Genomic DNA, 144,179 nt, shown 5'->3' on the forward strand with positions numbered 1-144,179 from the left:
AGAAGGCACTCATGTGTGTTGCGCATCCAGGAGCACCAAGTCCCTGTTGTGTTGGTGGCGAGGTAGCAATCATGCTTCCTTCCTCTGTCCTCTCCCCCCAACCTCGCACAACAGAAATGTGATCAAGGTCTCCCTCATCTGATGAGTCTTCCATCAGTTCGTCCTCCACTTCTTCCTGGGCTCCTGCACCTTCCTCACTAGTTTGGCTGCTACCATGCGCCCTGGTAAAATCATCTCCCCCACCCTCACATGCCTGCCGCCTTGGTGCTGCCGACCGTCTGGACCTTGCAGATGTTAGCCCTTCCGCATACAACTCCTCCTCCTCTACTTCCTCCACCTCCTCTTGTGCCACCACCTGACTCCGAATTCTGTTTAACATGTGCTCCAGCATGTAAATCACCGGAATAGTCATGCTGATAATGGCATTGTCAGCACTAAACATCTTCGTCGCCATTTCAAAACTGTGCAGAAGGGTGCATAGGTCCCTGATCTGAGACCACTCCTCCAGCGTGATTTGCCCCACCTCTGAATCTCGTTGGCCCAGGCTATACGTCAGAACGTATTGCACCAGGGCTTGTCGGTGCTGCCACAGTCGCTGCAACATGTGCAGAGTTGAATTCCACCGGGTAGGCACATCGCATTTTAGCCGGTGAAGTGGCAGGCCCAACGACTTCTGTAGAGATGTAAGTCGCTGAGCTGCGGGATGCGAACGGCGGAAGTGAGCACACAGCGACCGTGCCCTCTGCAGAAGGCCATCTAGTCTGGGATAGTGGGCTAAAAATTGCTGGACAACCAGGTTCAACACGTGAGCCATACAAGGCACGTGTGTGACATTGCCCCGGCGAAGGGCCGCACCCAGGTTTGCAGCATTGTCGCACACGGCCTTCCCTGGTTTCAGGTCCAGTGGAGACAACCATTCATGAAATTGGTTCTCCAGAGCTGACCACAACTCCTCAGCTGTGTGACTCACATTTCCCAGACATTTCAATGTAAAAACCGCCTGATGACGTTGAGCCCTACTGCCAGCATAGTAAGGAGGTGTGCAGGATCCCTTCTGCGCAGTTAGAAAGCTTGTGGCATAACCAGACAGGCTTTGGGTGCAGGTGGAAGACCGAGAGGAGGTTGAGGAGGCAGAAGCAGTGGAGGAAAAATGACATAAAGAGGATTGACGCACAACTCGTGGGGACGGCAAGACTTGGACAGCAGCCCCTTGTCCTGCTGTCACCATAGTTACCCAGTGCCCAGTCAGCGACATGTAACGCCCCTGTCCATGCCTACTCGTCCAAGTGTCTGTGGTGAAATGCACCCTGTCACACACAGAGTTTCTCAAAGAAGCGGTGATGTTGTGTGCGACATGCTGGTGGAGCGCAGGCACACCTTTCTTTGAGAAGTAGTGCCGACTGGGCATCTGGTACTGGGGCACTGCGACGGACATAAGGTCTCGAAAATCCTCTGTGTCCACCAGGCGGAAAGGCAGCATTTCTGTAGCCAAGAGCTTGCAGATGGTGAAATTCAACCTCTTAGCTTTCTCATGGCTAGGAGGAAATGGTCTTTTACTTGTCCACATCTGAGGGACCGAGGGCTGGCTATTGTGCTTAGACGGGGTTGATAAGGGTGTCCCCGGCAAACTGCCGGTCTGTGAGGAAGATGCAGGCGGACATGTTAGGTTGCCTTGATCCAAAGGTGGTGCTATCGATGTCGGACAGCGCTCAAGACCAGCTGGTGTTACCACCTCCAAAGAAAATGATGACCTGCCAATCACGCTGGCTGTTGCGGGTAAAGAGGTGGCAGGTCTGCGCCCCAAAACAGGTGTGACTGCTGTCCCCCCAGTCACAGAGGATGAAGAGGCCGCGGATGCACAAGATATGGCAGACGGTGGTTGGCCCGGCCGGCTAGACCGCATTGTAGCACACTGAGCTTCCCACTGCAACTTATGCTTCATGTCCATGTGCCGGTTCATGCATGAAGTACTCAAACTATGTATTTTTTGGCCTCTACTTAGCTTTTGCTGACAAATGTTACAGATAACACGAGTTGGGTCATCTTTATCGATCTGAAAAAATGCCCAGGCTATGCAAGGCTTAGCACCCATGCGACCTGAAGAGCCACCACGACTTGTGGTGAGAGGCAGAGTTGTGTTTGAGGATGCAGTTGTTGACGTGCTTCCAGTACTACGTCTCTGTCCAGGAAGGCGCAACCTGACCTCGTCGTCACTAGCATCTTCCTCCACCTCCTCTGCTGACCTCATCTCTTGGCTGACTGTGGGTTGACAGTAAGTGGGATCTCCGACCTCATCATCATCACCCTGTGCGCTATCACACCCGTCGTCCTCAGAGCCAACCTGTTCCTGCCCTGACAAAAAACTAAAGTTGTCGCTCCAATCAGGTATTTGAGTCTTATCATCGTCTTCCTCATTGTCTTCACCAACAGGAGTTACAGTTTGGGAATGAGGGTCTACATCATGGTCAGAACCTTCTGCGTCTGGTCCTGGATCCGACTCATAAAGATTCTGGGCATCAGTGCAGATCATTTCCTCGTCTGGATTCACAGAAGCGCTGGAGTCGACCTCTGATTCCCAGGCTATAGTATGAGTAAACAGCTCTGCAGACTCAACCATCTGTTCTACCTCATACTCAGACGGGCAGCTGGAGATTTGGGAGCTGTGAGGAAGCAAGTGCGATTTGGGTGACACCTTTGAGGACTGGAGTATTTGTGATGTTGAAGTTGATGTGGAGGAGAGCCCACTTAAAGGAGCACTTGATATCCGTTGAAGCACCTGCTGTTTTTGTGCCTCATCTGGAATTTGTAGCGATTGGCGTGGCCGTAAGAAAGGGATCTTATCACATTGTCCGCTAAAAGAAGTAGACATTTTAGTTTGGCTGGAAGATGGTCTTTCTTCTGCACCTACCCCACGGACACAACCTTTTTTCCCCTTCCCAACACGCCTATTCCCCTTTCCACCAGCAGCAGGCCTTTTTCCACTCATTTTGGTGGTTAACTAATTCACAACTCTGGAGTTGTTTGCACAAAAAAACAATGGATGGTAACCGAGCAGAGCTGAGTGGCCAAACTGTGGTATTAGGCCAAAACTATTGGCTGGGTTAGATGCAGAAAAAAATTATTTTTAATTTGCAACCTGATGGAGGTCAGTATAGATGGACTAATAGACCAAGTCCCACACACCGCTAGAAGCCCAAATATTTTTTCAGAGCTAGATGCAGAAAATTTTTTTATTCAATTTGCAACCTGATGGAGGTCAGTATAGATGGACTAATAGACCAAGTCCCACACACTGCTAGAAGCCCAAATATTTTTTCAGAGCTAGATGCAGAAAAAAATTATTTTTAATTTGCAACCTGATGGAGGTCAATATAGATGGACTAATAGACCAAGTCCCACACACCGCTAGAAGCCCAAATATTTTTTCAGAGCTAGATGCAGAAATTTTTTTTATTCAATTTGCAACCTGATGGAGGTCAGTATAGATGGACTAATAGACCAAGTCCCACACACTGCTAGAAGCCCAAATATTTTTTCAGAGCTAGATGCAGAAAAAAAATATTTTTAATTTGCAACCTGATGGAGGTCAGTATAGATGGACTAATAGACCAAGTCCCACACACCGCTAGAAGCCCAAATATTTTTTCAGAGCTAGATGCAGAAAAAAATTATTTTTAATTTGCAACCTGATGGAGGTCAGTATAGATGGACTAATAGACCAAGTCCCACACACCGCTAGAAGCCCAAATATTTTTTCAGAGCTAGATGCAGAAAAAAATTATATTCAATTTGCAAACTGCTGGAGGTCAGTATAGAAGGACTAATAGAACAAGTCCCACACACTGCTAGAAGCCCAAATATTTTTTCAGAGCTAAATGAAGAAAAAAATTATTTTTAATTTGCAACCTGATGGAGGTCAGTATAGATGGACTAATAGACCAAGTCCCACACACTGCTAGAAGCCCAAATATTTTTTCAGAGCTAGATGCAGAAAAAAATTATTTTTAATTTGCAACCTGATGGAGGTCAGTATAGATGGACTAATAGACCAAGTCCCACACACCGCTAGAAGCCCAAATATTTTTTCAGAGCTAGATGCAGAAAAAAATTATATTCAATTTGCAACCTGCTGGACGTCAGTATAGAAGGACTAATAGAACAAGTCCCACACACTGCTAGAAGCCCAAATATTTTTTCAGAGCTAAATGAAGAAAAAAATTATTTTTAATTTGCAACCTGATGGAGGTCAGTATAGATGGACTAATAGACCAAGTCCCACACACTGCTAGAAGCCCAAATATTTTTTCAGAGCTAGAAGCAGAAAAAAATTATTTTTAATTTGCAACCTGATGGAGGTCAGTATAGATGGACTAATAGACCAAGTCCCACACACTGCTAGAAGCCCAAATATTTTATCAGAGCTAGATGCAGAAAAAAATTATTTTTAATTTGCAACCTGATGGAGGTCAGTATAGATGGACTAATAGACCAAGTCCCACACACCGCTAGAAGCCCAAATATTTTTTCAGAGCTAGATGCAGAAATTTTTTTTATTCAATTTGCAACCTGATGGAGGTCAGTATAGATGGACTAATAGACCAAGTCCCACACACTGCTAGAAGCCCAAATATTTTTTCAGAGCTAGATGCAGAAAAAAATTATTTTTAATTTGCAACCTGATGGAGGTCAGTATAGATGGACTAATAGAACAAGTCCCACACGCTGCTAGAAGCCCAAATATTTTTTCAGAGATAAATGAAGAAAAAAATTATTTTTAATTTGCAACCTGATGGAGGTCAGTATAGATGGACTAATAGACCAAGTCCCACACACTGCTAGAAGCCCAAATATTTTTTCAGAGCTAGATGCAGAAAAAAATTATTTTTAATTTGCAACCTGATGGAGGTCAGTATAGATGGACTAATAGACCAAGTCCCACACACCGCTAGAAGCCCAAATATTTTTTCAGAGCTAGATGCAGAAAAAAATTATATTCAATTTGCAACCTGCTGGAGGTCAGTATAGAAGGACTAATAGAACAAGTCCCACACACTGCTAGAAGCCCAAATATTTTTTCAGAGCTAAATGAAGAAAAAAATTCTTTTTAATTTGCAACCTGATGTAGGTCAGTATAGGTGGACTAATAGACCAAGTCCCACACACTGCTAGAAGCCCAAATATTTTTTCAGAGCTAGATGCAGAAAAAAATTATATTCAGTTTGCAACCTGATGGAGGTCAGTATAGATGGACTAATAGAATGATGCTATGCCCAAAAGATTTTACTTCACTAGGTGCAGTAAAAAAATTGGTATTCTATACACAGGTGGTATATCTTGCAACACAGATAGGCTACTCCACTGACTAACACACTCTGCAATAGGCCAAAAAGGATTAGCTTTGCTAGATTCAGCCAAATGCTGTGAAAAAAACTTGCACAGCACTGGCACAGACCTGCCTGGCAAAAACTGATAGGAACTGATGTAACCTAGTCCTGAAAAGGACTCCAATTACAATTAGTCTTTACTCCCACAATCTATCTATTTAAGAGCACAGACCTGCCTGATAAAAGTCGTAGGAAATGCTGTAACCTAGTCCTTAAAAGGACTGCAATCACAACTATTCCCTACTCCCAAGCTATCTGTATATTTGTGCGAAAATTGGCTTGAAATTAACAAGGTATAGCGCACACAGCAACAGCGGTGCCGTCTAACACGCAGCTGCAGCAGTGAGAAAATGGTGGCGACGGGGAAAATGGCTTGGTCTTATAGGGCAAGGACATGTGACATACACTGCCAATCACACATGCCCTTGCTTGTGTGAAAAAAAGCACTTCGCTCCGTGTGTGCGCTGCTGATAGGCTGACAGATTGCACCTCCCCACTGCAAATGCGGGAAAGAGAAAAAAAAATGGAGATCTTCATTGTTCCTGCAGAGATCCATCCCCTGCCCCTCCCCCCGCCCCGCTGTACACTCAAACTGCGTATTAACATTAATTTTCATCATTACTGAGAAAAAATCCAGTTATGATTTTGGTGCACGAACAGTTATCGAACATAACCTCGAACAGCCGAATTTTTCTCAAATTGTTCGTGTTCGCCGATCGGCTCGAACACCGCCCAAAACAGCTCGAATTTGAGATTGGCGAACAGTTCGAGTAGAACAACGCTCATCTCTATTCCTAGTATATATCACTCAATCACATATATCCATCACTGCTGTTATGGCTGAAATAGATCACTTTGTTACATGGTCAAATTTTTAAATCAATGCAGCGAAGTCTGAGGCCCTCGATGTCTCCCTCCCCAAATCCATACAGGATTCCATCCAGTCCAACTTTCCCTTTGCATGACCCTCACAGGGTATCAAATTCTTAGGAATTCCTATTCATAGAGACCTCTCCCGTCTATGTTATCTTAATTTTGGGCCCTTTATTGAACAACTCCATACAGACCACGGTTGGCAAGTTAGAACTGTAAGATTCACTACGTGAACCACTGGTGTTTTGTGGAAAAGCACATGTACACTGTGTTCCAAATTATTATGCAAAAAGTGTTTAGGAGTGATAAGGTAAGAATTTTTTTGTTTGTCAGTTAAACTCATTGATGGTGATGTGTGTCAGGGCTCTTTATATCACTGTAAGCAATTGCAGACACCTGTGCTAATTAGTTTGGCAGGTGTGTCCAATGAAAGGCGAGACTACTTAAGAAGGTTGTCCCACATTATTAAGCAGCCTACATTTTCTGCCAAAATGGGAAAGAAAAAGGATGTGTCGGCTGCTGAGAAGCAACAAATTGTGGAGTGTTTAGGTCAAGGCATGACTACAATCAACATTGCCAAGACACTTCATCCTGATCATCGCACAATCAAGAAGTATGTAGCTGATTCACAGTACACACATGTGCGTGCTGATAAGGGAAAATTGAGGACTCTTTCCTACAGGCAATAACGTCAGGTTAAAAGAGCAGCTGCAAAAAAGCCTTGTCATAGCAGCAGACAAGTTTTTGAAGCTACTGGTGCCTCCAACGTCCCCCGAACAACAAGATGCAGGGTCCTTCAGAGGTTTGCAGCTGTGCGTAAGCCATCCTGTAGACCTCCTCTACCACTGTAGACAAGCAGAAACGGCTCCAGTGGGCCAAACAATACATGAAGACTGACTTCAAAACTGTTTTGTTCACCGATGAGTGCCGTGCAATGCTCAATGGTCCAGATGGATAGAGTGGAGGATGGCTGGTTGATGGACACCCCATGAAAACACGGCTACGGCGCCAACAAGGAGGAGGTAGAGTAATGTTTTGTGCTGGAATCATGGGGAGAGAGATTGTCGGCCCCTTTAGGATCCCTGAAGGGGTAAATATGAACTCCATAATGTATGTGGAGTTTCTCAAACAGCACTTCCTGCCATGGTTCAAGAAGAAGAACCATGTATTCCACAGCAAGATCATTTTCATGCATGATAATGCACCGTCTCATGCTGCACATAACACATCTGCATCTCTGGCTGATATGGGCATAAAAGGGGACAAACTTATGGTGTGACCACCATGCTCCCCTGACCTCAACCTCATTGAGAACCTCTGGAGCATCATCAAAAGGAGTGTCTATGATGGCGGGAGGCAGTTCACATCTAAGCAACAGCTCTGGGAGGGTAGTCTGTCCTCATGCAAAACAATTGAAGCGGAAACCATCCAAAACCTGACAAATTCAATGGACGAGAGAGTTCAGAAGCTCCTTTTGAACAAGGGGTCCTATGTGCAAATGTAACATCACCTAGAATAAAGTTTTGAGTTGAAAACTGTTTGATTTCAGTTTCTAATAACCTGCTAATGCTTATAATTTCAAAAATGACCATTTTTTTGTTCTTTATTAAAATGAAAAGGTTGATCGAAGAGTGTGGGGGATCTAAGAGTGTGACAACCCAGTAGTCAGGATTATTTCGAATTCTGACAATCTGAGGGTCATGTTGCAGGTAGTGCAGCAAGAAGGCACTCATGTGTGTTGCGCATCTAGGAGCTCCAAAATTATTTTTTGGTCTAGATGAAGCTAAAAATTATTATTAATTTGAAAGCTGGTGGAGCTTAGTATAGATGGCCTAATAGAATCAGTACTGCAAACTGCTACAAGGCCAAAATTATTTTACAGGCGAGATACAGATAAACATGATTTTTATTAATAACACTGGTGCACAAAAAAAAAAAAAATTCTGGCATGGACTTTAAGAACAGTTTTAGACTAATTTGAGGGTGCTGAATTCAAATCTGATCTTATAATTTCTCTATCACATCACGTTTTTGCACTATAGGTATATAGCCCATTTTCAATAATTCCAAGAAAAATATAAGTAGTGTATGAAAAGTGCCGGTTTATACGGTTCAATAAGGTAAATTTATTTTTCATTTAGTCTCCCAATAAATGTGAGAATATCTTTGTTTTCTTTGAACATGCATAATTCCCATTTGTTATGATAAGAAAGTAAAAAAACAGTTTTCAAACACCCTTGTTTTCTGTGCTACTGGGACAGTAGAGCTACAGCAGAGCATTGGGTGAAAACTGAATGGCCTCAGTGACAGAGTTTGGCATCTGGCGATAAGAATGTCATCCATGATCCTCTAGTGGACAGGAAGAACATTGTCTTTCCTCCCTTGCACATAAAACTTGGATTGATGAAGCAGTTCGTCAAAGCTCTCAATCACAGTGGAGAATGCTTTAACTATATATGTTCAACTTTTCCTGGTCTTAGTGAAGAGAAGAAAAAGGCTGGAATATTTTATGTACCTCAAATAAGAACACTTATGAGAGACCCAAACTTTATCACATCAAAGAATGAGACAGAAGAAAGAGCTTGGAATGCATTTTGTAATATGGTGCAGAATTTTCTAGGGAATAAGAAAGCAGACAACTATGAAGAGATTGTGGAAGAGCTACTAATGAGTCTGCAAAATCTTGGATGTAGAATGAGTATCAAGATTCACTATTTACACAGCCATTTGGACTTTTTTTTAGAGAACCTTGGGGATGTGAGCGAGGAACAAGGGGAGCGTTTTCATCAGGACATTAAAACAATGGAAGAACGGTATCAAGGCCGGTGGGACTCACATATGATGGCTGACTATTGCTGGAGCTTGATGAGAGACAACCCAGAAGCTGTACATCACAGATGAGCCAAGAAAAGAAAGTTCAAATAACTGCCATTTGCCATTCATCTATGTGCCATATATATGTGTTTTTATATTTTGTAGTTTAATTTTGTAAGTATATTTGATTTGCTGTACACAGACTTTGTAATTTTTGTTATTCCTTGATTAAAAATATACAAAATGTAGCAACGAAAATCATGAGGTTTTTATCAAAAAACATTCGATAGGAGTAATTTCCATCAAAAATATCTCGAAATCCTGATGTGATAGCCAAAAACGGAGTTCGTATTAGTAATCAGCAGCCAAAATTTACTTAAAATATGTTTTAAAACCTTTTGACAGAAAAATTGCATTGACCAGTGTAATTTAAAATCTGGTGGAGCTTAGTATAGATGGCCTAATAGAATCAGTACTGCAAACTGCTACAAGGCCCAAATTATTTTCCAGCCAAGATACAGATAAACATGATTAGTAATTTTAAATCTGGTGGAGTTTAGTATAGATGGCCTAATAGAATCAGTACTGCAAACTGCTACAAGGCCAACATTTTTTTCCTGCCAAGATACAGATAAACAAGATTAGTAATTTTAAATCTGGTGGAGTTTAGTATAGATGGCCTAATAGAATCAGCACTGCAAACTGCTACAAGGCCCAAATTATTTTCCAGCCAAGATACAGATAAACATGATTAGTAATTTTAAATCTGGTGGAGTTTAGTATAAATGGCCTAATAGAATCAGTACTGCACACTGCTACAAGGACCAAATTATTTTCCAGCCAAGATACAGATAAACATGATTAGTAATTTGAAAGCTTAAAACGGTTGGTGAGGTGATTTTAACAAATCATCAAGCTTTTACTCTCCCCAGGATGACACAGGGGTAGAAAAGTCGTTTCGGATCCATGATTTGATCATCTTTATGAACGTGAGTCTGTCTACATTATCAGTGGAGAGTCGCGTGCGCTTATCTGTCAGCAGATCATCAGTAGCGCTGAACACACGCTCAGACAGAACGCTGGCTGCGGGGCATGACAAGATCTCCAAGGCGTAAGTGATGAGCTCCGGCCATTTATCCAGATTGGAAGCCCAAAAAGAGCAAGGGTCCAGTGACACAGTCATGGCTTCAATGTTTACTTGGAGATACTCCTGTACCATCGTCTCTAGGCGTTGACTATGTGTCAGACTTCTTTTCTCCTGTGGCCTTGCAAAGGATGGGCTAAAAAAGTGGTGAAATGATTCCGTAAAATTGATGTTACCAGCAGATACTGTGTTTCTGTTACGTTTTGAGTGCTGAACACTCGACGATCCCACGGTTGGCAAGTTAGAACTGTGAGATTCACTACGTGCACTACTGGTGTTTTGTGGAAAAGCACATATAAGATTCTGCAACAATCTCTGCTGATACTCCTGCATGTGACTCAACCCCTGGGCCATGTTGCAGTGCGGCGCACGTGTGCGCGGGGGAATACCCGGAGCCGGATCCGATGGGGGGTTGTAGTCTCCGAGTGGCGGGGACCCGGTCCGTGCCCAGGGTGGTCAAACCAAGTGGCGGTTATTGCTATGATGGTATTAGTGTCCGACTACGCCACCCGTTGAATGCGGTTATGAAACCGCCGCTGCAGGGCAGACCGCTGAGGCCGGTGGTATGGTTGTGCAGCGTGGATGGTATAACCCCCAACGGGAGGGGTATAGCCTCAGGGCAGCTGGTGAAGCAGGGAATGATGATAGTGGTAGTGGTGGTGTGACAAGGAATCGCAGAGACTTGTAGTGCAGGTTTAAAGCTTTACTCACACTTGGTGTTCAGATCACTTCGGCCAAGAGTGACCACCCGAGCCGTGCTGCGTCCACCAGGTGCGGGACTCGGCCAACTCCCAGGCAGTTCCAGAGCGTGGTCCTGAGCTCCCCTCTCCTCCTTCCTACTGGCCGTCCCCACCAGGGATCCACCTCTGTCCGGCTCCCTCGGGCCTTCTGGTGGTGAAACCTTTCCCGGCTTCCCTGACCCTATACGTGGTTTGCCTTCCTGGTGGATGTGGCGAGGGGTCGCGCCAAAACTTGACCACGACCTCCGGTTCCTGGCTAAGGATAATTGGCCTCCACCAGTTCGGGATCCGGTACCCTGTTCTGCCAACCCTTCACCCGTTAACTCGTGGGATCTCAGGGTTCCCTCTCTTCTTGCGTCTCTGGGCCCTTCTTGGTGTTCCTGTTTCTCCTTCTTCTTCTTTCTCTCTCTCTCTCTCTCTCTCAGGCCTCCTCTCCAGGCCTGTCTCTGGAGCTGGGCCCAGACTGAGCCACCGCTCCCTGTCAGCCCTCTCTGGCTGAGCTCCTCTCTAGACTGACCACTGATCCAAGATGGTGCCCCCCTTATATACTCCCTTCTGACACCCGAGCCCAGGTGACTAGCACCCAATGGGCTCCTACCTATGCCCAGAGTCCCTCCCCTCTCTGCTCCTACACCACTGGGATGTTCCCCCCCCCCCCACTCCAGCCGGGGACAGAAGCTGTCGTACCTGCACATCTATCTGGTGGGAGTACCGTTGGTCTGTCCCCCGGAAATGGGGTGAGTGTAGTGCATGCAGCTAACTGAGCTCAGTTCCACACTCCATCCTTACCCGGGAGTGGAATACCACACCTCTGGTTCGAGGTGCAATACCCCTGTAGCAGCCGAGTCCTTGGGGTGCTACACATGCGTGCATCCCATTCTATGGCAGGAATAATTTCTGCAAATTTACTTTTGTACCGGGGATCTAACAGTGTGGCAACCCAGTAGTCAGGATTATTTCTAATTCTCACAATTCGAGGGTCATGTTGCAGGTAGTGCAGCAAGAAGGCACTCATGTGTGTTGCGCATCCAGGAGCACCAAGTCCCTGTTGTGTTGGTGGCGAGGTAACAATCATGCTTCCTTCCTCTGCCCTCTCCCCCCAACCTCGCACAACAGAAATGTGATCAAGGTCTCCCTCATCTGATGAGTCTTCTATCAGTTCGTCCTCCACTTCTTCCTGGGCTCCTGTACCTTCCTCACTAGTTTGGCTGCTACCATGCGACCTGGTAAAACCATCTCCCCCACCCTCACATGCCTGCCGCCTTGGTGCTGTCGACCGTCTGGACCTTGCAGATGTTAGCCCTTCCGCATACAACTCCTCCTCCTCTACTTCCTCCACCTCCTCTTGTGCCACCACCTGACTCCGAATTCTGTTTAACATGTGCTCCAGCATGTAAATCACCGGAATAGTCATGCTGATAATGGCATCGTCAGCACTAAACATCTTTGTCGCCATTTCAAAACTATGCAGAAGGGTGCATAAGTCCCTGATCTGAGACCACTCCTCCAGCGTGATTTGCCCCACCTCTGGATCTTGTTGGCCCAGGCTATACATCAGAACATATTGCACCAGGGCTTGTCGGTGCTGCCACAGTCGCTGCAACATGTGCAGAGTTGAATTCCACCGGGTAGGCACATCGCATTTTAGCCGGTGAAGTGGCAGGCCCAACGACTTCTGTAGAGATGTAAGTCGCTGAGCTGCGGGATGCGAACGGCGGAAGTGAGCACACAGCGACCGTGCCCTCTGCAGAAGGCCATCTAGTCCGGGATAGTGGGCTAAAAATTGCTGGACAACCAGGTTCAACATGTGAGCCATACAAGGCACGTGTGTGACATTGCCCCGTTGTAGGGCGGCACCGAGGTTTGCAGCATTGTCGCACACGGCCTTCCCTCGTTTCAGGTCCAGTGGAGACAACCATTCATGAAACTGGTTCTCCAGAGATGACCACAACTCCTCAGCTGTGTGACTCACATTTCCCAGACATTTCAAAGTAAAAACCGCCTGATGACGTTGAGCCCTGCTGCCAGCATAAGTAAGGAGGTGTGCAGGATCCCTTCTGCGCAGTTAGAAAGCTTGTGGCATGACCAGACAGGCTTTGGGTGCAGGTGGAGGACCGAGAAGAGGTTGAAGAGGCAGAAGCAGTGGAGGAACTTTGAGATAAAGAGGATTGATGCAGAACTCGTGGGGACGGCAAGACTTGGACAGCAGCCCCTTGTCCTGCTGTCACCATAGTTACCCAGTGCCCAGTCAGCGACATGTAACGCCCCTGTCCATGCCTACTCGTCCAAGTGTCTGTGGTGAAATGCACCCTGTCACACACAGAGTTTCTCAAAGAAGCGGCGATGTTGTGTGCGACATGCTGGTGGAGCACAGGCACACCTTTCTTTGAGAAGTAGTGCCGACTGGGCATCTGTTACTGGGGCACTGCGACGGACATAAGGTCTCGAAAATCCTCTGTGTCCACCAGGCGGAAAGGCAGCATTTCTGTAGCCAAGAGCTTGCAGATGGTGAAATTCAACCTCTTAGCTTTCTCATGGCTAGGAGGAAATGGTCTTTTACTTGTCCACATCTGAGAGACCGAGGGCTGGCTGTTGTGCTTAGACAGGGTTGTGAAGGGTGTCCCCGGCAAACTGCCGGTCTGTGAGGAAGATGCAGGCGGACATGTTAGGTTGCCTTGATCCAAAGGTGGTGCTCTCTATGTCGGACAGCGCTCAACACCAGCTGGTGTTTCCACCTCCAAATAAAATGATGACCTGCCAATCACGCTGGCAGTTGCAGGTAAAGAGGTGGCAGGTCCGCGTCCCAAAACAGGTGTGACTGCTGTCCCCCCAGTCACAGAGGATGAAGAGGCCGCGGATGCACAAGATGTGGCAGACGGTGGTTGGCCCGGCCGGCTAGGCCGCATTGTAGCACAGTGAGCTTCCCACTGCAACTTATGCTTCATATCCATGTGCCGGTTCATGCATGAAGTACTCAAACTATGTATTTTTTGGCCTCTACTTAGCTTTTGCTGACAAATGTTACAGATAACACGAGTTGGGTCATCTTTATCAATCTGAAAAAGTGCCCAGGCTATGCAAGGCTTAGCACCCATGCGACCTGAAGAGCCACCACGACTTGTGGTCAGAGGCAGAGTTGTGTTTGAGGATGCAGTTGTTGACGTGCTTCCAGTACTATGTCTCTGTCCAGGAAGGCGCAACCTGACCTCGTCGTCACTAGCATCCTCCTCCACTTCTTCTGCTGACCTCATCGACTGGCTGACTGTGGGTTGACAGTAAGTGGGATCTCCAACCTCGTCATCATCACCCTGTGTGTTATCACACCCGACGTCCTCAGAGCCAACCTCTTCCTGCCCTGACAAAAAACTCAAGTTGTCGCTCCAATCAGGTATTTGAGACTCATCATCGTCTTCCTCATTGTCTCCACCAACAGGAGTTACAGTTTGGGAACGAGGGTCTACATTATGGTCAGAGCCTTCTGCGTCTGGTCCTGGATCCGACTCATAAAGATTCTGGGCATCAGTGCAGATCATTTCCTCATCTGAATTCACAGAAGCTCTGGAGCCGACCTCTGATTCCCAGGCTATAGCATGAGTAAACAGCTCTGCAGACACAACCATCTGTTCTACCCCATACTCAGACGGGCAGCTGGAGACTTGGGAGCTGTGAGGAAGCAAGTGCGATTGGGGTGACACCTCTGAGGACTGGAGTATTTGTGATGTTGAAGTTGAGGTGGAGGAGAGCCCACTTAAAGGAGCACTTGATATCCGTTGAAGCACCTGCTGTTTTTGTGCCTCATCTGGAATTTGTAGCGTTTGGCGTGGAAAGGGATCTTATCACATTGTCCGCTAAAAGAAGTAGACATCTTAGTTTGGCAGGAAGATGGTCTTTCTTCTGCAGATGTTACTGTTGCTTTAACACCTACCCCACAGACACAGCCTTTTTTTCCCTTCCCAACACGCCTATTCCCCTTTCCACCAGCAGCAGGCCTTTTTCCACTCATTTTGGTGGTTAACTAATTGACAACTCTGGAGTTGTTTGAACAAAAAACAATGGATGGGAACCGAGCAGAGCTAAGTGGCCAAACTGTGGTCTTATCCCAAAGGTATTGGCTGGGTTAGATGCAGTAAAACTATTTTATTACATACACAGGTGGTGGAGGTCAGTATAGATGGACTACACACCACTACAAGCCCAAATTTTTTTGCAGAGCTAGATGCAGATAAAAATTATTTTGAATTTGCAACCTGGTGGAAGTTAGTATAGATGGACTAATAGAACAAGTCCCACACACTGCTACAAGCCCAAATATTTTTTCAGAGCTAGATGCAGATAAAAATTATTTTTAATTTGCAACCTGGTGGAGGTTAGTATAGATGGACTAATAGAACAAGTCCCACAAACTGCTACAAGCCGAAATATTTTTTCAGAGCTAAATGCAGATAAAAATTATTTTTAATTTGCAACCTGGTGGAGGTTAGTATAGATGGACTAATAGAGCAAGTCCCACACACTGCTACAAGCCGAAATATTTTTTCAGAGCTATATGCAGATAAAAATCATTTTTAATTTGCAATCTGGTGGAGGTTAGTATAGATGGACTAATAGAACAAGTCCCACACACTGCTACAAGCCCAAATATTTTTTCAGCGCTAGATGCAGATAAAAAATATTTTTAATTTGCAACCTGGTGGAGGTTAGTATAGATGGACTAATAGAACAAGTCCCACACACTGCTGCAAGCCCAAATATTTTTTCAGAGCTAGATGCAGATAAAAATTATTTTTAATTTGCAACCTGGTGGAGGTTAGTATAGATGGACTAATAGAACAAGTCCCACACATTGCTACAAGCCCAAATATTTTTTCAGAGCTAGATGCAGATAAAAATTATTTTTAATTTGCAACCTGGTGGAGGTTAGTATAGATGGACTAATAGAATGATGCTATGCCCTAATGGTTTTACTTGGCTAGGAGCAGTAAAAAAATTTGTATTCTATACACAGGTGGTGTAGCTTGCAACACAGATAGGCTACTCCACTGACTAACACACACTGCAAGAGGCCAAAAAGGATTTGCTTAGCTAGATTTAGCCAAATGCTGTGAAAAAAACTTGCACAGCACTGGCACAGACCTGCCTGGCAAAAAGTGATAGGAACTGATGTAACCTAGCCCTCAAAAGGACTGCAATTACAATTAGTCCCTACTCCCAACCTATCTATTTAAGAGCACAGACCTGCCTGATAAAAGTCGTAGGAAATGATGTAACCTAGTCCTCAAAAGGACTGCAATCATAACTATTCCCTGCTACCAAGCTATCTGTATATTTGAGAGAAAATTGGCTTGAAATGAACACTCAAAGTATAGCGCACACAGTAACAGCGGTGCCGTCTAACACGCAGCTGCAGCAGTGAGAAAATGGTGGCTACGTGGAAAATGGCTGGGTCTTATAGGGCAAGGACATGTGACATACACTGCCAATGACACATGCCCTTGCTTGTGTGAAAAAAAGCAGTTCGCTCCGTGTGTGCGCTGCTGATAGGCTGACAGATTGCACCTCCCCACTGTAAATGCGGGAAAGAGAAAAAAAAATGGAGATCTTCATTATTTATGCAGAGATCCATCCCCTGCCCCTCCCCCCACCCCGCTGTACACTCAAACTGCGTATTAACATTAATTTTCAGCATTACTGAGAAAAAATCCAGTTATGATTTTGGTGCATGAACAGTTATCGAACATAACCTCGAACAGCCGGATTTTTTTCAAATCGTTTGTGTTCGCCGAACGGCTCGAACACCGCCCAAAACAGCTCGAATTTGAGATTGGCGAACAGTTCGAGTCGAACACCGCTCATCTCTACTCAAGACTAATGACAACTTATTCAATGTGATGACCAAATGTTATCAAATTCTGTGTCGTACCTATGGATTCAAAATGTTCACTATACACCTTGATGAAATCCTTGAAGGGTGTAGTTTCCAAAATGGGGTCACTTGTGGGGTGGATTCCACTGTTTAGGCACATCAGGGGCTCTCCAAACGCGACATGGCGTCCGCTCTTGATTCCAGCCAATTTTGCGTTCAAAAAGTCACACAGTGCTCCTTCACTCCTGTACCCTGCCGTGCGCCCAAACACTGTATTTTCCCCACATATGTGGTATTGTAGTACTCAAGAGTAATTGCACAACAGTTTTTGGGGTCCATTTTCTCCTCCTACCCTTGTGAAAATAAAAAAATTGGGGCTAAAACATTATTTTTGTGGAAAAAGTTTGATTTTTTTTATTTTCACGGCTCCATGTTATAAACTTCTGCAAAGCTCTTGGGGGTTCAGGGTGCTTACCACACATCTAGATACGTTCCCTGCGGGGTCTAGTTTCCCAAATGGTGTCACTTGTGGGGTTTTTCCACTGTTTAGGCACATCAGGGGCACATCTGCTAAGTATTCAAGTAAATTTTACATTCAAAAAGTCAAATGGTGCTCCTTCCCTTCCGAACCCTGCCGTGCGCCCAAACAGTGGTTTTCCCCAACATATGGGGAATCTGCTTGCTCAGGATAAATTCCACAACAAACTGCATGATGCAATTTCTCCTGTTACCATCATGAAAATGCAAAATTGGAGGCTGAAAAAACATTTTTGTTGCAAAAATGTGAAAATTTTATTTTTACGGCTCAATGTTCTAAACTTCTGTGAAGCACCTGGGGGTTCAAGGTTCTCACCACATATCTAGATACTTTCCCTGAGGGGTCTAGTTTCTAAAATGGTGTCACTTGTGGTGGTTTCCACTGTTTAGGCACATCAGGGGCACTCCAAACGCAACATGGCGTCCGCTAATTATTCAAGCAAATTTTACAATCAAAAAGTCAAATGGCGCTCCTTCCCTTCCGAACCCTGCTGTGTGCCCAAACAGTGGTTTTCCCCCACATATGGGGTATCTGCTTACTCAGGAGAAATTGCACAACAAACTGCATGGTGCAATTTCTCCTGCTACCCTTATGAAAATGCAAAATTGGGGGCTGAAAAACATTTTTGTTGCAAAAATGTGAAAATTTTGTTTTTACGGCTCAATGTTCTAAACTTCTGTGAAGCACCTGGGGGTTCAAGGTGCTCGCCACACATCTAGATACTTTCCCTGAGGGGTCTAGTTTCCAAAATGGTGTCACTTGTGGGGAGTTTCTACTGTTTAGGCACATCAGGGGCTCTCCAAACGCAACATTCTAGCAAATTTTACAATCAAAAAGTCAAATGGCGCTCCATCCCTTCAGAACCCTGCCGTGTGCCCTAACAGTGGTTTTTCCCCACGTATGGGGTATCTGCATGCTCAGAGGAAATTTCGCAACAAATTTTGGGGTCCATTTTTTCCTGTTACCTCTGCAAAAATAAAAAAAATTGGGTCTAAAGTAACATTTTTGTGAAAAAATTTAAATGTTCATTTTTTTCTTCCACATTCCAAAAATTTCTGTGAAGCACCTGAAGGGTAAATAAAGTTCTTGACTGTGGTTTTGAGCACCTTGAGGGGTGCAGTTTTTAGAATGATGTCACTTTGGGGTATTTTCTGTCATAAAGACCCCTCAAAGTGACTTCAAATGTGATGTGGTCCCTAAAAAAATGGTTTTGTAAATTTTGTTGGAAAAATGAGAAATTGCTGGTCATCTTTTAACCCTTATAGCTCCCTAATAAAAAAAAAATGTTGGTTCCAAAATTGTGCTGATATAAAGTAGACATGTGGGAAATGTTATTTATTAACTATTTTGTGTGACATATCTCTCCGATTTAAGGGCATAAAAATTCAAATTTTGAAAATTGCAAAATTTTCTAAATTTTCACCAAATTTCCGTTTTTTTCACAAACGCAAGTGATATCGAAGAAATTTTACCACTTTCATGAAGTACAATATGTCACGAAAAAACATTCTCAGAATCAGGGGGATCCGTTGAAGGGTTCCAGAGTAATTACCTCATAAAGTGACAGTGGTCAGAATTGTAAAAATTGGCCCGGTCATTAACGTGCAAACCACCCTCGGGGGTAAAGGGGTTAAGCTTGCCGCTACCTCCTCTCTGTGGGGGCTTGCTAAGATTGGGGGGCCACTGGTTAAGGTAGTCAGCCCTGGAAGTCCCAAAGTCGCAGTTGTTCTATCCCAGGCGGGCTAGCGGAAGGGCGAGACTGTGTAATGTTGTACCATCTTGGGTATTTGCTGGGACTGTTCTATGTTTATTGTCAATGTGGTGGTTCAATAAAGTTTTACCATCAGCCTGTGTTGTCTGAGTGGTATTACGCCCACGGAAGACCCCGGGTCTTCACACTGTCTTTATTAACTTCCCCTGTATTTCTATATCTGGCCCTGACCACCATGATAACGTCTTCCATCCACACTTTGTTACTGCAGATTGTAGCATATAGATATTTTTATCTGACGGTTTTAACCCACCTCTAAACAAAAAAGAATTGCACACTGCACAATGTCATTCCCCATTGCCACATGCTGGTTTTGTGCCCCCAAAACTAATACCACCCCCGTCTATCTATGAACTGTTTTTAGTAACTCTATATTTCAAAAAGTTAGAGCGCCCTCCACATAGTAAGTGCCCCCTTTGTACCCCATGCAGAAGTCCTGTCCCTTTTGTGCCCCATTACAAAAGTATGTACCCCTCTGCACTACCCTACAATAATTACATCCCCGTTTTTGCTACCATAAAAAAATAATGTCCCCGTTTAGGTCCCATACAATCCTTAAGTCCTCTTTTGTGCCCCAATACAATAATAATACCATCTTATTGCTTCCATACTGTAATAATCATGCCATATTCTGCCCAATATAATAATAATACCCCTCTTTGCCCCCAAACAAAAGTATTTTCCCCTTTCTGCCTTCACTGTGTCATACTAATGATGGCAACTTTGTGCTCTCCTGTGCCTCGATTGTCAATTCAAAAAGAAAATTAAACTCCCCTTGCTCCCACGACGAGCTGTAAAATCCTCCTTCTTCTCACTGCAGCCGTCAGCCAGGGGCAGTCAGCGTCATTGTGGCACTGTACTTCCTCTGTACTGAGCTCCAGGAGGCCACTGGCTTTAAGCCGCCTGTGATTTATCAGAGTTACTGGCGGAGTAGAGAGTGCAAGGGCTCTCTATGTGACTGCAGCCTTCTGAATTCTCACAGCACATGCACTGCACACTTTTAGGATTCTGCCTTGCACAAGTATGTGATTTGTATACTTCTGACCACATTCCGACTAGACGTGTCCGGCCTCGCCCAATTCATTTCCATTGAGTGAGGCCACGCACGTCTAGTCGGCACGTGGCCGCATGTATGTAAATCGTCGGCACGAGAGAATCCTGACAGCGTGCAGTGAGCACTGTGAGAATTCAGTAGTCTGCAGTCACACAGAATGACTGCAGACTCATCACAAATGTGGACAACCCCTTTAACGCTCCTAACATAAATAAAAGCATGAGAATTAGTCAGTGTCACAAAAAACATTTACATCCAGGTACCTGATAGATGACGTTGTCTCTGGAGTCGTTCTCTTTCTTTTCTTCTTCATCTTGTCCATGATGACTTTTCTCATCCACAGCTCGACTCTGCAGACTTCAATCTTCTTCCGTCTTCTGCAGCTCATCCCAACACGATGCCCTTAAAGATAGCAGTGTCATTATAATGCTCCTGAGTAAAAATATCTGCCCTACGCTGAGCCCCTGAATAACTGATTGCCCCTCACTATATTCTCTGCATAAAATATCACCCCCACACTGTCCCTCTTATGGAACATGCCCTCCATACAGCCCCCTCCTTACCATACTGCCCCCCTCTTCACACTGTCCTCTCACACTATGTCCCCCCTACAGGCCGCAGTCTCTATACTGTGACCCCTCATCACACTCCTCATCCCCTCATTGGTATACTATCCCCTCCTGGCTGTGTCCTTATATTATCTCCCCATATGAGCCCCCCACACACACACTACTCAGTCTTTATTCTGTGCCCACTCACCACACTCCCCCTCTTGGCTTACTGTCCCTTCCTGACTGTGCCCTTACACTGTCCTCCATGCTAACCCCACACTACTCAGTCTCTATTCTATGCCCACTTACACTTTTCTAACCCCATACTGTCTCCTCGCACTATTCCCCTCAATAGTCTTCTCACACGTTTCCCCCTCCCTCCCTTTACCCTCTCACTTTCCATACTGCCTCCTCACACATCTGCCCGACTCTCCATACTGTGTCTGCACACATCCCATCACCCTGGCTCCCATACTATGTCCGCAGACATTTTCCCCTCACTCCTCATACTGTCCACACCATACTGTGTATGCACCCACCCCCCATACATGCCCTCCATCTCACCCTGTGCTCCACATATTGTGTCTTCAAATTTCTCCTGCTGCCCATATTGTGTCTGCACCTGTCCCTTCTTTGCTCCCCAAAATTGTGTCCTCAAATGATCCCCCCGTTACACTAAATCTTCCCCAGACCTGTTACACTAAATCTCCCCCACACACAGTAAATACACCACCCCACACAGTAAATACCTTCCCAACAAGCAGTAAATACACCCCACACTCAGTAAATACACCCTCACAAGTAAATACATTCCCCGCAAGCAGTAAATACACCCCCACAAGCAGTAAATAAAACCCCCCCACAGGTAAATACATCCCCCACAAGCAGTAAATACACCCCCACACTCAGTAAATACACCCTCACAAGTAAATACATCCCCCACAAGCAGTAAATACACCCCCACAAGCAGTAAATACAACCCCTCACAAGTAAATACATCCCCCACAAGCAGTAAATACACCCCCACAAGCAGTAAATACAACCCCTCACAAGTAAATACATCCCCCACAAGCAGTAAATACACCCCCACACTCAGTAAATACACCCCCCACAGGTAAATACTGTACAACCCCTACAAGCAGTAAATACACCCCCCCCCCCCCCAAAGTATATACACCCTACCCCCAGGCAGTAAATAATCCCAAGCAGTAAATACTACTTCCCCCATCTTCAGCTCCCAAACAATGGAGAACAATGGCCTGGGAGGAATATATTATATATGTATTTACAAAGTGGGGAGTACCTCATAGAAATCCCTCTCTAACAAGCCCTAAAACTTAGCTTTTATTTATTAATTATGTTAAAACGTAAAGGGGTATAAAATCTGTCCCTAATTTGCCTAAAGTATTATTTTAGCGATAAACACTGCATATATTCATTTGGTGTCACCCCAGGGGGCCATCATTTATAGGGCAGAATAGGACAATTTGTACTTATAGCACAAGCCCCCCCCCTAACTAATGTGGAGCTCTTACCAAAAATGTGAGCCTCTGTCTGCTGCGCCGGCGACTGACGCCAGCAGTGCAATCACATGACCTGTTCACGCTGCTGGCGTCGCTCGGACCCGGCGGTCAGAGCTTTAATTGCATTCACGTCTAAAGGACGCAAGTCCAATTGAACACTGGGAGCCGGCGTGCTGCACCTTCTCTGAGGCAGGTGTCAGCTCGAATCTCAGTGTGGGGGGTGTGGCAGAACGCAGCCACCGGGGTAGACACTTCGGACAGCCGCATTAGGAGGCCCAACTGTGCCTCCTCTGCCGGCTGCGCCAGGGACACATACCCCACCTGCCCCCTCCTAGATATGCCTCTGAACTAAGGTATCCAGGGTTACTACCATTGATATAGTGACAGTTGGTTAGCTAGTTGCTAGTGTTCATAACCATGGATACCTAAGGTCCTGCAATGCCTGCACATGAGGAAAGAGACATAGCGAATCAGGAGAACTATACTATATTTCTAATTGGAGGTATTTGTGTATATTATTAGTGTTACACCTACTACATATTGGGATAGGATCTTAGAGATGGGACTACCCCTTTAAGCCTTTAGCTTTGTGTAAAATAACGGCGGTATTTTTAGTTTTTTTGCACAAATCGAATTTCAAATTGTCCAACACAAATGATTTCAAATTGATTTGCTACTAAATTCATATATATTAGAGATATTCCCAGCTAGGAAGCCTGATTCAGAATGTGTCCAGCATGAGATGAGGGCAGGCACTCGTTGCTTCTGCTGCAGGCGAGTTTTTTCATCTTGAAACTGTATGAAAATGAAGTTGTCCTTTTGTAACTTCGGTAACTGCTCTTTCTTTTGCGTCTCCACATTGGCTGATATACGGAGTCCAAAGATGGGGAGTAGTGATGGGCGCAAGTGCTCGCTACTCGAGTTTGCACCGAGTATCGCGGTGCTCGAATGACATGTTCACGTGCCCCGACAGCCACAAAACATGCTGGAATTGCCCATGTTGGTACGGCAATCCTGCATGTTTTGTGGTTGTCTAACATCCGTAGAACATGCGGCCGCGGGGACGTGAACATCACCCGCGAAACTCGGTGCAGACCCCAGCACCCTGGGCAAACTCCAGTAACCAGCACTTGCGCTCATCACTAATTGGGAGCACTAGCGGTTACCTAGATGGATTTATATATGTCATTTTATGGTTGAGACAATAGAGGAGAAGACTAATTGGGTCCCCACTAGTGCTGAGCGAGTATGTTCCTCACATTACTCACATGTAATAAAGCTATCAAACAGTTGCAAATCATACACACGGGAGTGATTCAACCATATCACCGAGCAGCTGTAAATACTCGGAGCTCGGCCCGAGCATACTCGGTGAAAGGGTTAATAGAACATACTCGCTCAACTCTAGTCCCCACTAATGGTCCAGTAGGCCGTTTATTTTCCGGCTTACCATTCTATTGTTGGAGACTTCACGGTGTCAGTTTCATGTTCTCCTTTACCTCCCATTTTCTACATTTACACCTTAATTATAGATCATTATGGAAAGGAAATAGAGGAGCAACTGTCTAGTTAAAGCTGTTCCCTTCTTTGGGGTCAGCAGTGGTGCAGTGTTTGCCTCTCAGTCTCCGGTGATCTCCTGGGGTGGACGGGTCAGATAAATATAACGATGATGTAAAATAAGTGACAACATGGATAAAATGTAATATTTTATTGAAGAAATGTTTTGCAGAGAATCATTCCTGGGGGTTGAAGACTCTTCCAGTGAAGAGAACACTTTTGGCTTTGTGATCATACAATGAAAAAATAAAGGGACGATCATATTTGACATTAGTTGGAAGCATCATGGGAATTCCCTCAAGCGCTGTGACGCCGGCCGCCTCCGTCCCATGTTCATTAACATTGAGCACAGCTTTATGGACAGCCTGCAGAGGTTGAGAAGAAGCTTCTTATAATATATAGACTTAAAGAGGATCTGTCACTTGCTAAAATTAATGGTATTAAATACCTTGTAAAAAAAAAAAACCTGAGCTCCCCTGATTCTGCCGCTCTTTTCCGTTTCTTTCTACATTGCTCGATTACTGAGATATTCACATTTTTTGCTTTTGGAGCTCAGTATGTGAAATCTCTCCTTGTAGACCACTGGGCTTTTCTTTAGAGTCTTCTTTGGGGGCATACACTTTCACCCCTCCCTCCAAGATGCTGCCAATCACAGCTAGGTAGCGTCTGAGACGGCTAGATCAACTGTGATTGGAATCATCAGAGATTCAGGTGTGAAAGCGTATGCCTGCAGAGAAGAAAACCCTCAGCTGAACTGCAAGCAGAGATTTCACATACTGAGCTCCAAAAGCAAAAAAAATGTGAATATCACTGCAATGGAGCAACTCATCGCACAGCAGAAAAATGTGGCAGAATCAGGGGAGCACAGGGATTTTTACAAAGTATTTAACTCAATTTTTTGGAGCAAGTGACAGGTCCTCTTTAAGACATAGATATATTAATAGATAAAACTTTAAAACGTACCTTAGAAATCTTTATGTTGGCTCCTTCGGTGATTCCAGAAAGATCAGCCTTGTTTGAGAAGACATCTACTATGCCCATCTTACTTAATGTTTTCTTAAGGTTGACAGTACCAGTGATAGAGAATTTGGGGAGTTGTAGGTCTAGAAAACTGTGTAAAATGAAGAACAGAAGTACAGATGATATATGACAGATGCTTCATAGCACGGAAACCTCTGACCATGGCCCCTACTGTAATATTACAATCACCTTGTCCTCTCGGATACATGTCCGTACCCCTGCCAAACGGCTCTGCATATACTTACATGTATCCACAATGGCGGTCTTATGTGGGGTATGGGGCACACATTGGGGTTATATTTATACTGGAGATATTGAAGTATATACAGTACAGACCAAAAGTTTGGACACACCTTCTCATTTAAAGATTTTTCTGTATTTTCATGACTATGAAAATTGTACATTCACACTGAAGGCATCAAAACTATGAATTAACACATGTGGAATTATATACTTAACAAAAAAGTGTGAAACAACTGAAAATATGTCTTATATTCTAGGTTCTTCAAAGTAGCCACCTTTTGCTTTGATGACTGCTTTGCACACTCTTGGCATTCTCTTGATGAGCTTCAAGAGGTAGTCACCGGAAATGGTTTTCACTTCACAGGTGTGCCCTGTCAGGTTTAATAAGTGGGATTTATTGCCTTTTAAATGGGGTTGGGACCATCAGTTGTGTTGTGCAGAAGTCTGGTGGATACACAGCTGATAGTCCTACTGAATAGACTGTTAGAATTTGTATTATGGCAAGAAAAAAGCAGTTAAGTAAAGAAAAATGAGTGGCCATCATTACTTTAAGAAATAAAGGTCAGTCAGTGCGAAAAATTGGGCAAACTTTGAAAGTGTCCCCAAGTGCAGTTGCAAAAACCATCAAGAGCTACAAAGAAACTGGCTCACGTGAGGACCGCCCCTGGAAAGGAAGACCAAGAGTCACCTCTGCTTCTGAGGATAAGTTTATCCGAGTCACCAGCCTCAGAAATCGCAGGTTAACAGCAGCTCAAGTTAGAGACCAGGTCAATGCCACACAGAGTCCTAGCAGCAGTCACATCTCTACAACAACTGTTAAGAGGAGACTTTGTGCAGCAGGCCTTCATGGTAAAATAGCTGCTAGGAAACCACTGCTAAGGACAGGCAACAAGCAGAAGAGACTTGTTTGGGCTAAAGAACACAAGGAATGGACATTAGACCAGTGGAAATCTGTGCTTTGGTCTGATGAGTCCAAATTTGAGATCTTTGGTTCCAACCACTGTGTCTTTGTGCGACGCAGAAAAGGTGAACGGATGGACTCTACATGCCTGGTTCCCACCGTGAAGCATGGAGGAGGAGGTGTGATGGTGTGAGGGTGCTTTGCTAGTAACACTGTTGGGGGATTTATTCAAAATTGAAGGCATACTGAACCAGCATGGCTACCACAGCATCTTGCAGCGGCATGCTATTTCATTCGGTTTGCATTTAGTTGGACCATCATTTATTTTTCAACAGGACAATGACCCCAAACACACCTCCAGGCTGTGTAAGGGCTATTTGACCAAGAAGGAGAGTGATGGGGGCTACGCCAGATGACCTGGCCTCCACAGTCACCAGACCTGAACCCAATAGAGATGGTTTGGGGTGAGCTGGACTGCAGAGTGAAGGCAAAAGGGCCAACAAGTGCTAAGCATCTCTGGGAACTCCTTCAAGAATGTTGGAAGACCATTTCCGGTGACTACCTCTTGAACCTCATCAAGAGAATGCCAAGAGTGTGCAAAGCAGTCATCAAAGCAAAAGGTGGCTACTTTGAAGAACCTAGAATATAAGACATATTTTCAGTTGTTTCACACTTTTTTGTTAAGTATATAATTCCACATGTGTTAATTCATAGTTTTGATGCCTTCAGTGTGAATATACAATTTTAATAGTCATAAGAATACAGAAAAATCTTTAAATGAGAAAGTGTGTCCAAACTTTTGGTCTGTACTATATATATGACTTGTCATATATGTACTGTATAGTCTGGTTCTCCCTGGATGTGTCCCATTTTGAAGAAAATTAAGACTTTTTTGTTACTTCTTATGGTGCATGTGAGAATCACTACCTCTCTATAACAGCGCCCACATATTACTCTGAAATAGAAGAGTAGACATAGCGTTGAGTTTATGAGATATTAATATACAAGAGTGACAGAAGCACAAAGAAGAGAGGGAAGGAGAGAGTAGAGAAAAGGCTGTGTACATAATTATACACTAAGTGCGTGACCGGGTGACTAAAGACCGTCCTCCATAGCCTCTATAATGGCTGCCTTTTTTTTTTTTACTTTTCTTTGTTTTCTTATTTCACACCCGCACTTTATTGCATTCGTGCTGCTTTATTTTTTGCAGTCTTAGATACGCTGATGCTTCCTCACCTCCTGCGCATTAATTTCTTCCACTTATGAATTGAATCTTTATCAAAATTCTGTTCTATTTCGGACAACTTCCCCTTCTCTGGCAGGATGAATAAAGCACTGGCATCCCCTTTGTAGGATATGGAGACCACGGTGGCCTCGTCGGTGATGGCCGCCTTGTAAAATCCTGTCCTGGACATGAACGACACCTTCACAGTTTTGTTTTCATCGACGTGAAAATCTCCCTCCTTTGTCCATTCCTTGTCAAATGGACTTTCCCATTTTGCTGTAACGAAATGAAGAAAAAAATAATAGGAATAAGTTATTATGGCTTTGTATTATGTCTCGTATGGAGGGATAGCTGTAATATTATGTGGCCGATACCATTGACATCCAATAATAATTAATCAATGTCCAAAGCAAAATTTCAGAAAACGCTAGACACTATAACAACATTGATATCTACTTAATCCAATGAGTCTTAAACTACAGGATAACAGAGACTCTAGCTTAATAAAAGCAATTGTATTCAATACATGTAATTCATAAAAAATATACAAGTAGGGTAAGGACAAGAAACCTCCAATGCAGAGAGATGCGGTATAGTCATGTCTCAATGTATGTAACATTCAAATAACCAGGCGGATGAATATACCTTTATCGGATGAAGTAAAGTAAAACTAATTAAAATTAATAAGGAATGTAAATATCTCATTAGACCAATGAAAAAAGTGCCAACAGTGCAATAATGAGTAATCCCTTCAAATCAATTAGACCAGGTATTAGTATTGACACATCAAATAAATATAAAGTGCTAAGTGCCTATATAATTTGAAAACTCAAGTGCCACAATCAAGGCAGTTAAGCTTCTATCACATTACTTCATAATAGCAAAAAGATCGCTAAACATGTAATAATTGATTAGCTGAGGTTATTTGTTAGTGAAATAGGTATGGACCGACCACTGAATAAAGCTTCACCTCTCAGAACCCCTACGACGTTTCGCAATCAGGCTTCTTCTGGGGTTGTGTCTTTAATCAAAGGGGCCTGTGTATATATATTATATTGTAACCAGTTACGTTGCTTGATGCATGAAAGGAGGAAAAGAGAAAATGCCTATGATAGGTGCAGTGTGTGAGGGGCAGTCTGCAATCAAATGAGCCGGCATGATGTCACATTAAAGTTCATTTTGAACAGCCGCAGAGAAAACTCTTACGACGCATCGCACTCATGCTTTGTCCCGCTTTGGTCTAAAGGGACTTCCGGAGTAACGCGCAGTGGAACGCATATTTGGAACGCATGCGAACCACGTGATGCTCGTCTCCGGAAGTCAGACAGTTCTTTGGTCTTCTTTCTTTTCTCCATGCTCAATGTGGTACACACAAGGACACAGGACAGAGGTTGAGTCAACTTTAATCCATGTTAACTGGCTGCAAGTGTGATTTAGTTATTGCCAACACCTGTTAGGTGCCACAGGTAAGTTACAGGTGCTGTTAATTACACCAATTACAGAAGCATCACATGATTTTTCAAAGGGTGCCAATATTTTTGTCCACCCCCTTTTTTAGGTTTGGTGTGGAATTATATCCAATTTGGCTTTAGGACAATTCTTTTTGTGTTTTTTCATTGAAGACAAATTAAATGAAGATAATAATACCGAAGAAACTGAGTATTATCTGACAGAATTGCAGGGGTGGCAATACTTTTGGCCACCACTGTAAATTGCAGCTCGAAGGGAGTTATTTATTACGCTGAATGTCCCTGCCGGAGACTCTACTTTGGCCTTACTATGAGAGAACTGAAATTTTGGGTAAGGGAGCACGTGCAGAACATCGAGAAAGCAATCAGCATCAATGACCCTACGTCGCTCAAAACTTTTCCACGTCATTTTAAGTTATATCACAATTGTTCCGCCCCAAAGGCTTTAAAGTCCTAGCCATTGATCAAATAGATTTAGGCCCAAGAGGATGGGATTTGGGAAGATAATTAGCCCAGCTAGAAAGCCGTTGTATTTTTCGACTTGGTACCCTGAATCCACAGGGCCTTAACGAAGCCTCGGGTTTTGGATCATTTCTGTAATATATATATTACAATAATTAGGTTTCATGGCTTCATACGTGGCTGTTTTTATTGGGTTTTGGTTTTAATTTGCATGGTAATTGAGCACCATGTTTAAAACATCCTTGTTCTTATTTTTCTACATTTTTAACTTTCTCTGTGCCTATGAGCTTTGATATGTGCTAGTCTATTATATTTGTGTACTTCTCGGACTTTTCAATGAAGCTCGCTATATTTGCCGCCCTCTATAGCCATATTTGTTGCCCTCTACAGTTTATTAATATCTATGCATTTCTATAACCACAGAGTGGAGTACCGTATTTTTCGGACTATAAGACGCACTGGACCATAAGACGCACCCCAAATTTTGGGGTGTAAAATAGGGAAAAAAATAATTTTTATAAGATGGAGTCCGTTTTATAATCTGATTAGGTATCTTACCTGGGGGGGTGGTGGAGCAGGATCGCAGGTCCCTCCGTTCCCTGCCTCAGGAACCCGGCGACAGCAGAAGAGGTGAGATGCCGATGTCTGGTTTTGGCCTGTGGACTGGGGCCTTGCCTGTGGACTGGGGCCTGGCCTGGGGCTTGTGGACGGGCCTGGGGCTTGTAGACGGGCCTGGGGCTTGTGGACGGGCCTGGGGCCTGACCTGGCCTGTGGACTGGGGCCTGGCATGTGGCCTGTGGCCTGGCCTGTGGACTGGGGCCTGGCCTGTGGACTGGGGCCTGGCCTGGCCTGTGGACTGGGGCCTGGCCTGGCGCTTGTGGACTGGGGCCTGGACCTGTGGACTGGGGCCAGTACCTCTGCTGGTGTCTGGCGGTGAGGCAGATGAGCCGGGGCCTCTGCCGGGCTGTGAGCGGCGTCCGACGGTGAGGCAGAGGAGCTGGGGCCTCTGCCGGGCTGTGAGTGGTTTCCGGAGATGCGGCAGAGCAGCGTGTGTGGTTTCCGGCGTCCTGAGGCTGTGATCTGCAGGAAAATGGCCGCCGGAGCTCCGGGTCGGCGCATGCGCCAGCTCCGGCGGCCATTTTCCCATGGACTACGGCCTCGGGAAGATGGCCGCGGCCACCTGAAGCCGCACACGCTGCTCTGCCTCACCGCCGGACGCCACTCACAGCCCGGCAGAGGCCCCGACTCCTCTGCCTCACCGCCGGACACCAGCAGAGGTACAGGCCCCGGCTCCAGCCGCATCTCACCTCTGCCGCCACTGGAGGACCCTGCGATCCCCGCTCCACCACCACCGGTAAAGTACCGTTCGGACCATAAGACGCACCCTCACTTTCCTTCCAAATTTTGGGGAAAAAAGTGCGTCTTATGGTCCGAAAAATACGGTATATTTACGTCTGTTGCCCTCCAATTACCTTTGCCTTGGCCTTCTGGAGTAGAGGTCAATTTGTGATGGTTTGGTCGGTATGCAGAGGGGAGCGTATCTCGGATGGAGGGCCCCTTACATTTTTACGTGGGAGCATGTGGTGATGTGGACGGCGGTGGATGCCAATGACAAAAGAGAAATAAAAGAAAAAACTTGGACTTTGTTATTGGAGCCAACTATTGTTATCTTCACACTTACCTTTAGCGTGTTCCGTTTTGGAGCCCATTGGTGAGAATTTGTAAATATAGGATTACAATATTATTATTATTGATGATTGATTAACCTGGGTCCAATATAGGAAACGTAAGTATATATTTGTGAATATGGATATCAAATAGGATCAGCAGCAGCGTTCTTAAGCTATCGGTCCCAGTATAGAAAACACATGTATGATTTTTTATATCAGCTACTATCCGCAATAGATATATATTTTAGCTCTATTATTATACTCACTACATGGGCATCTGCATGGCTTCGCATATTAGGATGGGGGTTGCATGTGAAATTATAGGGATTTTTTTCTCAATATATTTTGCATACAAATTTTGAGATGGAGGAAATAATTGTTATTTATATCATAATACGGGATTTTTTGAGTTCACCCTGGTTTAGATTGGCATGTAGCCTTATGGTAAGGTATTATATAGGATTGGGACAAGGTATGTCACTCCCACATATATATATTAATATTAATTGCATTCACCAATTGATATATTATCATATATTTTCTTGTGCATGCACTTTCCTTTCTTATTTTATCTGTTCCTTTATTGCACTTTAGAGTAATAGCGTCACTGGTTGAATATTCTTTATCCCCTCACAGCCTTTTTATGTCTCCCCATTTTCTCTGCCCTTTTGCTTTCCCTGTCCTTGACTCACACACTATTTTCGCATGCACTGACTTACATCCTTGCCCACTGTGCATTACTCCGGAAGTCCCTTTAGACCAAAGGGGGACAGAGCATGCGTTCGATGCGCCGTAAAAGTTTTCTCTGCGGCTGTTCAAAATCAACTTTAATGTCGGCTCATTTGATTGCAGACTGCCCCTCAGACACTGCACCTATCATAGGCAATTTCTCTTTTCCTCCTCTCATGCATCAAGCAATGTAACTGCTTACAATTAGTGTTGAGCGAGCACTAAAATGCTCGGGTGCTCGAAGCTCGGGCCGAGCTCGCCGTGATACTTGGGTGCTCGACCCGGGCAACGAGCCCAATGTTAGTCTATGGGAGACCCGAGTTTTTTTGCGGCGGCACCCCCGGCAGTCTGTAGAAAGCCTAACAAGTGCCCAAAACGATAGTGACAGTGCTCAAATGACATGGGGACTGCATGGGGATCGCCCCAGGAAGCATTTCTAACCCCAGGTCACTGCTGTCAACAACGTGGTCAGAGGTATTAAGCCACTTTTACGGGCTCACAATAAAACGTTCAAAAACTAAACTGAAACGGTTTTCCTGTGAAATATGTTAAGGAACTTCCTTTCCAGGGTAAAGACTTGTATATAAGGTAAAATAAATAACCAAAAACAAAAGTACTCCGCCACACCTTGGGCTATGTTCACAAGTAGCATTTTTTATGCGTTTTTGCACTTTTGTATTGCTTTCAACCATGACTAATGCATTCACCGGGAAATGTAATTTTAACATTTTACAACCTTATCTGGCCATGTGCTGTGTGACACATGCATACAGTGCTGAAAAGACATGGGAACAGCATGGGGAAGACCCCTGAAAGCATCTCTGATACCCAGGTCACTGCCTAAAAGTGTTCCCATCAGAAGTGATCCTTGCCGCATCAGAAGATGCAGACTTGCAACTATCCCCGTGCAAGTCCTTGTCCCAGGGCAGTGTTCAATTGTACCTCCCCCATTCCTTGCAATTCAAGTGCAAGTATGCAGCCTGCCACCCACCCACTCCCAGGCTGCAATACCATACAGCTAGCTTGCTTGCACTTGAAATTAGGCCTTTTAGGCATGTGGAGGCAGACGCCAGCCACCATGTCATGGCTGCGTCGGTGGCCTAGTATCCATACTCAGTCCCCAGGCGCCCGGCGGCCGGGTGTCCACGCTCGGTCCCCAGCCGCCCCGCGGCCGGGTGTCCATAAACGGTCCCCAGCCGCCACTATTTCTCCTGGGAAATTCCCCCACACTTTTCTTAGCCTGGCCTGCTTTAGGGCAGCATTGGACGAGCCCACCAGAGAACCAGACTCCTCCGGTGGGCCCTGACTTCTCCATCAGGGGAGCTGAGAGTGCCAAGGTGAGGAGCATGATGATGATGATGGAAGTTAGCATCTGCTTTGTTTTCTTGGAATGCAAGCGTAAGTGTGCAACCTGCCACCCACCCCCAGGCTGCGATACCATACTGATAGCTTGCTTGCACTTGAAATTTGGCCTTTTAGGCATGTGGAGGCAGACGCTGGCCACCATGTCATGGCTGCGTCGGGGGCATGGTATCCATACTCTGCCCCCAGCCGCCAGGGGGCGGCAACGTGTCTATACTCGGTCCCCAGCCGCCCCGTGGCCGGGTGCCCACACACGGTCCCCAGCCGCCTGAGGACGGCCGGGTGTCCATAAACGGTCCCCAGCTGCCCCTATTTCAAGGACAGCCTAACCACAAACACGTGGACAAGTGAATGTGGCCAGGGATGGTCCATCTGACAGATGCCTTCACACTGAGTTAATATTGTGGAAGCCAGGACACAGTTGGACACTGGGATGCAACACGTTCTCCAGACATAGAGGATTGCGGGTCCTGGTTCAATCAGGCTTCAACACAAAGTTCAGAAGGTAGACAGCAGCAGTGGCCAGCCTTCTACACAACGAGTAAATTATTCATGATCATGAGGCCATCCATCTCCTTAGTTTTCTGTTCCTTGGAATGCAAGCGAATGTATGTAGTAGCGGCTAGGCCTGAGGTGGTCAGCGTTTTGGCGCATATCCTACCTCCTCCGAGGATTGCTGGATGTTTTCCTGCTGCTATCCCAGTTCTATGACTCCCCTTAAAACAAAGCTTCAGGTGATGTATGATGGATGAGGTGGTGGCAAAGGAGAAAGAGCAGGAGGAACAGGGACCATTCACATCAATATCAGGCCAGTCAACCACACATGTCTTGTAGGATATGTTTCTGTACCAAAAGGAGCGGTTCGGCTACACAGTTATAGGGCATACAGTGAATGCAATGCCTACCAAAAATTTTGAGACACTCCAATGCCCATTGGAAGTGACATGGAGGTCAGAGGGCCTTAACTAAACCGTTTTTTCCATTTATAGAAACTGGGTCTCCTGCACACTGTTGGCCTAAGCAGTGAATGGAAGGCTTTCCAAAAATTATGAGGAACTTGCAATGCCCCTTGAAACATGTGGATTACAGCATACTAAAAACCTTCTACCCATTATTGGGGAGTGGGTCTCCCTTAGTGTTCGCCTATGCATTGAAAACCAAAAGCTGACTAAAATTAGGAGGAAATGCAATGCCCGTTGGAAGAGTCGTGGAGGTTAGAGTTAATTAAAAACAACATTTCAATAACCCTTGGAAGAGACATGGAGTTCAGAGTGGTTTAACAAAACGGTTTTAATGCCCCTTGGAAGAGATATGGAGGTTGCAGTAGCTTAACAAGATGGTTTTAATGCCCCTAGGAAGAGACATGGAGGTCGCAGTAGCTTAACAAGACGGGTTTAATGCCCCTTGGAAAAGTGGTGGGGGTCGCAGCAGCTGTTAGGTGTCGGGCTGTTCCTGGATTCGAAAAGGGTGCAGAACCTTCTGTGGTCTCCCATTCCGGTCCAGCCAGGGCTGATGCTGCTCAGCATCGTCATCAGCTGGTCCACAAAGTGTACAGATTGTCTCTTGGGTATTTGTGCCTAGCAATGTTAAGCATAGGTTGCGGAGGGAGACAGGGCTGTTGGAGCCTAAGTCCAGGATTCTCCGCACTGAGCATGTCCGTGACCTGGCAGACCGTGATTGGTGGTTTGGCAACCACCTGATCCGGTGACCTGGCACCGCCTGATTGGTCACGGGTGACGCCACCAATAGTGCGAAGGTGGGCATGGCTTAGTCTTTAAAAGACCCGCCCACAAACATGGCGGCACGCTCTGATCATTGAGCAGTGATGCTGATGTGTGGACAACTGTGTTCCACGTAGTTTCCATAGGCAGGTGTAATGGAAATAGGCAGGCTAGTGGAAATAGGCAGGTAGCTCCGTCTTGCAGTCTGGCTCAGCCAAAGGGGTCGCCTAACACCCCGAGCAGCCTGCAGACTAGTGTTGAGCCACCCCCGTAGTGTTCGAGTTCGGTTCGGTTCGTCGAACACCCGTGTGTTCGCCGAACTGTTCGTCGAACTGTTCGTCGAACACCTTCGAACACCGTTAAAACCAATGGCAGGCAAACAAAAACACATAGAAACACATAGAAAACACCTTCAAAGGTGTCCAAAAGCTGACAAACTGCTCAGAAGACACAACTAACACATGGAAAAGTGACAAGTACATATAGTCATGAGAAAAGAAAAGAGGTGGAGGAGTAAAAGGAGGGGGAGACACAGATATAGGCATGTCATGCCCTTCTAAAATCCAAAAAGTGAGAAGCCGACACGTTCAGTCCGCTCCTGCCCGTGCCACCTCCGTGTCGCCGGGTTTGTGCCAGAGCCGCGGTGAACCCTGACGGCCAGCCCCCCTCTCCCAATACTGGTGCCTGTCCGCTGGTGGGTCGAGCGAGCCCCCCTGTGGTGGAGGCAGCTCTAAGTTTTTTCATTTAAATTGTCTCTCTAATTTGAATGAATACACGTTAAATCCATTTACAAGGATCTATTGGAGGGCAAGTCTCATGCCAGCAGCCGCGTAATTCCAGCTCCAGTAGCGTCCACTAAAGCTGCTGCAGTTAAAAAGCTTTTATAAGGATCGAGCTCGGCTGTCCACCGCAAGGCATCCTACTGCCAGTCCCAGCCCCTATGCCTTGGGGTGCCTACTGATGCTCTTCACTGAGTATCCCGTGGTCCTGAAGCATTTCCTTTGAAAAAATTAAGTGTCCAAACTACAGGTGGTGTAGCTTGCTTAACAGCCGGGATAATCCGCTGACTAGCAGACACTGCTACTAGGCACAAAGTATTTCCTGGGCTAGATGCAGTTAAAAATTTGTAAGTAGATACTCTCGTTGGATGCTGAGAAAGCATTCCATAGAGTCTCCTGGCACGCCATATATGATTCTCTTAAAAAGCTTGGGGTAGGGGTCTAGGGGACCCTTTTATAGCCAAAATCACGGCCCTGTATCACAATACGTCACCTAGGCTGAAGATAAATTGAACTGTAGCACCCTGAGGGCTCGGTTGCTACAGACGTATTGCACCTCACCCAGAGGTGTGATATCTCACTCTCAGGTAAGGATGGAGTGTGGATCAGGACCCGACACCTGAATGCATTACACCACATTGCCGTGGGGCAGGGCGACCAATATGCCCCTGAGATGGGCACGACAGTCCCTGTCCCTGGCTGGAGTGGGGGGAGGGAATACTGAGGAAGGGGAACCCTGTAGTGCAGGAGCAGGGAGGAAGCAGTTCCTGGGTGCATTGAGAAGGGAGTATAAAAGGTGGGCACCATCTTAGTTCAGTGCAGAGAAGTCTGAGCAGAAGTGGCAGGGAGCAGGGGCTCTGCATGAGCTCTGCTCCGGAGGCGGGCCTAGTAACAGAGGCCCAGGCCTGCAAGAGGGAGAAGGAAGGAAGAGGAGCGGAGAAGGCTCCAGGAACGAGGAATGAAGGGATCCCAGGGGTGCGGACGGGCGAGTCGCCACCGCACGCCCGAATCCACCTGCGTGGAGGGGTCAGGCCAAAGGGGGAGACCGGTCCCCGAACTAGTGGAGGCAGGAAACGACCCTCAGCTAGAAACCGGAGGCTCTGACATTTTATGTGGCGCAGCCCCTCGCTACACCCGCTAGGAAGGCACCACATAGGGTCAGGGAAACTGGCGCCAAGTTTACCAAGAGGAGGCCCGAGGCAGCCGGACAGAAGTGTTGGTAAGAAAGGCCAGACAAAGGACACACAAAGGGGGTCCTGTGAAGCGCTCCAAAGTTATCTGGGAGTTGTCTGAGCCCCTCACCTGGTGAGCACAGTACGACGTGGGCAGCCGTTACCTGCAGACGTGGTCTGGATAATAAGAACTGTGAGTAAAGGCCCTGAACTGCATCACTGACTCCGTGTCGTTACTGCTGCTGCCCTGCACCATCACCCCCATCCTCCGCATACACTGCCCTGAGGCTATACTCCTCCCGTGGGGAGTTATGCTACGCTCTGCTGCACCCACAACACCAGCCTCAGCGGTCTGCCCTGTAGCGGCGGTTCACTCTGACCGCAATCCACGGGTGGCGTAGTCGGACATTTAAACATCAAAAACACATAAATAGTTCCGCCACTGGTTTGACCACCCTGAGCCACGGAACCGGGTCGCCGCCACGAAGACTACAACCACCAGCATCCACCAAAAAGGGTTCGGCTCCGGGTGTCCCAAGGCCCAGGGGGTGCGTCAGAACATTTTCATCACCTTTCACAATCACCAATGGGACAAGGCAGGGATGTCCTCTGTCCCCTCTCTTATACATCCTAGTGACGGAGCACCTGCTCTCATCAATTCGCCATAACCCCAATATTAGGTGGATTGAGGTGGGAGGCACCGAGTACAAGTGCTCTCTATTTGCTGATGATGTCCTAGTATATATCACTCAATCACATATATCCATCCATGCTGTTATGGCTGAAATAGATCACTTTGTTACATGGTCAAATTTTAAAATCAATGCAGCGAAGTCTGAGGCCCTCGATGTCTCCCTCCCCAAATCCATATAGGATTCCATCCAGTCCAACTTTCCCTTTGCCTGGCCCTCACAGGGTATCAAATACTTAGGAATTCCTATTCATAGAGACCTCTCCCATCTATGTTATCTTAATTTTGGGCCCTTTATTGAACAACTCCATACAGACCACGGTTGGCAAGTTAGAACTGTAAGATTCACTACGTGAACCACTGGTGTTTTGTGGAAAAGCACATGTACACTGCGTTCCAAATTATTATGCAAAAAGTGTTTAGGAGTGATAAGGGAAGAATTTGTTTGTTTGTCAGTTAAACTCATTGATGGTGATGTGTGTCAGGGCTCTTTATATCACTGTAAGCAATTGCAGACACCTGTGCTAATTAGTTTGGCAGGTGTGTCCAATGAAAGGCAAGACTACTTAAGAAGGCTCTCTCACATTATTAAGCAGCCTACATTTTCTGCCAAAATGGGAAAGAAAAAGGATGTGTCGGCTGCTGAGAAGCAACAAATTGTGGAGTGTTTAGGTCAAGGCATGACTACAATCAACATTGTGCGATGATCAGGATGAAGTGTCTTGGCAATCAAGAAGTATGTAGCTGATTCACAGTACACACGTGTGCATGCTGATAAGGGCAAATTGAGGACTCTTTCCTACAGGCAATTACGTCAGGTTGAAAGAGCAGCGGCAAAAAAGCCTTGTCATAGCAGCAGACAAGTTTTTGAAGCTGCTTGTGCCTCCAACGTCCCCCGAACAACAAGATGCAGGGTCCTTCAGAGGTTTGCAGCTGTGCATACGCCATCCTGTCGACTTCCTCTATCCACTTCACACAAGCAGAAACGGCTCCAGTGGGCCAAACATTACATGAAGACTGATTTCAAAACTGTTTTGTTCACGAATGAGTGCCGTGCAGCGCTCGATGGTCCAGATAGATGGAGTGGAGGATGGCTGGTTGATGGACACCCCACGCAAACACGGCTACAGCGCCAACAAGGAGGAGGTGGAGTAATGTTTTGGGCTGGAATCATGGGGAGAGAGATTGTCGGCCCCTTTAGGATCCCTGAAGGCGCTAAAGATGAACTCCATAATGTATGTGGATTTTCTCAAACAGCACTTCCTGCCATGGTTCAAGAAGAAGAACCGTGTATTTCACAGCAAGATCATTTTTCTGCATGATAATGCACCATCTCATGCTGCACATAAAACATCTGCATCTCTGGCTGATATGGGCATAAAAGGGGACAAACTTATGGTGTGACCCCCATGCTCCCCTGACCTCTACCCCATTCAGAACCTTTGGAGCATCATTAAAAGGAGTGTCTATGATGGCGGGAGGCAGTTCACATCTAAGCAACAGCTCTGGGAGGGTATTCTGTCCTCATGCAAAACAATTGAAGCAGAAACCATCCAAAACCTGACAAATTCAATGGACGAGAGAGTTCAGAAGCTCCTTTCGAACAAGGGGTCCTATGTGAAAATGTAACATCACCTAGAATAAAGTTTTGAGTTGAAAACTGTTTGATTTCAGTTTCTAACAACCTGCTAATGCTTATAATTTCAAAAATGACCATTTTTTTGGTCTTTATTAAAATGAAAAGGTTGATCGAAAAGTTTGGGGGATCTAAAAGTGTGGCAACCCAGTAGTCATGATTACTTCGAATTCTGACAATATGAGGGTCATGCTGCAGGTAGTGCAGCAAGAAGGCACTTATGTGTCTTGCGCATCTCGGAGCCCCAAAATTATTTTCCGGGCTAGATGCAGCTAAAAATTATTATTAATTTTAAATCTGGTGAAGCTTTATTATAGATGGCCTAATAGGATCAGTGCTGCACACTGCTACAAAGCCCAAATTATTTTCCAGTCAAGATACAGATAAACATGATTAGTAATTTTAAATCTGGTGGAGCTTATTATAGATGGCCTAATAGAATCAGTGCTGCACACTGCTACAAAGCCCAAATTATTTTCCAGCCAAGATACAGATAAACATGATTAGTAATTTGAAAGCTTAAAACGGTTGGTAGGGTGATTTTAACCAATCATCAAGCTTTTACTCTCCCCAGGATGACACAGGGGTAGAAAAGTCGTTTCGGATCCATGATTTGTTCATCTTTATGAACGTGAGTCTGTCTACATTATCAGTGGAGAGCCGCGTGCGCTTATCTGTCAGCACACCACCAGCAGCGCTGAACACACGTTCAGACAGAACGCTGGCTGCGGGGCATGACAAGATCTCCAAGGCTTAAGTGGCTAGCTCCGGCCATTTATCCAGATTGGAAGCCCAAAAAGAGCAAGGGTCCAGTGACACAGTCATGGCTTCAATGTTTACTTGGAGATACTCCTGTACCATCGTCTTTAGGCGTTGACTATGTGTCAGACTTCTTGTCTCCTGTGGCCTTGCAAAGGATGGGCTAAAAAAGTGGTGAAATGATTCCGCAAAATTGATGTTACCAGCAGATACTGTGGTTCTGTTACGGTTTGAGTGCTGAACACTTGACGGTCCCACGGTTGGCAAGTTGGAACTGTGAGATTCACTACGTGCACCACTGGTATTTTGTGGAAAAGCACATGTAAGATTCTGCAACAGTCTCTGCTGATACTCCTGCATGCGTGCATCCCTTTCTATGGCAGGAATAATTTCTGCAAATTTACTTTTGTACGGATCTAACAGTGTGGCAACCCAGTAGTCAGGATTATTTCTAATTCTCACAATTCGAGGGTCATGTTGCAGGTAGTGCAGCAAGAAGGCACTCATGTGTGTTGCACATCCAGGATCACCAAGTCCCTGTTGTGTTGGTGGCGAGGTAACAATCATGCTTCCTTCCTCTGTCCTCTCCCCCCAACCTCGCACAACAGAAATGTGATCAAGGTCTCCCTCATCTGATGAGTCTTCCATCAGTTCGTCCTCCACTTCTTCCTGGGCTCCTGCACCTTCCTCACTAGTTTGGCTGCTACCATGCGCCCTGGTAAAACCATCTCCCCCACCCTCACATGCATGCCGCCTTGGTGCTGCCGACCATCTGGACCTTGCAGATGTTAGCCCTTCCGCATACAACTCCTCCTCCTCTACTTCCTCCACCTCCTCTTGTGCCACCACCTGACTCCGAATTCTGTTTAACATGTGCTCCAGCATGTAAATCACCGGAATAGTCATGCTGATAATGGCATCGTCAGCACTAAACATCTTCGTCGCCATTTCAAAACTGTGCAGAAGGGTGCATAGGTCCCTGATCTGAGACCACTCCTCCAGCGTGATTTGCCCCACCTCTGAATCTCGTTGGCCCAGGCTATACATCAGAACGTATTGCACCAGGGCTTGTCGGTGCTGCCACAGTCGCTGCAACATGTGCAGAGTTGAATTCCACCGGGTAGGCACATCGCATTTTAGCCGGTGAAGTGGCAGGCCCAACGACTTCTGTAGAGATGTAAGTCGCTGAGCTGCGGGATGCGAACGGCGGAAGTGAGCACACAGCGACCGTGCCCTCTGCAGAAGGCCATCTAGTCTGGGATAGTGGGCTAAAAATTGCTGGACAACCAGGTTCAACACGTGAGCCATACAAGGCACGTGTGTGACATTGCCCCGGCGAAGGGCCGCACCCAGGTTTGCAGCATTGTCGCACACGGCCTTCCCTGGTTTCAGGTCCAGTGGAGACAACCATTCATGAAATTGGTTCTCCAGAGCTGACCACAACTCCTCAGCTGTGTGACTCACATTTCCCAGACATTTCAATGTAAAAACCGCCTGATGACGTTGAGCCCTACTGCCAGCATAGTAAGGAGGTGTGCAGGATCCCTTCTGCGCAGTTAGAAAGCTTGTGGCATGACCAGACAGGCTTTGGGTGCAGGTGGAGGACCGAGAGGAGGTTGAGGAGGCAGAAGCAGTGGAGGAACTTTGACATAAAGAGGATTGACGCACAACTCGTGGGGACGGCAAGACTTGGACAGCAGCCCCTTGTCCTGCTGTCACCATAGTTACCCAGTGCCCAGTCAGCGACATGTAACGCCCCTGTCCATGCCTACTCGTCCAAGTGTCTGTGGTGAAATGCACCCTGTCACACACAGAGTTTCTCAAAGAAGCGGTGATGTTGTGTGCGACATGCTGGTGGAGCGCAGGCACACTTTTCTTTGAGAAGTAGTGCCGACTGGGCATCTGGTACTGGGGCACTGCGACGGACATAAGGTCTCGAAAATCCTCTGTGTCCACCAGGCGGAAAGGCAGCATTTCTGTAGCCAAGAACTTGCAGATGGTGAAATTCAACCTCTTAGCTTTCTCATGGCTAGGACGAAATGGTCTTTTACTTGTCCACATCTGAGGGACCGAGGGCTGGCTATTGTGCTTAGACGGGGTTGATAAGGGTGTCCCCGGCAAACTGCCGGTCTGTGAGGAAGATGCAGGCGGACATGTTAGGTTGCCTTGATCCAAAGGTGGTGCTATCGATGTCGGACAGCGCTCAACACCAGCTGGTGTTACCACCTCCAAAGAAAATGATGACCTGCCAATCACGCTGGCTGTTGCGGGTAAAGAGGTGGCAGGTCTGCGCCCCAAAACAGGTATGACTGCTGTCCCCCCAGTCACAGAGGATGAAGAGGCCGCGGATGCACAAGATATGGCAGACGGTGGTTGGCCCGGCCGGCTAGGCCGCATTGTAGCACACTGAGCTTCCCACTGCAACTTATGCTTCATGTCCATGTGCCGGTTCATGCATGAAGTACTCAAACTATGTATTTTTTGGCCTCTACTTAGCTTTTGCTGACAAATGTTACAGATAACATGAGTTGGGTCATCTTTATCGATCTGAAAAAATGCCCAGGCGATGCAAGGCTTAGCACCCATGCGACCTGAAGAGCCACCACGACTTGTGGTGAGAGGCAGAGTTGTGTTTGAGGATGCAGTTGTTGACGTGCTTCCAGTACTACGTCTCTGTCCAGGAAGGCGCAACCTGACCTCGTCGTCACTAGCATCTTCCTCCACCTCCTCTGCTGACCTCATCTCTTGGCTGACTGTGGGTTGACAGTAAGTGGGATCTCCAACCTCATCATCATCACCCTGTGCGTTATCACACCCGTCGTCCTCAGAGCCAACCTGTTCCTGCCCTGACAAAAAACTAAAGTTGTCGCTCCAATCAGGTATTTGAGTCTTATCATCGTCTTCCTCATTGTCTCCACCAACAGGAGTTACAGTTTGGGAATGAGGGTCTACATTATGGTCAGAACCTTCTGCGTCTGGTCCTGGATCCGACTCATAAAGATTCTGGGCATCAGTGCAGATCATTTCCTCGTCTGGATTCACAGAAGCGCTGGAGTCGACCTCTGATTCCCAGGCTATAGTATGAGTAAACAGCTCTGCAGACTCAACCATCTGTTCTACCTCATACTCAGACGGGCAGCTGGAGATTTGGGAGCTGTGAGGAAGCAAGTGCGATTGGGGTGACACCTTTGAGGACTGGAGTATTTGTGATGTTGAAGTTGATGTGGAGGAGAGCCCACTTAAAGGAGCACTTGATATCCGTTGAAGCACCAGCTGTTTTTGTGCCTCATCTGGAATTTGTAGCGATTGGCGTGGCCGTAAGAAAGGGATCTTATCACATTGTCCGCTAAAAGAAGTAGACATTTTAGTTTGGCTGGAAGATGGTCTTTCTTCTGCAGATGTTACTGTTGCTTTAACACCTACCCCACGGACACAACCTTTTTTCCCCTTCCCAACACGCCTATTCCCCTTTCCACCAGCAGCAGGCCTTTTTCCACTCATTTTGGTGGTTAACTAATTCACAACTCTGGAGTTGTTTGCACAAAAAAAACAATGGATGGGAACCGAGCAGAGCTGAGTGGCCAAACTGTGGTATTAGGCCAAAACTATTGGCTGGGTTAGATGCAGAAAAAAATTATATTCAATTTGCAACCTGATGGAGGTCTGTATAGATGGATTAATAGAACAAGTCCCACACACAGCTAGAAGCCCAATATTTTTTCAGAGGTAGATGAAGAAAAAAATATATGCAGTTTGCAACCTGATGGAGGTCAGTATAGATGGACTAATAGAACAAGTCCCACACACAGCTAGAAGGCCAAATATTTTTTCAGAGGTAGATGCAGAAAAAAATTATATTCAGTTTGCAACCTTATGGAGGTCAGTATAGATGGACTAATACAACAAGTCCCACACACAGCTAGAAGCCCAATATTTTTTCAGAGGTAGATGCAGAAAAAAATATATTCAGTTTGCAACCTGATGGAGGTCTGTATAGATGGATTAATAGAACAAGTCCCACACACAGCTAGAAGCCCAATATTTTTTCAGAGGTAGATGCAGAAAAAAATATATTCAGTTTGCAACCTGATGGAGGTCTGTATAGATGGATTAATAGAACAAGTCCCACACACAGCTAGAAGCCCAATATTTTTTCAGAGGTAGATGCAGAAAAAAATTATATTCAGTTTGCAACCTTATGGAGGTCAGTATAGATGGACTAATAGAACAAGTCCCACACACAGCTAGAAGGCCAAATATTTTTTCAGAGGTAGATGCAGAAAAAAATTATATTCAGTTTGCAACCTTATGGAGGTCAGTATAGATGGACTAATAGAACAAGTCCCACACACAGCTAGAAGGCCAAATATTTTGTCAGAGGTAGATGCAGAAAAAAATTATATTCAGTTTGCAACCTTATGGAGGTCAGTATAGATGGACTAATACAACAAGTCCCACACACAGCTAGAAGCCCAATATTTTTTCAGAGGTAGATGCAGAAAAAAATATATTCAGTTTGCAACCTGATGGAGGTCTGTATAGATGGATTAATAGAACAAGTCCCACACACAGCTAGAAGCCCAATATTTTTTCAGAGGTAGATGCAGAAAAAAATATATTCAGTTTGCAACCTGATGGAGGTCTGTATAGATGGATTAATAGAACAAGTCCCACACACAGCTAGAAGCCCAATATTTTTTCAGAGGTAGATGAAGAAAAAAATATATGCAGTTTGCAACCTGATGGAGGTCAGTATAGATGGACTAGTACAACAAGTCCCACACACAGCTAGAAGCCCAATATTTTTTCAGAGCTAGATGCAGAAAAAAATTATATTCAATTTGCAACCTGATGGAGGTCAGTATAGATGGACTAATAGAACAAGTCCCACACACAGCTAGAAGGCCAAATATTTTTTCAGAGGTAGATGCAGAAAAAAATTATATTCAGTTTGCAACCTTATGGAGGTCAGTATAGATGGACTAATAGAACAAGTCCCACACACAGCTAGAAGGCCAAATATTTTTTCAGAGGTAGATGCAGAAAAAAATATATTCAGTTTGCAACCTGATGGAGGTCTGTATAGATGGATTAATAGAACAAGTCCCACACACAGCTAGAAGCCCAATATTTTTTCAGAGGTAGATGAAGAAAAAAATATATGCAGTTTGCAACCTGATGGAAGTCAGTATAGATGGACTAATAGACCAAGTCCCACACACTGCTAGAAGCCCAATATTTTTTCAGAGCTAGATGCAGAAAAAAATTATATTCAATTTGCAACCTGATGGAGGTCAGTATAGATGGACTAATAGAATGATGCTATGCCCAAAAGATTTTACTTCACTAGGTGCAGTAAAAAAATTGGTATTCTATACACAGGTGGTATATCTTGCAACACAGATAGGCTACTCCACTGACTAACACACTCTGAAATAGGCCAAAAAGGATTAGCTTTGCTAGATTCAGCCAAATGCTGTGAAAAAAACTTGCACAGCACTGGCACAGACCTGCCTGGCAAAAACTGATAGGAACTGATGTAACCTAGTCCTGAAAAGGACTCCAATTACAATTAATCTTTACTCCCACAATCTATCTATTTAAGAGCACAGACCTGCCTGATAAAAGTCGTAGAAAATGCTGTAACCTAGTCCTTAAAAGGACTGCAATCACAACTATTCCCTACTCCCAAGCTATCTGTAGATTTGTGCGAAAATTGGCTTGAAATTAACAAGGTATAGCGCACACAGCAACAGCGGTGCCGTCTAACACGCAGCTGTAGCAGTGAGAAAATGGTGGCGACGGGGAAAATGGCTTGGTCTTATAGGGCAAGGACATGTGACATACACTGCCAATGACACATGCCCTTGCTTGTGTGAAAAAAAGCACTTCGCTCCGTGTGTGCGCTGCTGATAGGCTTACAGATTGCACCTCCCCACTGCAAATGCGGGAAAGAGAAAAAAAAATGGAGATCTTCATTGTTCCTGCAGAGATCCATCCCCTGCCCCTCCCCCCACCCCGCTGTACACTCAAACTGCGTATTAACATTAATTTTCATCATTACTGAGAAAAAATCCAGTTATGATTTTGGTGCACGAACAGTTATCGAACATAACCTCGAACAGCCGAATTTTTCTCAAATTGTTCGTGTTCGCCGAACGGCTCGAACACCGCCCAAAACAGCTCGAATTTGAGATTGGTGAACAGTTCGAGTAGAACAACGCTCATCTCTACTGCAGACGTCCTGTCCACGGCTATCGCCTGTCAGCCACGTGGAGTAATACCCTTCAGTCTGGTAGCACGCCGGCTGGAGGCACGTGTACCCGTCGGCTTAGTCACACACGCATCATAGCGCCGCCAGTGTAGTCCCTGTGTAGTTAACAGGGCTACAGCTACTTCCCTGGTCGCGCATCTCCTGTGCAGCTAACGGAGATAGAGCGAACCGCTATACCCGTTCCTGTGTGCAGTAACACGGAAGGGTTTATCATTTAAGTTGGTTGTTTTCCTTTACACTCGGAAAGTGTTCGGCAGCTGTCCACCTCACTGCATCGCGGACCCCGGGGTCGGTTGCGTTCCATTATAATAAAGTTGTCTGCAAACGCCCTCCTAAAAGTAGCTTAACAAGGCGGTTTTAATGCCTTTGGAAGAGATGTGGAGGTCGCAGTAGCTTAACAAGATGGTTTTAATGCCCCTTGGAAGAGACGTGGAGGTCGCAGTAGCTTAACAAGACATTTTTAATGCCCCTTGGAAGAATAGTGGAGGTCGCAGTAGCTTAACAAGATGGTTTTATTACCCCTTGGAAGAGACGTGGAGGTCACAGTAGCTTAACAAGACGGTTTTAATGCCCCTTGGAAAAGTGGTGGAGGTCGCAGTAGCTTAACAAGACGGTTTTAATGCCCCTTGGAAAAGTGGTGGAGGTCGCAGTAGCTTAACAAGACGGTTTTAATGCCCCTTGGAAGAGACGTGGAGGTCGCAGTAGCTTAACAAGACTGTTTTAATGCCCCTAGGAAAAGTGGTGGAGGTTGCAGTAGCTTAACAAGACGGTTTTAATGACCCCTTGGAAGAGACGTGGAGGTTGCAGTAGCTTAACAAGACGGTTTTAATGCCCCTAGGTAAAGTGGTGGAGGTCGCAGTAGCTTAACAAGACTTTTTTAATGCCCCTTGGAAGAATGGTGGAGGTCGCAGTGGGATAAAAGACAATATCAATGCCCCTTGGAAGAGTGGTGGAGGTCGCAGTAGCTTAACAAGACGGTTTTAATGTCCCTTGGAAGAGACGTGGAGGTCGCAGTAGCTTATCAAGACGGTTTTAATGCCCCTTGGAAAAGTGGTGGAGGTCGCAGTAGCTTAGCAAGACGATTTTAATGCCCCTTGGAAAAGTGGTGGAGGTCGCAGTAGCTTAACAAGATGGTTTTAATGCCCCTTGGAAGACTGGTGAAGGTCGCAGTAGCTTAACAAGACGGCTTTAATGCGCCTTGGAAAAGTGGTGGAGGTCGCAGTAGCTTAACAAGACAGTTTTAATGCCCCTTGGAAGAATGGTGGAGGCCGCAGTAGCTTAATAAGACGGTTTTAATGCCCCTTGGAAGAATGGTGGAGGTTGCAGTAGCTTAACAAGACGGTTTTAATGCCCCTTGAAAGAGTGTTGGAGGTCGCAGTGGAATAAAAAGACAACATCAATGCCCCTTGGAAAAGTGGTGGAGGTTGCAATAGCTTAACAAGACGGTTTTAATGCCCCTTGGAAGAGATGTGGAGGTTGCAGTAGCTTAAAAAGACGGTTTTAATGCCCCTTGGAAGAATTGTGGAGGTCGCAGTAGCTTAACAAGCTGCCAAAAATTTGGACGGAGGAACTTGCAATGCTGGCAACACGGACCACGGTCACCCTGGTGGTATAGTGGTGGTGGAGGCTGAGGATAAGGAGAAGAGCAAAAAACAGCCGAAACGAGGAAGCGTATACCCATGTGTGGGTGTGAAGCGGTGCATGGGAATACACCTCCTGAAATAACACAGTGGATTTGACTTTATGTTACTCTGCTGTCATTTGGTGGTGATGAGAAGTCTGGCCCAATCCAGCCCTTGTACATTTTGATAAGGGTCAGCTTGTCAGCATTGTCAGTTGACAGGTGAGTGCGCTTATCAGTTATAATTCCCCCAGCGGCACTAAAAACACGCTCCAATAACACGCTAGCGGCAGGGCAGGCCAGGACCTCCAAGGCGTACAGAGCAAGTTCATTCCTAGTGTCCAGTTGGATACCCAATAATTAAAAGGCACAGAGGATTCACAGAGGACGCTGGTACAGTCAGCAAGGTACTCCCTCACCATCTTTTGAAACTTTCCACTCCTTGTGAGAGTACCCCACGCCTCAGGGCCTGTAAGCTGGGCGGGTCTCAGAAAACTGTCCCAGAATGTTGACTGTGTTCCCCCGCCTCAGCTGGATTGGAGTTGCGTCTCTCTCGCCTGTACGCCTTGGTTGGTCAACGAACTGTGACCTCTGCCGCTAGTGTGTTCAGATGGGAAATTTTTTAACAGTTCTGCAGCAAGGGCCTTCTGGTACTGCCACATTTTTGTAGACCTCTCCACCTCAGAAATAAGAGAGTGAAAGTTCTCCTTGTAGCGGGGGTCTACAAGTGTCACCAACCAGTAATGACTGTCACCCAACATTTTGACAACGCGAGGGTCACGGTTAAGGCAGCGTAACATAAAGTCAGCCATGCGTGCCAGACTGGTAACGGGCAAGATTTCCGTGTCCTCACCAAGATGACGACTGACCATGCTCTCCTCCTCCTCCTCCTCTTCCTCCTTCGCCCTGTCCTCAGGCCACCCACGCTGAACCGACGGTATGACACTTGTACAGGTACTACAGTCTACAATGCATGATAGCAGCTCCTGTTCTTCCTCCTCCTCCTCCTCCTCCTCCTCTCTCTCATTGTCCCCCAATGCACGTTGGGATGAGATGAGGCTGAGCTGTGTGTAATCGCCCGCTATGGCTTCTTCAGGACTTAGAGAGTGAAAGTTCTCCATGTAATGGGGGTCTACAAGTGTCACCAACCAGTAATGACTGTCACCCAACATTTTGACAACGCGAGGGTCACGGTTAAGGCAGCGTAACATAAAGTCAGCCATGCGTGCCAGACTGGTAACTGACAAGACTTACGTGTCCTCACCAAGTTGACGACTGACCATGCTCTCCTCCTCCTCCCCCCTGTCCTCAGGCCACCCACGCTGAACCGACGGTATGACAGTTGTACAGGTACTACTGTCTACAGCGCATGATACCAGCTCCTGTTCTTCCTCCTCCTCCTCCTCCTCTCCCTCATTGTCCCCCAATGCACGTTGGGATGAGATGAGGCTGGGCTGTGTGTAATCTCCCATTACGGCTTCTTGATTCATCTCATCATACTCTGGCTGCCATCCCTCCTCTTTAATTCTCTGCAGAGAGCATTGCAAAAGACAGACAAGTGGGATGCTGACACTAATGATGGTGTCATCGCCACTCACCATCTTGGTGGACTCCTCAAAGTTTGTCAGGATGGTACATATGTCAGACATCCAGGTCCACTCCTGAGGTCTTATGTGTGGAGTCTGACCTGAATATCGACGGCCTTGTTGCAGCTGGTACTCCACAGCTGCTCTCTTCTGCTCACAAATCATTTGCAACATGTTGAGGGTAGAGTTCCAGCATGTGTGGACATCACACACCAGTCGGTGTGCCGGAAGCTGCAAACGCTGCTGGAACACAGCAAGGGCGGCGGAAGCTGTAGCCGACTTCCGAAAATGAGCTGACAGGCGGCGTACTTTGACAAGCCGATCTGGCAACTCAGGGTACGATTTAAGAAACCGCTGAACCACGAGGTTAAGCACATGAGCCTGGCATGGTATGTGTGTCATCTCGCCTCGCCTCAGAGCCACCACCACGTTACGGCCATTGTCACACACGACCATGCCTGGATGTAGGTTCAGCAGTCTCAGCCACAGATCTGCCTGCTCTTTCACAGCTGTCCACAACTCACAGGCAGTGTGAGGTTTATCACCTAAGCTTATGAGTTTAAGCACAGCCTGTTGCCGCTTGGCTGAGGCAGTACTGCAGTGCTTCCAGCTTGTAACTGATGTGGTGATATCTGAGATGGAGGCTGAACATGAAGAGGAGGATGATGCGCAGGAGCTGTACACTGTGGGGGCAACTCTGGCTGACATAGGGCCCGCCATCCTCGGTGTGGGGAGGATGTGTTCCGTCCCAAGGTCCAATTGGGTCCCGGCTTCCACTATGTTTACCCAGTGTGCCGTCAGGGAGATGTACCGTCCCTGGCCACAAGCACTTGTCCACGTGTCCGTCGTCAGGTGGACTCTCCCCGTAACTGCGTTGTTGAGGGCATGGCAGATGTTTTGGGACACGTGCTTGTGTAGTGCGAGGATGGCACTCCGGGCAAAATATTGTCGTCTGGGGACCGAGGGATGGCCACCGCCATAAGGTTGCGGAAGGATTCCGTCTCCACAAGCCTAAAAGGCAGCATTTCCAACGCAATCAGTCGTGAAATGTGCGAATTTAGGACTGTGGCCTGTGGGGCGCTGGCTGCGAATTTGCACTTTTGTTCAAAGCTCTGGGATATTGACAATTGAATGTTGCGGTGGGACGTGGACGTGGACGTTGATGCTGTTTCTTGAGAAACTGCCATAACAAGTGAAGACTGAGAGGAGGGGGCATCTTTGCATGCAGTATGGACAGGGGATTGCCTTGCACGCACAACAGGGGGTTCTATTACACACACAACAGTGGAAGAAGCAGTGGTGACACCCGCTGACACTGATCGTGGACCCTGGGGTTCGCCCCACAAAGTCGGGTGCTTTGCTGCCATGTGCCTGATCATGCTGGTGGTGGTCAGGTTTGTAGTTTTGTCACCCCTGCTGATGCTGGCATGGCAGGTGGTACAAATGGCCTTTTTGGGGTTATCAGCAGAGTCTTTAAAAAAATCCCAGACTCTGGAAGACCTACCAGTTGTACTGGCAACGTCCCTCGTGTTGTTGCTACAGTGAACTGTTGCCCTCCTTCAGTGTGCGGCCACCACACTGCTTCTTCCTGCCTGTTGGGGTACTCAGCCTCCCTCCCCCTGTGTGCTGCTGACCTCGCTCTGCATGTCCTCCTGCCACGTTGGGTCAGTTGCTAGATCATCCACCACCTCCTCCTCTTCCACTTGCGCACCACGATCCTCCTCCTCACTTCGTGGCAATTGTGTCTCGTCATCGTCCACCTCTTGTGACAAATTGCCAGCGTCGACTTCCTGTGGCCGTGGCTGTTCAAATATTTGGGCATCGCTACATGGGATCTCCCCTTCTACCACTTCAAGCGGAGCAGGCGAGGGGCACAAATACGGAAATGGACCAGTGAACAGCTCTTCACAGTGTCCAAGTGTGGGATCAGTTGCTGTCTGACGACAGTCGGCATGGTGGGAGGAAGGAGCATCAGGGTGAGGAGGAGTATGCGGTCGAGACTCACGGCTACTAAAACTTGACCGTGTGGAAGACAGACCGGAGGTGGTGGTGCCCAGGTAACTGGAAGTATTATCTGCTATCCAATTAATAACCTGTTCACACTGATCAGTTCGCAATACTGGTGTTGTAGTGTGCTTCCCTAGTAATTCGGTCAAGAAGTGGGAGCGAGAAGATGTGGCTGTTGGTTGTGGCACATTTTCACCTTTGCCACGGCGCCGTCCTCTACACGCACCATCACCAGAATGTCCAGTTCCACGTCCCTTGCCACGCACCTTGCCCATTGTAAATGAAGTAAAATAGCTTACACTCGCACTATCAATAGAAAAAGGGTAATAAAAAGGAGATTAGAACCGTGGAAGAGGAAAACCACAGTTCTATTTCTCTGGCCTACACCAGACTCTTTTAAACAGATATATTGGTGTCTGAACAGTCAGGGAGACACTATTACTGTTTTTTTTTTACGGAAAAAATGCCAAAAGCAGGATAATACAGAGATTTGACCCGTAGAACTGCAAAACCACAGTTTTATTTTTCTGGCCTACACCAGACTCTTTTAAACAGATATATTGGTGACTGAACAGTCACAGACACACTCAATTTTTTGGCGGTTGGGGGGGGGATACCAAAAGGTTAATAAGACGCGTATTGGCACAGTCTGACTGAGGAAAAAAAAAAATACAGGATTTAGATGAAAAAAAAAAAGGATTTTTCCTGGCCCCTGAGACCGGGGGATAAGTCTAGCAATTTGACCAGCAGGAACACAGGACTGTAATGCAGCGTTTGCTGGTATAACCACTGCGTCTCCTATACAGCCTGCCTGCCTGCCTGATATCTGGGATGGATATTAGTCCTGAGAAGGACTGTTTGTTTGATTTGGCAGGCTTTAGAGACCCTACACTAACTATTTCACACTATAAATCTCTCCCTAACTCAGCAGCACTCTCCCTACACTGTCTGATCCAGAGCGACTGTGTCAAAGATGGCGGCGCCCGGTTTTAAATACTCGAGGTGACGCTGTGCGGACAGCCAATCACTGTAATGCCCACAACCAACATGGCTGCGGCATTACAGTGACTGGCTGGCAATCCCTGCATGTTCATTGGCTCTGTAAAGAGCGCCAAACATGCAGGGCGGAGACCCGAGCTCCCGCCCGAGTAACCCGGAAATGCTCGGTGCTCGCCGAACATCCCGAGTAGTAAGATGCTCGGGCGAGTACCGATCAGTGTCGAGCATGCTCGCCCAACACTGGTTGCAATATAATATATACAGTTATATGAAAAACTTTGGGCACCCCTATTAATCTTAAGCTTAATGTTTTATAAAAATTAGTGTTTTTGCAACAGCTATTTCAGTTTGATATATGTAATAACTGTTGGACACAGTAATGTTTCTGCCTTGAAATGAGGTTTATTGTACTAACAGAAAATGTGCAATCTGCATTCAAACAAAATTTGACAGGTGCATAAGTATGGGCACCTCACCAGAAAAGTGAAATTAATATTTAGTAGATCCTCCTTTTGCAAAAATAACAGCCTCTAGTCGCTTCCTGTAGCTTTTAATGATTTCCTGGATCCTGGATGAAGGTATTTTTGACCATTCCTCTTTACAAAACAATTCCAGTTCAGTTAAGTTTGATGGTTGCCGAGCATGGACAGCCCTCTTCAAATGATCCCACAGATGTTCAATGATATTCAGGTCTGGGGACTGGGATGGCCATTCCAGAACATTGTAATTGTTCCTCTGCATGAATGCCTGAGTAGATTTGGAGCGGTGTTTTGGATCATTGTCTTGCTGAAAGATCCATCCCCTGTGTAACTTCAACTTTGTCACTGATTCTTGAACATTATTGTCAAGAATCTGCTGATACTGAGTGGAATCCATGCGTCCCTCAACTTTAACAAGATTCCGGGTGCCAGCATTGGCCACACAGCCCCAAAGCATGATCGAACCTCCACCAAATTTTACTGTGGGTAGCAAGTGTTTTTCTTGGAATGCTGTGTTTTTTTGCCGCCATGCATAACGCCTTTTTGTATGACCAAACAACTCAATCTTGGTTTCATCAGTCCACAGGACCTTCTTCCAAAAAGAAATTGGCTTCTCCAAATGTGCTTTTGCATACCTCAGCCGACTCTGTTTGTGGCGTGCTTGCAGAAACGGCTTCTTTCGCATCACTCTCCCATACAGCTTCTCCTTGTGCAAAGTGCATTGTATAGTTGGCCGATGCACAGTGACACCCTCTACAGCAAGTTGATGCTGCAGTTCTCTGGAGGTGGTCTGAGGATTGTCCTTGACTGATCTCACCATTCTTCTTCTCTGCCTTTCTGATGTTTTTCTTGGCCTGCCACTTCTGGCCTTAACAAGAACTGTCCCTGTGTTCTTCCATTTCCTTACTATGTTTCTCACAGTGGAAACTGACAGGTTAAATCTCTGAGACAGCTTTTTGTATCCTTCCCCTGAACAACTATGTTGAATAATCTTTCTTTTCAGAACAATTGACAGTTGTTTTGAGGAGCCCATGATGCCACTCTTCAGAGGAGATTCAATCAGGAGAACAACTTGCAAGTAGCCACTTTAAGTAGCTTTTCTCATGATTGCATACACCAGGCTATGAAGTTCAAAGCTCAATGAGGTTACAAAACCAAAAAAAGTGCTTTAGTAAGTCAGTAAAAAGTAGGTAGGAGTATTTAAAACAAGAAAATGATAAGGGTGCCCATACTTATGCACCTGTCAAATTTAGTTTGAATGCAGATTGCACATTTTCTGTTAGTACAATAAACCTCATTTCAAGGCAGAAACATTACTGTGTCCAACAGTTATTACATATATCAAACTGAAATAGCTGTTGCAAAAACACCAATTTTTATAAAACATTAAGCTTAAGATTAATAGGAGTGCCCAAACTTTTTCATATAACTGTATACACAGGTCCCTTTGTTTAAAGACACACCCCAAGAAGAAGCCTGATTGCGAAACGGCGTAGGGGTTCTGAGAGGTGAAGCTTTATTCAGTGGTCGGTCTATACCTATTTCACTAAAAAATAACCTCAGCTAATCAATTGTTACATGTTTAACGATCTTTTTGCTATTATGAAGTAATGTGATTGAAGCTGAACTGCCTTGATTGTGGCACTTGAGTTTTCAAATTATATAGGCACTTAGCACTTTATATTTACAGTGGGGGAGAAAAGTATTTAGTCAGCCACCAATTGTGCAAGTTCTCCCAATTAAAAAGATGAGCGAGGCATGTAATTGACATCATAGGTGGACCTCAACTATGAGAGACAAAATGAGAAAACAAATCCTGAAAATCACATTGTCTGGTTTGGAAAGACATTTTTTTCAAATTTTGGTGGAAAATAAGTATTTGGTCAATTACAAACAAGCAAGATTTCTGTCTCTCGCAGACCTGTAACTTCTTCTTTAAGAGGCTCCTCTGTCCTCCACTCGCTACCTGTAGTACTGGCTCCTGTTTGAACTTGTTATCAGTATAAAAGACACCTGTCCGCAACCTCAAACAGTCGCACTCCAAACTCCACTGTGGTGAAGACCAAAGAGCTGTCGAAGGACACCAGAAACAAAATTGTAGCCCTGGACCAGGATGGGAAGACTGAATCTGCAATAGGCAAGCAGCTTGGTGTGAAGAAATCAACTGTGGGAGCAATGATTAGAAAATGGAAGACATACAAGACCACTGATAATCTCCCTCGATCTGGGGCTCCACACAAGATCTCACCCCGTGGGGTCAAAATGATCTCAAGAACGGTGAGTAAAAATTCCAGAACCACACGGGGGGACCTAGTGAATGACCTGCAGAGAGCTGGGACCAACTTTACACAGGCTACCATCAGTAAAACACTACACCACCAGGGACTCAGATCCTGCAGTACCAGACGCGTCCCCCTGCTTAAGCAGTTACATATCCGGGCCCATCTGAAGTTTGCTAGAGAGCATTTGGATGATTCAGAAGAGTATTGGGAGAATGTCATATGGTCAGATGAAACCAAAGTAGAACTGTTTGGTAGAAACACAACTTGTCGAGTATGGAGGAGAAAGAATGCTGAGTTGCATCCAAAGAACACCCTACCTACTGTGAAGCATGGGGGTGGCAACATCATGCTTTGGGGCTGTTTCTCTGCCAAGGGGCCAGGATGACTGATCTGTGTACATAAAAGAATGAATGGGGCCATGTATCATGAGATTTTTAGTACAAACCTCCTTCCATCAGCAAGGGCATTGAAGATGAAGCGTGGCTGGGTCTTTCAGCATGACAACGATCCCAAGCACACCGCCAGGGCAACGAAGGAGTGACTTCGTAAGAAGCATTTCAAGGTCCTGGAGTGGCCTAGCCAGTCTCCGGATCTAAACCCTATAGAAAACCTTTGGAGGGAGTTGAAAGTCAGTGTTGCCGAGCGACAGCCCCAAAACATCACTGCTCTATGTAACGTGGCCGCGAGGTGGAACCTCTGAGCTGCAATACAAAGGGGAAGTCCTTGTAAGGAAGCGGGTGACTCCCAGGGAAGGCAAGCGGGTAGCCACAGCAAGTGACGGGGACAGTCTCTGGGTAAGAAGGCAGGTTGTCACGGCAAATGACGGGGACAGTCTCTGGGTAGACAGGCAGGCGGTCACGGCAAGTGACGGGGACAGTCTCTGGGTTGACAGGCAGGTGGTCACGGCAAGTGACGGGGACAGTCTCTGGGTAGACAGGCAGGTGGTCACGGCAAGTGATGGGGACAGTCTCTGGGTAGACAGGCAGGAGGTCACGGCAAGTGATGGCAGGATCTCCTGGCAGGCTGGCAGAAAGCAAGCAGGTGCTCCCAGGAGAGCGGGCAGACAGACGAGGCGGATACCTGACAGGTAACTGGCGGGCTCTCCCAGGTGAGCGGGCTGACGGAGACAGCAGGTAACAGGCAGGTAACTGGTGGACGCTCCCAGGTGAGCGGTCTGACAGACGAGGCAGGTGACAGGCAGGTAACTGGTGGACGCTCCCAGGTGAGCGGTCTGACAGACGAGGCAGGTGACAGGCAGGTAACTGGTGGACGCTCCCAGGTGAGCGGTCTGACAGACAAGGCAGGTAACAGGCAGGTAACTGGCGGATAACAGGCTGGCAGGCAGGACAAGAAGTCAGGCTAGCAGCGGGACCTGAGGGCTGAAGCACAGGAAGACATAGTGCAAACAACTTTGCTCGGGCAGCTCCATTTGGGAGGAGGTGCCTTATATATGGGAGATCCTCCGGCAATTGGCCGGGGACTCCTTAGGACGGCGCGAGCGCCTTTCTTAGGCCAGAGAGAGATTTATCAAGGATGAGCGGGGCATGGATGTTCTCCCGGGGCTCCCATGTTCTCTCCTCAGGACCAAACCCCTTCCAATCCACTAGAAAAATGGTCTTTCCTCTTACCCTCTTGATGGCCAGAATGCTCTCTATCTCAAACTCGTCTTCAGCGGAGACTGGAGCAGGAGGCGTACCTGTAGACTTGGAAAAAGAGTTAAGTACCACGGGTTTGAGGAGAGATACATGGAAGGAGTTGGGGATCCGCAAGTTGGCCGGGAGTTTCAATTTATAGGCCACCGGGTTGATTTGCTTGATAACTTCCAGTGGGCCGATGAACCGGGGCCCTAACTTGTAGGAAGGAATCTTGAGCTGGACATATTTGGACGAGAGCCAGACTTTATCTCCAGGATGGAATTGGGGCGGATCCAGACGTCTTTTGTCAGCCTGTTTCTTCATCCGCTCGGAGGACTGAAGAAGTGCGGATCTGGTACTCTCCCAAATGGAGGAGAATTTGATAACAAGAGACTCCGTGGCCGGGTTGTCCACGGAGGTGGAGACGGGAAACGGGATCCGGGGATTTTGACCGTAGACTGTAAAAAACGGGGATTTGGAAGAGGATTCACTCTCGTGATTATTATAGGAGAATTCGGCACACGGTGAAAGATCCACCCAATCAGAATGGTGGGCATTAACAAAGTGTCGGAGGTAACTGGTTAAAATTTGGTTGATCCGCTCTACTTGACCATTGGACTGTGGGTGATAAGCAGAAGAGAAGTCCAAGGTGACCCCCAGCAGTTTACATGTGGCTCTCCAGAAGCGAGAGGTGAACTGGACCCCTCGATCGGACACGATGTGGAGAGGAAGACCATGGAGACGGAAAACATGATGAATAAAGTCCTTAGCCAACTCAGATGCAGACGGAAGACCTGGCAGGGGAATGAAGTGAGCCATCTTAGAGAAGCGGTCAGCGAGCACCCAAATGACCGTACAACCAGCAGAGACAGGGAGATCCGTTATAAAGTCCATGGCTATATGCTGCCATGGGGCAGCAGGTACAGGAAGAAGCAGAAGGCGGCCAGCTGGCAGATGTCTAGGAACCTTGTTGCGAGCGCAGGACGCACAGGCCGAGACAAAGTCTATTACCTCCTTGCGCAGGGTAGGCCACCAGTAATGCCGGGTAATAAGCTGGAGGGTCTTCTTTTGGCCAGCATGGCCGGCTAGCTTAGACGAATGTCCCCAGTGCAGAACCTTCTCACGATTAGGTACTGTCACGAGTGTCTTACCGGGTGGAAGATGATTCAGATCCACGGAGGCCACCTGCATTACCTTGGTGGGGTCAATGATGTGCTTTGGCTCCTGCTCAAGATCAGAGGACAGAAAGGATCGGGACAAGGCGTCGGCTTTGATATTTTTGTCTGCCGGGCGGAAATGAAGAATGAAATCAAAGCGGGCGAAGAACAAGGACAACCGGGCCTGGCGCGGGTTAAGTCTTTGGGCACTCTGGAGGTAAGCCAAGTTTTTGTGGTCCGTATAAATTATTACCGGATGAAGAGCCCCCTCGAGCAAGTAACGCCACTCCTCCAGTGCCAACTTAACGGCTAACAATTCTCGGTCTCCTATAGAATAATTGCGCTCAGACGAGGAGAAGAGTTTGGAGAAGAAGCCGCAGGTTACCACTCTCCCGGATCGCGACTTTTGGGTGAGTACCGCTCCGGCTCCGGAGGAGGAAGCATCTACTTCTAAGAAGAATTGGTTGTTGCAGTCCGGACGGTGCAGCACAGAAGCGGAGGAGAAAGCTTGTTTCAAAGAAAGGAAGGCCTCCTCTGCCTCGGGCGGCCATTCTTTGGGACTAGCGCCCTTACGGGTGAGCGCGGAGATAGGGGCAGTCCGGGAAGAGAAGTGCGGAATGAAGAGGCGGTAGTAGTTGGCGAAGCCCAGGAACCTCTGAATAGCCTTCAACCCCTCCGGTCGGGGCCACTTCAGGATGGCAGAAAGTTTCTCAGGATCCATTCGTAGGCCGGTCAGGGAGATGACGTAGCCCAGAAAGGGAAGCGAGGTCTGCTCAAAGAGGCACTTCTTAAATTTTGCGTAGAGGTGGTTTTGCCTGAGCCTGAGCAGGACTTGACGAACGTCCCTCCGGTGTGTGGGAAGATCCGGAGAGAAGATCAAGATGTCGTCCAGGTACACCACCACGCAGTAGAGAAGGTCATGGAAGATGTCATTGACCAACTCTTGAAAGACGGCGGGAGCATTACAGAGGCTGAAGGGCATTACGAGGTATTCATAGTGGCCGTCCTGGGTGTTGAATGCCGTCTTCCATTCATCCCCCCGACGGATACGGACCAGGTTATACGCCCCACGGAGATCCAGCTTGGTGAAGATTCTGGCACCCCTCAGACGGTCAAATAATTCAGGAATGAGCGGAAGAGGGTATTTATTTTTCACCGTGATTCGGTTAAGACCTCTATAGTTAATACAGGGACGGAGTGAACCATCCTTTTTTTTAACGAAGAAGAAGCCTGCTCCCGCCGGGGAGGTAGATTTCCGGTTAAATCCCCGGGCCAGATTTTCCTCGATATATTCAGACATGGCCCGGGTCTCGGCAGCGGACAACGGGTAAATACGCCCATGGGGTGGAGTCGTGCCGGGTACCAGGTCGTTTGGGCAATCATATGGTCTATGAGGGGGTAATGTCTCTGCTTCTTTCTTGTTAAAAACATCAGCATAAGACCAATAAGGGACCGGTAGGCTGGGTAGATTGGCTGGAGAAGGAGAGGGACGAGCAGGACGAACAGGAGCTAAACAAGTCTTAAGGCAGTCCTGCCCCCAGCGTAGGACTGCTCCCGTCTGCCAATTCAGCATGGTCTCTGGAGCCAAGGTAGGCCTAACAAAAGGGCGTGTGAGAGTCCAGGTAGAACATGGAAGAAGATGCTCTCAGAGTGCAGCATTCCCACCTGCAGAGTTATGGGTTCGGTGATGAGTTGGATGGTTTGCGGTAAGAGGCCCCCATCCACGGAAGCGACAGATAAGGGTTCAGCCAGAGGTTTAGTGGGAATGCGGTATTTCTCTACCAGGGACTGAGAAATGAGATTTCTGGCAGCTCCAGAATCAAGTTGAGCTAGTTCAAAGTAACGGTTCTCCCCGCAGATGATAGAGACCGACAGCATCAGAGATGGAGAGGGTTTACTCTTGTCTAGGATGACCTCTCTGAGCGATCCTAGACACAGGCGTTTCCCGGCCTCTCTGGGCAGGCACGGATCTGGTGCTCCTTACTGCCACAGTAGAAACAGCTCCCCTCGGCACGGCGTGACTCTTGACGGGTTTTGACCATCTTGGTCTGGTCGACCTGCATGGGCTCTGGCGAGTGCGCCCGGGGAGTTACAGATGAAGAGACGGGTCTCTGGAAAGTTGGAGCAAGGCGGGGAAACTTCCTCTCACGGGTGACCTCTTTGGTACGCTCCTGGAACCCGATGTCAATCCAGGTGGCAAGTGTCACCAAGTCATCGAGGGTGGTTGGAATGTCCCGACCGGCAAGTTCATCTTTAATCCGGCCGGATAGGCCCTCCCAGAAGACAGACACCAGGGCCTCGTTATCCCAGGCGAGCTCGGAAGCAAGGGTACGGAACCGTATGGCATATTGGCCCACGGTGAGACTCCCTTGGCGGAGGCGTAGCAGAGAGGAGGCAGAAGAGGTCTTTCGTCCTGGTTCGTCGAAGACTTTCCGGAAAGCCGTGAGAAAGGCTGGCAAGTTGGACACCAGGGGGTCTCCTCTCTCCCATCGAGGATTTAGCCAGGCCAGTGCCTCCCCAGTGAGATGGAACATGATAAAGGCCACCTTGGCCCAGTCGGTGGTGAACTGGTGTGCCAAAAGTTCGAAGTGCAGGGTGCACTGGTTAATGAAGCCCCGTGGCAGGCCGGGGTCTCCACCAAAACGAGGCGGGGCGGAAAGGCTGGGACCGGGAAGGGATGCCATGGTATTGATGGGCAGCGACGCTGCCGGGGCAGTAGTTGTGCGAGTGGAAGCAGCTCCCGATGAGGCAGTCAGTGTGTCCGGGCGGGAGTTAACACTACGCAGGTGACTCAGGATGGACTCCTGTTGGGACCTCTGACGGGATAGTTCATGGCATAGGTCTGAGAGTGAGGGAGCTTGGGTGCCACCGGGTTCCATGGCCCGAGAAAACTGTAACGGGGCCGGGAGGTGGAACCTCTGAGCTGCAATACAAAGGGGAAGTCCTTGTAAGGAAGCGGGTGACTCCCAGGGAAGGCAAGCTGGTAGCCACAGCAAGTGACGGGGACAGTCTCTGGGTAAGCAGGCAGGTGGTCACGGCAAGTGACGGGGACAGTCTCTGGGTAGACAGGCAGGTGGTCACGGCAAGTGACGGGAACAGTCTCTGGGTAGACAGGCAGGTGGTCACGGCAAGTGACGGGGACAGTCTCTGGGTAGACAGACAGGTGGTCACGGCAAGTGACGGGGACAGTCTCTGGGTAGACAGGCAGGAGGTCACGGCAAGTGACGGCAGGATCTCCAGGCATGCTGGCAGAAAGCAAGCAGGTGCTCCCAGGAGAGCGGGCAGACAGACGAGGCGGATACCTGACAGGTAACTGGCGGGCGCTCCCAGGTGAGCGGGCTGACGGAGACAGCAGGTAACAGGCAGGTAACTGGTGGACTCTCCCAGGTGAGCGGTCTGACAGACGAGGCAGGTGACAGGCAGGTAACTGGTGGACACTGCCAGGTGAGCAGTCTGACAGACGAGGCAGGTGACAGGCAGGTAATTGGTGGACGCTCCCAGGTGAGCGGTCTGACAGACAAGGCAGGTAACAGGCAGGTAACTGGCGGATAACAGGCTGGCAGGCAGGACAAGAAGTCAGGCTAGCAGCGGGACCTGAGGGCTGAAGCACAGGAAGACACAGTGCAAACAACTTTGCTCAGGCACCTCCATTTTGGAGGAGGTGCCTTATATATGGGAGATCCTCCGGCAATTGGCCGGGGACTCCTTAGGACGGCGCGTGCGGCCCCTTTAAGAGAGAGGGAGCGCGCTCCCTAAGCACAGTGCCTGGGAAGCAGCGTGCGCTGCCAGGAGCGCGGGAGGAGGACGCCGAGCACGGAGCAGAGAGGTGAGGGGAACGGCGTCTCTGCCTAGCAGGGGGCAGAGACGCCGATGCTACACTCTAGAGAAGATCTGCATGGAGGAATGGGCCAACATACCAGCAACAGTGTATGCCAACCTTGTGAAGACTTACAGAAAACGTTTCACCTCTGTCATTGCCAACAAAGGATATATAACAAAGTATTGAGATGAACTTTTGTAATTGACCAAATACTTATTTTCCACCAAAATTTGAAAAAAAAATTCTTTCCAAATCAGACAATGTGATTTTCAGGATTTGTTTTCTCATTTTGTCTCTCATAGTTGAGGTCGACCTATGATGTCAATTACAGGCCTCTCATCTTTTTATGTGGGAGAACTTGCACAATTGGTGGCTGACTAAATATTTTTTTCCCCACTGTATTTGATCTGTCTATACTAATACCTGGTCTAATTGATTTGAAGGGATTACTCATTATTGCACTATTGGCACTTTTTTTTCATTGGTCTAATGAGATATTTACATTCCTTATTTTTAATTAGTTTTACTTTACTTCATCCGATAAAGGTATATTCATCCGCCTGGTTATTTGAATGTTACATACATTGAGACATGACTATACCGCATCTCTCTGCATTGGAGGTTTTTTGTCCTTACCCTACTTGTATGTTTTTATGAATTACATGTATTGAATAAAATTGCTTATATTAAGCTAGAGTCTCTGTTATCCTGTAGTTTAAGACTCAGACTACATTGGATTAAGTAGATATTAATGACACCCAATAATAGTCTAACTGTTGAGTATAGCAAAGCTTTACTCCTCTGCTAATGCAGCCATCCAAGTCCAACACCCCAGAGAAACGTTATGGCCTCTCATTGCTACTAACAAAACTCATATTTTAGTAGCTTACCCTTTATATGTCTTTCCAATTTCTAAACTGAGTCCTTAAGGCAACACAGACGGTGACGTCATACAATCTTTGAATTACTGTGTTATAATGTAAGTGATTACCTTTAAAATAAATGTAGTTGATGAGGACAAAGATGGCGTCTCTGTCTACACTGTCCAGCAGCTCGGCGATCTTGCCATGGGTGTTCTTCTTCACATAACCGTTGATCTGATTTTTGGCTTCTTCATCGTTCTCGAAATCAGTAGAGAACGCCTCGGAGTGGTAGAGCTTCTTGGCCTCATCCAAGAATGTCTGGAGAATCTTGTTTTCCTGGGAGATGAAGAGCGCATTCCCACCACTGAGCTGCAGCTCCCTGTTCACATCGTTCAGGAGAACTAGAAGATGGTGGAAGCCTTCATGGATTTCTTGTTCTGAGATCTCAGAAGTGTTGAAACCAATACCTTCAATAATTTGTGAGAGGGTCTCATCCTTAGCACCAAGAGACAGGAAAGCAAATGCAGTAGAAATACTGACCGGGGAGAAGACAATGTTCTCAGAAGGGTGATCTAGGGCAACCTGCCGATACAGGTCAAAGGAGAATTTTGAATTGTAGTGAGATATCTTGTGGCAGGGCATGGACTCGTTATGCTGATGGTGGTGCTCTTTGCCATGGTGCTCCCCTTTCTTGTGATGGCCTTTTTTGTGATCATGGTGGTCATCCTTTTCATGGTGGTCAGCAAAAGCCAATGTAAAAAGTAGAACCACTCCCAAAAATAGAAAGACCCTCATATTTCTGCAAGACAAAGAAACGTTTCACTAAGTCAGATTATGCTGAATGTAAGTAATAAAAAAATGATGTCGTCTATATACTGTCCACAGTTACCCAACTGAAATATGAAAACATGACTGCTCTCATTCAGAAACAGCTTCATGATTGTCCGTTGTTTCATTTCAATGAAAATTGCTGGTTATTTGAACACTTCCTACTAATAGCAATCAAAATCAAAGAAAAAAAACCCTTTAGATAAAATAGACACCGTAGTAACTCATCACATGGTTCAAAATGCAGATCGATGACACAATGAGCTCAAGTAGATCTGCTACCAATGACATTGAGATTCAGTAAGCAAATGCTTTTGATGCATTTAGAATGTAGATTGTCTAATAAATCAATTAATTTTTCAGATTTAATGATCTGACCCATCATATCACCATTGGTATCAATTACTGTTAATATTGAGGATGCAATACATTAAATGGAAATACTGTATATCACAGATTACAGAACAGGGGAAGGACTTGGGTATTCTGATTACAAGAAAGGATATTTGGAAGTTCAAAGGCGGCAACTAGATTATTACATGAGATGGAGACATTTCCTACGATGACAGGTTGGTAAAGTTGGACTTGTTTAACTTAGAAAAAAGAGGTCTCAGATCTCATCAATACAAGTTTGGTCAATACAAAGGACGGCATATAACTTATTCTTTCCAAAGACCTTACAAAAGACCAGGGGGCATTCATTACAGGTGCAGAGAAGTCAATTTTGGCCACTAAATAGGAAAGAGGTCTTTACAGTTAGAGCAGTCGGACTGAGGAATGTCTGACCACAGGAGGTTGTAATGGAAGCTGCTATAAAAGCATTTAAAAAGGGCTGGATGCTGTTCTCACAACAAATGGCATTTTGGGTTATAAATAATCTAGTGGAGAAAAGCTGAACTTGATGGACTCGTGTCTTTTTTCAGCCTACAGTGCCTTGAATAAGTTCATACCGTATGATCTTTTCCACATTTTTTCACGTTACACAAACAATCTTAAATATATTTTATTGGGATTTTCTGGGCTACAAATACAAAGTAGCAATTATTTTTGAAGTGTAAGCGAAATGATACATAGTTTTTTTAAATTATTTAAAAAATATATAAATCTGAAAATTGTGATGTACATTTGTTTTCAGCCATGTGTAGCTTGAAGCCTCTACATGAAATCCTGTGTGGCAGAAAGCTAACACAGCACATCACCCTGAAATCATCATCCCCACTGTCACACATGGTGGTGGTAGCATCCTGCTGTGGGGAGGTTTTTCTTCAGCAGGGGCAGGGAAGCTGATAATAGCTGATGGGAAGATGGATGGAGCTAAATACTGAGCAAATCTGGAGGAAAATCTGTCAGAAGCTGCAAAAGACTTCTGGCTGGGGTGTAGGTTCACCTTCAAGCAGGACAACGACCTTAAACACCCTGCCAGAGCTACAATGGAGGGTTTAGATCAGAGCATATTCCTGTGTGTGAATGGTGCAGTCACAGTCCAGAAACTAATCCCAGAGAATCTGTGACAAGACGTGAAAATTACTGATCACAGACATCTCCATCCAATCTCACCGAGCGAGAGCGAGTGTGCAAAGAAGAGGGGGCAAAATGTCAACTCTAGATGTGCAAAGCTGGAGAGACAGACCCCAAAAGACTGCAGCGAAAGGTAGGAGAGACAGACCCCAAAAGACTGCAGCGAAAGGTGGAGAGACAGACCCCAAAAGACTGCAGCAGAGAAAGCTGGAGAGACAGGCCACAAAAGACTGCAGCAGAGAAAGCCAGAGAGACCGACCCCAAAAGACTGTAGCGAAAGGTGGGAGAGACAGACCCCAAAAGACTGCAGCAGAGAAAGCTGGAGAGACAGACCCCAAAAGACTGCAGCGAAAGGTGGAGAGACAGACCCCAAAAGACTGCAGCAGAGAAAGCCAGAGAGACCGACCCCAAAAGACTGCAGCGAAAGGTGGGAGAGACAGACCCCAAAAGACTGCAGCAGAGAAAGCTGGAGAGACCAACCCCAAAAGACTGCAAGAAAAGCTGGAGAGACAGACCCCAAAAGACTGCAGCAGTAATGGCAGCGAAAGGTGGTCCTACAAAGTACTGACTCAAGGGGCTGAATATTAATGCACATCACAATTTACAGATTTATATTTTTAAAATATTTAGAAAACCCTGTATTATTTCCTTTACACTTCACAAATACTTGCTACTTAGTTTTTGTATCACATAAAATCCCAATAAAATATATGTAAGTTTGTGGGTGTAAAGTGAAAAAATGTGGAAAAGTTCACAGGGTGTGAAGACTTTTTCAAGTGACTGTATATTAACTATGTAATAGGTGAATATAAAGAAAAACAAGAACATTTTCTCAAACTGAGCAATGTAGTAAGTGTAAAAAGCATCTATATAAACCATCTCGGTACTCACGGTGTTTCTGGATCCTCCAGACTCCGGAGGTGGCTCCAGTGTACAGATGACTTTATATATAGGACAACGGCTCCATCCTATTTGTGAACTGATTCTCTAATCATTAACCTGTAACCTGTGCGCTGCGGGATCGTCTGTGCCAAAGTCAATTCAAATTATTTGTTTTTTGACCTGTCTAGATCAGGGTTCCCCAACTCCAGTCCTCAAGGCCCACCAACAGGTCATGTTTTCAGGATTTCCTTAGTATTACACAGGTGATAATTGCATCACCTGCACAGGCAATAATTCCATCACCTGTGCAATACTAAGGAAATCCTGAAAACATGACCTGTTGGTGGGCCTTGAGGACTGGAGTTGGGGAACCCTGGTCTAGATGTACAAGAAACTCTGTGCCCCCTTTATTGCAGATTTTCTGGGGCACGAGATAAAGAGAGATATCATGAAAATAGCAAAATATTTTTCTACAAGTCATTCAAATATTACATTTAATAAAAAGATGACTCAGTCCCATTACATCCTGCAGGTATGGCTGATGGGCGAGAGCATCATGGATGTAGCCGGCTGGTGATCGTAGCACTTGTATTAGTTTAGCGCTGAGTTTAATAATCACTAAACAATCACATGTAGCTATAACTGAAATACTAAAATACTGACCTTTAGTACACATTTTATCGTGCTATGCTCAACCCTACAGTACTGTGCAAAAGTTTTAGGCAAGTGTAGGGGGAAAAAATGTTGCAAAGTAAAAATGTTTTAAAAAAAATAGAAGTGTTAATTTGTATCAACTAAATAAATGCAAAATGAATAATATTTGGTGTGACCGCCCTTTGACTTAAAACAGCATCAAAGCATCAATTCTTCTAGGCACTTGTACACGGTTTTTGAAGGGAAGGAGATGGTTCTAAACATCTGGGAGAGCTGACCCCAGATCTTCTGTGTATGAGGCTTGTGCAGATCCCAGACAGACGGGATGAGGTGAGATCAGGGCTCCGAGGCCGGAACATCAATTTCCAGACTCCTCATTCTTATTGACATTGGCCGGATGTTGGGGGTTGTTGTCCGGCTGCAGAATAAATTTGGAACCAATCAGACGACCTCCTGATGATATTATATGATGGGTAAGTATCTGATGTTTGAATCAACCTCCCTGCCAATTACCTTCAAAAACTGTGTGCAAGTGTATGTAGAAGTATTGATGCAAAGGGTGGTCACACCAATTATTGATGGGATTTAGATTTCTCTTACCTTCATTCACTTTCCATTTTGTTAATTGATTAAAACAATGGTCTTTCTTTGTTTTGGCTAATATGTGGAGTACAAGATGGGGGACACCCTCTCTTGACTTCCTTATGCCCTGATAGGTGTCGTATAGTCCTATAGACCCTTTCGCAAAGAGTTGTGTATGTAATATATATTATAAAGTATCCATGTGATAATAGAGGCGAAGTGATGGGATCCGCACTGGTGGAAAGGAAAACTATTAAGAAACGAGGCTCATTGACATGGAGGATTGTTACATACAGCGGGCTCATACGGTGAGGTGGATCCTCTAAGCCAATGTCCGGGTGGGCACAGGGGTTACGGGCGACTGTGCAGCAGCCAGATGGACCACGCTGAACACGGACACGTAAGATACAAACTAAAAGTTTAATAAAGTCTTAGAAACCACAGTCAGCAGAGAAACTGAAGACCTCAGGCAGATAGCAGAGTTACTGAAGACCTCAGACTGATAGCAGAGTTACTGAAGACCTCAGGCAGATAGCAGAGTTACTGAAGACCTCAGGCAGATAGCAGAGTTACTGAAGACCTCAGACTGATAGCAGAGTTACTGGAGACTAGTGTTGAGCCACCCCCGTAGTGTTCGAGTTCGGTTCGGTTCGTCGAACACCCGTGTGTTCGCCGAACTGTTCGTCGAACTGTTCGTCGAACACCTTCGAACACCGTTAAAACCAATGGCAGGCAAACAAAAACACATAGAAACACATAGAAAACACCTTCAAAGGTGTCCAAAAGCTGACAAACTGCTCAGAAGACACAACTAACACATGGAAAAGTGACAAGTACATATAGTCATGCGAAAAGAAAAGAGGTGGAGGAGTAAAAGGAGGGGGAGACACAGATATAGGCATGTCATGCCCTTCTAAAATCCAAAAAGTGAGAAGCCGACACGGCCAGTCCGCTCCTGCCCGTGCCACCTCCGTGTCGCCGGGTTTGTGCCAGAGCCGCGGTGAACCCTGACGGCCAGCCCCCCTCTCCCAATACTGGTGCCTGTCCGCTGGTGGGTCGAGCGAGCCCCCCTGTGGTGGAGGCAGCTCTAAGCTTTTTAATTTAAATTGTCTCTCTAATTTGAATGAATACACTTTAAATCCATTTACAAGGATCTATTGGAGGGCAAGTCTCATTCTAGCAGCCGCGTAATTCCAGCTCCAGTAGCGTCCACTAAAGCTGCTGCAGTTAAAAAGCTTTTATAAGGATCGAGCTCGGCTGTCCACCGCAAGGCATCCTACTGCCAGTCCCAGCCCCTATGCCTTGGGGTGCCTCCTGATGCTCTTCACTAAGTATCCCATGGTCCCGAAGCATTTCCTTTGAAAAAATTAAGTGTCTAAACTACAGGTGGTGCAGCTTGCTTAACAGCCGGGATAATCCGCTGACTAGCAGACACTGCTACTAGGCACAAAGTATTTCCTGGGCTAGATGCAGTTAAAAATTTGTAATTAGATACTCTCGTTGGATGCTGAGAAAGCATTCCATAGAGTCTCCTGGCACGCCATATATGATTCTCTTAAAAAGCTTGGGGTAGGGGTCTAGGGGACCCTTTTATAGCCAAAATCACGGCCCTGTATCGCAATACGTCACCTAGGCTGAAGATAAATGGAACTGTAGCACCCTGAGGGCTCGGTTGCTACAGACGTATTGCACCTCACCCAGAGGTGTGATATCTCACTCTCAGGTAAGGATGGAGCGTGGATCAGGACCCGACACCTGCATGCATTACACCACATTGCCGTGGGGCAGGGCGACCAATATGCCCCTGAGATGGGCACGACAGTCCCTGTCCCTGGCTGGAGTGGGGGGAGGGAACACTGAGGAAGGGGAACCCTGTAGTGCAGGAGCAGGGAGGAAGCAGTTCCTGGGTGCATTGAGAAGGGAGTATAAAAGGTGGGCACCATCTTAGTTCAGTGCAGAGAAGTCTGAGCAGAAGTGGCAGGGAGCAGGGGCTCTGCATGAGCTCTGCTCCGGAGGCGGGCCTAGTAACAGAGGCCCAGGCCTGGAAGAGGGAGAAGGAAGGAAGAGGAGCGGAGAAGGCTCCAGGAACGAGGAATGAAGGGATCCCAGGGGTGCGGACGGGCGAGTCGCCACCGCACGCCCGAATCCACCTGCGTGGAGGGGTCAGGCCAAAGGGGGAGACCGGTCCCCGAACTAGTGGAGGCAGAAAACGACCCTCAGCTAGAAACCGGAGGCTCTGACATTTTATGTGGCGCAGCCCCTCGCTACACCCGCTAGGAAGGCACCACATAGGGTCAGGGAAACTGGCGCCAAGTTTACCAAGAGGATGTTAGAACCTTGCTGTTAGGTTTTTTTTCCTTTGCTGGTCACATGACCTTGTTGGCCTATTTAATCCTGCTCCGCCCTTCTGGCTTTGCTGGACTTCATTGTATATCTACTTTCTAGCTAGCCTGTGCTCTGTATCTAGCTCTGTTAGTTTGCTTGGTCTACGGACCTCTATGTTCTATCTATTTTGTTTGTTCGTCTGTCTGCTACTATTTCTGTTAGGAGGTGTCCCATATTCCTCCCAGTCCTTAGTACTTGTAGGGATTCCCTCCCCACATCTATAGGTCTCCGTACAGACTAGATTAGGACTTTAGCAGGTCTGATCGCAGGATCAGGTTCCCTGTTACATCGTAGGGATTCAGCTGAGTCCTATAGTAGGGACAGATCTCCTCTCTTTCCTTAGCTTTGGTAGCAGAACATAACAGTAAGTCCAGCCTGCAAATTCTCTAAGGAAAGTTTTTTTTTTTTTTTTTTTTTTTTCCATCATGGTGTCGGTTCAGGATTTGGCTAAACACCTGCAGGGACTCTCTCTGGAAGTGGCCGAGCTCCGTCAGCACGTGAGTAACTGTCCTGGAGCATATTTCTTGGAGCCTAAGGTATGTTTGCCGGATTTATTTTTTGGTGAACATCGAGAATTTTTTTCATTTAAAAATGCTTGCTTATTGTATTTTCGTTTGAGACCCAAGTCCTCTGGGGATGAATCCCAGCGCGTAGGGTTCATAATGTCACTTTTGCGCAAAGAGCCTCAGGAGTGGGCCTTTTCTTTGCAACCTAGTGATACATGCTTCAGATCAGTGGATAGTTTTTTTTCTGCTTTAGGATTATTATATGATGATCCTGACCGTGTGGCATCAGCTGAGACTGAGTTGAGACGTTTAAAACAAGGATCAGGTAATGTGGAAAAATATTGTACTCATTTTCGTCGTTGGTCCACTCAAACAGGGTGGAACGATTCTGCTCTGAAAAGTCTATTTCTTGCTGGGCTCAGTGAAAGGGTTAAAGACCTGCTAATTGCTTATCCTACACCTGAGGATTTGCAACAGGCTATGCAATTAGCTATACGGGTGGATAGAAGACTGCGTGCTAGGGTTAATGAGAGCAAATCCTCTGCTATGTCAGTTTCTGGTTATGATAATGTGTGTACTAACAGTGGTGAACCGATGGAGATTGGATCGGTGGCACCTCGCTCTCAAGAAAAAGACCGTCGTTTTTCGGAAGGCTTGTGTTTCTATTGCGGAAAATCTGGTCATTTGATTAAAGGCTGTGAGCTTCGTATGAAGAAAAAAAAAAAATGGTCAGTCACGCCCGTATTGCCTGTTTAAATTCCAAGGGTATATTTTTAGCTGCTTCCACGATTGCTCAGGAAAAATTAATGGAATTTCGGGTGTTTGTTGATTGCGGGTCTACACTGAATGTAATTGATGGGGGATTCGTGGAAAAACTCAATTTAAAACCTGAACCTTTATCATCCCCCATTGCTGTGGTTTCTGTGGATGGCTCCCCTTTGAAGAATATTACTCTCAAGGTCAGTGAATTTCCTCTCACTATTAATGGTGTTCACCATGAGAAATTGGATTTGGTAGTGTTGAATAACTTGCCTTCTCCAGTAATATTGGGATTGCCCTGGTTAAAATTTCACAATCCTGTACTGGATTGGTCTACCAGTGAAATTAAATCCTGGAGCCATAAATGTTATGACAAGTGTTGTAACGGGCGTATTGCAGCTTTGGATAGGGGAGAATTGCCTGTTCCTATTCAGGATTTTTGGAGAGTTTTTTCTGAGAAAGAATCGCAGGTTTTGCCTCCCCATAGAGACTATGATTGTTCTATTGAATTTGTCCCTGGAGCGACTCTTCCTAAAAGTCGTTTATTTAACCTTACTATTCCTGAGAGGAAGGCTTTGGAGGAATACATACAGACAAGTTTGGCCGCCGGTCACATTAGGCCCTCTAAGTCTCCTGTGGCGGTTGGATTTTTTTTTGTAAAAAAAAAGGACGGCGGTTTACGTCCTTGTCTGGATTTTCGTGAGATTAACAAAATTACGGTACGCAATCCTTACCCACTGCCATTGATTCCTGATCTGTTTAACCAGTTATTGGGGGCCAAGTGGTTCTCTAAAATTGACCTTAAGGGGGCATACAATCTGTTGCGCATGAAGGAGGGTGATGAATGGAAGACTGCTTTTAACACTCCTGTGGGTCATTTTGAGAATCTGGTTATGCCTTTTGGTCTTACTAATGCTCCTGCATTTTTTCAGAATCTGATTAATGACATCCTTAGACCTTTGATCGGTAAAAATGTGGTTGTGTATTTGGATGACATTTTGATTTATTCGCCAGATCTGGAGTCTCATTGGCGGAGCGTGCGTGAGGTATTACAGTTATTAATGGACAATTCGCTTTTTGCTAAGCTGGAGAAATGTGAGTTCGCTGTACAGAGAATTAGTTTTTTGGGCTACATTATCTCCAGCAAAGGTTTTGAGATGGATCCGGTTAAGGTTCAGGCTGTGCAGGAATGGCCTAGGCCTATTGGTTTGAAATCGATACAGAGGTTTTTGGGTTTCGCCAATTACTATAGAAAATTCATAAAAAAATTTTCTAGTATTGTCAAACCTCTGACTGATCTCACCAGGAAAGGTGCTGATGCGGTTCAGTGGTCTTCTGAGGCCATTGAAGCTTTTGTGTATCTCAAGGAGAGGTTCACCTCTGCTCCCATCCTTATGCAGCCTGATGTTACTAGGCCATTTTTGGTTGAGGTTGATGCTTCCTCTGTGGGGGTTGGCGCAGTATTGTCTCAGGATAACGGGGATGGATTACATCCCTGTGCCTTTTTTTCAAAAAAATTTTCGGAGACTGAATTGAATTACGATATTGGTAATCGGGAATTATTGGCTATTAAACTCGCATTTGAACACTGGCGCCACTTCTTGGAAGGTGCGGAATTTCCCGTTCAGGTTCTTACGGATCATAAAAATCTGATATATCTTGATGCTGCCAAGCGCCTGAATGCCCGTCAGGCTAGGTGGGCACTGTTTTTCTCGCGGTTTAATTTCTCCGTTACTTACATCCCTGGTACTAAGAATGTTAAGGCGGATGCCTTGTCTCGCAGTTTTTCTCCCATAGTCGGTGCTGAGAAAGAGGAAAACATTTTACAAGAAGGTGTTGTGATAGCTGCTTTAGACTCCGTTTTGGAAGATGAGATTCTTAAACCTCAGGAGAATGCCCCATCTAACACTCCTCATGGGAGGTTGTTTGTGCCTGGGACCTTTAGGAGAGATTTGTTTGTTGAGTGTCACGAATCTCGGTTGGCAGGTCATCCCGGAATCTCTGAGACCAAGAGACTGGTGGGTCGCAGTTTTTGGTGGCCTGGATGGCAGAAGGAAGTCATTAAGTGGGTGCGCCAATGTACTATATGTGCTAGATCTAAGTCCTCACATACTCCTGCTGCGGGGTTACTTTGTCCTTTGGAGGTCCCCAGTACTCCTTGGACACATTTGGCTATGGACTTTATAACTGACCTTCCCCCCTCTGAGGGTTTTACTGTCATCTGGGTGGTCGTGGACCGTTTTAGCAAGATGTGTCACTTGGTTCCCTTCGTCAAACTGCCCTGCGCTAAAACTCTCGCTAAGGCCTTTGTCAAGGAAATTGTCAGACTTCATGGCGTTCCTACTGACATTGTTTCTGATAGGGGTCCTCAGTTCGTGGCTCGTTTTTGGCGTGCCTTTTGTGACAGGTTGGGAATTCATTTGTCGTTTTCATCCGGATATCATCCTGAATCTAATGGCCAGACAGAAAGGAAAAACCAGGATGTTGAGCAGTTCTTGCGTTGTTTTGTGGCAGACAATCAAGAGGGGTGGTCTGAGTTTCTGCCACTTGCCGAATTTGCTCTGAACAATCATACATCTTCTTCTGCTGGTTGTTCGCCTTTTTTTTGTTGTTCTGGGAGACATCCGTCGTTTGGGTCGTTCTCCAAGTTGGGATCTGCCGTGCCTGAGGAGGAGAATTTTTCCGGTGATTTGGAAAGAGTTTGGACGGATGTGCGTGGTAATCTTCAGGAGGCCAACAGAAAATCTAAAGACTACTTTGATAGGAAACGACAGGAGGTTTTGTTCGCTGTTGGTGACATGGTTTGGTTGTCCTCTAGGAATCTGCGGTTGAGGATTCCTTCTAAGAAATTGGGTCCCAAGTTTGTAGGGCCCTTTAAGGTGCTTCAGGTTGTCAACCAATCTGCTGTTAGGTTGGAGGTTCCTACCTCCTGGAGAATTAATCCGGTCTTTCATGTCTCTCTGTTAAAAAAAGCTGTTGTGTCGGATGGTGACGCCTCTGCCTCTGTTCCTCCGGTGGTGGAGGACGGGGAATATGAAATTTCTCGCATCCTTGACTCTAGACGGTATAGAGGTAGTTTGCAGTATCTTGTGGCCTGGAAAGGTTTCGGACCCGAGGATAACTCTTGGGTGAGGTCAGATGATGTTTCCGCGTCCAGACTTATCAGAGCGTTTCACAGGAGATTTCCTGATAAGCCTGGTCCTAGGGGATCCGGAGGATCCTCTTAGAAGGGGGGGTACTGTTAGAACCTTGCTGTTAGGTTTTTTTTCCTTTGCTGGTCACATGACCTTGTTGGCCTATTTAATCCTGCTCCGCCCTTCTGGCTTTGCTGGACTTCATTGTATATCTACTTTCTAGCTAGCCTGTGCTCTGTATCTAACTCTGTTAGTTTGCTTGGTCTACGGACCTCTATGTTCTATCTGTTTTGTTTGTTCGTCTGTCTGCTACTATTTCTGTTAGGAGGTGTCCCATATTCCTCCCAGTCCTTAGTACTTGTAGGGATTCCCTCCCCACATCTATAGGTCTCCGTACAGACTAGATTAGGACTTTAGCAGGTCTGATCGCAGGATCAGGTTCCCTGTTACATCGTAGGGATTCAGCTGAGTCCTATAGTAGGGACAGATATCCTCTCTTTCCTTAGCTTTGGTAGCAGAACATAACAGAGGAGGCCCGAGGAAGCCGGACAGAAGTGTTGGTAAGAAAGGCCAGACAAAGGACACACAAAGGGGGTCCTGTGAAGTGCTCCAAAGTTATCTGGGAGTTGTCTGAGCCCCTCACCTGGTGAGCACAGTACGACGTGGGCAGCCGTTACCTGCAGACGTGGTCTGGATAATAAGAACTGTGAGTAAAGGCCCTGGACTGCATCACTGACTCCGTGTCGTTACTGCTGCTGCCCTGCACCATCACCCCCATCCTCCGCATACACTGCCCTGAGGCTATACTCCTCCCGTGGGGAGTTATGCTACGCTCTGCTGCACCCACAACACCAGCCTCAGCGGTCTGCCCTGTAGCGGCGGTTCACTCTGACCGCAATCCACGGGTGGCGTAGTCGGACATTTAAACATCAAAACCACATAAATAGTTCCGCCACTGGTTTGACCGCCCTGAGCCACGGAACCGGGTCGCCGCCACGAAGACTACAACCACCAGCATCCACCAAAAAGGGTCCGGCTCCGGGTGTCCCAAGGCCCAGGGGGTGCGTCAGAACATTTTCATCACCTTTCACAATCACCAATGGGACAAGGCAGGGATGTCCTCTGTCCCCTCTCTTATACATCCTAGTGACGGAGCACCTGCTCTCATCAATTCGCCATAACCCCAATATTAGGTGGATTGAGGTGGGAGGCACCGAGTACAAGTGCTCTCTATTTGCTGATGATGTCCTAGTATATATCACTCAATCACATATATCCATCCCTGCTGTTATGGCTGAAATAGATCACTTTGTTACATGGTAAAATTTTAAAATCAATGCAGCGAAGTCTGAGGCCCTCGATGTCTCCCTCCCCAAATCCATATAGGATTCCATCCAGTCCAACTTTCCCTTTGCCTGGCCCTCACAGGGTATCAAATACTTAGGAATTCCTATTCATAGAGACCTCTCCCATCTATGTTATCTTAATTTTGGGCCCTTTATTGAACAATTCCATACAGACCACGGTTGGCAAGTTAGAACTGTAAGATTCACTACGTGAACCACTGGTGTTTTGTGGAAAAGCACATGTACACTGCGTTCCAAATTATTATGCAAAAAGTGTTTAGGAGTGATAAGGGAAGAATTTGTTTGTTTGTCAGTTAAACTCATTGATGGTGATGTGTGTCAGGGCTCTTTATATCACTGTAAGCAATTGCAGACACCTGTGCTAATTAGTTTGGCAGGTGTGTCCAATGAAAGGCAAGACTACTTAAGAAGGCTCTCTCACATTATTAAGCAGCCTACATTTTCTGCCAAAATGGGAAAGAAAAAGGATGTGTCGGCTGCTGAGAAGCAACAAATTGTGGAGTGTTTAGGTCAAGGCATGACTACAATCAACATTGTGCGATGATCAGGATGAAGTGTCTTGGCAATCAAGAAGTATGTAGCTGATTCACAGTACACACGTGTGCGTGCTGATAAGGGCAAATTGAGGACTCTTTCCTACAGGCAATTACGTCAGGTTGAAAGAGCAGCGGCAAAAAAGCCTTGTCATAGCAGCAGACAAGTTTTTGAAGCTGCTTGTGCCTCCAACGTCCCCCGAACAACAAGATGCAGGGTCCTTCAGAGGTTTGCAGCTGTGCATACGCCATCCTGTCGACCTCCTCTATCCACTTCACACAAGCAGAAACGGCTCCAGTGGGCCAAACATTACATGAAGACTGATTTCAAAACTGTTTTGTTCACGGATGAGTGCCGTGCAGCGCTCGATGGTCCAGATGGATGGAGTGGAGGATGGCTGGTTGATGGACACCCCACGCAAACACGGCTACAGCGCCAACAAGGAGGAGGTGGAGTAATGTTTTGGGCTGGAATCATGGGGAGAGAGATTGTCGGCCCCTTTAGGATCCCTGAAGGCGCTATAGATGAACTCCATAATGTATGTGGATTTTCTCAAACAGCACTTCCTGCCATGGTTCAAGAAGAAGAACCGTGTATTTCACAGCAAGATCATTTTTCTGCATGATAATGCACCATCTCATGCTGCACATAAAACATCTGCATCTCTGGCTGATATGGGCATAAAAGGGGACAAACTTATGGTGTGACCCCCATGCTCCCCTGACCTCTACCCCATTCAGAACCTTTGGAGCATCATTAAAAGGAGTGTCTATGATGGCGGGAGGCAGTTCACATCTAAGCAACAGCTCTGGGAGGGTATTCTGTCCTCATGCAAAACAATTGAAGCAGAAACCATCCAAAACCTGACAAATTCAATGGACGAGAGAGTTCAGAAGCTCCTTTCGAACAAGGGGTCCTATGTGAAAATGTAACATCACCTAGAATAAAGTTTTGAGTTGAAAACTGTTTGATTTCAGTTTCTAACAACCTGCTAATGCTTATAATTTCAAAAATGACCATTTTTTGGTCTTTATTAAAATGAAAAGGTTGATCGAAAAGTTTGGGGGATCTAAGAGTGTGGCAACCCAGTAGTCATGATTACTTCGAATTCTGACAATATGAGGGTCATGCTGCAGGTAGTGCAGCAAGAAGGCACTTATGTGTCTTGCGCATCTCGAAGCCCCAAAATTATTTTCCGCGCTAGATGCAGCTAAAAATTATTTTTAATTTTAAATCTGGTGGAGCTTATTATAGATGGCCTAATAGGATCAGTGCTGCACACTGCTACAAAGCCCAAATTATTTTCCAGTCAAGATACAGATAAACATGATTAGTAATTTGAAAGCTTAAAACGGTTGGTAGGGTGATTTTAAACAATCATCAAGCTTTTACTCTCCCCAGGATGACACAGGGGTAGAAAAGTCGTTTCGGATCCATGATTTGTTCATCTTTATGAACGTGAGTCTGTCTACATTATCAGTGGAGAGCCGCGTGCGCTTATCTGTCAGCACACCACCAGCAGCGCTGAACACACGTTCAGACAGAACGCTGGCTGCGGGGCATGACAAGATCTCCAAGGCGTAAGTGGCTAGCTCCGGCCATTTATCCAGATTGGAAGCCCAAAAAGAGCAAGGGTCCAGTGACACAGTCGTGGCTTCAATGTTTACTTGGAGATACTCCTGTACCATCGTCTCAAGGCGTTGACTATGTGTCAGACTTCTTGTCTCCTGTGGCCTTGCAAAGGATGGGCTAAAAAAGTGGTGAAATGATTCCGCAAAATTGATGTTACCAGCAGATACTGTGGTTCTGTTACGGTTTGAGTGCTGAACACTTGACGGTCCCACGGTTGGCAAGTTGGAACTGTGAGATTCACTACGTGCACCACTGGTATTTTGTGGAAAAGCACATGTAAGATTCTGCAACAGTCTCTGCTGATACTCCTGCATGCGTGCATCCCTTTCTATGGCAGGAATAATTTCTGCAAATTTACTTTTGTACCGGGGATCTAACAGTGTGGCAACCCAGTAGTCAGGATTATTTCTAATTCTCACAATTCGAGGGTCATGTTGCAGGTAGTGCAGCAAGAAGGCACTCATGTGTGTTGCGCATCCAGGAGCACCAAGTCCCTGTTGTGTTGGTGGCGAGATAACAATCATGCTTCCTTCCTCTGTCCTCTCCCCCCAACCTCGCACAACAGAAATGTGATCAAGGTCTCCCTCATCTGATGAGTCTTCCATCAGTTCGTCCTCCACTTCTTCCTGGGCTCCTGCACCTTCCTCACTAGTTTGGCTGCTACCATGCGCCCTGGTAAAACCATCTCCCCCATCCTCACATGCCTGCCGCCTTGGTGCTGCCGACCGTCTGGACCTTGCAGATGTTAGCCCTTCCGCATACAACTCCTCCTCCTCTACTTCCTCCACCTCCTCTTGTGCCACCACCTGACTCCGAATTCTGTTTAACATGTGCTCCAGCATGTAAATCACCGGAATAGTCATGCTGATAATGGCATCGTCAGCACTAAACATCTTCGTCGCCATTTCAAAACTGTGCAGAAGGGTGCATAGGTCCCTGATCTGAGACCACTCCTCCAGCGTGATTTGCCCCACCTCTGAATCTCGTTGGCCCAGGCTATACGTCAGAACGTATTGCACCAGGGCTTGTCGGTGCTGCCACAGTCGCTGCAACATGTGCAGAGTTGAATTCCACCGGGTAGGCACATCGCATTTTAGCCGGTGAAGTGGCAGGCCCAACGACTTCTGTAGAGATGTAAGTCGCTGAGCTGCGGGATGCGAACGGCGGAAGTGAGCACACAGCGACCGTGCCCTCTGCAGAAGGCCATCTAGTCTGGGATAGTGGGCTAAAAATTGCTGGACAACCAGGTTCAACACGTGAGCCATACAAGGCACGTGTGTGACATTGCCCCGGCGAAGGGCCGCACCCAGGTTTGCAGCATTGTCGCACACGGCCTTCCCTGGTTTCAGGTCCAGTGGAGACAACCATTCATGAAATTGGTTCTCCAGAGCTGACCACAACTCCTCAGCTGTGTGACTCACATTTCCCAGACATTTCAATGTAAAAACCGCCTGATGACGTTGAGCCCTACTGCCAGCATAGTAAGGAGGTGTGCAGGATCCCTTCTGCGCAGTTAGAAAGCTTGTGGCATGACCAGACAGGCTTTGGGTGCAGGTGGAAGACCGAGAGGAGGTTGAGGAGGCAGAAGCAGTGGAGGAACTTTGACATAAAGAGGATTGACGCACAACTCGTGGGGACGGCAAGACTTGGACAGCAGCCCCTTGTCCTGCTGTCACCATAGTTACCCAGTGCCCAGTCAGCGACATGTAACGCCCCTGTCCATGCCTACTCGTCCAAGTGTCTGTGGTGAAATGCACCCTGTCACACACAGAGTTTCTCAAAGAAGCGGTGATGTTATGTGCGACATGCTGGTGGAGCGCAGGCACACCTTTCTTTGAGAAGTAGTGCCGACTGGGCATCTGGTACTGGGGCACTGCGACGGACATAAGGTCTCGAAAATCCTCTGTGTCCACCAGGCGGAAAGGCAGCATTTCTGTAGCCAAGAGCTTGCAGATGGTGAAATTCAACCTCTTAGCTTTCTCATGGCTAGGAGGAAATGGTCTTTTACTTGTCCACATCTGAGGGACTGAGGGCTGGCTATTGTGCTTAGACGGGGTTGATAAGGGTGTCCCCGGCAAACTGCCGGTCTGTGAGGAAGATGCAGGTGGACATGTTAGGTTGCCTTGATCCAAAGGTGGTGCTATCGATGTCGGACAGCGCTCAACACCAGCTGGTGTTACCACCTCCAAAGAAAATGATGACCTGCCAATCACGCTGGCTGTTGCGGGTAAAGAGGTGGCAGGTCTGCGCCCCAAACAGGTGTGACTGCTGTCCCCCCAGTCACAGAGGATGAAGAGGCCGCGGATGCACAAGATATAGCAGACGGTGGTTGGCCCGGCCGGCTAGGCCGCATTGTAGCACACTGAGCTTCCCACTGCAACTTATGCTTCATGTCCATGTGCCGGTTCATGCATGAATTACTCAAACTCTGTATTTTTTGGCCTCTACTTAGCTTTTGCTGACAAATGTTACAGATAACACGAGTTGGGTCATCTTTATCGATCTGAAAAAATGCCCAGGCTATGTAAGGCTTAGCACCCATGCGACCTGAAGAGCCACCACGACTTGTGGTGAGAGGCAGAGTTGTGTTTGAGGATGCAGTTGTTGACATGCTTCCAGTACTACGTCTCTGTCCAGGAAGGCGCAACCTGACCTCGTCGTCACTAGCATCTTCCTCCACCTCCTCTGCTGACCTCATCTCTTGGCTGACTGTGGGTTGACAGTAAGTGGGATCTCCAACCTCATCATCATCACCCTGTGTGTTATCACACCCGTCGTCCTCAGAGCCAACCTGTTCCTGCCCTGACAAAAAACTAAAGTTGTCGCTCCAATCAGGTATTTGAGTCTTATCATCGTCTTCCTCATTGTCTCCACCAACAGGAGTTACAGTTTGGGAATGAGGGTCTACATTATGGTCAGAACCTTCTGCGTCTGGTCCTGGATCTGACTCATAATGATTCTGGGCATCAGTGCAGATCATTTCCTTGTCTGGATTCACAGAAGCGCTGGAGTCGACCTCTGATTCCCAGGCTATAGTATGAGTAAACAGCTCTGCAGACTCAACCATCTGTTCTACCTCATACTCAGACGGGCAGCTGGAGATTTGGGAGCTGTGAGGAAGCAAGTGCGATTGGGGTGACACCTTTGAGGACTGGAGTATTTGTGATGTTGAAGTTGATGTGGAGGAGAGCCCACTTAAAGGAGCACTTGATATCCGTTGAAGCACCTGCTGTTTTTGTGCCTCATCTGGAATTTGTAGCGATTGGCGTGGCCGTAAGAAAGGGATCTTATCACATTGTCCGCTAAAAGAAGTAGACATTTTAGTTTGGCTGGAAGATGGTCTTTCTTCTGCAGATGTTACTGTTGCTTTAACACCTACCCCACGGACACAACCTTTTTTCCCCTTCCCAACACGCCTATTCCCCTTTCCACCAGCAGCAGGCCTTTTTCCACTCATTTTGGTGGTTAACTAATTCACAACTCTGGAGTTGTTTGCACAAAAAAACAATGGATGGTAACCGAGCAGAGCTGAGTGGCCAAACTGTGGTATTAGGCCAAAACTATTGGCTGGGTTAGATGCAGAAAAAAATATATTCAGTTTGCAACCTGATGGAGGTCAGTATAGGTGGACTAATAGAACAAGTCCCACACACTGCTAGAAGGCCCAATATTTTTTCAGAGCTAGATGCAGAAAAAAATTATATTCAGTTTGCAACCTGATGGAGGTCAGTATAGATGGATTAATAGAACAAGTCCCACACACTGCTAGAAGCCCATTATTTTTTCAGAGCTAGATGCAGAAAAAAATTAGATTCAGTTTGCAACCTGATGGAGGTCAGTATAGATGGACTAATAGAATGATGCTATGCCCAAAAGATTTTACTTCACTAGGTGCAGTAAAAAAATTGGTATTCTATACACAGGTGGTATATCTTGCAACACAGATAGGCTACTCCACTGACTAACACACTCTGCAATAGGCCAAAAAGGATTAGCTTTGCTAGATTCAGCCAAATGCTGTGAAAAAAACTTGCACAGCACTGGCACAGACCTGCCTGGCAAAAACTGATAGGAACTGATGTAACCTAGTCCTGAAAAGGACTCCAATTACAATTAGTCTTTAGTCCCACAACCTATCTATTTAAGAGCACAGACCTGCCTGATAAAAGTCGTAGGAAATGCTGTAACCTAGTCCTTAAAAGGACTGCAATCACAACTATTCCCTACTCCCAAGCTATCTGTATATTTGTGCGAAAATTGGCTTGAAATTAACAAGGTATAGCGCACACAGCAACAGCGGTGCCGTCTAACACGCAGCTGCAGCAGTGAGAAAATGGTGGCGACGGGGAAAATGGCTTGGTCTTATAGGGCAAGGACATGTGACATACACTGCCAATGACACATGCCCTTGCTTGTGTGAAAAAAAGCACTTCGCTCCGTGTGTGCGCTGCTGATAGGCTGACAGATTGCACCTCCCCACTGTAAATGCGGGAAAGAGAAAAAAAAATGGAGATCTTCATTGTTCCTGCAGAGATCCATCCCCTGCCCCTCCCCCCGCCCCGCTGTACACTCAAACGGCGTATTAACATTAATTTTCATCATTACTGAGAAAAAATACAGTTATGATTTTGGTGCACGAACAGTTATCGAACATAACCTCGAACAGCCGAATTTTTCTCAAATTGTTCGTGTTCGCCGAACGGCTCGAACACCGCCCAAAACAGCTCGAATTTGAGATTGGCGAACAGTTCGAGTAGAACAACGCTCATCTCTACTGGAGACCTCAGGCAGATAGCAGAGTTACTGAAGACCTCAGGCAGATAGCAGAGTTACTGGAGACCTCAGGCAGATAGCAGAGTTACTGGAGACCTCAGGCAGATAGCAGAGTTACTGAAGACCTCAGAAAGATAGCAGAGTTACTGGAGACCTCTGGCAGATAGCAGAGTTACTGAAGACCTCAGGCAGATAGCAGAGTTACTGAAGACCTCAGAAAGATAGCAGAGTTACTGGAGACCTCAGGCAGATAGCAGAGTTACTGAAGACCTCAGGCAGATAGCAGAGTTACTGGAGACCTCAGGCAGATAGCAGAGTTACTGGAGACCTCAGGCAGATAGCAGAGTTACTGAAGACCTCAGAAAGATAGCAGAGTTACTGGAGACCTCTGGCAGATAGCAGAGTTACTGAAGACCTCAGGCAGATAGCAGAGTTACTGAAGACCTCAGACAGATAGCAGAGTTACTGAAGACCTCAGACAAATAGCAGAGTTACTGGAGACCTCAGGCAGATAGCAGAGTTACTGAAGACCTCAGACAGATAGCAGAGTTACTGGAGACCTCAGGCAGATAGCAGAGTTACTGAAGACCTCAGGCAGATTGCAGAGTTACTGGAGAACTCAGGCAGATAGCAGAGTTACTGGAGACCTCCGGCAGATAGCAGAGTTACTGAAGACCTCAGACAGATAGCAGAGTTACTGAAGACCTCATGCAGATAGCAGAGTTACTGGAGACCTCAGGCAGATAGCAGAGTTACTGAAGACCTCATGCAGATAGCAGAGTTACAGGAGACCTCAGGCAGATAGCAGAGTTACTGAAGACCTCAGGCAGATAGCAGAGTTACTGGAGACCTCAGGCAGATAGCAGAGTTAGTGGAGATATCAGGCAGATAGCAGAGTTACTGAAGACCTCAGGCAGATAGCAGAGTTACTGAAGACCTCAGGCAGATAGCAGAGTTACTGAAGACCTCAGACAGATAGCAGAGTTACTGGAGACCTCAGGCAGATAGCAGAGTTACAGGAGACCTCCGGCAGATACCAGAGTTACTGAAGACCTCAGGCAGACAGCACAGTTACTGAAGACCTCAGGCAGATAGCAGAGTTACTGAAGACCTCAGGCAGATAGCAGAGTTACTGGAGACCTCAGGCATATAGCAGAGTTACTGAAGACCTCAGGCAGATAGCAGAGTTACTGGCGACCTCCGGCAGATAGTAGAGTTACTGAAGACCTCAGGCAGATAGCAGAGTTACTGGAGACCTCTGTCAGATAGCAGAGTTACTGAAGACCTCAGGCAGATAGCAGAGTTACTGAGGACTTCAGGCAGATAGCAGAGTTACTGGAGACCTCTGGCTGATAGCAGAGTTACTGAAGACCTCAGGCAGATAGCAGAGTTACTGAAGACCTCAGACAGATAGCAGAGTTACTGGAGACCTCAGGCAGATAGCAGAGTTACTGGCGACCTCCGGCAGATAGCAGAGTTACTGAAGACCTCAGGCAGACAGCAGAGTTACTGAAGACCTCAGGCAGATAGCAGAGTTACTGAAGACCTCAGGCAGATAGCAGAGTTACTGGAGACCTCAGGCAGATAGCAGAGTTACTGAAGACCTCAGGCAGATAGCAGAGTTACTGGAGACCTCAGGCAGATAGCAGAGTTACTGGAGACCTCAGGCAGATAGCAGAGTTACTGGAGACCTCAGAAAGATAGCAGAGTTACTGAAGACCTCATGCAGATAGCAGAGTTACAGGAGACCTCCGGCAGATAGCAGAGTTACTGAAGACCTCAGGCAGATAGCAGAGTTACTGGAGACCTCAGGCAGATAGCAGAGTTACTGGAGACCTCAGGCAGATAGCAGAGTTACTGAAGACCTCAGGCAGATAGCAGAGTTACTGAAGACCTCTGGCAGATAGCAGAGTTACTGGAGACCTCAGGCAGATAGCAGAGTTACTGAAGACCTCAGACAGATAGCAGAGTTACTGGAGACCTCAGGCAGATAGCAGAGTTACAAGAGACCTCCAGCAGATACCAGAGTTACTGATGACCTCAGGCAGATAGCAGAGTTACTGGAGACCTAAGGCAGACAGCAGAGTTACTGAAGACCTCAGGCAGATAGCAGAGTTACTGGAGAACTCAGGCAGATAGCAGAGTTACTGGCGACCTCCGGCAGATAGCAGAGTTACTGAAGACCTCAGGCAGACAGCAGAGTTACTGAAGACCTCAGGCAGATAGCAGAGTTACTGAAGACCTCAGGCAGATCGCAGAGTTACTGGCGACCTCCGGCAGATAGCAGAGTTACTGAAGACCTCAGGCAGATAGCAGAGTTACTGGAGACCTCTGGCAGATAGCAGAGTTACTGAAGACCTCAGGCAGATAGCAGAGTTACTGAAGACTTCAGGCAGATAGCAGAGTTACTGGAGACCTCTGGCTGATAGCAGAGTTACTGAAGACCTCAGGCAGATAGCAGAGTTACTGAAGACCTCAGGCAGATAGCAGAGTTACTGGAGACCTCAGGCAGATAGCAGAGTTACTGGAGACCTCTGGCTGATAGCAGAGTTACTGAAGACCTCAGGCAGATAGCAGAGTTACTGAAGACCTCAGGCAGATAGCAGAGTTACTGAAGACCTCTGGCAGATAGCAGAGTTACTGAAGACCACAGTCCGAGAGCAGAGTTACTGAAGATCTCAGGCAGATAGCAGAGTTACTGAAGACCTCAGGCAGATAGCAGAGTTACTGAATACCTCAGGCAGATAGCAGAGTTACAGGAGACCTCCGGCAGATAGCAGAGTTACTGAAGACCTCAGGCAGATAGCAGAGTTACTGGAGACCTCAGGCAGATAGCAGAGTTAGTTCAGACATGAGGCAGATAGCAGAGTTACTGAAGACCTCAGGCAGATAGCAGAGTTACTGAAGACCTCAGACAGATAGCAGAGTTACTGAAGACCTCATGCAGATAGCAGAGTTACAGGAGACCTCAGGCAGATAGCAGAGTTACTGAAGACCTCAGGCAGATAGCAGAGTTACTGGAGACCTCAGGCAGATAGCAGAGTTAGTGGAGACATCAGGCAGATAGCAGAGTTACTGAAGACCTCAGGCAGATAGCAGAGTTACTGAAGACCTCAGACAGATAGCAGAGTTACTGGAGACCTCAGGCAGATAGCAGAGTTACAGGAGACCTCCGGCAGATACCAGAGTTACTGAAGACCTCAGGCAGACAGCACAGTTACTGAAGACCTCAGGCAGATAGCAGAGTTACTGAAGACCTCAGGCAGATAGCAGAGTTACTGGAGACCTCAGGCATATAGCAGAGTTACTGAAGTCCTCAGGCAGATAGCAGAGTTACTGGCGACCTCCGGCAGATAGTAGAGTTACTGAAGACCTCAGGCAGATAGCAGAGTTACTGGAGACCTCTGGCAGATAGCAGAGTTACTGAAGACCTCAGGCAGATAGCAGAGTTACTGAGGACTTCAGGCAGATAGCAGAGTTACTGGAGACCTCTGGCTGATAGCAGAGTTACTGAAGACCTCAGGCAGATAGCAGAGTTACTGAAGACCTCAGGCAGATAGCAGAGTTACTGGAGACCTCAGGCAGATAGCAGAGTTACTGGCGACCTCCGGCAGATAGCAGAGTTACTGAAGACCTCAGGCAGACAGCAGAGTTACTGAAGACCTCAGGCAGATAGCAGAGTTACTGAAGACCTCAGGCAGATAGCAGAGTTACTGGAGACCTCAGGCATATAGCAGAGTTACTGAAGACCTCAGGCAGATAGCAGAGTTACTGGAGACCTCAGGCAGATAGCAGAGTTACTGGAGACCTCAGGCAGATAGCAGAGTTACTGGAGACCTCAGAAAGATAGCAGAGTTACTGAAGACCTCATGCAGATAGCAGAGTTACAGGAGACCTCCGGCAGATAGCAGAGTTACTGAAGACCTCAGGCAGATAGCAGAGTTACTGGAGACCTCAGGCAGATAGCAGAGTTACTGGAGACCTCAGGCAGATAGCAGAGTTACTGAAGACCTCAGGCAGATAGCAGAGTTACTGAAGACCTCTGGCAGATAGCAGAGTTACTGGAGACCTCAGGCAGATAGCAGAGTTACTGAAGACCTCAGACAGATAGCAGAGTTACTGGAGACCTCAGGCAGATAGCAGAGTTACAAGAGACCACCAGCTGATACCAGAGTTACTGATGACCTCAGGCAGATAGCAGAGTTACTGGAGACCTCAGGCAGACAGCAGAGTTACTGAAGACCTCAGGCAGATAGCAGAGTTACTGAAGACCTCAGGCAGACAGCAGAGTTACTGAAGACCTCAGGCAGATAGCAGAGTTACTGAAGACCTCAGGCAGATAGCAGAGTTACTGGCGACCTCCGGCAGATAGCAGAGTTACTGAAGACCTCAGGCAGATAGCAGAGTTACTGGAGACCTCTGGCAGATAGCAGAGTTACTGAAGACCTCAGGCAGATAGCAGAGTTACTGAAGACTTCAGGCAGATAGCAGAGTTACTGGAGACCTCTGGCTGATAGCAGAGTTACTGAAGACCTCAGGCAGATAGCAGAGTTACTGAAGACCTCAGGCAGATAGCAGAGTTACTGAAGACCTCAGGCAGATAGCAGAGTTACTGGAGACCTCAGGCAGATAGCAGAGTTACTGAAGACCACAGTCCGAGAGCAGAGTTACTGAAGACCTCAGGCAGATAGCAGAGTTACTGAAGACCTCAGGCAGATAGCAGAGTTACTGAATACCTCAGGCAGATAGCAGAGTTACAGGAGACCTCCGGCAAATAGCAGAGTTACTGAAGACCTCAGTCAGATAGCAGAGTTACTGGAGACCTCAGGCAGATAGCAGAGTTAGTTCAGACATCAGGCAGATAGCAGAGTTACTGAAGACCTCAGGCAGATAGCAGAGTTACTGAAGACCTCAGACAGATAGCAGAGTTACTGGAGACCTCAGGCAGATAGCAGAGTTACTGAAGACCTCAGGCAGATAGCAGAGTTACTGGAGAACTCAGGCAGATAGCAGAGTTACTGGCGACCTCCGGCAGATAGCAGAGTTACTGAAGACCTCAGGCAGATAGCAGAGTTACTGGAGACCTCAGGCAGACAGCAGAGTTACTGAAGACCTCAGGCAGATAGCAGAGTTACTGGAGAACTCAGGCAGATAGCAGAGTTACTGGCGACCTCCGGCAGATAGCATAGTTACTGAAGACCTCAGGCACACAGCAGAGTTACTGAAGACCTCAGGCAGATAGCAGAGTTACTGGCGACCTCCGGCAGATAGCAGAGTTACTGAAGGCATCAGGCAGATAGCAGAGTTACTGGAGACCTCAGGCATATAGCAGAGTTACTGAAGACCTCAGGCAGATAGCAGAGTTACTGGCGACCTCTGGCAGATAGCAGAGTTACTGAAGACCTCAGGCAGATAGCAGAGTTACTGAAGACTTCAGGCAGATAGCAGAGTTACTGAAGACCTCAGGCAGATAGCAGAGTTACTGGAGACCTCTGGCAGATAGCAGAGTTACTGAAGACCTCAGGCAGATAGCAGAGTTAATGAAGACCTCAGGCAGATAGCAAAGTTACTGAAGACCTCTGGCAGATAGCAGAGTTACTGGAGACCTCAGGCAGATAGCAGAGTTACTGGAGACCTCTGCAAGATAGCAGAGTTACTGAAGACCTCAGGCAGATAGCAGAGTTACTGAACACCTCAGGCAGATAGCAGAGTTGCTGAAGACCTCAGGCAGATAGCAGAGTTACTGAAGACCTCAGGCAGATAGCAGAGTTACTGGCGACCTCCGGCAGATAGCAGAGTTACTGAAGACCTCAGGCAGACAGCAGAGTTACTGAAGACCTCAGGCAGATATCAGAGTTACTGAAGACCTCAGGCAGATAGCAGAGTTACTGGAGACCTCAGGCATATAGCAGAGTTACTGAAGACCTCAGGCAGATAGCAGAGTTACTGGAGACCTCAGGCAGATAGCAGAGTTACTGGAGACCTCAGAAAGATAGCAGAGTTACTGAAGACCTCATGCAGATAGCAGAGTTACTGAAGACTTCAGGCAGATAGCAGAGTTACTGGAGACCTCTGGCTGATAGCAGAGTTACTGAAGACCTCAGGCAGATAGCAGAGTTACTGGAGACCTCTGGCTGATAGCAGAGATACTGAAGACCTCAGGCAGATAGCAGAGTTACTGGAGACCTCAGGCAGATAGCAGAGTTACTGGAGACCTCTGGCTGATAGCAGAGTTACTGAAGACCTCAGGCAGATAGCAGAGTTACTGAAGACCTCAGACAGATAGCAGAGTTACAAGAGACCTCCAGCAGATACCAGAGTTACTGATGACCTCAGGCAGATAGCAGAGTTACTGGAGACCTCAGGCAGACAGCAGAGTTACTGAAGACCTCAGGCAGATAGCAGAGTTACTGGAGAACTCAGGCAGATAGCAGAGTTACTGGCGACCTCCGGCAGATAGCAGAGTTACTGAAGACCTCAGGCAGACAGCAGAGTTACTGAAGACCTCAGGCAGATAGCAGAGTTACTGAAGACCTCAGGCAGATAGCAGAGTTACTGGCGACCTCCGGCAGATAGAAGAGTTACTGAAGACCTCAGGCAGATAGCAGAGTTACTGGAGACCTCTGGCAGATAGCAGAGTTACTGAAGACCTCAGGCAGATAGCAGAGTTACTGAAGACTTCAGGCAGATAGCAGAGTTACTGGAGACCTCTGGCTGATAGCAGAGTTACTGAAGACCTCAGGCAGATAGCAGAGTTACTGAAGACCTCAGGCAGATAGCAGAGTTACTGGAGACCTCAGGCAGATAGCAGAGTTACTGGAGACCTCTGGCAGATAGCAGAGTTACTGGAGACCTCAGGCAGATAGCAGAGTTACTGAAGACCTCAGGCAGATAGCAGAGTTACTGGAGACCTCAGGCATATAGCAGAGTTACTGAAGACCTCAGGCAGATAGCAGAGTTACTGGAGACCTCAGGCAGATAGCAGAGTTACTGGAGACCTCAGAAAGATAGCAGAGTTACTGAAGACCTCATGCAGATAGCAGAGTTACTGAAGACTTCAGGCAGATAGCAGAGTTACTGGAGACCTCTGGCTGATAGCAGAGTTACTGAAGACCTCAGGCAGATAGCAGAGTTACTGGAGACCTCTGGCTGATAGCAGAGTTACTGAAGACCTCAGGCAGATAGCAGAGTTACTGGAGACCTCAGGCAGATAGCAGAGTTACTGGAGACCTCTGGCTGATAGCAGAGTTACTGAAGACCTCAGGCAGATAGCAGAGTTACTGAAGACCTCAGGCAGATAGCAGAGTTACTGAAGACCTCAGGCAGATAGCAGAGTTACTGGAGACCTCAGGCAGATAGCAGAGTTACTGGAGACCTCAGGCAGATAGCAGAGTTACTGAAGACCTCAGGCAGATAGCAGAGTTACTGGAGACCTCAGGCAGATAGCAGAGTTACTGAAGACCTCAGGCAGATAGCAGAGTTACTGGAGACCTCTGGCTGATAGCAGAGTTACTGAAGACCTCAGGCAGATAGCAGAGTTACTGGAGACCTCAGGCAGATAGCAGAGTTACTGGAGACCTCTGGCTGATAGCAGAGTTACTGAAGACCTCAGGCAGATAGCAGAGTTACTGAAGACCTCAGGCAGATAGCAGAGTTACTGAAGACCTCAGGCAGATAGCAGAGTTACTGAAGACCTCAGGCAGATAGCAGAGTTACTGGAGACCTCTGGCAGATAGCAGAGTTACTGAAGACCTCAGGCAGATAGCAGAGTTACTGGAGACCTCAGGCAGATAGCAGAGTTACTGGAGACCTCTGGCTGATAGCAGAGTTACTGAAGACCTCAGGCAGATAGCAGAGTTACTGAAGACCTCAGGCAGATAGCAGAGTTACTGGAGACCTCAGGCAGATAGCAGAGTTAATGGAGACCTCTGGCAGATAGCAGAGTTACTGAAGACCTCAGGCAGATAGCAGAGTTACTGAAGACCTCTGGCAGATAGCAGAGTTACTGAAGACCTCAGGCAGATAGCAGAGTTACTGAAGACCTCAGGCAGATAGCAGAGTTACTGAAGACCTCAGGCAGATAGCAGAGTTACTGAAGACCTCAGGCAGATAGCAGAGTTACTGGAGACCTCAGGCAGATAGCAGAGTTACTGGAGACCTCTGGCAGATAGCAGAGTTACTGAAGACCTCAGGCAGATAGCAGAGTTACTGAAGACCTCAGGCAGATAGCAGAGTTACTGAAGACCTCAGGCAGATAGCAGAGTTACTGGAGACCTCAGGCATATAGCAGAGTTACTGAAGACCACAGGCCGAGAGCAGAGTTACTGAAGACCTCAGGCAGATAGCAGAGTTACTGAAGACCTCAGGCAGATAGCAGAGTTACTGAATACCTCAGGCAGATAGCAGAGTTACTGAAGACCTCAGGCAGATAGCAGAGTTACTGAAGACCTCAGGCAGATAGCAGAGTTACTGAAGACCTCAGGCAGATAGCAGAGTTACTGGAGACCTCAGGCAGATAGCAGAGTTACTGAAGACCTCAGGCAGATAGCAGAGTTACTGAAGACCTCAGGCAGATAGCAGAGTTACTGGAGACCTCCGGCAGATAGCAGAGTTACTGAAGACCTCAGACAGATAGCAGAGTTACTGGAGACCTCAGGCAGATAGCAGAGTTACTGAAGACCTCAGGCAGATAGCAGAGTTACTGGAGAACTCAGGCAGATAGCAGAGTTACTGGCGACCTCCGGCAGATAGCAGAGTTACTGAAGACCTCAGGCAGATAGCAGAGTTACTGGAGAACTCAGGCAGATAGCAGAGTTACTGGCGACCTCCGGCAGATAGCATAGTTACTGAAGACCTCAGGCACACAGCAGAGTTACTGAAGACCTCAGGCAGATAGCAGAGTTACTGGCGACCTCCGGCAGATAGCAGAGTTACTGAAGACATCAGGCAGATAGCAGAGTTACTGGAGACCTCAGGCATATAGCACAGTTACTGAAGACCTCAGGCAGATAGCAGAGTTACTGGCGACCTCTGGCACATAGCAGAGTTACTGAAGACCTCATGCAGATAGCAGAGTTACTGAATACTTCAGGCAGATAGCAGAGTTACTGGAGACCTCTGGCTGATAGCAGAGTTACTGAAGACCTCAGGCAGATAGCAGAGTTACTGAAGACCTCAGGCAGATAGCAGAGTTACTGGAGACCTCTGGCAGATAGCAGAGTTACTGAAGACCTCAGGCAGATAGCAGAGTTAATGAAGACCTCAGGCAGATAGCAAAGTTACTGAAGACCTCTGGCAGATAGCAGAGTTACTGGAGACCTCAGGCAGATAGCAGAGTTACTGGAGACCTCTGGCAGATAGCAGAGTTACTGAAGACCTCAGGCAGATAGCAGAGTTACTGAAGACCTCAGGCAGATAGCAGAGTTGCTGAAGACCTCAGGCAGATAGCAGAGTTACTGAAGACCTCAGGCAGATAGCAGAGTTACTGGAGACCTCAGGCAGATAGCAGAGTTACTGAAGACCTCAGGCAGATAGCAGAGTTACTGAAGACCTCAGGCAGATAGCAGAGTTACTGGAGACCTCCGGCAGATAGCAGAGTTACTGAAGACCTCAGGAAAATAGCAGAGTTACTGGAGACCTCTGGCAGATAGCAGAGTTACTGGAGACCTCAGGCAGATAGCAGAGTTACTGGAGACCTCAGGCAGATAGCAGAGTTACTGGCGACCTCCGGCAGATAGCAGAGTTACTGAAGACCTCAGGCAGACAGCAGAGTTACTGAAGACCTCAGGCAGATAGCAGAGTTACTGAAGACCTCAGGCAGATAGCAGAGTTACTGGAGACCTCAGGCATATAGCAGAGTTACTGAAGACCTCAGGCAGATAGCAGAGTTACTGGAGACCTCAGGCAGATAGCAGAGTTACTGGAGACCTCAGAAAGATAGCAGAGTTACTGAAGACCTCATGCAGATAGCAGAGTTACTGAAGACTTCAGGCAGATAGCAGAGTTACTGGAGACCTCTGGCTGATAGCAGAGTTACTGAAGACCTCAGGCAGATAGCAGAGTTACTGGAGACCTCTGGCTGATAGCAGAGTTACTGAAGACCTCAGGCAGATAGCAGAGTTACTGGAGACCTCAGGCAGATAGCAGAGTTACTGGAGACCTCTGGCTGATAGCAGAGTTACTGAAGACCTCAGGCAGATAGCAGAGTTACTGAAGACCTCAGGCAGATAGCAGAGTTACTGAAGACCTCAGGCAGATAGCAGAGTTACTGGAGACCTCAGGCAGATAGCAGAGTTACTGGAGACCTCTGGCAGATAGCAGAGTTACTGAAGACCTCAGGCAGATAGCAGAGTTACTGAAGACCTCAGGCAGATAGCAGAGTTACTGAAGACCTCAGGCAGATAGCAGAGTTACTGGAGACCTCAGGCATATAGCAGAGTTACTGAAGACCACAGGCCGAGAGCAGAGTTACTGAAGACCTCAGGCAGATAGCAGAGTTACTGAAGACCTCAGGCAGATAGCAGAGTTACTGAATACCTCAGGCAGATAGCAGAGTTACTGAAGACCTCAGGCAGATAGCAGAGTTACTGAAGACCTCAGGCAGATAGCAGAGTTACTGAAGACCTCAGACAGATAGCAGAGTTACTGGAGACCTCAGGCAGATAGCAGAGTTACTGAAGACCTCAGGCAGATAGCAGAGTTACTGAAGACCTCAGGCAGATAGCAGAGTTACTGGAGACCTCCGGCAGATAGCAGAGTTACTGAAGACCTCAGGGAAATAGCAGAGTTACTGAAGACCTCTGGCAGATAGCAGAGTTACTGAAGACCTCAGGCAGATAGCAGAGTTACTGAAGACTTCAGGCAGATAGCAGAGTTACTGGAGACCTCTGGCAGATAGCAGAGTTACTGAAGACCTCAGGCAGATAGCAGAGTTACTGAAGACCTCAGGCAGATAGCAGAGTTACAGGAGACCTCCGGCAGATAGCAGAGTTACTGAAGACCTCAGGCAGATAGCAGAGTTACTGGAGACCTCCGGCAGATAGCAGAGTTACTGAAGACCTCAGGAAAATAGCAGAGTTACTGGACACCTCTGGCAGATAGCAGAGTTACTGGAGACCTCAGGCAGATAGCAGAGTTACTAGAGACCTCAGGCAGATAGCAGAGTTACTGGCGACCTCCGGCAGATAGCAGAGTTACTGAAGACCTCAGGCAGACAGCAGAGTTACTGAAGACCTCAGGCAGATAGCAGAGTTACTGAAGACCTCAGGCAGATAGCAGAGTTACTGGAGACCTCAGGCATATAGCAGAGTTACTGAAGACCTCAGGCAGATAGCAGAGTTACTGGAGACCTCAGGCAGATAGCAGAGTTACTGGAGACCTCAGAAAGATAGCAGAGTTACTGAAGACCTCATGCAGATAGCAGAGTTACTGAAGACTTCAGGCAGATAGCAGAGTTACTGGAGCCCTCTGGCTGATAGCAGAGTTACTGAAGACCTCAGGCAGATAGCAGAGTTACTGGAGACCTCTGGCTGATAGCAGAGTTACTGAAGACCTCAGGCAGATAGCAGAGTTACTGGAGACCTCAGGCAGATAGCAGAGTTACTGGAGACCTCTGGCTGATAGCAGAGTTACTGAAGACCTCAGGCAGATAGCAGAGTTACTGAAGACCTCAGGCAGATAGCAGAGTTACTGAAGACCTCAGGCAGATAGCAGAGTTACTGGAGACCTCAGGCAGATAGCAGAGTTACTGGAGACCTCTGGCAGATAGCAGAGTTACTGAAGACCTCAGGCAGATAGCAGAGTTACTGAAGACCTCAGGCAGATAGCAGAGTTACTGAAGACCTCAGGCAGATAGCAGAGTTACTGGAGACCTCAGGCATATAGCAGAGTTACTGAAGACCACAGGCCGAGAGCAGAGTTACTGAAGACCTCAGGCAGATAGCAGAGTTACTGAAGACCTCAGGCAGATAGCAGAGTTACTGAATACCTCAGGCAGATAGCAGAGTTACTGAAGACCTCAGGCAGATAGCAGAGTTACTGAAGACCTCAGGCAGATAGCAGAGTTACTGAAGACCTCAGACAGATAGCAGAGTTACTGGAGACCTCAGGCAGATAGCAGAGTTACTGAAGACCTCAGGCAGATAGCAGAGTTACTGAAGACCTCAGGCAGATAGCAGAGTTACTGGAGACCTCCGGCAGATAGCAGAGTTACTGAAGACCTCAGGGAAATAGCAGAGTTACTGAAGACCTCTGGCAGATAGCAGAGTTACTGAAGACCTCAGGCAGATAGCAGAGTTACTGAAGACTTCAGGCAGATAGCAGAGTTACTGGAGACCTCTGGCAGATAGCAGAGTTACTGAAGACCTCAGGCAGATAGCAGAGTTACTGAAGACCTCAGGCAGATAGCAGAGTTACAGGAGACCTCCGGCAGATAGCAGAGTTACTGAAGACCTCAGGCAGATAGCAGAGTTACTGGAGACCTCAGGCAGATAGCAGAGTTACTGAAGACTTCAGACAGATAGCAGAGTTACTGAAGACCTCAGACAGATAGCAGAGTTAGTGGAGACATCAGGCAGATAGCAGAGTTACTGAAGACCTCAGGCAGATAGCAGAGTTACTGAAGACCTCAGACAGATAGCAGAGTTACTGGAGACCTCAGGCAGATAGCAGAGTTACAGGAGACCTCCGGCAGATACCAGAGTTACTGAAGACCTCAGGCAGATAGCAGAGTTACTGGACACCTCAGGCAGACAGCAGAGTTACTGAAGACCTCAGGCAGATAGCAGAGTTACTGAAGACCTCAGGCAGATAGCAGAGTTACTTAAGACTTCAGGCAGATAGCAGAGTTACTGGAGACCTCTGGCAGATAGCAGAGTTACTGAAGACCTCAGGCAGATAGCAGAGTTACTGAAGACCTCATGCAGATAGCAGAGTTACTGGAGACCTCAGGCAGATAGCAGAGTTACTTGTAGCGTCGGCGTCCCTGCCCTCTGCTAGGCAGGGACGCTGTTCCCCTCACCTCTCTGCTCCGAGCCCGGCGTCCTCCTCCCGCTCTGCTGGCAGCGCGCGCTCCTTCCCGGCCACTGTGCTTAGGGCGTGCGCGCTCCCTCCCTCTTAAAGGGGCCGCGCGCGCCGTCCTAAGGAGTCCCCGGCCAATGGCCGGAGGACTTCACCATATATAAGGCACCTCCTCCAAAATGGAGGTGCCCGAGCAATGTTGTTGCACTGTTCACTACTCTGCTTCAGCCCTCAGGTCCCGTTGCCAGTTACCTGCCTGATTCCTGCCAGAGTCCTGCCAGTTTGCTGTCTGTTTCCTGCCTGATATTCCTGCTACCTGCTTGCTAGCCTGAGGTCCGACGGTCTGCCTTCCTACTCCTGTCAGTCTGTCTATGGACCAGCTTGGCCGCTCACCTGGGAGCGCTCCTCCGCTACCTGCCTGCTTGCCTACCTGGAGGCTCCGCCGTCACGTGCTGTGACCACCTGCTATTCCAGAGACTCCTGCCCGCTCATCCAGAGACTGCCCCGGTCACTTGCCGTGACCTCCTGCCCGTTCATCCAGAGACTGCCCCGGTCACTTGCCGTGACCTCCTGCCCACTCATCCAGAGACTGCCCCGGTCACTTGCCGTGACCTCCTGCTCGTTCATCCAGAGACTGCCCCGTCACTTGCCGTGACCTCCTGCCCGTTCATCCAGAGACTGCCCCGGTCACTTGCCGTGACCTCCTGCCCGTTCATCCAGAGACTGCCCCGGTCACTTGCCGTGACCTCCTGCCCGTTCATCCAGAGACTGCCCCGGTCACTTGCCGTGACCTCCTGTCCGTTCATTCAGAGACTGTCCCAGTCACCTGCTGTGACTGCCTGCCCGTCTACCCTGGTCGCCACCCGCTCCCTTACAAGGACCGCCCCCTTGTATAGTAGCTCAGAGGTTCCGCCTCCCAGACCCATTACAGTTTGCTCGGGCCTTGGAACCCGGTGGCACCCAAGCTCCCTCGCTCTCGGACCTCTGTCATGAACTGTCCCGTCAGAGGTCCCAACAGGAGTCCATCCTGGGTCACCTGCGGAATGTCAATTCTCGCCTGGACACTCTGACTGCTCCACCAGCAACCACCGCCAGTGCCATGACTCGCAACCCGGCAGCTCCGCTGCCCACCAATACCATGGTATCCTACCCCGGACCCCGGCTTTCCGCACCTCCTCGCTTCGGAGGCGACTCCGCCCAGGCTCGGGGCTTCATAAATCAGTGCACCCTGCACTTTGAACTCCTGTCCCACCTGTTTAACTCCGACCGGGCCAAAATTGCCTTCATCATGTCCCATCTCACCGGGGAGGCCCTGGCCTGGCTAAATCCTCTATGGGAGAGAGGAGACCCCCTGGTGTCCGACTTGCCTGCCTTTCTCATGGCTTTCCGGAAAATCTTCGACGAACCCGGACGGAAGACCTCATCCGCATCATCTCTGCTACGCCTCCGTCAGGGAAGTCTCACCGTGGGCCAATATGCCATACGGTTCCGTACCCTTGCCTCGGAGCTGGCCTGGGATAACGACGCTCTGTTATCCGTCTTCTGGGAGGGTCTGTCCGGCCGTATTAAAGATGAACTTTCCGGTCGGGACATTCCTACCACTCTCGATGACCTAATAACTCTTGCCATCCGGATTGACCTACGGTTCCAGGAGCGTGCCAAAGAGGTCAACCGTGAGAGGAGGTTTCCACGTCTAGCTCCTACTTTTCAGAAATCCGTCTCTCCCCAGGTACACTCTCCTGAGCCTATGCAGGTCGACCAGACCAAGATGGTCAAAACCCGTCAGGACTTACGCCGTGCCGAAGGGAGCTGCTTCTACTGTGGCAGTAAGGAGCACCGGATCCGTACCTGCCCGGAGAGGTCGGGAAACGCCTGTGTCTAGGTTCGCTCAGAGAGGTCAACCTAGACAAGAATAAATCCTCTCCATCTCTGCTACTGTCAGTCTCTATTATCTGCGGGGAGAATCGTTATTTCGAACTAGCCCAACTTGACTCTGGAGCGGCCGGGAATCTTATCTCACAGTCCCTGGTAGAGAAATACCGCATTCCCACCAAACCTCTGGCTGTACCATTATCTGTCGCTGCTGTGGATGGGGGCCTCTTACCGCGTCCCATCCAACTCATCACCGAATCCGTAACTCTGCAGGTGGGAATGCTGCATTCTGAGAGCATCTCTTTTCATGTTCTGCCTGGACTCTCTCACGCCCTCTTACTAGGTCTACCTTGGCTCCAGAGACATGCACCAGTGCTTGACTGGCAGACCGGAGAAGTCCTTCGCTGGGGACAGGACTGTCATAAGACTTGTTTGGTTCCTGTTCATCCCGTCCGTCCTTCTCCTACCCCAACTAATCTACCTGGACTTCCGATTCCCTATTGGTCATTTGCTGATGTCTTTAATAAAAAGGAGGCAGAGACATTACCCCCTCATAGACCATACGACTGTCCTATCGACCCGTTACCCGGTACTACTCCTCCCCGTGGGCGTATTTACCCATTGTCCGCTGCTGAGACCCGGTCGATGTCCGAATATATTGAGGAGAATTTGGCCAGGGGATTCATCCGGAAATCTACCTCCCCGGCGGGAGCAGGCTTCTTCTTCGTAAAAAAGAAGGACGGCTCTCTCCGTCCCTGTATAGACTATAGAGGCCTTAACCAGATCACGGTGAAGAATAAGTACCCCCTTCCGCTCATTCCAGAATTATTTGATCGCCTGATGGGGGCTAGAGTCTTCACCAAACTGGACCTCCGTGGGGCGTACAACCTGGTCCGTATCCGTCAAGGGGATGAATGGAAGACTGCATTCAACACCCGGGACGGCCACTATGAATATCTGGTAATGCCCTTTGGTCTCTGTAACGCTCCTGCCGTCTTTCAAGAGTTGGTCAATGACATCTTCCGGGACCTTCTCTACTCCTGCGTTGTGGTGTACCTGGACAACATCTTGGTCTTCTCTCCGGATCTCCAGACTCACCGGAGGGACGTTCGTCAGGTCCTGCTCAGGCTCAGGCAGAACCATCTCTTCGCTAAATATGAGAAGTGCCTCTTTGAGCAGACCTCACTTACGTTTTTGGGCTACATTATTTCTCCGACTGGCCTACGAATGGATCCAGAGAAACTGTCTGCCATCGAGAAATGGCCCCGACCGGAGGGGTTGAAGGCCATTCAGCGGTTCCTGGGTTTCGCCAACTACTACCGCCTCTTCATACCGCACTTCTCTTCCCGGACTGCCCCAATTTCCGCGCTCACCCGTAAGGGTACTAATCCCAAAGAGTGGCCGCCCGAAGCAGAGGAGGCCTTTCTTTCCTTAAAACAGGCCTTCTCTTCCGCCCCGGTGCTGCATCGTCCGGACGGCAACAAGCAGTTCTTTCTGGAGGTTGACTCCTCCTCCTCTGGAGCCGGAGCTGTACTTACTCAAAAATCTTCTTCCGGGAGGATGGTAACTTGCGGCTTCTTCTCCAAACTCTTCTCCTCTTCTGAGCGCAATTATTCCATAGGAGACCGAGAGTTATTGGCCATCAAGCTGGCATTGGAGGAGTGGCGTTACCTACTCGAGGGGGCTCTTCATCCGGTAATAATTTACACTGACCACAAGAACTTGGCTTATCTCCAGCATGCCCAGAGACTTAATCCGCGCCAAGCCCGGTGGTCCTTGTTTTTTGCTCGCTTTGATTTTGTTCTACATTTTCACCCGACTGACAAGAGCATCAAAGCAGACGCCTTGTCCCGATCCTTTCTGGTATCTGATCTCGAGGAAGAACCTAAATATATCATCGATCCCGCCAGAGTAATGCAGGTGGCTCCCGTGAGTCTAAATCGTCTCCCTCCCGGTAAGACGTTCGTATCGGTACCTGATCGGGAGAAGATCCTACACTGGGGTCATTCGTCTAAACTAGCTGGCCACGCCGGTCAGAAAAAGACCCTCCAGCTTATTTCCCGGCACTACTGGTGGCCTAACCTGCGCAAGGATGTAATAGACTTTGTTTCTGCCTGTGTGTCCTGTGCCCGCAACAAAGGTCCGAGACACCTGCCAGCCGGTCGCCTTCTTCCTCTGCCAGTACCTGCTGCCCCCTGGCAGCATATAGCGATGGACTTCATAACTGATCTTCCCGTCTCTGCCGGTTGTACGGTCATTTGGGTGGTCGCTGACCGCTTTTCCAAGATGGCTCACTTCATTCCCCTGCCAGGCCTCCCGTCTGCACCCGAGCTGGCTAAAGACTTTATCCGCCACATCTTCCGTCTTCATGGCCTGCCCCGTCACATCGTGTCGGATCGTGGGGTACAGTTCACTTCTCGTTTCTGGAGAGCCACTTGTAAATTGCTAGACGTCACCCTGGACTTCTCCTCCGCTTACCACCCACAGTCTAATGGTCAAGTGGAGCGGATCAATCAGATCCTGACCAGTTACCTCCGGCACTTCGTTAATGCCCACCATTCTGACTGGGTGGATCTCCTGCCATGGGCCGAATTCTCGTACAACAATCACGAGAGCGAATCTTCCTCCAAATCCCCGTTTTTTGTAGTCTTCGGTCAGCATCCTCGGATCCCGTTTCCCGTCTCCACCTCGGTGGACAATCCGGCTGCGGAATCTCTTGTTAACAAATTTTCCTCCACATGGGAGAGTACCCGGTCCGCACTCCTTCTGTCATCCGAGCGTATGAAAAGACATGCTGACAAAAAACGTCTGGATCCTCCTCAATTCCGTCCAGGGGATAAGGTCTGGCTCTCGTCCAAGTATGTCCGGCTCAAGATTCCTTCCTATAAGTTAGGGCCTCGGTTCATCGGTCCTCTGGAGGTCATCAGTCAGATCAACCCGGTGGCCTATAAATTGAAACTCCCGGCCAACTTGCGGATCCCTAACTCCTTCCATGTATCTCTCCTCAAACCTGTGGTACTTAACTCTTTTTCCAAGTCTACAGGCACGCCTCCTGCTCCGGTTTCCGCTGAAAACGAAATTGAGGTAGAGAACATTCTGGCCACCAAAAGGGTAAGAGGGAAGACCTTTTTTCTAGTAGATTGGAAGGGGTTTGGTCCTGAAGAGAGAACGTGGGAGCCCCGGGAGAACATCCATGCCCCTCTCATCCTTGCTAAATTTCTGTCTGGCCTAAAAAAGGGGGGGCCTAAAGGGGGGGGTACTGTAGCGTCGGCGTCCCTGCCCTCTGCTAGGCAGGGACGCTGTTCCCCTCACCTCTCTGCTCCGAGCCCGGCGTCCTCCTCCCGCTCTGCTGGCAGCGCGCGCTCCTTCCCGGCCACTGTGCTTAGGGCGCGCGCGCGCTCCCTCCCTCTTAAAGGGGCCGCGCGCGCCGTCCTAAGGAGTCCCCGGCCAATGAGTTACAGGAGACCTCCGGCAGATACCAGAGTTACTGAAGACCTCAGGCAGATAGCAGAGTTACTGGACACCTCAGGCAGACAGCAGAGTTACTGAAGACCTCAGGCAGATAGCAGAGTTACTGAAGACCTCAGGCAGATAGCAGAGTTACTTAAGACTTCAGGCAGATAGCAGAGTTACTGGAGACCTCTGGCAGATAGCAGAGTTACTGAAGACCTCAGGCAGATAGCAGAGTTACTGAAGACCTCATGCAGATAGCAGAGTTACTGGAGACCTCAGGCAGATAGCAGAGTTACTTGTAGCGTCGGCGTCCCTACCCTCTGCTAGGCAGGGACGCTGTTCCCCTCACCTCTCTGCTCCGAGCCCGGCGTCCTCCTCCCGCTCTGCTGGCAGCGCGCGCTCCTTCCCGGCCACTGTGCTTAGGGCGTGCGCGCTCCCTCCCTCTTAAAGGGGCCGCGCGCGCCGTCCTAAGGAGTCCCCGGCCAATGGCCGGAGGACTTCACCATATATAAGGCACCTCCTCCAAAATGGAGGTGCCCGAGCAATGTTGTTGCACTGTTCACTACTCTGCTTCAGCCCTCAGGTCCCGTTGCCAGTTACCTGCCTGATTCCTGCCAGAGTCCTGCCAGTTTGCTGTCTGTTTCCTGCCTGATATTCCTGCTACCTGCTTGCTAGCCTGAGGTCCGACGGTCTGCCTTCCTACTCCTGTCAGTCTGTCTATGGACCAGCTTGGCCGCTCACCTGGGAGCGCTCCTCCGCTACCTGCCTGCTTGCCTACCTGGAGGCTCCGCCGTCACGTGCTGTGACCACCTGCTATTCCAGAGACTCCTGCCCGCTCATCCAGAGACTGCCCCGGTCACTTGCCGTGACCTCCTGCCCGTTCATCCAGAGACTGCCCCGGTCACTTGCCGTGACCTCCTGCCCGCTCATCCAGAGACTGCCCCGGTCACTTGCCGTGACCTCCTGCCCGTTCATCCAGAGACTGCCCCGGTCACTTGCCGTGACCTCCTGCCCGTTCATCCAGAGACTGCCCCGGTCACTTGCCGTGACCTCCTGCCCGTTCATCCAGAGACTGCCCCGGTCACTTGCCGTGACCTCCTGTCCGTTCATTCAGAGACTGTCCCAGTCACCTGCTCTGACTGCCTGCCCGTCTACCCTGGTCGCCACCCGCTCCCTTACAAGGACCGCCCCCTTGTATAGTAGCTCAGAGGTTCCGCCTCCCAGACCCGTTACATTACTGAAGACCTCAGGCAGATAGCAGAGTTACTGAAGACCTCTGGCAGATAGCAGAGTTACTGGAGACCTCAGGCAGATAGCAAAGTTACTGAAGACCTCAGGCAGATAGCAGAGTTACTGAAGACCTCAGGCAGATAGCAGAGTTACTGGAGACCTCAGGCAGATAGCAGAGTTACTGGAGACCTCAGGCAGATAGCAGAGTTACTGAAGACCTCAGGCAGATAGCAGAGTTACTGAAGACTTCAGGCAGATAGCAGAGTTACTGGAGACCTCAGGCAGATAGCAGAGTTACTGAAGACCTCAGGCAGATAGCAGAGTTACTGGAGACCTCAGGCAGATAGCAGAGTTACTGAAGACCTCAAGCAGATAGCAGAGTTACTGGAGACCTCAGGCAGAAAACAGAGTTACTGAAGACCTCAGTCAGATAGCAGAGTTACTGGAGACCTCTGGCAGATAGCAGAGTTACTGAAGACCTCAGGGAGATAGCAGAGTTACTGGAGACCTCTGGCAGATAGCAGAGTTACTGAAGACCTCAGGCAGATAGCAGAGTTACTGAAGACTTCAGGCAGATAGCAGAGTTACTGAAGACCTCAGGCAGAAAGCAGAGTTACTGGAGACCTCAGGCAGATAGCAGAGTTACTGGAGACCTCAGACAGATAGCAGAGTTACTGGAGACCTCAGGCAGATAGCAGAGTTACTGGAGACCTCCAGCAGATAGCAGAGTTACTGAAGACCTCAGGCAGAGAGCAGAGTTACTGGAGACCTCAGGCAGATAGCAGAGTTACTGGAGACCTCCGGCAGAGAGCAGAGTTACTGAAGACCTCAGGCAGATAGCAGAGTTACTGGAGACCTCAGGCAGATAGCAGAGTTACTGAAGACCTCAGGCAGATAGTAGAGTTACTGAAGACCTCAGGCAGATAGCAGAGTTACTGAAGACCTCAGACAGATACCAGAGTTACTGAAGACCTCAGGCAGATAGCAGAGTTACTGGACACCTCAGACAGATAGCAGAGTTACTGAAGACCTCAGGCAGATAGCAAAGTTACTGGACACCTCACACAGATAGCAGAGTTACTGAAGACCTCAGGCAGATAGCAGAGTTACTGAAGACCACAGGCAGATAGCAGAGTTACTGGAGACCTCAGGCGGATAGCAGAGTTACTGAAGACCACAGGCAGCAGAGTTACTGAAGACCTCAGGCAGATAGCAGAGTTACTGGAGACCTCAGGCATCTAGCAGAGTTACTGAAGACCTCAGTCAGTTAGCAGAGTTACTGGAGACCTCAGGCAGATAGCAGAGTTACTGAAGACCTCAGGCAGATAGCAGAGTTACTGAAGACCTCAGACAGATAGAAGAGTTACTGAAGACCTCAGACAGATAGAAGAGTTACTGAAGACCTCAGGCAGGTTGCAGAGTTACTGAAGACCTCAGGCAGATAGCAGAGTTACTGAAGACCTCAGGCAGGTTGCAGAGTTACTGAAGACCTCAGGCAGGTTGCAGAGTTACTGAAGACCTCAGACAGATAGCAGAGTTACTGAAGACCTCAGACAGGTTGCAGAGTTACTGAAGACCTCAGACAGGTTACAGAGTTACTGAAGACCTCAGGCAGATAGCAGAGTTACTGATGACTTCAGACAGGTTGCAGAGATACTGAATAATGTAGACAAACAGGAGGCGTCATGGAGATGCAGACAAAACTCTAGAGAGACAAGAAAGTCTAATAATATGGAAGCTGCACACTGCCACAAAGACATCCTAAAAACTTCAGGCGGACATGTAGAAAAGGTTCTAGAAGATTTGGCACAGGTGGCAAACAAAACTATGGTGTAACTAGAAAGTCTGAATATCTTGGAAGCAATAGACAGCCAAGAAGATGTTCTGGAAAACACAGGCAGGTAGATACTGGAAACCGGAGGCAGGTGGGTAACTAACTGGAAGCCGTAGACAACCAGGAAGATGTCCTGGAAACCATAGGTAGGTAGGCAGCGATTCTTGAAACTGTAGGCAGGTAAGAAGTGATAACGGAAACCGCAGGGATGTAGGTGAGGTCCTCCACAGACAGGTAGCAAGTTACTGGAAACCATAGACAAGTAACTCAGGGACTGGAAGCCACAGACAAGCAGGAGACGTCCTGATGAATTGTGCCCAGAAAACTAAAAGAGATACTACAAGTCTTGGAGCAACACCAAGACCCAGGTGTGAGTCCTGGGAGCCTGAAATAGGCCCACAAAGTTCATTAGATGGGAGCATGTTGGCTAGTTGCAAAGTGCAAAGCCCGACGTGGAACACAAGAAAATCAAACAGACTGGGGCAGGTGCGTAAAAGGATGTGAGGACCATTTTCTATTAATTTAGTGACCTCCGGTGCCAAGTGTTCATTTACCCCCAGACTTACTACACAGCTGCTGTTAGGCGCCGGGCGCTTGCTGGATCTGAAATGGGTTCAGAATCTTCAGTGGATTCTGTGGTTTCCCATTCTGGTCCAGCCAGGGCAGATGCTGCACAGCATCGCCATTGGTCCCAATGCCTAGCTAGTGCACGAGATGCACAGGTTGTATCTCAGGTGTTTGTGCCTAGCAATATGAAGTATAGGTTGCGGAGGGAGTCAGGGCTCCGGCAGCCTAAGTCCAAGATGCATCGCACTGAGCATGCCCGTGACATGGCGGACCGTGATTGGTGGTTCGGGAACCAGCTGATCCGGTGACCTGGCACCGCCTGATTGGTCGCAGGTGACGTCCCCAATGGTGCTATGGTGGGCAGGGCTTAATCTTTAAAAGGTCCGCCCACAAACATGGCGGAGAGCTCTGATCTTTGAGCAGTGGTGGTGTGGTGTGTACGCTTGGGCATTTGAGCTCTCCGTGAGCTGTAGTGGAAATAGGCAGGTTAGTGGAACTAGGCAGGCAGCTTCGCCCGGCAGTCTGGCTCTGACAAGGGGGTCGCCATACACCCCGAACCATCTGCAAGCGCCGTATTCCCGGTACCGCCTGTGAGCCACGTGGACCGAGTCTCCTCAGTCCGGTAGCACGCCGGCTGAGAGCACGTATACCCGGCGGGTATCACACCCGCACCCTAGCGCCTACTGCGTAGCCCCTGTGTAGTTTACAGGGCTACAGCTACTTCCCCGGTCACACATCTCCCGTGCAGTTAACGGAGATAGAGCGAACCGCTATACCCATTCCTGTGTGCTGTAATACGGAAGAGTTTATATTTAAGTTGGTTGTTTTCCTTCTCACCCGGAAGGTGTTCGGCAGCAGTCCACCAGGCTGCATTGCGGACCCCGGGGTCGGTTGCTTTCCATTATAATAAAGTTTGTTTGCAACCGTCCCCATAACAGCTGCCTCCTGTTCTTCTTTACTTTGCCTTTTCTACCCCAATGCCTTTATTTAGGCCACGTTCATACGTTCAGTATTTGGTCAGTATTTTACATCAGTATTTGTAAGCCAAAACCAGGTGAGGAACAATGAGAGGAAACATATAATAGAAACTCGTCACCACTTCTGTATTCTTCGCCCACTCCTGGTTTTGGCTTACAAATACTGATGTAACATACTGACCAAATACTGAACGTGTGAATGTGGCCTTAGACAGGAAATAGACGAGCGACTGACAAGTGACAGCTGTTCCCTTCCGGAATCACCGGCGGTGCAGCATTTGCCATCCGGTGATCTCTTTGAGTGGATGGTAGCAAATGGATGGATACCTAGTAACATAAAACAAATGAATACGCTGATAAAATGTAACATTTTATTGAAAGGAAAGTTTTGGAGAGAATTATTTCAGGGGGTTGAAGACTCTTCCGGCAAAGAGAATACTTCTGGTTTTGTAATCATATAATGTGAAAATAAAGGGATGGTTAAAATGAACACGAGGTGGAAGCATCATGGGGATTGCTTCAAGGGCTGTAGTGCCGGCCGCCTCCGTCCCCTTCTCATCCACACTGAGCACAGCTTTATGGATGGCCTGCGGTGGTGGAGAAAAACAAACGTATTAATATTTTTAGTACCTAGACCTTAAGGTGGAGTTGAATCAACAGATAGATATTAACGAATGTTTTGAAATTAGAAGTCGCAAATTTTTACAAGAATTTTGATTTACTGCAAACAAAATCGGACTTACTCCATGGCCTCCTATTGCTCTGAAAAGACGTGTATGACACTCTGCCTCCCGTATCTCTCTCCCTATCAGTTATATCTAATGTTCTTCACTGCTGTACTATACAAGACACACTAGTCATTTTAATTGCTAAGCTGTCACACACCCTCTGCACAGTTTTTTCAGTGTTTTAGGACTTTTTCTTTCTATTACTCTTGCTGAGCTGTGACATCCTCTCACTGTGCAGAGTCACTACAGTACAGCTGCTGCATTCCCGGCCTCAGCTTTTATACAGGTTATATTGTCTTTCTTGACTGGCTGTGTTATACCATGTGATGTGATAACTACAAGGCATTATGGGAAAATCCACAAGTCTGGATGGTGCAATCTTCCACTATGTATAAAATATAAATATAAAATAGCGTCCACCCTTTTCTGTAATTTGTGTAAAGAAAATCAAATATTATTCTAATTTTCCGGGTTCGGCAAATTAACAAAAATTCTATAGAAATGTAATTTGTATCGAATCGATTTGCTCATCTCTAATAGATATCAGATAGATCAAGAAGGCAAAACAGGCAGCACTACAAATATGAAAAAATCTTGATGTCAGAATATGTCAAAGTCTAACCGGGGTCAGCTAAGAGAGTAGAGGAAACCGGAGGGCTTAAGAAGCCAGCTGAGGACCGGCAGGGATAGGCACAGGGAGAGTCGAGTTTGATATTTTATTGATTTTTAACCCTTTCAATTCAGTAAAATGGTGGCTGGGTGGCAGCTCTTTTGCATAATTTATGCAAATTCAATTCTGAAAAATTCAGAATCGCATGAATCTATAAATTTTGAAAAATTCTAAGCAACTTTGATTTGATTTGTTATCCTTAATCGAAAAATAGATAAAACTTACCTTAGAAATCTTTACTTTGGCGTCTTCGGTGATACCAGATAGGTCAGCATTGTTTGAGAAGACGTCTACTACACCCAGTTTGTTTAACGTTTGTTTAAGGTTGAGATTTCCGGTGATGGAGAATTTGGGGAGGAATAAGTCCACCACTCTGTATAAAGTGAAAATGACCAAATTATATATGAAGCCGTCCTAACTAATATGTATCTCAACCCCTGTGAAACTGAACGCCTTTCAACAGACATAGATGTATCTATAAGTCATAGGGGGGCACACATTGTTCTAATACATGAGGATAATAAAGTACAATATATCCCCCCCGAAAAATAATTAGAGTTGTGATGTGATTATGAGAGAATATTAATCAACAGTGACACAAAATTAGAAGGAAGGAGAAAGTAATGAAGAGGCTGTGTACAAATTTATACATTTAATGGATGACCGCGTGACTAAAGACCGTCCTCCGAAACTCCCATAATGGCAGACTATGGCAACAACTTCTCCATCAGCTTTAAAGTAAGACCCGATGCAGCCTCTAGGATGGAAAAGGAAAAGGGACAGATATCTCCTTACCTTTTTTGCATTGCGTTCTTCCACTTAAAAATTATTTCTTTATTAAAATTCTGTTCTATTTCGGACAACTTCCCCTCGTTTGGCAGGATGAATAAGGCATTGGCATCTCCTTTATAAGGTATGGAGACCACAATGGCCTCATTGGTGAAGGCCACTTTGTACATCCCTGTTCTGCTCATGAACGGCACCTTCACAGTTGTGTTCCCGTTAACGTGAAAATCTCCCTCTTTGGTCCATTCTTCCTCAAATGGTTTTTCCCATTTTCCTAGAAAGAAACAAAGAAAAAGTAATATAATATTATATTACAGAAATGTATGGAATATCAGTAGCTGAGAGGTGACATTAGATGGCAGAAACCATTAATACCCAATATGGAACATGACTGCAAGCCAAGCCCAACACCCAAGTGATACCTCCGGGTCAGGTCACATCATCTCCCTCATATTAAGTGTTTTAGAAACTTCTCTGACTCCAACAATTTAACCCTCAAAACACTACTGCAGGGAAAGGAGGCAAAATTCACATAGGCTGTGTGTAATAAGTGATTACCTCTGAAATAAATGAAGTTGATGAGGACAAAGATGGCATCCTTGTCTACACTGTCCAGCAGCTCGGCGATCTTGCCATGGGTGTTCTTCCCCACGTAACTGTTGATCTTGTTTTTTGCTTCTTCTGTGTTCTTGAAATCAGTAGAGAACGCCTCGGAGTGGTAGAGCTTCTTGGCCTCATCTAAGAATGTCTGGAGAATCTTGTGTTCCTGGGAGACGAAGAGCGCATTCCCACCACTGAGCTGCAGCTCCCTGTCCACATCATTCAGGAGATGCAGAAGATGGTGGAAACCTTCATGGATTTCTTCTTCTGAGATCTCAGAAGTGTTGAAACCGATTCCTTCAATAATCTGTGAGAGGGTCTGAGCCTTAGCACCAAGAGCAAGAAAAGCAAATGCAGTAGAAATACTGACCGGGGAGAAAACAATGTTCTCAGAAGGATGATCTAGAGCCACCTGCCGATACAGATCAAAGGAGAATTTGGAATTGTATTGAGCTATCTTGTGGCAAGGCATTGACTCGTTATGGTGATGATGGTGCTTCTTGCCATGGTGTCTCCCTTTCTTGTGATGGTCGTCTTTGTGGTCATGGTCGTCTTTGTGATCATGGTCATCTTTGTCATAATGGTCATCCTTGTCATGTTTATGTTTTCCTTTATGATGATCAGCAAAGGCCAATGTGAAAAGTAGAGCTACTCCCAAAAACAAAAGGACCCTCATGTCTCTGAAAGAAAAAGAAAAAACATTCTTCGATTTAAATAACTAACAATGACGTAGACTTTTTGTCTTGGAGTAGGACCTCATATTGATCACAAAGTAATGTATCAGTGAATTGGGCTTTCTTGACTTTGGTTTGCAATAACACCTATAATGAAGGCAGTGCACTTTCCCGACCACTGCTCCATTCATTTTCCATAGGGCTGCCGAAAATGAGTGGCTCTCAACAGCCCCATAGGGACTGAGTGGAGCGGCAGTGGAGAACACACAATGCCGCTCCATTCTAACAGGGATAAGACTTCCCATTTCTGCTGATCAGTGTTGGTTCCAACCAATAAGTTTTATCACCAATCCTAAGGATAAATATGGAGAGTGTGGTGACTCATCCAGTGAAATTAACCTTTTATTAACCCATGCTAATGCTAACAAAAGGTTATTTGCACTGGCTGTGCCACCACACTCTCCATTTTTGTTGAATGATGGCGACTTTTGGATCAAGTCAAGAGATGCGTGCACCTCCATTTTCAAATATCCAGTTTGGTTGCTTTTCCTTTAGTTACCCAAAGGATAGGTGATAATTTGTTATTGTAGGGCAACCCATTTTAACCATTCTTCAAAGGAAAGCATAAGTACCTGGGTAGGATACATGGTGTTGGGTACTACCTCTACTTTTGGAGGACGAGGCATTTCCATGCATTCTACAGATGGCAGATTGGTGACACTAGAAAATAACTGAACATTTTCTGTAAAGTTTCCCGACAGATGAAGAATGATTGCTTTGGGAACCATTAGCTCATTATTAGGGGTATTGATCTAACACAAATGCACTGTTTAAAAGTTGATTATCCCTTGAAAAGTAAAGGTCATAAGCAATTAATAAAAATCGTGAAACAATGTCAAAATCCATCCGGTTTGGCAAAACCTTTTTGATACATTTTACGATTCAGAATAATTGGAACCTAATTGCCTCATTGCATAATATCAAATCATTTTATATTGGATGCAAAAGAAAAAGAACATGAAAAAAACAGAAAATAACAATCATCCAAATGTAAATGTGAAGAGGCATACTCACAAGTTTTTGGATCCTCCAGACTCTGCAGGTGTCTATAGCTTCACAGATGACTTTATATAGGACATTGGACGCATCCCATAGCGTAAGATAAGTTTTCTGTAATCATTAACCACGTTACCTTTGGGATGTAGGTTCACATTTGCCAAAAAGTCAATATTGGTCAATATAAAGCTCAATCTGTGCTTCCTCCCAATATCCGGATCTTCTCTTGGTCAACGTGGACATGAAATTCAGTGATATATGGTTAAAATGAGAAAAAATGCTCTAAACTCAGCTGGTGGATGAGTCCATCATCTTCATTACATCTTCATTACATCTCCGCTGTTTTTATAGCCTGTGAGGTCCTCTTTGGTCACACGTGGGGTGCAGTTGTATGAGTTAGTCCATGGGTATGTGCCGCCTTGTTGCTCAGTGTCTGATATTGTTCCTCTGATGTCTTTGAGGAGGACCAAGAATGTTTGGGAGTTGTACTGAATATCACAATGCCTTTGGTTGGGGAAGAAGCACATGGTCATCACAAATATTTTAGGCGCTAACACAGATACATTAAAGGGATTCTTTCCAGTGGATAATCACTAATTGTAGAAGGGCTCTTAGACAATAAGCTAATTAGAAAGTGCCCAAAGTGATCTGCAGTTATCAGCTGTAATGTATGATAAAATCTAGTAGTAAGTAAATTACTTGCACTGCCCCCAGAGAGGAAATAAAGCATTACACCATGTTTATTCACATTGATGGGTTTTCACTGTAATGTAGGACAGGAGAGGTCCTCCAGAATGAGAGATGCTCTCTGCTACCTTAATCTGGATATTAATCTAGAAGGTCCTAATAGAGGGTCTGAAATTGGGTCTTCTAACCTGGACCGTGTAAATTCTGGACCTAAAAGTTGAGCCAATCTCCTGAAATTTCATTCAGGCGGATTTGCTCAATTCAGGATGGTGGGTATTTGAATATGCTAAGATGCACTAAGAAATTAAACTCTTATACTCACCTTTCCCATACCCATCTCAATAGCGCCACTTCCCACCGGCTCCTCCAATTGTTCCTCTTTGGCAGTCTTCTCCTTCCCAACTGTTAATCTACTGTCGTCGGACACATGCAGGACCTGACTCCTTTTAACAATGGCTGCTTCCTTTACAGTAGTCCACTCCAGTTTTCTTAGGTAACCTGGCAAATTCCTCTGACATTATCACTTTTTAAGCAGAGACCAAGTGCTTGGGAATTTTGCTCCAGTTTTTCCACAGTTTGCTCAAGTTTGTCAGGAGTTTTGCTGCTTCTTCACTTGGCTCAGCTCCGGGCCGGGTGTTTGTCATCTCAGCTTCTCCTGACTTCCATGCTGTAATTACCATTATTTCCAAGCTCAGTCCAGTTTACATGGTGTCATCCATACCATCCTCCCAGCAAAACACCAACATCTTGCAACTGTTCTCGCTCCTGCTAACACCTTGCCTCTATAATCAAGGTCAGGGGTGGATTAAGAGTAGCAAGGGCCCCGGGCAGTTTAGAAGGCGCTGGCCCCCCCACACACACACCTGATTTATCAGGTGACATGTCACATGATCCCCTGTGATAGTTCACGAGAAATTTATTTGGCACAATATTAATTATAATAATTTTTTTTGGGCTGTGTGCCCACTATGCGTTTTTTAAGCGTTTCTGTAGCAGCAATTCCGCTGCAGAAACGCTTAAAAAATGCTTGGTAGAAGGTCTGCCATGTTCCCCAATGATAATCCGCATGTGCTGTGTACATGCTGCGGAAATTTCCGCTGCGGAAAAATCCGCAGCATTATCAATTATTTTGCGGAAGTGCTGCATTTTCGCCGCCATTGACTTGCATTAGAACGCATGGAATCCGCATCCCTGCATCTGTACATGCAGAATCCATGAGTTTCAATGTGCGGATGGTACCCGGGTGTGGAGGACAGGAGACTCTCCTCCGGACCCGGGTACCATAGAACCTGTAAAAAGAAGAATAAAATAAAAAATATACATTATACTTACCTTCTGATGGCCCCCGATGTCTTTATCCGATGCGTCCTGGCTTGCCGGCAGCTCGCGATGGTCTGAAAAGGACCTGTGGTGACGTAATTTAGTCATGTGACGGGTCACGCGACCGCTGACGTCGGCAGGCCATCAGAAGGTAAGTAGATATTTTTTATTTTTTACCATTCTTTTACAGTCACACTATATATGCCGGTTGCATGGATTTATATAGTGTAACAAAGTTGTCAAGCACTTTCCAAGTGATGCTAAAATCGCTTGACAACCCGCATGCGGAAATGCATGTGAAGAACGCTTCACATCCGCAAGTCCCTGGCAGGAAAAACGCATGTACAATCCGCATGTACAATCCGCATGTAAAATCCACATGCGTTTTTTCTGCCAGGGAGATGCAGAAACGCTCCAAAAAAATCGGGAACATTTCTGTATCGTGGGCACATAGCCTTACATTAATTGTATGACTCAATTAATTGCATTGTATTAATTGTATGACTCAATATTGAGCACACGTAGCCATCTATACACAGCGGGAGGCTGCACGGTGCCATCTATACACAGCGGGAGGCCGCACGTAGCCATCTATACACAGCGGGAGGCTGCACGGTGCCATCTATACACAGCGGGAGGCCGCACGTAGCCATCTATACACAGCGGGAGGCTGCACGGTGCCATCTATACACAGCGGGAGGCTGCACGGTGCCATCTATACACAGCGGGAGGCCGCACATAGCCATCTATACACAGCGGGAGGCCGCTCGTAGCCATCTATACACAACAGGAGGCCGCACGTAGCCATCTATACACAGCGGGAGGCCGCACGGTGCCATCCATACACAGCGGGAGGCTGCAGGGCGCCCCCCCAGAGTCAGCAGGAGGCCGCACGTAGCCATCTATACACAGCGGGAGGTCGCACGGTGCCATCTATACACAGCGGGAGGCCGCACGTAGCCATCTATACACAGCGGGAGGCCGCTCGTAGCCATCTATACACAACAGGAGGCCGCACGTATCCATCTATACACAGCGGGAGGCCGCACGGCGCCATCTATACAGAGCGGGAGGCTGCAGGGCGCCCCCCCAGAGTCAGCAGGAGGCCGCACGGTGCCATCTATACTCAGCAGGAGGCCGCACGTCTCCATCTAGACACAGCAGGAGGCCTCACGGCACCATCTATACACAGCAGGAGGCCGCACGGCGCCATCTATACACAGCGGGAGGCCGCCCGGCGTCCCTCCCCAGAGACAGCAGGAGGCCGCATGGCGCCATCTATACTCAGCAGGAGGCCGCACGTAGCCATCTATACACAGCAGGAGGCCGCACGGCGCCATCTATACACAGCGGGAGGCCGCACGGCGCCCCCCCAGAGACAGCAGGAGGCCGCACGGCGCCATCTATACACAGCAGGAGGCCGCACGGCGCCATCAATACACAGCAGGAGGCCGCACGGCGCCATCTATACACAGCAGGAGGCCGCATGGCGCCCCCCCAGAGACAGCAGGAGGCCGCACGGCGCCATCTATACTCAGCAGGAGGCCGCACATAGCCATCTATACACAGCAGGAGGCCGCACATAGCCATCTATACACAGCGGGAGGCCGCACGGCGCCCCCCCAGAGACAGCAGGAGGCAACACGGCGCCATCTATACACAGCAGGAGGCCACACGGCGCCATCTATACACAGCAGGAGGCCGCATGGCGCCATCTATACACAGCAGGAGGCCACACGGCGCCATGTATACACAGCAGGAGGCCGCACGGCGCCATCTATGCACAGCAGAGGGCCGCACGGCGCCATCTATACACAGCAGGGGGCCGCACGGTGCCATCTATACATAGTGGGAGGCCACACGGCGCCCACCCAAGAGACAGCAGGAGGCCGCACGGCACCAACTATACTCAGCAGGAGGCCGCACGCAGTCACGCATGCAGTCACGCGCACACACAAACATATACAGACATATACATACACGCATAAACACATTTGAAACACAAAAATACATATAAACAGACATCACACAATGAGACCTGCCTGCACACACACACACACACACACATACACATACATACACATACATACACACACATACATACACACACACACATACACACACACATACATACGCACACACATACACACACATACACACGCACATACACACACATACATACACACATACACACACATACACACACATACACACACACACATACACACACACACACACATACACACACATACACACACATACACACACACATACACATACACACATACACACATATACACATACTTACACACATACACACATACACACACACATATACACACACACACACATACACACACACACATACACACACACAGACTCACCATCCCCCGGCTCCATTCCTCCTGCCTGCTCTCTCTTCTCCGTTGCAGCAGTACAGGCCGGGGCGCACTGCGTGACGTCACAGCTAGGAGACACGGCCGCGCACAGGGCCGTGTCTCCTAGCAGTGATGTGGCCGGGCCAGCACAGGGAAGTTAACTGCTGCAGTGCTGGCCCGGCCGGAGAAGTAGCAGCGGCCGCTGCTGGGGGAGCGGTCCGGGGCCCCCCCTCCTGCCACTGCTACCGGTATGTGCCGCGGCGGCCCGCACATATAATGAGGGCAATCTGGCATTAGACACCCCGCCCGGAGCCGTGGGCCCCCTGCAGGCTCGGGGCCCCGGGCGTTAGCCCGGATTGCCCTCATTATAATCCGCCTATGATCAAGGTAACTCATCTCTTCAAGCAAATCTCAAGTGTGTCTATACTTTACTGCTTTCATACGGTCAACCATTTCTTTGCTACAAGTCCAAGTGCATAAAGTGATGTTATTAACCATTACCCTACCAAAATATACAGGGCGGGCCATTTATATGGATACATCTAAATAAAATGGAAATGGTTGGTGATATCAACTTCCTGTTTGTGGCACATTAGTATATGGGAGGGGGAAAACTTTTCCAGATGGGTGGTGACCATGGTGGCCATTTTAAAGTCGGCCATTTTGGATCCAACTTTATTTTTTTCAATGGGAAGAGGGTCATGTGACACATCAAACTTATTGAGAATTTCATAAGAAAAACAATGATGTGCTTGGTTTTAACGTAACTTTATTATTTCATGAGTTTTTTACAAGTTTATAACCACTTATAAAATGTGTTCAAAGTGCTGCCCATTGTGTTGTATTGTCAATGCAACCCTCTTCTCCCACTCTTGACACACTGATAGCAACACCGCAGAAGAAATGCTAGCACAGGCTTCCAGTATCCATTGTTTCAGATACTCCACATCTCGTATCTTCACAGCATAGACAATTGCCTTTTGTTTAGTGCTGGCTTCTGGGCACTGATTCCACCATGGATGACATTTCGAGACAGAATCCTACAAACTGTTCTAGTTGAGACAGGGACTTGAGGTGACCAGGCCTGTTGGAGCTCTGCTGCAGTGGAAGAGGGGCTTGTGAAACACATCTCCAGTCTCTTCAAATCTTTTTTTAATTCTTTGTACTTGAAGCTAAGACACATTAAAAGTGCCAGCCACCTCTGCATTGGATCTGGTCTTCAGCCACTTGATAATCAAGGCTTTGGTCGTAGGGTGGATTTTTGGCATGTTGTCAGAGCTCAAGTTGCAGTTCAAGTGAAGGTCTGGGGTGCAGGGTTTCTTTTTATACACACCCACTAATCGATCATTTACTGAGCACTGGTGAGGATATAAACTAGTATTGGGTGCATTTGCAAAGTCCCACAGCCTGCTAAACAGATGGATGCTGGAAAAGTGGCAGAAGGTGGATTTCTCTGATGAATCTTCAGTAGAATTACACCACAGCCACCGCAAATACTGCAGGAGACCTACTGGAGTCCGTATGGATCCAAAATACATCCAGAAAACAGTTAAACTTGGTGGTGGAAAGATCATGGTCTGGGGTTACATTCAGTATGGGGGTGTGCAAAACATTTGCAAGGTGGAAGGCAATATCAATAGGCTAAAATATCAAGAAGTATTAACTACCTCTTACATTCCAAATCATAAAAGGGGTCAAATTCTGCAGCAGCATGGTGCTCCATCTCATACATCCATCTCTACAACAAAGTTCCTCCAGGCAAAAAAGATCAAGGTGCTCAAGGACTGGCCAGCCCAGTCACCAGACATGAACATCATTGAGCATGTTTGGGGTAGGATGAAAGAGGAAGCTTGGAAGACAAAACCAAAGAATCTAGATGACCTCTGGGAGGCATGGAAGACTGCATTCTCTGCTATTCCTGATGACTTCATTAATAAATTGTATGAATCATTGTTGAACCGCATGGATGCAGTCCTTCAAGCTCATGGAAGTCACACAAAATATTAAATGTGACTCTAATAGCACCACAACTTGATTCACCAATGTTATCCCACATATATTTGTATTTTAAGATAATTATTTGTTTGAATATCACATTACTTTCTGTGGGCGACAAAACTTTTGTCTTGCCAAAATCTGACCATTCTGTGTTCATTAAATGATCAATATTTCAGCATTGATGGCAATTTATTATCTTAACCTAAATCAAATATGGGAGCGTTTCAGCTTTCAAAAGAGTAATTTATAAAACCAATGGATGAATTTAACGTCAGGTTATAAGCTTTTATTTACATAACATGGATAAGCGACATTACTTCTGTCAGAGAGTGTACATTGTCAATTTCCACTTTAATTAAAGGCAACCTGACATCATGAATCAGAGCCTGGCAGCACGATTATTAGGTATGTTTTTCTCTGAAATGCTTTGGCAGTTCAGAAAAAATGTACTTTACTTTAAAGATCCGGCCGAGGAACATAGCCGGACACAAGACTAGTCCAGCTCCACCCCTGACTGGCTAGAAGTGATTGACAGGTGTCCCCTATAGCAAGAGACCTGTCAATCACCTGTAGTGGAGCTGAGAAAAGTCGGCCAGGAGTGGAGCCGGACTAGTCCCTTCTTTGGCCGCATCTTCAAAGCACATTTCCTCTGAAATGAGAAGAATATACCCGGACTCTGATTCATGCTACCGTAGTTTAGATAGCTTGAAACAGTTGACCCAATTCTAGTTAGGGACCCCAAAAGGGGAAGAACCTACTATTAACACCAAACACCCTAGTAAGGTATTTATTAGTAGGATTTCCAAATTAGATACAACTCTTAATATTGGTATCTACCAGTGTCAGCAGAAGTAATACTCCCTACTGACTCAATGATCTGATTGCATCAGAGGGGAAGAGTCGTCCCAAGCCAATGTGTAACCAGTCACCTACTCAGTATATTTGCACTGATCAGGACGTAGCTTGTAGGAACCTTGACCCCTCTCCCCATGTTTGGACTAAATCCGGTTTTTAGGAACAAATAAACACTGAGCAATCATACGACTCCGGATGGAAATGTTTGAGGTGGTGGGGGATAGGTAGAACATTTCGCACCTAATTGAACTTTTGCCCCAGAAGGAGAGTGACACCTCCTTGGATCAATGTGATTGAATCCCTGATTTTATAGACATCAAACCTTATAGATGAGTGATTCGACTTATTTCTCATATTGTCAACACTATGGGTAATTCCACGCTGGTACAATTGTCAAGAGAAAAGAAAAACAGGTTAACAGTGAGTGATAAGAAGCCACCAGGTCATATTATGGCGGCGATCATTCCCCAATAGCAAGAGCAAAGGCAGCCATTGGACAATTAGGAGATTCCTAGTTTCTCTCTTATATCCCATCTAATTTGGTAACCTAAAAATGAAGCCCTCAGAGTCAGCGAAGTGGACACCATTCTGGTGATTGAGCCCTTAATGGCAAAATATCACACTTTGAGATAGCGTGAGGGTCCAGAGGGGCGATAATGGGGCCAAAGTCCATGGGAGAGCAAAATCTTGCCTCCTGCCTCCCCACCATTGTGAAATGATTGTCGCCTGTACCGCTGGTTCTTCTTGGAGCAGTACAATGAGAGCCTGCCCAGAGCTGCCTATGCAGAGCGCCACAGGCGAGGTGAGTTTGTCATTACTTACTGCGGCCTGAAAAAAGAGGCGACTGATGTGACAAAACTCAGTAAAATAAAGTGAGCACTCTTTTCTCAGTCGCTGCATATGCAGAGTGCAGCCGCCCATGACATACTCATCTGAACTGCTGCGCTCTGCATAAGCAGAAAACAAGATGACAGAAGATAAGCTGATAATGAAAGAAGACAGTATTGAATCAAGTGCACTGATTACTTAGGGCGGCCTTTACAATTGTTTAACAATAACTCATTTAGCATTAGGACAAGGGTTAGACTTCGGGTTAGGACAGTGCAAGGGACATCAAATTGTTACGTAAAATAAATGTAATAGAAAAAGCAAACGAAAATATCACAAACTTATTATTTTTAAAATGCTGCGTCTGAATTCAGTAAAAAACAGAAAATAACTTGGAAATCAAAAGCTCAAACTACAATAAGATCAGTAATTTCCACACATGACAATACAGGTGCTTGGAGGATTCGGGGTTCAATACTGGATTAGTAGACACCCAGAAGGGACTCGGGCAAAGGTTACACTTCTCAGGCTAAAGGTGCAATGTACTTGTACTGGGTGCAACGCCGCTGCCAGCAGAGGAGCTTCATGCCCAGCGATCGGGGGTAGAGCTGTACAAGAAACACATTGAGTGGTGTCATCTGGTGAAAGGGCAAACACTTGTTATAGGGATAACGGTAATTCTTCTCATCACCATGACTCTTAATGGGATTGTCCACTACTAGGACATACTCTTCTTAAACGAAATGTTTGGCCCCAATAAAATAAAAAAACCTATACTCACCTCCCCTGCCGGCTTCACTCCAGAGGTATCAGCACTCGCGGTCCCGGGCTGTGACTGTACCAGCAGAATAGTGAGTGCAGCTCTGGGGTATAATACAGGATGTAACTCAGGATCAGTAATGTAATGTATGTACACAGTGACTGCACCAGCAGAATAGTGAGTGCAGCTCTGGGGTATAATACAGGATGTAACTCAGGATCAGTAATGTATTGTATGTACACAGTGACTGCACCAGCAGAATAGTGAGTGCAGCTCTGGAGTATAATACAGGATGTAACTCAGGATCAGTAATGTAATGTATGTACACAGTGACTCCACCAGCAGAATAGTGAGTGCAGCTCTGGAGTATAATACAGGATGTAACTCAGGATCAGTAATGTAATGTATATATGACGCACCCCCTGGGCCATATTCTTTAGGGGAATACCCGGAGCCGGATCAGATGGGGGTTGTAGTCTCCGAGTGGCTGTGACCCGGTCCGTGCCCAGGGTGTCAAGCTCAGTGTGTGGCAGTCCTTACTGATGTTACTAAAGTTCTTTATGTCGACTACGCCACCCGTTGAATTGCGGTCACTACGGCCGCCGCTGCAGCAGGGTCCGCTGAGGCTGATGGTGTTTGTGCAGCTTAGGTAGTATAACCCCCAACGGGAGGGGTATAGCCTCAGGGGGTCAGGTGCAGAGGATGGTGGTTGTGGAAGTGCAGGGATGATGGTAATGAGAGTCAGAGTCGGGTTGTGCAGTTCAGGGTTCTTTACTTACTGCAGATGTTCCGGTCACTCCGGCCTTGAGTGACCACCCGAGCCGTGCTGCGTCCACCAGGTCCTGGACTCGGCCAACCCCCAAGTAGTTCTGGAGCGTGGTTCTGAGCTCCCGTTCTGTCTTGTCCTCGTCTCTGGCCTTCCCCACCAGGGATCCACCTATGTCCGGCTCCCTCGGGCCTTCTGTTGGCGAACCCTTGCCTCTGAGTTCCCTGACCCTATGCGTGGTCTGCCTTCTGAGTGGATATGGTGGGTGGCCGTGGCAGATGCTGCCCACGGCCTCCGGTCTCTGGCTGAGGTATGCTGTAGCCCCCACCAGTTTGGGATCCGGTACCCTGTTGCCAACTCTTCACCCTGTGATTATATTTGGGCTCTCAGAGTTCCTTCTTTCTCCCCCTCTGGGTCTTTCTCTTTCCTCTCTCACTCTTGCTCTGGGGCTGCTCTGCTCTTCTGCTCTCTTCCTCTCCTCTGGCTTCTCTTCAGGTTACACTCTGACAGACTGACCCTGATCTTAGATGGTGCCCACCTTATATACTCCCTCTATGTGTGAGCTCAGGTGACCAGCACCCAATGAGCTCCTAACTTTACCCAGGCTGCTCCCCCTATCTGCCCCTACACTACTGGGATGTACCACCCCCCTCCCACTCCAGCCAGGAACAGACTCGGTCGTACCTGCACATTTCTAAGTGGGAGTACCGTTGGTCTGTTCCTCGGAAATGGGATGTGTGTAGTGCATGCAGCTTACTGAGCTCAGTCCCACACTCCATCCTTACCCGGGAGTGGAATATCACACCTCTGGGTTGAGGTGCAATACCCCTGTAGCAGCCGAATCCTCAGGGTGCTACATTCCCCCCTGGTAAATCACAGCACGTCCTCGGGCTGTAAGATATAAACAACATCCAAAACATACAATTTTTTTTCATAAACATAAACATAATAAAACATATAAAACAACATATATTAGCAGCATCATAAAACTTTTCATATTAAACTTTCTCGTAGTCGTTTCTTGCTCCTAGCTCCTCCGGTCACGGTGCAACTTGTGACCGGGTAAAGTGCGACAGTCTCTCTTGGAATCAAACAGTTTCCTATAAAACCGGAAGGGGGCGCTTTAGGAAGCGCAACTATATACAAGGGGATATGGCCGCTCTCAGTCCTCGGCCAGGTATTAGGGAGGATTGACCGTTCTCAGTCCTCGGTCAGTGGGAATAGGGACACACGGGTTAACAGTTCAGTTCTCTGGTCCCAACGGGGACTATATTAGCAGCAACGGTTCACTGTGCCCCGACGGGCAACTATATACGGTCTCTATACTACCGTACTCAACGACGGCGTCCTCCTGCTCTTTCTTTGTGATTGGTTCCAGGTTCTGGTTCAGACCCGTCTGGGTCCTCTTGTTCCTCCTCACACCGCAGCTCCTCCTCCGTCAGGCGATGCACATGGAGGGCGTAGGGTCCTTTGGCACACTTGTGCCGGGTGAAGGTGACCTCGTCCCCTAAATACAGGTCACGTCCTCTGTGTCCCTCCGGTAGGTGGGACTCAACGTCTCTTCTTGTCACGAAGACGTCGCCTGGGGTGCGGTGATCCCTGATGAAACCCCACCCATGCTGCAGATTGAACTTTATTACAGTCCCGATGGTTCGGGGACCATGCGCTGCACGGGGACTCCTCCTGGCCCGGCTCTTCTGCTCCGCGCTCCTTATCTGGGCTTGTTGTTCCCGGACCCGCCTCTCTCTCCGCTCCCTCTCAAAGACCTCGAGCTGCTGCCGGCAGCACTCTGCACGCTCCGCTGCAGCTGCCCGGGTCTCCTGAGTGAACCCCATGAGATCTTCTCCGGTGGGGTCCCACTCAAACTGTGCCTCCTCTAGCGGGGGCGAGGTCCTTTTTACGGGCTTTGGAACCGGGATCAGGGGTTCATCTAGGGGCCTCTCCTTCCGGAGTCGGGGATGGTGAAACTCCGGTGGCCATATAAAGGGCTGCCCATCCGGGCACGTATGTTGGGCGAACAGATCTTCTCCCAGGTGCGGCACTCTTGGTTTTATGGGCGCGGTGGTGGTGGCGCCCGGGTTGCCCAGGCCTTGCGGCCAGGCCTGGGGCACCTGGAAAGTGAAGGGCACCGTAAGGACGGCGGCGCCCTGGGCTACTTGGCCCTGCGACCAGGCCGGTGGCTCCGCGGAGGTAGGGGGCGCTGTTGGTATTGCGGCGCCCGGGGGTACTAGGCCTTGCGACCAGGCCGATGGTACTTCCTGCTTGGTCACGCTCGGGGTCGAGGCGTGTGACGTCACAGGGGTCGCGGCTCCCGTTTGAGGCCTAGTCTGCGGCGGTGACGTTGCAGCGACGGGCACGGCAGGGGATACTTCGGGCTCTGCGACGGGGAGCTGGGGCAGGTACGCGGTTTCCCGGTTTGGGGTAGAGACGTCCCCTTTACCTGCCTCCTTTCGTTCGGCTCCCTTCTCGGCGCCGTCTCCGGCCTTCAGTCCTCCTGCGCCATCCTCAGAGGCGGTCTGTCTCCTCGTCTCGGGTGGCGTGCTCCGCTGACGAGTTCTTGTCTGCTGGACCATCTCACGGCTCCATTCTGCTAACGTCTCTCGCTGCACCCGGGCCATCCTCCGTGCGAGGCCCTCCAGCGCAGTCTGTGCACACTCCCGATCTCGGGGGAGCTGTGCCAAGACCTCCACTAAGCCTAGTGGGGTCGTTGCTTCTAGCAGGCTCCTGACCAACGGGTCGGTGCTGCTCTGCTCTCCTCTCGTTGTCTCCAGCAGGCTCCTGGCCAGCGGGCCGGTGCTGCTCTGCTCTTCTCCCATCTCCGGGTAAGCTTCTTCTGGACTCAGCTCTAGGCTTCTTGTCTCCGGGTGCGCTCTCTCCAGACTGCTCCAGGCGACACCCATCTTTGCTCTCTTCTTCTCAGTCCTCCCACTTCGAGGGCGGTTCCGGGGCCACTTGGTGATTGTCAGCTCCAGGGGCAGTTCTTTCACGCTGACAGACACCTCTAGCATCACAGTCTCTGTTGGTGGGGGCGGTTTCCACTTTTGGCGCCATTTTCGGTCCTGGCCCACGATGGGAGGTGGCCTCTTGCCACCCTCTGGCACGCCCATAATGGCGTCCACTCTTCCAAGGCGGGAAATCTTCGGAAATGGCGGGAATCGTCTCCCAGTGGCGGGAAACTCTGCAGATGGCGGGAAAAAGCTGTTAATGGCGGACAACCGGCGGGAATCGATCTGTGATGGAGTCCGATGGCGGGGACCCTCCGGAACCGGCAGGAGACTTCTTTTTGAGGTAAACTCGTTCTTTTCTTCAGGCACGCAGTACCCGGTTGTTGCGGGCACGTAATCCTGCCGACTACGCCAAAGTTGACGCACCCCCTGGGCCATATTCTTTAGGGGAATACCCGGAGCCGGATCAGATGGGGGTTGTAGTCTCCGAGTGGCTGTGACCCGGTCCGTGCCCAGGGTGTCAAGCTCAGTGTGTGGCAGTCCTTACTGATGTTACTAAAGTTCTTTATGTCGACTACGCCACCCGTTGAATTGCGGTCACTACGGCCGCCGCTGCAGCAGGGTCCGCTGAGGCTGATGGTGTTTGTGCAGCTTAGGTAGTATAACCCCCAACGGGAGGGGTATAGCCTCAGGGGGTCAGGTGCAGAGGATGGTGGTTGTGGAAGTGCAGGGATGATGGTAATGAGAGTCAGAGTCGGGTTGTGCAGTTCAGGGTTCTTTACTTACTGCAGATGTTCCGGTCACTCCGGCCTTGAGTGACCACCCGAGCCGTGCTGCGTCCACCAGGTCCTGGACTCGGCCAACCCCCAAGTAGTTCTGGAGCGTGGTTCTGAGCTCCCGTTCTGTCTTGTCCTCGTCTCTGGCCTTCCCCACCAGGGATCCACCTATGTCCGGCTCCCTCGGGCCTTCTGTTGGCGAACCCTTGCCTCTGGGTTCCCTGACCCTATGCGTGGTCTGCCTTCTGAGTGGATATGGTGGGTGGCCGTGGCAGATGCTGCCCACGGCCTCCGGTCTCTGGCTGAGGTATGCTGTAGCCCCCACCAGTTTGGGATCCGGTACCCTGTTGCCAACTCTTCACCCTGTGATTATATTTGGGCTCTCAGAGTTCCTTCTTTCTCCCCCTCTGGGTCTTTCTCTCTCCTCTCTCACTCTTGCTCTGGGGCTGCTCTGCTCTTCTGCTCTCTTCCTCTCCTCTGGCTTCTCTTCAGGTTACACTCTGACAGACTGACCCTGATCTTAGATGGTGCCCACCTTATATACTCCCTCTATGTGTGAGCTCAGGTGACCAGCACCCAATGAGCTCCTAACTTTACGCAGGCTGCTCCCCCTATCTGCCCCTACACTACTGGGATGTACCACCCCCCTCCCACTCCAGCCAGGAACAGACTCGGTCGTACCTGCACATTTCTAAGTGGGAGTACCGTTGGTCTGTTCCTCGGAAATGGGATGTGTGTAGTGCATGCAGCTTACTGAGCTCAGTCCCACACTCCATCCTTACCCGGGAGTGGAATATCACACCTCTGGGTTGAGGTGCAATACCCCTGTAGCAGCCGAATCCTCAGGGTGCTACATATACACAGTGACTGCACCAGCAGAGTAGTGAGTGCAGCTCTGGAGTATAATACAGGATGTAACTCAGGATCAGTAATGTAATGTATGTACACAGTGACTCCTCCAGCAGAATAGTGAGTGCAGTTCTGGAGTATAATACAGGATGTAACTCAGGATCAGTAATGTAATGTATGTACACAGTGACTCCACCAGCAGAATAGTGAGTGCAGCTCTGGAGTATAATACAGGATGTAACTCAGGATCAGTAATGTAATATATGTACACAGTGACTGCACCAGCAGAATAGTGAGTGCAGCTCTGGAGTATAATACAGGATGTAACTCAGGATCAGTAATGTAATGTATGTGCACAGTGACTCCACCAGCAGAATAGTGAGTGCAGCTCTGGGGTATAATACAGGAGGTAACTCAGGATCAGTAATGTAATGTATGTACACAGTGACTCCACCAGCAGAATAGTGAGTGCAGCTCTGGAGTATAATACAGGATGTAACTCAGGATCAGTAATGTAATATATGTACACAGTGACTGCACCAGCAGAATAGTGAGTGCAGCTCTGGAGTATAATACAGGATGTAACTCAGGATCAGTAATGTAATGTATGTGCACAGTGACTCCACCAGCAGAATAGTGAGTGCAGCTCTGGGGTATAATACAGGAGGTAACTCAGGATCAGTAATGTAATGTATGTACACAGTGACTCCACCAGCAGAATAGTGAGTGCAGCTCTGGAGTATAATACAGGATGTAACTCAGGATCAGTAATGTATGTATGTACACAGTGACTCCACCAGCAGAATAGTAGTGCAGCTCTGGAGTATAATACAGGAGGTAACTCAGGATCAGTAATGTAATGTATGTACACAGTGACTGCACCAGCGGAATAGTGAGTGCAGCTCTGGAGTATAATACAGGATGTAACTCAGGATCAGTACAGGATCAGTAGTGTAATGTATGTACACAGTGACTGCACCAGCAGAATAGTGAGTGCAGCTCTGGGGTATAATACACTTTGTAACTCAGGATCAGTATAATATCAATAATGCATGTACACAGTGACTCCACCAGCAGAATAGTGAGTGCAGCTCTGGTTTAAGAGGTCTCTGTGAAAAATAGTATTAGTAAACTAAGGCCTTCTATTTAAAACCATAGTTCTCTGTCAGATGTTTGGCATATAACAGCGTTCCAAAATCTGCCATTTCTGCCTTCCATTTTGTTGCAGTGTGTCGGTCAAGCTATTCGCACTAGGTCACTGTGAAGAATAGTATTAGTAAACTACAGGCTCGCTATTTAAAACCATGGTTCTCTGTCAGAAGTATCACATATAACAACGTTCCAAAATCAGCCATTTCTAGTGAACGTGGAAAATATTGTCCTTCATTTAAAATGGGCAAGGTGTGTGGTAAGGGACGCGGAAGTGGACGTGATGGTGATGGTGCAAGCAGAGGCTGAGGTCATGGCCGTGGGCAAGCTGAAATTGTGCCACAACAAACACTCACATCTTGTCGCTCAACCATCCTGTCCCAATTAATAGGGGACCGCAGCACACCACTATTGAACCCAGAGCAATATCAAAAGCTTGTTGGTTGGATAGCAGATAATGCTTCCAGTCACTTTGCCACCACCACCCTGTCTTCGACACAGTCAAGTCTAAGTAGCCGTGAGTCTGGACCACATATTCCTCACCCTGATCCTCCTTCCTCCCACCTTGCCGAGTGTCCGGAGACAACTGATCCCACACTTGGACACTCAGAAGAGCTGTTCACTTTTCCATTTCTAGATTCGGGCCTCTCGCCCGGCCAGCTTCAAGCGAGTCAAGAGGAGAACACCTGTAGCAATGCCCAAATATTTCAGCAGCCACGGTCACACGAAGGCAACGGTGGGAAAGTGCAATTACTGTCGCAAGAGGTGAATGATGATGATGATGAGACACAATTGCCTGAAAGTCAGGAGGAGGAACGCGGTGCAGAAGTGGAAGACCAGGTGGTGGATGATATAGTAACTGACCCAACCTGGCAGGAGGACATGCAGAGCAAAGACAGCAGCACACAGGGGAGGGGGAGGCAGAGCACCCCAACAGGCAGGAAGAAGCAGTGTGGTGGCCGCAGATGTGGAACCCCAGGGGTCTGGTTGCCACAGTAATAGAAATATTATGTCTGAGAGCAAGTGGGAGGTTTCTCTGGTTAGGAGCCCTAAGCATGCAACACCTCCTGCCCAGACCTGGGAGGGGAGGAATCTGCCCTTATAAACTGGGTCTGGGGCGGGATTAGTGGAGTCAGAGCTTGGAGACAGTTCCAGACACAGGGAAAGTGTCAGCAAGGAGCTCTGTAGGAGCTAGGAGCAGAAGACCAGGGGCTGGAAGCTAAGCAGAGATATAGCTCGCCCTGGCAGAAGAGACTACTACCGGACAACGGAGTCCGAAGCTGTGGGGACTGATATCCACCCAGCATCAGAAACCAGCGGGCAGGGTATTCCAGGTCCTCTGGCCGTAGAAGCCCGGAGGCTCAGTCACAAGGAAGGGACCAGCACCGCCATCCAGGAGCGGAGGCTAACAGAAGGCCCCAAGTCACCAGCCATACGGGTGAGCACCACACGGTATACTCAGGGACGTGGGCTACTTCTACCCGCTTACAGCAAGGTAACCAGGAAGAGTGCAGATAGACGGGAAGGCCTACAACTCCACCTGGCCAGGGGAACTCCTGTTTGCTCGCAGACTGACCAGGCCCCTTATGCTAACCAGTACTCCAGGGAGGGTCTGCCTTAATATCACCAGTAAAGACCCTGAACTGCACTGCAAAGACTCTGAGTCGTTCCTGCTTCATCGCCGCACCAGCACTACTAGTGCTGGGACTCCCATGCACTATCACCCACACCATCAACTACACTGCCCTGGGGCTGCAGTCTTCCCGTGGGGAGTCACACTACCTCAGCTGCATACACCATCAGTCCCAGCCGTCTGTCTTGCAGCGGCGGTCCGCACTGACCGCAATTCACGGGTGGCGTAGTCGGACAATTAACCTAAAACCCCCCACAAAATACCGCCATTGGCCTGACCATCCTGACCAACGGGACCGGGTCACCGCCACGGATACTACAACCCCCAGAGACCCGGCTCCGGGTATCCCACACACGTCCGCACTAGGCCCAGGGGGCGAGTCAGCTTTGGCGTAGTCGGCAGGATTTCGTGCCCGCAACCACCGGGTACTGCGCGCCTTCAAAAGACTGTCCTACCTGCCGTGGAGAAGGTCCCCGCCATCCGGAGCCATTTCCCGCCATCTTCAGTCGGTTCCCGCCAACTTCAGAAGTTTCCCGCCATCCGCAGCTGTTTCCCTGCCATCGGACGCCATCTTTGGGACGCCGCGTGGGAAGAAGAGGGGCGTGGACGCCGAAAGCGCGCGAGACCCAAAGCTCCACCCCACGCATCGACGCTGCGCAAGGTCCTGGAAGGGAGAGAGAGCGACGCTGATGTCACCAGAGCCCGACGCAAGGTCCTCCACCCTGACGATCGTCTGCGGAGCTGCGGCCTACGGAGAAGAAGCAACAGAAGGTAGGCCACACTTAACTAGAGGGGAGGAAGATGACGAATACGGAATGACCCTCTACCACCAGCGCGGCCGCTGCCGCAGTAATGCCATTTACAATGCCCTATATCCCCGGAGCGGCCTGGCTGCCCCAGTACTCAGGGGAGTCGCATACCCTAAGCGCCTTTAAAGAGAGACTGTACAGCCTGTTTAAGGTGTACCCGCTGACAGAAGGACAAAAAGTGAGCATATTGGTAGGCCAGCTAACCGGGGCAGCCCAACGTGAAGTAAAGTCCTGGTCAGTCCGGGACAAGGAGACTGTAAAAGAGATCTTAACACGTCTGAGGGACACTTTTGATACCCGTACCTCAGCAGAGATCAAAATGAAATTCTATGGGTGCAAGCAGTGGGCCCAAGACAGTATAAGAGACTATGCTTTGAACTTGCAAGAGGCCCTGGGAGCCATTAAACAGGTAGACCCTGACAGTGTGCGGAATGCAGATGAACTGTTAACTGAGCAATTCATTGAGGGTCTGCTGTCCAATGCCCACCGAACCCAGTTACATGCAATGGCCTTGCAGAACCATGGTTTGGACTTTGCAAAGTTCAAAGACAGGGCCATCCGGGTGCTCCGAGAACCGGCACCGGGTAGCGCTGTAACCCATCGGTGCCCTGCTAATACCTATCACCAGGAGGCGGCGCCCTTGTCTACAGAGTCTGTAGGAGCTGATGCGCAGGCTTTGGATAACAACCCGGCTACAGACCTGCACCATCAGGTCCAAGAGTTAACCAAAAGCGTAGCCGCGCTAACCAGAACTGTGCAGTCTTTACAGGTTTCCCCTCCAGGGAAGATCCAGCTGGCATCCAGACCGGAGGACGTCCCGTGGCGCCGACAGAGGAGGATCCCAACGTCCAGAGGAAGACCCAGCGACAGATACAACGAGGACGGCAACCCATCTGCCGCCGCTGCAATCAACCCGGACACATGGCAAGGTACTGTCATTTAAACAGGGCACAACCTGGGGCAGAGGGCCAACCCCCAGGCATAAGATCATCAGGCCCATCGAACTGGCATGATAAATACGTAGGGGGACGTCCGGTCTTGCCTGTGGTACTGGATGGCATTCCTATGAGTGCCCTACTGGACACTGGGTCACAAGTGACTACCATCCCGTACGTGCTCTTTAAGCAGTACTGGAATGACTCGGATATAACCCGCTACCCAGATGACGACCTGAGTATCATCGCCAGCAATGGTCAGCCCGTGCCGCAGGTGGGATTCAAGGAGGTGACCATTAAAATCGGTAAAGTCGAACTGGCGGCACAAGGACTGATTATTGTGGACATTGACCGTCATGAGAGTCACCCTAGAATAACCTTGGGAACTAACGTGATTGAAAATTGTCTTGCAGAAGTGATTCTCATTTTACAGCAGGTTGCCAAGAACGCCAGTTCCAGCCAGCAACGTGTGCTCCAAAAAGAGATCCGGGCACTGATGAAACGGCAACAGGTGGAATTATCTGGTGGTGAGATAGGCAGCGTGAGAATGTGTGACCCATTCCCTATTGCCATGCCCCCGAAAAGTGAGATGATGATCTGGTGCCGGGCAGCTATTGGTCTAAGAGGTAGAGACTACCAAGCAATGGTAGAACCCGTCTACTCAGACAGTAGGCCCACCATTTTGACAGCACGGGGGGTGGTCGATATACGCCATTGGAGGGTGCCCGTCCGCATCATAAATATCGGGGAGAGAGAAGTATATCTGCCCCGGTATGCCACGCTAGCCAAATTGTTCACCATAAACCAAAATTCTGTAAAGGCTGTAGAACCCTTGCCTCCATCTCAACAAGAGGAAGGTAACGGCTCTAAGAAACAAATGGAGGACTGGTGTCAGCAACTGCATTTGGGTACTGACTCTACTCCCTCACATCAAAAACAGGGAGTCTACCGGGTGGTTCAGGAGTACGAGAGGGTCTTTAGTAAACACCCGCTAGACTTCGGGCGAGTAAAGGGGGTAGAACATCACATCCCAACAGGAGACCATCCGCCCATAAAGGAAAGATAACGACCTGTACCCCCTGCACACTATCAGCATGCCAAGGGGATGTTGCGGGACATGAAGGAGGCTGGGGTAATCAGGGACAGCTGTAGCCCCTGAGCAGCTCCACTAGTTCTAGTGAAATAGAAGGACAACACAGTGAGAATGTGTGTAGACTACAGAAAGGTCAACCGTATCACACACAAAGATGCGTACCCGTTACCTAGAATAGAAGAATCTTTAGCTGCATTAAAATCTGCTAACTTCTTCTCCACTTTGGATCTTACTAGCGGGTACTGCCAGGTTCCGGTAGCAGAGGCAGGCAAGGAGAAGACTGCATTCACCACCCCGATGGGCCTCAGCAAGTTCAACTGTATGCCGTTCGGGCTCTGCAACGCACCAGGAACCTTCCAACGGTTGATGGAATGCTGTCTGGGACACCGGAATTTCGAGACGGTCCTGTTATACCTGGACGATATCATCGTCTATTTCAAAACCTACGAGGACCATCTGAAACACCTGGCAGAAGTGTTTGACGCCCTGGCAAGCTACGGCCTAAAGGTGAAACCCTCCAAGTGTCACCTCCTGAAACCAAAGGTGCAGTACCTGGGACACGTGGTGAGTGCTGACGGAGTGGCTTCCGACCCCGATAAGATCACCGTGATTAAGGACTGGCCAAGACCCTTCTGCATAAAGGAAGTGCGGCAGTTCCTCTGGTTGGTAGGCTACTACCGAAGATTTATTTCCGGTTTCACCAAAATGGCAGCCCCTATGCAGGACCTCCTGATTGGTCAATCCAGGAAGGCCAAAAACCAGAAGCCACCCTTCAGGTGGGAAAAGCTGGAAGAGGAGTCCTTCCGCCAGCTGAAGATGCCCCTCACAGGGGATGAAATCCTGGCATACCCTGACTACAGCCAGCCCTTTATCCTCCACACGGATGCGAGCAACATCGGGCTAGGAGCCGTACTGTCCCAGATCCAGCAGGGGAAAGAATGGGTAATCGCTTATGCCAGCCGAAAACTACGACCCACAGAAAGAAACCCTGAGAATTATAGCTCATTCAAGCTAGAGTTCCTGGCGGTGGTGTGGGCAGTGACCGAACGTTTCAAGCATTACCTTGCCTCCTCCAAGTTCACCGTGTACACGGATAACAACCCGTTGACACACCTGGACACTGCAAAACTTGGTGCCCTGGAGCAGAGATGGATGGCCCGCCTGTCCAACTATGAATTCACCATCAAATACCGGGCGGGACGCTCAAATGCCAACGCGGATGCCCTGTCCAGAATGCCAAACTTACTGGACGTTGGGGAAGATCCAGAGGAACTGGAAGAAATTGAACTCCCTGCGTTCCACCGTCATGGGATTACCCTGTATTCCCACCGTGTGAGGGACAGGCGCTCTGCTACGTTCAATCCCTTACCCCACTACAGCTGGGCAGAGACACAAGACAGTGATCCCGCAGTCCGTCTGGTGAAGGAAATGCTGACACAGGCTGATGCCCGTCTTGACCCAGACGCTCCGGAAGAGACTAAGCAACTGTGGAAGGAGAAAAGCAGGCTGTTTCTTTACAAGGAGAATCTTTGCCGGAGAATGGTCAACTCTAGAACACATGAGCTGACCTGGCAGGTAGGGGTCCCAAGACGAGACGCGGCTATGGTTCTGGAGGCGTACCACAACGGAGCCGGACACTTCGGATGGAAAAAGCTGGAGTTCTTGTTGCGTGAACGATTCTACTGGGTAGGCATGAGAGGAGCCATCGAGAGGTGGTGCAGAGACTGTGGCCCGTGCAACCTAAGAAGAAAGGACCATGCCAGCCAGAAGAGTCCCCTGCAGCCCATCATCACCAGGCAGCCACTGGAACTGGTAGCCCTGGACCATGTGAAACTGGCTCCAAGCAAATCTGGGTATGTCTACGCCCTCACCATCGTAGATCATTACTCCCGGTTTCTGGTGGTGGTCCCTGTCAAGGACTTAACGGCTCAGACAGCAGCCAGAGCCTTCCAGCTGCACTTCTGCCGTCCACAAGGGTATCCAGAGCAAGTGCTGACGGACCAAGGACCAGCCTTCGAAGCGGAGGTCTTCCAAGAGTTCTGCAACCTGTATGGCTGCAGGAAGATAAGAACAACGCCCTATCACCTGCAGACCAATGGACTATGTGAGAAAATGAACCAGGTGGTGATAGACTTGCTAAAAACGTTGCCCCTGGAAGAACGCAGTCTCTGGCCTGAAAAACTGCCTGATCTGGTGGACTTATATAATCACATCCCTGTAGGTTCCACCAACTGTACCCCGGCTTACCTAATGAGAGCAAGATCTGGTAAGCTGCCTATTGACCTGGATATGGGAGTCCTGACACCTGAGGACACCTCGCCAGAGGCAGACTGGGATACAGAACGGCAGCAGCAGTATCGGAAAGTACAGGAGAGCGTCGAGCGAAGTCTGTCTCAAGCAAGAGAAAGGCAAGAGAAGACTTATAACCAGCATGCTCCCGCTGTTCCCCTGGTACCTGGAGAGCAGGTCTTGAAGAGAAAGAGACGGCTCCACAAGTTGGATGACCAGTAGGAGAAGGACCCGTACACCGTACTGCCCTCAAGTCATGAGAACCCAAAAGTATGTATCATCAGTAAGGACGGAGGAGAGACCACAGCCATTGTCTCCAGAGACCACCTGAAGAAGTGTCCCGAGCAGCTGCAAAGCCCTGAAGAAGATCAAGAAAACCCTCGACCCGCAGAGAAAAGGGAAGAAATGATCAGTACCGTACTCGGAGACTTTCCCCGGTTCTGGACTCAGATCAACAACGCAGTCGTGGTACCCATCCTCACCTTTCTCCAGCCAGCCCCTCAAGAGCCTACAGAAGAAAAGGTAGTGTCAGAAGAGCAGCCGGCCCAGGAGGCAGAAGAACCAATACCAGCAGCCCAGGAGAATCAACCCTCTGCTAGTAGTGAGCCTGCCGTGCCCCTAGTAAGCCAAAGAGTACGCAGAAAGCTGCCAGACCTACCCGCAACACCTCCTACACCCTGTAGTGCAGAACCAGATAGTGGGTTACATAGGTACACCAGGAGCACTAGAGGACAAATGCCAGCTCGCTGGAGAATCTAAACTGTAATATATATTTACCTGTACATACGTAAATGTTGAAAATGGTTTATGTTTGTTGCCTGGTTATTAATTATGTTTCTCTAGTTACCCTTCAGGTTTATTTGAACTGACAGGTTATGGACGCTGAATAACCGGAACTACATTGTAGATAGTTGCACCTTGGTGCCTCTTGCGAAGATGGCCGCAGAAGAGAAAACCTGTCTGGCGTGGCCTCCTTGTGGCCCAAAGTAGCTAGTCTCAGCCTTGCAGCCAAGCCCAGGGCCAACGATTGGGGTTTGCTTTGGACAGGTCCCCTACTCTGTGCCAATACTTCACCTTGTTGGGTGATATGGACACCCGGTCACGGACACGCCGTGACCTCTAAAGACTAAAGCTTCTTGTATATATGTTGTTGTATTATTGTTTATACCCTGTATTTGTGTTTTCTTAAAAATGTGTTTAGTCCCGGAGTACTAAAATTCACTAGGGGGGAATGTGGCACCCCAGGGGTCTGGTTGCCACAGTAATAGAAATATTAAGTCTGAGAGCAAGTGGGAGGTTTCTCTGGTCAGGAGCCCTAAGCATGCAACACCTCCCGCCCAGACCTGGGAGGGGAGGAATCTGCCCTTATAAACTGGGTCTGGGGCGGGATTAGTGGAGTCAGAGCCTGGAGACAGTTCCAGACACAGGGAAAGTGTCAGCAAGGAGCTCTGTAGGAGCTAGGAGCAGAAGACCAGGGGCTGGAAGCTAAGCAGAGATATAGCTCGCCCTGGCAGAAGAGACTACTACCGGACAACGGAGTCCGAGGCTGTGGAGACTGATATCCACCCAGCAGCAGAAACCAGCCGGCAGGGGATTCCAGGTCCTCTGGCCATAGAAGCCCGGAGGCTCAGTCACAAGGAAGGGACCAGCACCGCCATCCAGGAGCGGAGGCTAACAGAAGGCCCCAAGTCACCAGCTATACGGGTGAGCACCACACGGTATACTCAGGGACGTGGGCTACTTCTACCCGCTTACAGCAAGGTAGCCAGGAAGAGTGCAGATAGACGGGGAGGCCTACAACTCCTCCTGGCCAGGGGAACTCCTGTTTGCTCGCAGACTGACCAGGCCCCTTATGCTAGCCAGTACTCCCGGGAAGGTCTGCCTTAATATCACCAGTAAAGACCCTGAACTGCACTGCAAAGACTCTGAGTCGTTCCTGCTTCATCGCCGCACCAGCACTACTAGTGCTGGGACTCCCGTGCACTATCACCCACACCATCAACTACACTGCCCTGGGGCTGCACTCTTCCCGTGGGGAGTCACACTACCTCAGCTGCATACACCATCAGTCCCAACGGTCTGCCTTGCAGTGGCGGTCCACACTGACCGCAATCCACGGATGGTGTAGTCGGACAATTAACCTAAAACCCCCCACAAAATACCGCCATTGGCCTGACCACCCTGAGCCACGGGACCGGGTCACCGCCACGGATACTACAACCCCCAGAGACCTGGCTCCGGGTATCCCACACATGTCCACACTAGGCCCAGGGGGCGAGTCACAGACACAAGGCGGGAAAGCGTTCCCCGTAACGCCAACATGACGGAAATTGTCAGTACAACTGTTAGGTCATCCTTAGTCTGGTTGTTTTTTAAAGACTCTGCAGATAACCCCAAAATGGCCATTTGCACCACCTGCCAGGCCAGCATCAGCAGGGGTAGCAAAACGACCAGCCTGACCACCACCAGCATGATCAGGCACATGGCAGCAAAGCACCCGACTTTGTGCGCCGAACCCCATGGTCCAGCAACAGTGTCTGAGTGAGACACCACTGCTTCTTCTGCTGTTGTGTGTGCACTAGTGTTGAGCGAGCATGCTCGACACTGCTCGTTACTCGCCCGAGCATCTCACTACTCGGGATGTTCGGGGAACACCGAGCGTTTCCGGGTTACTCGGGCGGGTGCTCGGGTCTCCGTCCTGCATGTTTGGCGCTCTTTACAGAGCCAATGAACATGCAGGGATTGCCAGCTAGTCACTGTAATGCTGCAGCCATGTTGTTTGTGGGCATTACAGTGATTGGCTGGCCGCACAGCGTCACCTCGAGTATTTAAAACCGAGCGCCGCCATCTTTGACACAGTCGCTCCGGATCAGACAGTGTAGAGAGGGTGCTGCTGAGTTAGGGAGAGATATATAGTGCGAAATAGTTAGTGTAGGGTCTGTAAAGCCTGACAAATCAAACAAATAGTCCTTCTCAGGACTAATATCCATCCCAGATGTCAGGCAGGCAGGCAGGCAGGCTGTATAGGAGACGCAGTGGTTATACCAGCAAATGTTGCATTAGGCTATGTGCCCACGATGCAGAAATGCTCAGGATTTTTTCCTGAGCATTTCTGCATCTCCCTGGCAGAAAAAAACGCATGCGGATTGTACATGCGTTTTCCTGCCAGGGACATGCGAAAATGGAGCGTTATTCACTGACATTTCCACATGCGGATTGACAAGCGCTTTCCAAGCGATTAGCATCACTTGGAAAGTACTTGTGACAACTAGGTCACACTATATAAATCCATGCAAACTGCATGGATTTATATAGTGTGACCCGAGAGAGTGGTAAAAATAAATGCACACTTACCCTCCGATGGCCCCCGGTGTCCTGCTTTACACTCCGTTCTCCCTTGCCGACAGCGGTGGATTGAAAGACCTGCCGACGTAAGCGTCGCGTGACCCGTCACATGACTCTGACGTCAGCGCACGTCCTTCAATCCACTGCAAAGTGCCGGGAAGCAAGGAGGAGCACAGCGCGGGCCGCCGGAAGGTAAGTATACATTTATTTTTTATTTTATTCTTTTTTTACAGATTTTTTAATGGTACCTGGGTGTGGATAAGACTCTCCTCTCATCTACACCCGGGTACCATCCGCACATTAGAACGCTAGGATTACGCATCTACATATACAGTGATGTAATAATTGGTAGTGCTGCGTTTTTTTCCGCAATGATAATCCACAGCGGAAATTTCGGCAGCATGTGCACAGCACATGCGGATTATCATTGGGGAACATTGCTGCCCTTCTACCATGCGTTTTTAATGCGTTTCCACAGCTGCAAAAATGCTGCAGAAATGCATTAAAAATGCATCGTGGGCACACAGCCTTACAGTCCTGTGTGCTCCTGTTGGACAAATTGCTAGACTTATCCCCCGGTCTCAGGGGCCAGGAAAAATCCTTTTTTTTTTATCTAAATCCTGTTTGTTTTTTTCCTCAGTCAGACTGTACAAATACGCGTCTTATTAACCTCTTGGTATTCCCCCCCCCCCAAAAAAAAAAAATTGAGTGTGTCTGTGACTGTTCAGACACCAATATATTTGTTTAAAAGAGTCGTGTAGGCCAGAAAAATAGATCTGTGGTTTTGCAGTTCCACGGGTCAAATCTCTGTATTATCCAGTTTTTGGCATTTTTTGCCATAAAAAAAAACTGTAGTAGTGTCTCCCTGACTGTTCAGACACAAATATATCTGTTTGAAAGATTCTGGTGTACGCCACATAACTATAACTGTGGTTTTGCAGTTCCACGGGTCAAATCTCTGTATTATCCCGCTTTTGGCATTTTTTGCCGTAAAAAAAACTGTAATAGTGTGTCCCTGACTGTTCAGACACAAATATATCTATTTGAAAGATTCTGGTGTACGCCACTTAACTATAACTGTGGTTTTGCAGTGCCACGGGTCAAATCTCTGTATTATCCTGCTTTTGGCATTTTTTGCCGTAAAAAAAAACTGTAATAGTGTCTCCCTGACTGTTCAGACACAAATATATCTGTTTGAAAGATTTTGGTGTACACCACATAACTAGAAGTTTGGTTTCGCAGTTCCATGGGTCAAATCTCTGTATTATCCACTTTTGGGTCTTTTTTACATAAAAAAAAACAGTTTGAGTGTGTCGCTGACTGTTCAGCCCCAAATATATCTATTTAAAAAGTCTGGTATACGCCAGTTAATTAGAACTGTGGTTTTGCAGTTCAACGGTTCAAATCTCTGTATTATCCAGCTTTTGGCCTGTTTTACGTAAAAAAAACAGTAATAGTGTCTCGCTGTCTGTTCAGTCACAAATATATCTGTTTAAAAGATTCTGATGTAGGCCAGACAAATAGAACTGTGGTTTTCCTCTTCCACGGTTCTAATCTCCTTTTTATTACCCTTTTTCCATTGATAGTGCGAGTGTAAGCTATTTTACTTCATTTACAATGGGCAAGGCGTGTGGCAAGGGACGTGGAACTGGACGTTCTGGTGATGGTGCGTGTAGAGGACGGGGCCGTGGCCAAGGTGAAAATGTGCCACAACCAACAGCCACATCTTCTCGCTCTCACTTCTTGACCGAATTACTAGGGAAGCACACTACAACACCAGTATTGCCAACTGATCAGTGTGAACAGGTTATTAATTGGATAGCAGATAATACTTCCAGTTACCTGGGCACCACCACCTCCGGTCTGTCTTCCACATGACCAAGTTTTAGTAGCCGTGAGTCTCGACAACATACTCCTTCTCACCCTGATGCTCCTTCCTCCCACCATGCCGAGTGTCGTCAGACAGCAACTGATCCCACACTTGGACACTCTGAAGAGCTGTTCACTAGTCCATTTCCATATTTGTGCCCCTCGCCTGCTCCGCTTGAAGTGGTGGAAGAGGAGATCCCATGTAGCGATGCCCAAATATTTGAACAGCCACGGCCACAGGAAGTCGACGCTGGCAATTTGTCACAAGAGGTGGACGATGACGAGATACAATTGCCACGAAGTGAGGAGGAGGATCGTGGTGCGCAAGTGGAAGGGGAGGAGGTGGTGGATGATCTAGTAACTGACCCAACGTGGCAGGAGGACACGCAGAGAGAGGCCAGCAGCACACAGGGGGAGGGAGGCAGAGTACCCCAACAGGCAGGAAGAAGCAGTGTGGTGGCCGCACACAGAAGGCGGGCAACAGTTCCCCGTAACGCCATCACGAGGGACATTGCCAGTACAACCGGTAGGTCTTCCAGAGTCTGGAATTTTTTTAAAGACTCTGCTGATAACCCCAAAAAGGCCATTTGTACCACCTGCCATGCCAGTATCAGCAGGTGTGACAAAACTACCAGCCTGACCACCACCAGCATGATCAGGCACATGGCAGCAAAGCACCCGACTTTGTGGGGCGAACCCCAGGGTCCATAACCAGTGTCAGCGGGTGTCACCACTGCTTCTTCCGCTGTTGTGCATGTAATAGAACCCCCTGTTGTGCGTGCAAGGCAATCCCATGTCCATACTGCATGCAAAGATGCCCCCTCCTCTCAGTCTTCACTTGTTATGGCAATTTCTCAAGAAACAGCATCAACGTCCACGTCCACATCCCACCGCAGCGTTCAATTGTCCATATCCCAGAGCTTTGAACGTAAGCGCAAATTCGCATCCAACGCCCCACAGGCCACAGTCCTAAATTCGCACATTTCACGACTGCTTGCGTTGGAAATGCTGCCTTTTAGGCTTGTGGAGACGGAATCCTTCCGCAACCTTATGGCGGTGGCCGTCCCTCGGTACTCGGTCCCCTGCCAATACTATTTTGTCCGGTGTGCCACCCCGCACTACACAAGCACGTGTCCCAAAACATCTGCCGTGCCCTCAACAACGCAGTTACTGGGAGAGTCCACCTGACAACGGACACGTGGACAAGTGCTTGTGGCCAGGGACGGTACATCTCCCTGACAGCACACTGGGTAAACATCGTGGAAGCCGGGACCCAGTCAGACTTTAGGATGGAACACATCCTCCCCACACCGAGGATTGCGGGCCCTATGTCAGTCCAAGTTGCCACCACAGTGTACAGCTCCTGCGCATCATCCTCCTCCTCCTCCTCATGTTCAGCCTCCATCTCAGATATCATCACATCAGTTACAAGCTGGAAGCACTGCAGTACTGCCTCAGCCAAGCGGCAACAGGCTGTGCTGAAACTCATAAGCTTAGGTGTTTAACCTCACACTGCTTGTGAGTTGTGGACAGCTGTGAAAGAGCAGGCAGATCTGTGGCTGAGACTGCTGAACCTACATCCAGGCATGGTCGTGTGTGACAATGGACGTAACCTGGTGGCGGCTCTGAGGCGAGGTGAGATCACACACGTACCATGCCTGGCTCATGTGCTTAACCTCGTGGTTCAGCAGATTCTTAAATCGTACCCCGAGTTGCCAGATCTGCTCGTGAAAGTACGCCGCCTGTCAGCTCATTTTCACAAGTCGGCTACAGCTTCCGCCGCCCTTGCTGTGTTGCAGCAGCGTTTGCAGCTTCCGGCACACCGACTGGTGTGTGATGTCCCCACACGTTGGAACTCTACCCTCCACATGTTGCAAAGAATTTGTGAGCAGAAGAGAGCAGTTGTGGAGTACCTGCTGCAACTAGGCCGTCGATATTCAGGTCAGACTCCACACATAAGACCTCAGGAGTGGACCGGGATGTCTGACATATGTACCATCCTGACAAACTTTGAGGAGTCCACCAAGATGATGAGTGGCAATGACGTCATCATTAGCGTCAGTATCCCACTTGTCTGTCTTTTGCAACGCTCTCTGCAGAGAATTAAAGAGGAGGCATTGCAGTCAGAGTATGATGAGATAGATCAAGACCCCGTAATGGGCGATTGCACACAGCCCAGCCTCATTTCATCCCAACATGCATTGGGGTACAATGAGGGAGAGGAGGAGGAGGAGGAGGAAGAACAGGAGCAGGTATCATGCACTGTAGATGGTAGTATCTGTACAACTGTCATACAGTCGGTTCAGCGTGGGTGGCATGAGCACAAGGGGGAGGAGGAGGAGGAGGAGAGCATGGTCAGTCGTCATCTTGGTGAGGACACGGAAGTCTTGCCCGTTACCAGTCTGGCACGCATGGCTGACTTTATGTTACGCTGCCTTAACCGTGACCCTCGCGTTGCCAAAATGTTGGGTGACAGTCATTACTGGTTGGTGACACTTTTAGACCCCCACTACAAGGAGAACTTTCAATCTATTATTCCTGAGGTGGAGAGGTCTACAAAAATGTGGCAGTACCAGAAGGCCCTTGCTGCAGAACTGTTAAAAAAATTCCCATCTGAACACGCTAGCGGCTGAGGTCACAGTTCGTTGACCAACCAAGGCGTACAGGCGAGAGAGATGCAACTCCAATCCAGCAGAGGCAGGGAAACACTGTCAACATTCTGGGACAGTTTTCTGAGACCTGCCCAGCTTACAGGCCCTGAGGCGCGGGGTACTCTCACAAGGAGTGGAAAGTTTCAAAAGATGGTGAGGGAGTACCTTGTCGACCGTACCAGCGTCCTCCGTGATTCCTCTGTGCCTTTTAATTATTGGGTATCCAAGCTGGACACTTGGAATGAACTCGCTCTGTTTGACTTTGAGGTCCTGGCCTGCCCTGCTGCTAGCGTGTTAACGGAGCGTGTTTTTAGTGCCGCTGGGGGAATTATAACTGATGAGCGCACTCGCCTGTCAACTGACAATGCTGACAAGCTGACCCTTATCAAAATGGACAAGGGCTGGATTGTGCCAGACTTCTCATCACCACCAAATGACAGCAGAGTAACATAAAGTCAAATCCACTGTGTTATTTCGGGAGGTGTATTCCCATGCACCACTTCACACCCACACATGGGTATACGCTTCCTCATTTAAGCTGTATTTTGCTCTCCTCCTTATCCTCAGCCTCCACCACCACTATACCACCAGGGTGACCGTGGTCCGTGTTGCCAGCATTGCAACTTCCTCCATCCTAATTTTTGGCAGCTTTTGCTTGGAAGACATAGGCAAAGACTATGGGAGACCCACTCCCCAATACTGGGAATAATGTTTTTAATATGCTGTACTGCATGGTAATTGAAAGGGGCATGAAAACCATCTTGTTAAGCTACTGCGACCTCCACCACTTTTCCCAGGGGCATTGATATTGTCTTTTTATTCCACTGCGACTTCCATGTCTCTTCCAAGGGGCATTAAAACCGTCTTGTTAAGCTACTGCGACCTCCACGTCTTTTCCAAGGGGCATTAAAACCGTCTTGTTAAGCTATTATGACCTCCACGTCTCTTCCAAGAGGCATTAAAACCATCTTGTTAAGCTACTGCGACCTCCACGTCTCTTCCAAGGGGCATTAAAACCGTCTTGTTAAGCTACTGCGACCACCACCACTTTTCCAAGGGGCATTGATATTGTCTTTTTATTCCACTGCGACCTCCATATCTCTTCCAAGGGGCAATAAAACCATCTTGTTAAGCTACTGTGACATCCACGTCTTCTCCAAGGAGCATTCAAACCATCTTGTTATGCTACTGCGACCTCCACCACTTTTCCAAGGGGCATTGATATTGTCTTTTTATTCCACTGCGACCTCCACGCCTCTTCCAAGGGGCCTTAAAACCATCTTTTTAAGCTACTGCAATATTCACGTCTATTCCAGGGGGCATTAAACCCGTCTTGTTAAGCTACTGTGACCTCCACATCTCTTTCAAGGGGCATTAAAACCGTCTTGTTAAGCAACTGCGTCCTCCACGTCTCTTCCAAGGGGTATTAAAACCGTCTTGTTAAGCTGCTGTGACCTCCAGTACTTTTCCAAGGGGCATTGATATTGTCTTTTTATTCCACTGCGACCTCCACGTCTCTTCCAAGGGGCATTAAAACCGTCTTGGTAAGCTATTGCGACCTCCACGTTCCTTTCAAGGGGCATTAAAACCGTCTTGTTAAGCTACTGAGACCTCCACGTCTCTTCCAAGAGGCATTAAAACTGTCTTGTTAAGCTACTGCAACCTCAACCACTTTTCCAAGGGGCATTAAAACCGTCTTGTTAAGCTACTGCGACCTCCACGTCTCTTCCAAGGGACATTAAAACCGTCTTGTTAAGCTACTGCGACCACCACCACTTTTCCAAGGGGCATTGATATTGTCTTTTTATTCCACTGCGACCTCCATATTTCTTCCAAGGGGCAATAAAACCATCTTGTTAAGCTACTGTGACCTCCACGTCTTCTCCAAGGAGCATTCAAACCGTCTTGTTAAGCTACTGCGACCTCCACCACTTTTCCAAGGGGCATTGATATTGTCTTTTTATTCCACTGCGACCTCCACACCTCTTCCAAGGGGCATTAAAACCGTCTTTTTAAGCTACTGCAATATTCACGTCTCTTCCAGGAAGCATTAAACCCGTCTTGTTAAGCTACTGCGACCTCCACATCTCTTTGAAGGGGCATTAAAACCGTCTTGTTAAGCAACTGCGTCCTCCACGTCTCTTCCAAGGGGTATTAAAACCGTCTTGTTAAGCTGCTGTGACCTCCAGTACTTTTCCAAGGGGCTTTGATATTGTCTTTTTATTCCACTGCGACCTCCACGTCTCTTTCAAGGGGCATTAAAACCGTCTTGTTAAGCTACTTCGACCTCCTCGTCTCTTCCAAGGGGCATTAAAACCATCTTGTTAAGCTACTGAGACCTCCACGTCTCTTCCAAGAGGCATTAAAACTGTCTTGTTAAGCTACTGCGACCTCAACCACTTTTCCAAGGGGCATTAAAACCGTCTTGTTAAGCTACTGCGACCTCCACGTCTCTTCCAAGGGGCATTAAAACCGTCATGTTAAGCTACTGCAACCTCCACCTCTTTTCCAAGGGGCATTGATATTGTCTTTTTATTCCACTGCGACCTCCATGTCTCTCCCAAGGGGCATTAAAACCGTCTTGTTAAGCTACTGCGACCTCCACGTCTCTTCAAAGGGGCATTAAAACCATCTTGTAAAGCTACTACGACCTCCACGTCTCTTCCAAGGGGCATTAAAACCATCTTGTTAAGCTACTGCGACCTCCACGTCTCTTCCAAGGGGCATTGATATTGTCTTTTTATTCCACTGCGACCTCCATATCTCTTCCAAGGGGCATTAAAACCATCTTGTTAAGCCACTGCGACCTCCACGTCTCTTTCAAGGGGTATTGATATTGTCTTTTTATTCCACTGCGACCTCCAAATTCTTCCAACGGGCATTGCATTTCCTCCTAATTTTAGTCAGCTTTTGCTTTTCAATGCATAGGCGAACACTAAGGGAGGCCCACTCCCCAATAATGGGTAGAAGGTTTTTAGTATGCTGTAATCCACGTCTGTTTCAAGGGGCATTGCAGTTCCTCATAATTTTTGGAAAGCCTTCCATTCACTGCTTAGGCCAACAGTGCACAGGAGACCCAGTTGCTATAAATGGAAAAAACTGTTTAGTTAAGGCCCTCTGACCTCCATGCCACTTCCAAGGGGCATTGGAGTGCCTCGAAATTTTTGGTAGGCATTGCACTCACTGCATGCCCTATAACTGTGTAGCTGAACCACTCCTTTTGGTACAGAAACATATCCTACAATACATGTGTGGTTGACTGGCCTGATATTGATGTGAATGGTCCCTGTTCCTCCTGCTCTTTCTCCTTTGCCACCACCTCATCCATCATTCATCACCTGAAGCTTTGTTTTAACGGGAGTCGTAGAACTGGGATAGTAGCAGGAAAACATCCAGCAATCCTCGAAGGAGGTAGGATTTGCACCAAAGTGCTGGCCCCCTCAGGCCTAACCGCTACTACATACATGCGCTTGCATTCCAAGAAAACAAAGCAGATGCTAACTTCTATCATCATCATCATGCTCCTCACCTTGGCACTCTCAACTCCCCTGATGGAGAAGCCAGGGCCTACCAGAGGAGCCTGGTTCTCTGGTGGGCTCGTCCAATGCTGCCCTAAAGCAGGCCAGGCTAAGAAATGTGTGGGGGAACTTCCAAGGAGAAATAGGGGCGGCTGGGGATCATTTATGGACACCCGTCCGCCCCCAGACGGCTGGGGACCGTGTGTGGACACCCGGCCGCGGGGCGGCTGGGGACCGAGTGTGGACACCCGGCCTCCCCCTGGCGGCTAGGGACTGAGCGTGGACACCCGGCCGCCGGGCGGCTGGGAACTGAGTATGGATACCTCGCTGCCGAAGCAGCCATGAGGTAGTGGCCAGCTTCGGCCTCCTCAAAACTAAAAGGCCCCATTTCAAGTGCAAGCAAGCTAGCAGTATGGTATTGCAGCCTGGGAGTGGGTGGCAGGCTGCATACTTGCGCTTGCATTGCAAGGAATGGGGGAGGTACAATTGAACACTTCCCTGGGACAAGGACTTGCACGGAGATAGTTGCAAGTCTGCATCTTCTGATGCGGAAAGGATCACTTCTGATGTGCACACTTTTAGGCAGTGACCTGGGGGTCAGAGATGCTTCCAGGGGTCTTCCCCATGCTGTTCCCATGTCTTTTCAGCACTGTATGCATGTGTCACACAGCACATGGCCAGATAAGATTGTAAAATGTTAAAATGACATTTCCCAGTGAATGCATTTGTCACGGTTGATACAAAAGTGCAAAAACGCATAAAAAATGCTACTTGTGAACATAGCCCAAGGTGTGGAGGAGTATTTTGTTTTTGGTTATTTATTATACCTTATACACAAGTCTTTACCCTGGAAAGGATGTTCCTTAACATATTTCACAGGAAAACCGTTTCAGTTTAGTTTTTGAACGTTTTATTGTGAGCCCATAAAAGTGGCTTAACACCTCTGACCACGTTGTTGACAGCAGTGATCTGGGGGTCAGAAATGCTTCCTGGGGCTGTCCCCATGTCTTTCGAGCACTGTCACTATCGTTTTGGGCACTTTTTAGGCTTTCTACAGACTGCCGGGGGTGCCGCCGCAAAAATGCTTGGGTCTCCCATAGACTAACATTGTGCTCGTTGTTCGGGTCGAGCACCCGAGTATCATGATGAGCTCGGCCCGAGCTTCGAGTACCCGAGCATCTTAGTGCTCGCTCAACACTAGTGTGCACGTCAATCCTCTGTCCATGGTGCATTTGAAGATGCCTCCCGCCCTGCACATGTCATTGCATACTCTCAGCTAGCACCATCAGCAAGCACATCCACGTCCTTGTCCCAGCACAGACCCCAGTCCTTGGA

The 144,179-nt window shown here is 48.0% G+C and overlaps 2 protein-coding genes across 3 annotated transcripts; both read right to left on the minus strand.

Annotated features, from left to right (window-relative positions):
• Positions 1 to 23,948: 23,948 nt before the first annotated feature.
• Positions 23,949 to 94,964, minus strand: LOC141153490 (alpha-1-antiproteinase-like). 2 transcript variants are annotated; one of them, XM_073638328.1, is made up of 5 exons: positions 94,946 to 94,964; positions 62,502 to 63,172; positions 27,213 to 27,477; positions 24,776 to 24,923; positions 23,949 to 24,177 (listed from the first exon to the last, which is right to left on the minus strand). In XM_073638328.1, exons 2-5 carry the CDS (start codon positions 63,166 to 63,168, stop codon positions 23,989 to 23,991), a joined length of 1,269 nt encoding a protein of 422 aa, XP_073494429.1. In that variant the 5' UTR covers positions 63,169 to 63,172; positions 94,946 to 94,964; the 3' UTR covers positions 23,949 to 23,988. The 2 variants fall into 2 exon arrangements, with proteins under 2 accessions (XP_073494429.1, XP_073494428.1); XM_073638327.1 differs by lacking the exon at positions 94,946 to 94,964 and adding an exon at positions 65,611 to 65,744.
• A 10,270-nt stretch (positions 94,965 to 105,234) lies between these two features.
• LOC141153491 (alpha-1-antitrypsin-like) lies at positions 105,235 to 109,568 on the minus strand. Its single transcript, XM_073638329.1, has 5 exons — positions 109,410 to 109,568; positions 107,620 to 108,341; positions 107,071 to 107,335; positions 106,501 to 106,648; positions 105,235 to 105,464 (listed from the first exon to the last, which is right to left on the minus strand). The coding sequence occupies exons 2-5, from the start codon at positions 108,335 to 108,337 to the stop codon at positions 105,276 to 105,278; spliced, it is 1,320 nt and encodes a 439-aa protein (XP_073494430.1). The 5' UTR covers positions 108,338 to 108,341; positions 109,410 to 109,568; the 3' UTR covers positions 105,235 to 105,275.
• Positions 109,569 to 144,179: the final 34,611 nt, after the last annotated feature.

The sequence above is a fragment of the Phyllobates terribilis genome, unplaced genomic scaffold (assembly GCF_046119375.1).
Source record: "Phyllobates terribilis strain yellow unplaced genomic scaffold, ASM4611937v1 Scaffold_7__3_contigs__length_470593459, whole genome shotgun sequence".
Classification (NCBI taxonomy): Eukaryota; Metazoa; Chordata; class Amphibia; order Anura; family Dendrobatidae; genus Phyllobates; species Phyllobates terribilis.

Bases quoted from the DNA above. Each gene is read 5' to 3' on its own strand.
- LOC141153490 (XM_073638328.1), bottom strand. From the start codon at position 63,168: ATGAGGGTCTTTCTATTTTTGGGAGTGGTTCTACTTTTTACATTGGCT. The intron at 27,478-62,501 runs GTAATCACTTAC...ATTTCGTTACAG, and splicing joins CAACTACATTTATTTTAAAG to CAAAATGGGAAAGTCCATTT. The intron at 24,178-24,775 runs GTACGTTTTAAA...CAACCTCTGCAG, and splicing joins CCAACATAAAGATTTCTAAG to GCTGTCCATAAAGCTGTGCT.
- LOC141153491 (XM_073638329.1), bottom strand. From the start codon at position 108,337: ATGAGGGTCCTTTTGTTTTTGGGAGTAGCTCTACTTTTCACATTGGCC. The intron at 106,649-107,070 runs GTAAGGAGATAT...CACTTTATACAG, and splicing joins AAGAACGCAATGCAAAAAAG to AGTGGTGGACTTATTCCTCC. The intron at 105,465-106,500 runs GTAAGTTTTATC...CCACCACCGCAG, and splicing joins CCAAAGTAAAGATTTCTAAG to GCCATCCATAAAGCTGTGCT.